The sequence below is a fragment of the Carcharodon carcharias genome, chromosome 5 (assembly GCF_017639515.1).
Source record: "Carcharodon carcharias isolate sCarCar2 chromosome 5, sCarCar2.pri, whole genome shotgun sequence".
In the NCBI taxonomy this organism is placed as follows: domain Eukaryota; kingdom Metazoa; phylum Chordata; class Chondrichthyes; order Lamniformes; family Lamnidae; genus Carcharodon; species Carcharodon carcharias.
Genome location: NC_054471.1, coordinates 6,475,893 through 6,598,270, shown reverse-complemented (window position 1 = coordinate 6,598,270; position 122,378 = coordinate 6,475,893). Strand labels below are relative to the sequence as shown.

The following is a 122,378-nucleotide window of genomic DNA, read 5'->3' as shown; positions in this document are numbered from 1 at the left end:
CCCCCTCACACACACCCCCCCCCACTCCCCCCACCCCCCCCCTCACACACCCCCTACCCCACCCCCTACCCCCACCCCCCCTCACACACACCCCCCCCCACTCCCCCCCTCACCCACCCCACCCCCCCTCACACACCCCCTACCCCCACCCCCCTCACACACACCCCCCCCCCCCCACTCCCCCCCACCCCCCCCCCCTCCCCCCACCCCCCCTGGCCTCGTTCCCGGACCCCTGTTGATTTTGAACACCTCTTATCAAATCTCCTGGGAGACGCTCTCTGGACCTTGCAGATGTCAAGCGTGCCAGCGCTGCCCACCTCGGTGTAACCCCACAGGTAGGGTCCCTGTGTCTGCGCCGTCCCTTCCTTCCTCTTCCTCCTCCATGCTGAGTGGGCCAAGAGCAGGAGCCATGGGTTTGGGGGTGGGGGGTTGGGGGGGTGACTGGAGTGCAGCCCCTCTAAATGCTGAAGGAGTGCGGGGGAGGGGAGGCTGCAGCACCCTCCTCCCGCCTGAGGGGGGGGCGCGCGCGCGCTGACTGTCCTTCTGGCCGCTTGTCCCCATGGTAACGCCGGCGCCCGCCCAACCGTCCTCCAGGCCCCGCCCCCCCCCCCCCCACCCCTCCCCGTGACTGCCGGTGACGTCACCGCATCGAATGTGCTGGAACAAACCGCTTCACCGCCCGCCTCCGCACCGTCCGCCTCCACCCCCCCGACAAATAGTTCCACCGGTCGGGTCGGCGGAGGATGGAGCTCAGACTGACCCCCGGGGACGGAAATGGGGGAGTAGGAGAGAGAGGGTCCGGAGGGATGTGGGGGTGGGGGTTCGGGATACCAGCTGGAGGTGGGGGTGCGGTGAGAGCCCGGGCACTCGTTTACCTCCGCGGATGAAACCCCCCCTTCCCCTCACCGGGGGTGACGCGGTCTGTGACATAGTGCCGGCCGGAGGGTGAAGCGGCCCTTTCGCTGGAGGAAGCGGAGCGGTGAGGAGTGTCCGAGAGAGAGAGAGCGGCGAGGTAACCGGGACAGCAGCAAGGTAAGCGGGGCCGGGGTGCGGGGGTGGGACCGGGAGACGGGTGACCGGGGCAGGGGAGCGAGGTAACTGGATAATGGGGGTGGGGGGGGAAGCGAGAGAGAGCGGCGAGGTAACCGGGGGGGGAGTGTGGGGCGGGGTGAGGGGAGCGGGGGGGGGAGAGAGCAGTGGGGTAACGGGGGGAGAGAGCAGTGGGGTAACGGGGGGGGGAGAGAGCAGTGGGGTAACGGGGGGGGAGAGAGCAGTGGGGTAACGGGGGGGGAGAGAGCAGTGGGGTAACGGGGGGAGAGAGAGCAGTGGGGTAACGGGGGGAGAGAGAGAGCAGTGGGGTAACGGGGGGAGAGAGAGCAGTGGGGTAACGGGGAGAGAGAGAGAGCAGTGGGGTAACGGGGGGGAGAGAGAGCAGTGGGGTAACGGGGGGAGAGAGAGAGCAGTGGGGTAACGGGGGGAGAGAGAGCAGTGGGGTAACGGGGGGAGAGAGAGAGAGCAGTGGGGTAACGGGGGGAGAGAGAGAGAGCAGTGGGGTAACGGGGGGAGAGAGAGCAGTGGGGTAACGGGGGGAGAGAGAGAGAGCAGTGGGGTAACGGGGGGGGAGAGAGCAGTGGGGTAACGGGGGGAGAGAGAGAGCAGTGGGGTAACGGGGAGAGAGAGAGAGCAGTGGGGTAACGGGGGGAGAGAGAGAGCAGTGGGGTAACGGGGGGAGAGAGAGCAGTGGGGTAACGGGGGGAGAGAGAGAGCAGTGGGGTAACGGGGGGAGAGAGAGCAGTGGGGTAACGGGGGAGAGAGAGAGAGAGCAGTGGGGTAACGGGGGAGAGAGAGAGAGAGCAGTGGGGTAACGGGGGGAGAGAGAGCAGTGGGGTAACGGGGGGAGAGAGAGAGAGCAGTGGGGTAACGGGGGGGGAGAGAGCAGTGGGGTAACGGGGGGGAGAGAGAGAGAGCAGTGGGGTAACGGGGGGGGAGAGAGCAGTGGGGTAACGGGGGGGAGAGAGAGAGAGCAGTGGGGTAACGGGGGGGAGAGAGAGAGAGCAGTGGGGTAACGGGGGGGGGAGAGAGCAGTGGGGTAACGGGGGGAGAGAGAGAGCAGTGGGGTAACGGGGAGAGAGAGAGAGCAGTGGGGTAACGGGGGGAGAGAGAGCAGTGGGGTAACGGGGGGGGAGAGAGAGCAGTGGGGTAACGGGGGGAGAGAGAGAGAGCAGTGGGGTAACGGGGGAGAGAGAGCAGTGGGGTAACGGGGGGGGGAGAGAGAGAGCAGTGGGGTAACGGGGGGAGAGAGAGAGAGCAGTGGGGTAACGGGGGGGAGAGAGAGAGAGCAGTGGGGTAACGGGGGGAGAGAGAGCAGTGGGGTAACGGGGGGAGAGAGCAGTGGGGTAACGGGGGGGGAGAGATAGCAGTGGGGTAACGGGGGGAGAGAGAGCAGTGGGGTAACGGGGGGAGAGACAGCAGTGGGGTAACGGGGGGAGAGATAGCAGTGGGGTAACGGGGGGAGAGATAGCAGTGGGGTAACGGGGGAGAGAGAGCAGTGGGGTAACGGGGGGGAGAGAGCAGTGGGGTAACGGGGGGAGAGAGAGAGAGCAGTGGGGTAACGGGGGGAGAGAGAGAGCAGTGGGGTAACGGGGGGAGAGAGAGAGCAGTGGGGTAACGGGGGGAGAGAGAGCAGTGGGGTAACGGGGGGAGAGAGAGAGAGCAGTGGGGTAACGGGGGGAGAGAGAGAGAGCAGTGGGGTAACGGGGGGGGAGAGAGAGCAGTGGGGTAACGGGGGGGAGAGAGAGAGAGCAGTGGGGTAACGGGGGGGGAGAGAGCAGTGGGGTAACGGGGGGAGAGAGAGAGCAGTGGGGTAACGGGGGGGAGAGAGAGAGCAGTGGGGTAACGGGGGGGGAGAGAGCAGTGGGGTAACGGGGGGAGAGAGAGAGCAGTGGGGTAACGGGGGGGGGGAGAGAGAGCAGTGGGGTAACGGGGGGAGAGAGAGAGAGCAGTGGGGTAACGGGGGGGAGAGAGAGAGAGCAGTGGGGTAACGGGGGGGAGAGAGCAGTGGGGTAACGGGGGGGAGAGAGAGAGAGCAGTGGGGTAACGGGGGGGAGAGAGCAGTGGGGTAACGGGGGGAGAGAGAGAGAGCAGTGGGGTAACGGGGGGGAGAGAGAGAGCAGTGGGGTAACGGGGGGAGAGAGAGAGAGAGCAGTGGGGTAACGGGGGGGGAGAGAGAGAGCAGTGGGGTAACGGGGGGGAGAGAGAGAGAGCAGTGGGGTAACGGGGGGAGAGAGAGAGAGAGCAGTGGGGTAACGGGGGGGGAGAGAGAGAGAGCAGTGGGGTAACGGGGGGGGAGAGAGAGAGCAGTGGGGTAACGGGGGGGGAGAGAGAGAGCAGTGGGGTAACGGGGGGGAGAGAGAGAGAGCAGTGGGGTAACGGGGGGAGAGAGAGAGAGCAGTGGGGTAACGGGGGGGAGAGAGAGAGAGCAGTGGGGTAACGGGGGGGAGAGAGAGAGCAGTGGGGTAACGGGGGGAGAGAGAGAGAGCAGTGGGGTAACGGGGGGGAGAGAGAGAGAGCAGTGGGGTAACGGGGGAGAGAGAGCAGTGGGGTAACGGGGGGAGAGAGAGAGAGCAGTGGGGTAACGGGGAGAGAGAGAGAGAGCAGTGGGGTAACGGGGGGAGAGAGAGAGAGAGCAGTGGGGTAACGGGGGGGAGAGAGAGAGAGCAGTGGGGTAACGGGGAGAGAGAGAGAGCAGTGGGGTAACGGGGGGGAGAGAGAGAGAGCAGTGGGGTAACGGGGAGAGAGAGAGAGAGCAGTGGGGTAACGGGGAGAGAGAGAGAGAGCAGTGGGGTAACGGGGAGAGAGAGAGAGAGCAGTGGGGTAACGGGGAGAGAGAGAGAGCAGTGGGGTAACGGGGAGAGAGAGAGAGCAGTGGGGTAACGGGGGGGAGAGAGAGAGAGCAGTGGGGTAACGGGGGGGAGAGAGAGAGAGCAGTGGGGTAACGGGGGGGAGAGAGAGAGCAGTGGGGTAACGGGGGGAGAGAGAGAGAGCAGTGGGGTAACGGGGGGGAGAGAGAGAGAGCAGTGGGGTAACGGGGGGAGAGAGAGAGAGAGCAGTGGGGTAACGGGGGGGAGAGATAGCAGTGGGGTAACGGGGGGAGAGAGAGCAGTGGGGTAACGGGGGGAGAGAGAGCAGTGGGGTAACGGGGGGAGAGAGAGCAGTGGGGTAACGGGGGGGGGGAGAGAGAGCAGTGGGGTAACGGGGGGAGAGAGAGCAGTGGGGTAACGGGGGGGGGGAGAGATAGCAGTGGGGTAACGGGGGGGAGGGGAATTCAATCCCCTGTGTATGAACCGGGGGGGGTGTTATCGGGGGCGGGTTTGGAGTGGAATTTGGATCATGCACCGTCTGCTTGGGGGGGGGAGGATCCGTGTCTCTGTATCGGGTGGGGGGTGAGGATCAGTGTCTGTGTGTCGGGGGGGGGGGTGGGTGGTGAGGAGGAGGATGGTGTCTCCGTGTGCCACGTGGGGGGGGAGGATCCGTGTCTGTGTATCGGGAGGGGGGGTGGAGGGTGAGGATCTGTGTGTGTCGGGGGGTGGTGAGGAGGAGGATCGGTGTCTCCGTGTGCCGCGTGGGGGGGTGAGGATCGGTGTCTCTCTCCGGGGTGGGGGGGGTGAGATTCCTGTTCGGGGGGGGGGGGGTGGTGAGGATCGGTGTCTCTGTCCGGGGTGGGGGGGGTGAGATTCCTGTTCGGGGGGGGCGGGGAGGTTGAGATTCCTGTCCGGGTCTAACTCTCCTGTTCCCTGTGGAGCTGCAGTGACGGATTCGGCTGTTCCCATCCGGGTCCCACTTACTGATCCGGGGCGGGGACTCCGTCACTGACACACACGGGCTGGGTTACTGGGAAATCTCATCCGTCCGACAGCGACAGCTACAACATCGCCATGTGAGGGGGGGGTTCCGTGCGTCTCATCACCCCCACCCCCGGGGAGAAGCGGGGTGTCTCCCCACCCCCCGGTGGTTCCTCTTTGTGGTGAACCCGGCGGCCATGTGCTGACCCCGTTACTGGGCGCCGCCATTTTGTAGTGGAAGTGTAGGCGTCACTTCCGGCTGCATGAGTCTGGATTTGAGGTGTTTGTCAAATGGCAGCTCCTGGAGCAGCTTGAAGCTGGAGCAATATGATTTCTGTATTCCATCCAGACATAAACACTGTGCTTTATGTTTGTTCAGTGTGGCAGGCATCTCATTTCTAGTGGAATTGACGACAAGCCACTAAATGCTTATTCCTTTCATTCCCAAATCTGCAGCCCTGGGTCATTCTCCATGTAAAGGTTCTTTTATTCTCATTTGTGCTTTGTTTCTCCAGTTTAAATCTCATGGGTTTGGAAATTTTGTAACTGATTTTAGTTCTGTTTCTGGCAAGGTGAATAAATACATATAAGGAATTGTAACTAACCATGGGACCATGCGGTGGGTACCCTTGAGAGATTCTGCTGTCAACCACTCAATATGAGAAATTAGCGTGTTGGGTTACCTTTCGGTGAAGTTTGACGATCTGGTGTAGAAAGAATTTATGTTCTAAGAGCTGAGCCAGAGCACTGGAAAACAAGTGTTGCATAGATTGTTTTGAGAACTGGTTTTCTGCTTTTCCTCCAGATGCCTGAAGAAATTCGCACCGTTGACGATGAGGTGGAGACCTTTGCCTTTCAAGCTGAGATTGCTCAGCTTATGTCCTTGATCATCAACACCTTCTATTCTAACAAAGAAATCTTCCTCCGAGAACTCATCTCTAATGCTTCTGATGTGAGTTCTGTACTGTTTTCCTTCTCTGAATTACTGCAGTGCTGGCAATGTAGCGCGCACAAATTGGGAACAGGAGTAGACTGTTCAGCTGCTCAAGGCTTTGCTACCCTGGGACTGTCTCTCAAAATTGTTGCAGCACAGAAGGGGGCCATTCAGCCTATTTTGTCCTTGCTGGCTCTCTGCCAGAACACTCAGCTAGTCACATTCACCAGCCTTTTCCCCCACAGCCCTGCAAATTTTCTCTTCAAATAATCATCCAGTTCTCTTTTGAAAGCCATGTCTGAATCTCTCTCATCCATACTCTCCCAGATCCTAACCACTTGCTCACAGTTTGTCCTAGTGTTGCTGCTGGCTCTTTTGTCATTCACTTTAAAATCAGTATCTTCTGGTTCTTGACCCTTCTACCTGAGTCTATCATAACTACTTCCTTCTGTACTCTCAACCTCTATAACATTAGAACTGTTAAGTCACGATGCCCTTGGTCATCAGCTTGTGATTAGCAATGGCCTGCATTTTCAATAAAAACGTACTCTAATTTGGACTCTTCACTGGCTGCTTTTGACCTCCTCTCCAAAAAAACTGACTTCTGACTGCTGCAGAAGCCTCAGGCTCTGAATGGGGGTTTGTTTACATTCTCCCCTCTGTCCTCCATTTCTGTCTAATCGTATATTAATAATAGTTGAGCGCTCCTGTGCTTATTTGTCTGCACATTAACTACTCTCCATCCTTGCATTCTGCTGTGTTCACAGTATCAAGGTTACCCTTGTGGCCATTCAAGATGTCTCCTTCACCAATGAACCTGCTGCTTCTGTTGGTTGTTTCTGCCAGACCTGTCATGCACTTTTCATTTCAACCCCTAATGCCCCACGCTCTACTCTGACGATCTTCAGTGTCCTTGCTCAGGATTGGCTTCACCAGTCTCCAGGGTGTTCATTTACCTAAGTAATGCTTCATCCATGACCTGGGTTATATTGATTTGGAGCTGGCAAGAAGCACTGTTCATTGGTGACTGTTCATCATTACAGAAGTCCCTGCCTCTCATTAAAGCCATTTCCTATCACAAGGGTATAGGAGTAAAGATATCTTGCTGCCTTGGCGAGACCTCACCTGTAGTATTGTGCGGCTTTGGTCTCCTTAACTTAGGAGGGATATACTTGCCATAGAGGAGTGCGGCAGAGGTTCGCCAGATTAATCCATAGAAAAATTACAGCACAGAAAGAGGCAGTTCAGCCCATCGTGTCTGTGCCGGTGGAAAAAATAAACTAGCAGCTCATTTTAATCCCACTTTCCAGCCCATGCAGTTTACAGCACTTCACATGTTGATCCAGGTACCTTTTAGCGCTTCATCCTCAAGCACCAACTTAAGCAGTGAATTGCAGGTGCTGCCACCCTGTGGGTGTAAAAGCTTTACCTCATGCCCCCTGGTAATCGACCCTTCAGCCAGGGGAAACAAATCTTTGCTGTCTACCATACCTAGGCCCTCCATAATTTTGTACACCTCAATTAGGTCACCCCTTAGCTGTCTCCTTTCTAAGGAAAGCAATCCTGGATGGCAGTGTCCTCTTATGAGGAGAGATTGAGTAGACTGAGCCTGTATTCCTTGGAGTTTTTGAAGAATGAAAGGTGATTGCATTGAAACTTAAAAATTCTTACAGGGCATGACGGGGTGGATGTGATGTTTCCCCAGGCTGAGTCTAAAACAAGGGCACATGAGCTCAGAATAAAGGATGGGCCTTTTAAAACTCATGAGGAATTTCTTCGCTCAGGGGAACCTCTATCCCAGAGCGTGTAGAAGTTTCAGTTGAGCATGTTCAAAACAGAAATGAATAGATTTCTGGAGATTAATGACATCAGGAGATAAGATAGTGTCGGAAAGTGGGATTGAGGAAGATGATCAGCCACGATTTAATTGAATGGCGGAGCAGGCTCGATGGGCTGAATGGCCTACTCCTGTTCCTATGTTCTTATCCTGTCATGCCACCTGTTTCCATTCCTCAAGCCAGTGGGTAGCAACACTTCAAGTCTAGTGCCAAATGCATAACGATCAATTCGTGAGCACCCAATCCCTCTTCCAGGACCCTGCGCCAGCTGACATTGTCGAAACATTTTACTCTGAATAGCTCCATGGCCAACCTAACGATCACATTCCCCCTACTGACACTTAATCCATTTGGCCCACCTCATTCCCAAGAACTAGATCTAGCTGTGCCTGCTTTCTTATTGGACTGGAAGTGTACTCATGTAAAAATACATTTCAAGTTCCCTATTATTATAACTACACTCTAACTCATGCATCACTCTCTCTAATTTCCTTGGACATTTACTCCTCTGCATCTTTCCCACTAGTTGGCTTATAGACCACACTGAACAATGTTAATTGTACCTTTTTTGTTCCTTAGCCCCTCTGGGATCTCCTCTCTTTCTGGTGCTGCAATATTTAATCAATCAATCCCCTTCTATCTTTCCTGAATACCTTCTCCCTGGGAATATTTAATACTCAGTCCTGCCTACATTTGAGCCAGGTCTCCATTATAGCTACATGATCATAATTTTATGTGGCTATTTGCACCTGTAACTCTACTACACACAAGTTCACATACATGCAGTCACTAATTTATTCTTGATTACTTTCCCCCCTGACACAACCCACATCATACCTTACTATATCCTACTCTGGTGCTATCTGTGTCTCCTGTATTCTGTGCACCTTGATATTCCAGTATTAGCACCTGGTTCCCATACCGCTGCCAAATTAGTTTAAACCTTCTGTAATAGCACTAGAAAGCTGCCCTGCAAGGCAGTTGGACCCAGCTCTGTTTAGGTACAGCCCATCCAGCTTGTATGGATCCCATTTTGACCAGGAGTGGTCCCAGTGACCTGAGAATCTAAAACCCTTCCTCCTGCCTTGTCTTTCCAGTCATGCATTCATCTGTCTTATCCTATTTCTATACCTGTGTGTGGTACTGGGAGATTACTACTTTTGCTAATGTCATTGGTACCAATGTGGACCATGACTGCTGGCAAATCACCCTCCACCCCTTTCTCGGGTGAAATAATTTGGCATTTTAATCTGCTTCCACCAACTTTCATAGTAATTTCCAGGAGTAAGTGCAGGAAATAAAAATTTTCACCACTGTGGAAAGGACTGGGATTAATTGGATTGCTCTTCTAAAGACCCAAGTATGATGAGGCCAAATAGCTGTCTTGTGTATGGTAGAATCGTGGCAGTTTCTCCCATCTTCTGCAGTCAAGAAGCTTGTTCTGGACCCGCCTAATCTCTGCTGGTCTCACCAAGCAGCACAATCTGCAGGCATGGCCAGTGATTACACTGGTGCTGCTGACACATGGTTCCATTTCTTCCATCCTGAACAGTGCTCTTGGCTGCCTGTCACGTAAGGCTGCTTCTCTGACATCTGCCCTTACATCAAGACGATAGGAGTATATCCTTCAAAGGCTTAGGGTAGTGTCTGAGGCCCAGCCATCTTCAGCTGCTTCATCAATGACTTCCATCATCAGGTCAAAAGTGGTGATGTTCACTGATGAGTGTTCAGCACCATTCACGACTCGTACTGAAGCAGTCCATTTCCGAATGAGGCAAGACCCAGACAATATCCAGTCTTGGGCTGACAAGTGATGTTTGCGCCACACAAGTGTCAGGAAGGTGCAAGTTAGGAGTGTGATGGAATGCTCTCCGTTTGCCTGGATGAATGCAGCTCCCACAACACTTGAAACTTGACACTGCCCAGGAGAAAGCAGCTTGATTGGCACCACGTCCACAAACTCCCTCCACCACCGATGCACAGTAGCAACAGTGTGTACCATCTACAAGATGCACTGTGGAAATTCACCAAAGCTCCTTGGACAGCATCTTCCAAACACACAACCACTACCATCTAGAAGGACAAGGGCAGCAGATAGATGGGAACACCACCACCTGGAAGTTCCCCTCCAAGCCATTCACTATCCTGACTTGGAAATATATCTCCATTCCTAACAGCACGGTGCGGTTCAAGAAGGCAGCTCAACATGTGAAGGGCATCTAGAGATGGATAATAATTGGTGGCCCAGCTAGTGATGCCCACATCCCATGAATGGGGAAAAACTTGGCACCTTCCCTATAAATTCCTCAGCCACCATCTCTCTATCACTTGCTATCCCCTCATTGGCAGCCCTCTTTCTCTCTCCCCCACCCTCTTTGTAAAGCATTTTTGTCAACCTCTGGAATTCCCTCCCAAAAATATTTCTGTCTCGACCTTTTCAAAAGCTTCCTTAGGGAGAGAAGGTCAATCTTAATTGATGTAAATGTTTTGATGGGTAATATTTTCTGAAATGAAACAAGTATCATGCCAGATGTTTGTAATTTACTTACCTGATGGCTGTTTAGTTTTGATATGATTCGGTTGCATTTTAATTTGTAGGCTCTGGACAAGATCCGATATGAAAGCCTGACTGATCCTTCAAAATTGGAGAGTGGCAAGGACCTGAAGATTGAAATCATCCCTGATATGCGTGAACGTACCCTCACCATCATTGATACTGGTATCGGGATGACCAAGGCTGACCTGATCAACAACTTGGGCACCATTGCCAAGTCTGGCACGAAGGCCTTCATGGAAGCTCTGCAGGCTGGTGCAGATATTTCAATGATTGGCCAGTTTGGTGTTGGCTTCTATTCTGCCTACCTGGTGGCCGAGAAGGTTACAGTGCTCACCAAGCACAACGATGATGAGGCATATGCCTGGGAATCATCAGCTGGTGGCTCCTTCACTGTCAAAACCTATACTGGTAAGTAATGAATGGGGAACCTAGTGACCATTGCTGGCAGGTTATTTTCTATTGGGAATTGAGTTGATTTTAGTCTCTCTGCCTGATGTGTAATTTAACTCTGAAATAGAGCAGCATGAGCTGATCCCAGTCAGGACAGCTGTAGGCCTGACCTCACTGGCCAGAAAATTCTTTAGTTACAGAGCATTGGGGGTGGACTGGCACATACCATTTACAAGCCTGAATACACTATCTAGCTTGAATAACAGCCATTTTGAGGTGAGCCTTTTATTCCAGTGCAGGAGTCAATTCCCAAGTGGTAAGTAAATTAGTTAAGTGGGTGGCATATGATCATTATTATTTAACTGTCTCTTCCTGTGTCAGCTTGGCTCATTGGCAAAACTGGGTTCAGAATATATGGCCTGTGTTCAGAAGGCACATAAGACCATTCATTAGAATCTTGGCTAATGTAACTGCACTCCATTTCCCTATACCCTCCCCAAGCAGTCCATGTCCATGCAGCAAGACCTGGACAATATCCAGGCTTGGGCTAACAAGTGGCAAGTGACATTTGTGCCACACAAGTGCCAGGCAATGACTATCTCCAGCAAGAGAATCTAACCATTGTCCCATGACATTCAATGGCATTACCATTGCTAAATCTATTAACATCCTGGGGGTCACTAGTGACCAGAAACTCAACTGGACTAGTCATATAAATACTGTGGCTACAAAAACAGGTCAGAGGCTGGGAACCCTATGGCAAGTAACTCCCCTCCTGACTCACCAAGGCTTGTCCACTGTCTACAAGGCACAAGTCAGGAGTGTGATGGAATTCTCCACACGTGCCTGGATGTGTGCAGCTCCCAGAACACTAAGCTTGACACCATCCAGGGAAAAGCAGCCGACTTGATTGGCATCCCTTCCACAAATATTCACTCCACCACTGCAGTGGCAGCAGTGTGTACCATCTACAAGATGCACTGCAGGAAGTCACCAAGGCTCCTTGAGCAGTATCTTCCAAACCCATGAGCACTGCCACCTAGAAGGTCAAAGGCAGCAGGCATGTGGGAACACCGTCACCTGCAAGTTCCCCTCCAAGCCACTCACCATCCTTGGAAATATATCACCGTTCCTTCATTGTTACTGGGTCAAAATCCTGGAACTCCAACAGTACTGAGTGTGCCTACACTACATGAACTGCAGTGGTTCAAGAAAGCAGCTCACCACCACCTTTAAGGGCAATTAGGGATGTGCAATGAATGCTGGCCCAGCTAGCGATGCCCACATCCTGCAAATCAATTTTTTTAAAAAACACTTCCCTGAGGGGTTAATAATCTGTCATGAATATATTCAGTGATGGAGCACTCTAGGCTAGACAATTCCAGAGATTCACAGCCCTATGAGTAAAGAGATTTGGTGCTGATGCTCTGTAGATGAGTGGTTACACCAAAGCCCATCTGCCTGCTTAGATGGCTTCTAAAGACCTTAGGCCACTGAAGAGTAGGGGGCTTCTCTTGGGCACCACCATGTCACTGTCTATGTAACTTCATTTTGAAATGCTCTGGAAATTACAGCTGTGGCATGGTTGCTAATTTTGGGAGAAGGTGACTTTGTCCTCTACTATTTTGTTGAATGAGCTGAAAGGTTGTAAAAGATGAAACGGCATTAATCAACTCTGCACTTGGCAAAGCTGGAATTTTGAGCTTTGTATGGAAATGTCTACTATGCAATGGATTGTTGGGTTCTGGGAACCTAGTTTCCGTGCTAACCTCAGTGTGTAATAATGCAGGTGGTAAAAGTCTGGGAGTTTCTAGACAGCCCCTGCATAGGGAGAATACCTAGAAATTTGGAGTTTGTGGCCAGCGATCCAGTCACCTTGGTACATATGAATTAGCAGGAGTAGGCCACTCAGCCCTTCAAGCCTGCTCCATCATTCAAGAAGATCATGGCTGATCTGATTAATTTCCTGCCTACCCCTGGTAACCTTTCAGCCCCCTTGTTAATCAAGAATCTATCACTCTGCCTTAAAAATATTCGAAGACTGTTTCCACTGCCTTTTGAGGAAGAGAGTTCCAAAGACCCATGACCCTCAAATTTCTCCTCGTCTGTCTCAAATGATTGACCCCTAGTTCTAGATTTTTCCCACAAGAGGAAACATCCTCTCCACATCCACTCTTGTCACGACCTTTCAGGATCTTATGTTTCAATCATGTCACCTCTTAGCCTTCTAAACTCTAGCGAGTGCAAGCCTAGCCTGTCCAACCTTTCCTCATAAGACAACCCAGCCATTCCTGATATTAGTCTAGTAAACCTCTGAACTGCTAATGCATTTACACCTTTCCTTAAATAAGGAGACCAACACTGTACATAGTACTCCAGATGTGGTCTCACCAATGCCCTGTGTGACTGAAGCATGACCTCCTTACTTTTGTAAACCATTCCCCTTGCAATAAATGATAGCATTCTGTTCGCTTTCCTAATTACTTCAGGGGAAGTTGGTGGTCTAGTGGTACTGTCACTTGCCTAGTATTCCAAGAGACCTGCTCTGGGGTCCTGGGTTCAGATCCCACCATGGCAGGTGGTGAAATTTAAATTAGGGATGGGCAATAAATGCTGGCCTAGCCACTGATGCCTACACCCCATGCATGAATAATTTTAAAATCACTTGCTGTACCTTTGGTGATTCATGCACTAGGACACCCAGATCTGTCTGCATCTCAGCTCTGCAATTTATCACCATTTAGATAATGCTTTAAATTATTTTTCTTGCCAAAATGGAGAATTTCACATTTTTCCACATTATACTCCATTTGCCAGGTCTTCGCCTGCTTAACTATATCTGTAGCCTCCTTACGTCCTCTTCACAACCTACTTTGCTGCCCATCTTTAGTTGTCAGCAAATTTAGCAACAATTCCTTCTGTCTCTTCATCCAAATCTAAATTAGAGTTGAGGGCCCAGCATTGATTAGTGTGTCAACCAGAAAAAGACCCATTTATGCCTAACATCCTTCCTGTGCTAGTCAATCTATCCACGCCAATATGTTGGCCCCTACACCATGAGCTTTTATTTTCTGCAATAACCTGTGGCACCTTTTCAAATGCCTCCTGGAAATCTAAGTGCATTGCATCCCCCTTTATCCATCATGCATGTGCCTCCTTCAAAGAACTCCAATAAAATTAGTTAAACATGATCTTTGGTTATGGATCATGTTGCATCCAGTATTTGAATACAATAGCTGCAGCTGAAATGATCTTCAAAATACCTTCAGGTTTGTGTATTCTGGTGCTATTCACCTAGTCCAATGAGAATGCTACTGCATTAAATCTGCTTCATTATTTATTGCTTTGAATTTGTTCAATACAGTTTTCCTGTGGTGCTTAATACAGTAAGTTCAGTTGAGAATTTAACAGTTAATAAAACAAATTCTTATTTCCTTGATCCTGTCGTGTTGTCTGTTCTGTGGAGCCATCTTCCACCTACAGTGCATGACAAAGGAAACATGCCTATAAGCAAGCGATGAGCTTACCTCTTCAGTTGAGCCATTCTGTCTTTACACTTCAGACACCAACACATCTGTATGTTCCCAGACAGTTAAGCCTTGCATTACAAGGGAATAAGTTGTACTTGGGAATCTGACATTCTCTTATCAGTGTTCAGGGAGAACCCATCCCCCCCACTCCGCCAAGGAGAGACTTGAGATCTCCCCAGGCCTGCTCACCTCTAACAGCTCACGTTTGGCAGCAGTGGGGCGAGAAACTAAACAGCTAGTGAGCTAACCACCAAACAGTCCAGTTCTCTTTGTACAGTACTAAGTTAAGAATCATTGAGGCATTAAGTTGGCTGATCCCAGTTGCTGCCTTGTCTTAGTTGAAAGGGCCGCATTGCAGCACAGCAGTTATTGAAGTATGATAAATATAGTATTTACCACAAGCTGGTTTCTAATAGTTATGTTTTAAACATATCATTCTTTACATCCTATCAGTATTTAAGGATCTATTAATAAAGCTGTAATAGATTGGACTCTTTAATGTGATGCATTCAGCATGTTTCCACAATTTAATTGTTCGAGATCACTTATCCATTGCTAGAAGTGGCTGACTGCTCTGTGATCTTGCCGTAGGCTGTTTTAGTACTCCAGTCTACATGTTAGCTGCAGAGAAACGGATCTGAGAGATTAGAGTAACATGGTGTGCATCTCGACTTCTGTGGGTCAGGACATTGGTTGAATGAGGTTGAGCAAGAACAAGCCATGCATTCAGGTTTTTGCTGCCAGTCAATGGGCTTAATGAGCTAAGTAACTTTGGGTTTTATTCTCTAGTTCTGTAGTGCTCAGACCCTAACAGTAAAGATAAATGGATACTTCAGTACTGACTTTCTAAAACACAGTTCAACATCAAATATGAGCAAATTCCAGCAGTGACGGTCAAAATTCGAGTGGTTTGGAACTTGCCTACCCACATTCTCATTTGCGTTGAGAAATACAAAGTTGCTGCACAACTGATGTCCCAGTGCAGACTGTTGTAGCTTGTAATTGTGCTCAAGTTTAACATCATTGTCTGGGTGCCTGGAAGTTGCTGTGCTTCAGTTCCATCAGTCTCTCATTGAAGTAGTCTTCCAGACTCTTATCACGGAATTGTCCAGTGTTTTTGTTGGAGCTCGGGAATGTGTAATCCCCGGCTAATCCTGCAATGCTTTGAAATTGGAGACTCCATTGGATGAGGGTGTGAATGGCAACTGTATTCTCGGTTTTTTGGGCTGTGGTCCCCTTCTTTCTAGGAATGTTGAGAGCAGGGCTGGAGTGAAGTTTTACTGGCAGACACCTTGTAGGCTAAAGTTAGGGATGGAGATTGGTCAGAGAAATGAGAATTGGTTAGTATTCCTTATCTTAAATTAAGCCATGTCTAAATTGGGAAAGATTTCTAAGGCTGTAACAAAGGACAGGTTATTTTTGTTTTCTTGCACAGTCACAGTATCCATTTGCTGGTTTATTCCTCAGCAATGTCTTGGCCAGTCAAGCTGCCTGGTTTAAAATTTCAAAGTGCTTGGCAATTAACTGTCAGTCACTTAACTGGTGTATTCTCTATGGCAACACCTCCACCAATGAGTTCACGTACCAACCAATCAGCGCACACTTCTCATACAGTATAAAACTGTTGCTTCCCCTGACATTGGTATTCTTGCAATTGTCCTGATGAGTGCAAGATAAATGTCTCCAACAATCAGACCAAGCCAGACAGTGACTATCTCCAGTGAGTGACACAAAGATTGACTGGGTGGTTAACAGTGAGGGCGAGTGTCTTGGGATGCAGGAAGATAGGATGATCAAATAGGCAGATATGTGGCAGATGGAATTTTACCCCGAAAAGTGTGAGGTGATACACTTTAGAAGGAGTAATTTGACAAGGAAGTATTCAATGAACAGCATGACACTAGGAAGTTATGAGGAACAAAGGGACCTTGGCGTGTGTCCATAGATCTCTGAAGGCAGAGGGGCATATTAGTGGGGTGGTGAAAAAGGTATATGGGACACTTGCCTTTATCAATTGAGGCATAGATTACAAAAGTAGGGAGGTCATGTTGGAGTTGTATAGAACCTTGGTGAGGCCACAGCTGGAGTACTGTGTGAAGCTCTAGTCCCCACATTATAGGAAGGATGTGATTGCGCTGGAGAGGGTGCAGAGGAGATTCACCAGGATGTTGCCTGGGATGAAACATTTAAGTTATGAACAGGTTGGATAGACTTGGGTTGTTTTCGTTGGAGCAGAGAAGACTGAGGGGTGACCTGATCGAGGTATACAAGATTATGAGGGGCATGGACAGGGTGGATAGGGAGCAGCTGTTCCCCTTAGTTGAAGGGTCAGTCACAAGGGGACATATGTTCAAGGTGAGGGGCAGGAGGTTTAGGAGGGATGCGAGGAAAGACTTTTACCCAGAGGGTGGTGACAGTCTGGAATGCGCTGCCTGGGAGGGTGGTGGAGGCGGGTTGCCTCACATCCTTTAAAAAGTACCTGGATGAGCACTTGGCACGTCATAACATTCAAAGCTATGGGCCAAGTGCTGGTAAATGGGATTAGGTAGGTAGGTCAGGTGTTTCTCACACGTTGGTGCAGACTCGATGGGCTGAAGGGCTTCTTCTGCACTGAGATTGAGTGCCCAACCACCTCCCAACATCCTGGGGTCACCATTGGTCAAAAATCATGTAAATGAATAGGTTTGGAATTCTACATCAAGTAACTCTCCAAAGCCAACCACCAACAAGACACAAGTCAGGAGAGTGATGGAATACTCTCCCCTTGCCTGAATGAGTGCAGCTCCCACAACACTCAGAAGCTTGACACCATCAGGACAAAGCAACTTGCTAGATTGGCATCCTGTCCATCACTGCATTCTGGCTACACTGTGTACTATCTGCAAGATGCAATGAAGCAACTTTGGGTTTTATTCTCTAGTTGTGAAGTGCTCAGATCCTAACATTAAAGATAAATGGATACTTCAGCACTGACTTTCTAAACATGGTGCAACATCAAATGTGATCAAATTCCAGCCGTTACTCTCACAGTATTTGAAGCAAATGCTTTTCACCACTTCCTTATCAGACACCTTGTTGACTTGGAAACTCCCCCTTTGATGGGTCAAAATCCTGGAACTCCCTAGCTAGCAGTGTTGCAGGTACATCTTCTCAACAGAGACAGCAATTTCATAGAGTGACTCACCACCACCACCTAAAAGATAGGGAAAGGCAGCATAATGCTGGCCTCGCTGGTGATCCCAGGGTGTCATGAGTGATTTTTTTTAAAAAAAAAAAATTCTGAGACCAGTTATGTACAGATGGACATGGTGTTGAAGCATAACGATCAACTAGCAGAATAAGTCTAGTCACACAGTTGTGCTTTCATTGTTTGATCTATTTTAAAAATATCATGAGTAGGACAGTGCACCAATGGAGACATCATTCCAAGTGAGAAGGCAGCAGGTTCATGGGAGCACCACCATTTGCAAGTTCCCCTACAAGCCATGCACCATCCTGACTTGGAAATATCGCTGTTCCTTCACTGTCTCTGGGTGAAAATCTTGGACTGACTCCCTAACAGCACAGTGGGTGTGCCTACACCACATGGACTGCAGCGGTTCAAGAAGGCGGCTCACCACCACTTCAAGGACAATTAAGGATGGGCAATAAAAATGTTGGCCCAGCCAGCAATGTCCATCTCCTGAGAGAGAATTAAAAGAAGCACTGTAGGCAGTGCAAAGTCACCAATCTGAAATTTTAATTATTTTCTCTCTGCAGTTACTGTCTGGCCTTTCCAGTGTTTAATTCACTATGAGTAATGGCTCAGTGTGAAAGCACTGGGTGGCAACCAACAGGCTCACTGACTTACAACCAATGCCATTTTCAGTGAAGTGAGCATCTTTGTATCCCAGGTGTGGTATGTGGTTCTTCTGAAACTAAAGAGGATTTGTGATTCTGTAGACTAAGCAGTGAGTGAAATAAGAAACTCATTAAACAGACCCACCTTGAGATCTTGGTAGCCTGGATACTCTGGAATGCTGGGCATGGGGTACATGCTGATGCTGTTAGATCGGCGTCTTGTTGAGCTTTTCAGAGAGAGTACAGAAACAGGTCCCTTCTCTGTGTCACTCATGGTGAAAGCTGCTCACTCCCTTGTAGCTAATGACTTGGTGGATGCTGCACTTGGTTGCTTTATATTGACGGCTTGTGACAGGCACATGGTGTTGCTAATCGCCAGCAGGTGCCTTGACACGATTAACCTGTTTGATCGTAGGATTATTTGCTGCTCTCCAAATTGGATAGTGGATTTGACTGGGATAAAAATACTTAATCCGTTGGACGCTTCCTGGCAAGCAGGAGGTTTCATTAAGTAAATGTCTAACTGATGACGCTGGTTTGATTTGGACCATCTGCAGTGGAATTAACTTACTGATGCACCTGCTGTTACCATTGTAAGCACAGGCAAGAAAACTTCAACTTTCTATCAAACTGATCAAGTCTCATGGGTGCACATCATTAAAATGTTCACTTGTTCAGGCACTATGACCCGGTGTCTTTTGTTTCTCCCCTGTCACCTGCTCCATACACCTGTATCAGCAGTTGGTTCTCACTGGGAGTAACAGCTTGTAACTCTCAAGTACAAACCCTTTCCATCTGTTTCAGATGAAGTTACATTGTTTCATAGTTTGCCATTGTGAGATTTGAACTCTTGATCTGGGGGTTACAAACCCAGTACCATAACCACTTGGCTATTTAGGCCAAGCAGTAACAGCTTGTAGGTGAATTATCTTTGATGTATTGCTGCTGGCAGTCCAGCTGATGTCTAATCCCATAGTGTTTAATGCTGTTATTTTGCGGATTTCTAACTTCTGGTTTAGTTCAGCAGCTCTGATAGTTTGAGAATGAGGTTGCTGCTGGTCAGCACGCTTTCTTTCACGTGGCAAATTGATACCTTGAGTTGACTAAGAGCTTGGCTACTTTTACACAGCTCCTATTTGCTCATTTTAAAGCCTGATAGAATGTTCTAGCTGCTTTTACACTGGTGTGTGTGTGTGTGTGTTCATTGGAAGTTGTGGGAATGCATTCCTGAGCATGCTGTGTAGTAGTGGGAATAAAATCCTGAATCTGAGGAGGGGAAGATATGTGAAAGAAAGCTCTGAATGTACAGTTGTGCTGAAAGCTCCTGGGTAAACAGCATGTTCTTGGTGAATGAAAAATACTTTGTTTCAGAAACTAGGAGAAAACCGAGTTTAAAGGGACGCTTTGTCCTTTATTATAAAGTGGTTGAGTCAGCAGAGTGGATGACTGCCTCCCCTTAGTCTGGTATATTCCGTTCCAAGTGTGATCACTTTTTTACAAGAACTGTTGATGCCTTGAATTCTGCTGCTGATTGCTGTATTTTCCTGCTGTGGTTTTAATGCTTCAGCCAGTCTGGAAATTACATGCTATCATGAAACTGCTTTTTAAACATCAGTGTTACTTGTTAGTGGCTGCTGTTTGACAAACATGGAGAAACTGGCAATCTCAGCACAGTATAAAGAGATGTGGTATAAGTCCAATCACTGCAGAAAGGAACTTAGTGTGATACTGAAGGTACCGATTTAACCTTTGGTCAGCACGGAGTTGGCTGATCTTAGCAGTAAGGACCTGTACCCATAGGTTAGGGATGAGCAGTCAGTCAGATTTCCATTGCTGATCATCTAGTGCCCAATACAAGGTAGCTAAGTGTCTCCTGCCAATACTAGGTGGGGATTGGAGTGATTAGCTGTGTGCTGGTGACTGGCCGTGCACCCAGTCACCCAGATCTCTTAACAACATCAAAAAAAGGATCAAGGTGTGTACTGTCATAGCTAGCAGTATTGGTAGAATGGCAACTCCTTTTCATGTTGCTTTGTTCATCTTGAGATGTTGGCTCCTAGAGCAGGATGTTTAGTAAGCTTTATCTCCAGTTATTAATAGTTTTAAATTTTGCTCTTCAGGAAAGGGTGATGGGGACAACTCTACCGATGCAATCAGTCGTGGTACAAAGGTGGTCCTGCACCTGAAGGAAGATCAGGCTGAGTATCTGGAGGAGAAGAGGATCAAAGAAGTTGTTAAGAAACACTCTCAGTTCATCGGTTATCCCATCACACTATTTGTAAGTGCTGAAATGTTGACTTGCTCTTTTTCTTCAGATAAATAATTGTTTAATTTTCCCCTCAATTTGTAGTCTCCGCCAATGTTCATCTTGTGGCACGGTTGTTAGTGTGTGTGTCAGTACCTTGGAAATCCCAAATTATTTTGCAGGCTGGATTTTACAACTGGTAGTTGTACTGAAACCTTGTGCTGCTTTGCAGATCCAAGATTGGAGTATACTGGAGCAGTGTCAAGGAGACACTACTGGGTGTGGTCCACTTTCACAACCCAAGCTTTTTAGCTTCAATGATTATTACACTCCAGATTGCATCCCAATTACTTTTTGCTTGCTCTGGTTCTCGTGCCGCTGCTCAGCACTTTGATCACTTTTCTCTTTTTCTCGTTTGACTTCCTGTTGCAAAAATAAAACAGGAATTGAGATGTGTAGAAATGCCATGGAATGGTGTGTTCAGCCTGTTGCATCATGGTGGAATCTCATAACCATCTCACTGAAAAGGGAGAATTCTGTGCTGCTTGGGAATAGATATAAATTGTGGTTGGGTGCATGTTGCTTGCGGACTTGGATTGGAAGTGGTGGGTTGGCCTGTTGACTGATGATGTGATTTGTTTTCTTCAGGTTGAGAAGGAACGGGAAAAGGAGATCAGTGATGATGAGGCTGAGGCAGAGGAAAAGACTGAGAAAGAGGAAGGTGCGGATATGGACGAAGGAGAGAAGCCCAAAATTGAAGATGTAGGGTCTGATGAGGAAGAAGATGGTGAAAAGAAAGACAAAAAGAAAACTAAGAAGATCAAAGAGAAGTATATTGACCAGGAGGAACTGAACAAAACCAAACCCATTTGGACCCGCAATCCAGATGATATCACGCAGGAGGAGTATGGCGAGTTCTACAAGAGTCTTACTAATGATTGGGAGGACCATCTTGCTGTGAAAGTGAGTGAGTTAACCTGATTTAAACAGTGTGCACTGTAACTTCTATAAGCTACCAGGTATATTGTGGAATGGAGCCAAACAACATTTCCCTACCTGGGGACTGCCCGCTGCTCTAACAAAGCTGTTTTAGTATCCTCCCATGTCATTTTTTTTTAAATATTCATTCATGGGCTGTGGGCTTCGCTGGCTATGCCAGCATTTATTGCCCTTGAGAAGTTGGTGGTGAGCTGCCTTCTTGAACCACTGCAGTCCTTGTGTAGGTACACCCACAGTGCTTTTCGGAAGGGGTTCCAGGATTCTGACCTTGTAACAGTGAAGGAACAGCGATATATTTCCATGTCAGCATGGTGAGTGACTTCGAGGGAAACTTTCAGATGATGGTGTCCCCATCTATCTGCTGCTGTTGTCTTATATTTCAACTCTTATATTTCAACTCTTTCTTGGACTCGAACTCAAGTTCTGTCGAAGGGTCATGAGGACTCGAAACGTCAACTCTTTTCTTCTCCGCCGATGCTGCCAGACCTGAGTTTTTCCAGGTAATTCTGTTTTTGTTTTGGATTTCCAGCATCCGCAGTTTTTTTTGTTTTTATCCCTGTGTTTAATTGACTGCCACTGCTCTTCAAGAAATGCCTACCTCCTTGAAGAAGTTCTGTTCCTCTCTGCAACAAGATTTCCGTATCTCTGTTGTCTTGCTCACCTTCCTTGCTTTCCATTTCCCTCCTAGTGTTTGACAAGGTGTTTACTAAAACCCGCTTTCACAGCCATATCTCCTTTCTCAGTGACTGTCTCCGTCTCCGACTTACCCGACGTGGATTTCAACTGAAATTCCACCCCTCATGTTTCGAACCCACCCAGGATTACAGGTATCTCCGGGACATAAAACGTTTCTCGGACTGCTGTTCTCGTCACATTCTGAGATCCACACTCAGTGCCATGCGCCGCCATATGAACACACTCGACCTCTCCCTCCAGCAGCACCGCCGTACCCTTTTTCAAAGCTGCGCGTGCCCCCAGTTTCATTTTATCCTTCGGCTCATCCGACGCCTCAACAAGAAACTTTTTCTCTTTCTCTCAAGTGCTAAGGAACGCAAGCTCCAGCAACTCATCGACACCAACACCCATCTAGGACCCTCCACCCCTGCCTGTCCCTCCGTCCCCACCCTTTCTTCCAATCCCAATCCCAGCCGTGTATTCACTATACCCCCTGACCTTCCCCTCTCCGATGCTGAACGTTCAGTGCTCAGCAAAGGACTTAGTTTCATACCCTTACGCCCTCACCTCAATGAATTTCGGGCTCGGCATGATACTGAAATCTTGCGCCGTCTTCGCCTCCGGGCTCACTTCTTTGGGCAGGAGTCCTCTCCCAGTTCAACGGATCCTTTTACCCATCTCCAATATTCTCCCTCCACCTGGACCCCTCCCTCTGGATTCTTACCTTCTCTCGATCTTTTCATTGAGAACTGTCGGCGCGACATTAGTCGTCTCAATTTCTCTGCTCCTCTCACCCATTCTAACCTGTCTCTCTCTGAACTTACTGCACTCCATTCTCTCAGGTCCAACCCTGACATTGTCATCAAACCCGCTGACAAGGGTGGTGCTGTTGTTGTCTGGCGCACTGACATCTACCTCGCGGAGGCTGAGCGTCAACTCGCAGACACTTCCTCCTACCTCTCCCTGGACCATGACCCCACTACTGAACATCAAGCCATTGTTTCCAGGACTGTCACTGACCTCATCTCCTCTGGTGATCTCCCTCCCATAGCTTCCAACCTGATAGTTGCCCAACCTCGGACGGCCCGCTTCTATCTCCTACCCAAAATCCACAAACAGAACTGCCCCGGTAGACCAATCGTCTCAGCTTGCTCCTGCCCCACAGAACTCATTTCTCGTTATCTTGACTCCCTTCTCTCTCCCCTTGTCCAGTCCCTTCCCACCTACATCCGTGATTCCTCTGACACCTTACGTCACATCAACAATTTCCAGTTCCCTGGCCCCAACCGTTTCCTCTTCACCATGGACGTCCAATCCCTCTACACTTCCATCCCTCACCAGGATGGTCTGAGGGCCCTTAGCTTCTTCCTCGAACAGAGGCCCGAACAATCCCCATCCACCACTACTCTCCTCCGTCTGGCTGAACTTGTTCTCACGCTGAACAATTTCTCCTTCAACTCCTCTCTCTTCCAAATAAAAGGAGTGGCTATGGGTACCCGCATGGGCCCCAGCTATGCCTGTCTCTTTATGGGGTATGTGGAACATTCCTTGTTGCAGTCCTACTCCGGCCCCCTTCCACAACTCTTTCTCCGGTACATCGATGATTACTTCGGTGCCGCTTCATGCTCTCGTCGGGACTTGGAAAAATTTATTAATTTTGCTTCCAATCTCCACCCCTCCATCATTTTCACGTGGTCCATCTCTGACACTTCCCTTCCCTTCCTTGACCTCTCTGTCTCAATCTCTGGTGATAGACTGTCCACCAATATCCATTACAAACCCACCGACTCCCACAGCTATCTCGACTACAGCTCCTCACACCCCGCTTCCTGTAAGGACTCCATCCCATTCTCTCAGTTCCTTCGCCTCCGTCGCATCTGTTCCGATGATGCTACATTCAAAAACAGTTCCTCTGACATGTCCTCCTCCTTCCTTAACCGAGGTTTTCCACCCACGGTCGTTGACAGGGCCCTCAACCGTGTCCGGCCCATCTCCCGCGCATCCGCCCTCACACCTTCTCCTCCCTCCCAGAAACATGATAGGGTCCCCCTTGTCCTCACTTATCACCCCACCAGCCTCCGCATTCAAAGGATCATCCTCCGCCATTTCCGCCAACTCCAGCATGATGCCACCACCAAACACATCTTCCCTTCACTCCCCTTATCGGCATTCCATAGGGAGCGCTCCCTCCGGGACACCCTGGTCCACTCCTCCATCACCCCCTACTCCTCAACCCCCTCCTATGGCACAACCCCATGCCCACGCAAAAGATGCAACACCTGCCCCTTCACTTCCTCTCTCCTCACCGTCCAAGGACCCAAACACTCCTTTCAAGTGAAGCAGCATTTCACTTGCATTTCCCCCAACTTAGTCTACTGCATTCGTTGCTCCCAATGTGGTCTCCTCTACATTGGAGAGACCAAACGTAAACTGGGCGACCGCTTTTCAGAACACCTGCGTTCTGTCCACAAGAATGACCCAAACCTCCCTGTCGCTTGCCATTTTAACACTCCACCCTGCTTTCTTGCCCACATGTCTGTCCTTGGCTTGCTGCATTGTTCCAGTGAAGCCCAACGCAAACTGGAGGAACAACACCTCATCTTCCGACTAGGGACTTTATAGCCTTCCGGACTGAATATTGAATTCAACAACTTTAGGTCGTGAGCTCCCTCCCCCATCCCCACCCCCTTTCTGTTTCCCCCTTCCTTTTTTTTTCCAATAAATTATAAAGATTTTCCTTTTCCCACCTATTTCCATTATTTAAAAAAAATTAAAAAAAACCCCACTAGAGCTATACCTTGAGTGCCCTACCATCCATTCTTAATTAGCACATTCGTTTAGATAATATCACCAACTTTAACTTTAACACCTATGTGTTCTATTGTACTATTGTCGTTGACATCTTTTGATGATCTGCTTCTATCACTGCTTGTTTGTCCCTACAACCACAGCCCCCCCCCACCACCTCTCTCTATCTCTCCGCCCCCCACACACACACACACCTTAAACCAGCTTGTATTTCAACTCTTTCTTGGACTGGAACTCAAGTTCTGTCGAAGGGTCATGAGAACTCGAAACGTCAACTCTTTTCTTCTCCGCCGATGCTGCCAGACCTGCTGAGTTTTTCCAGGTAATTCTGTTTTTGTTTTGGATTTCCAGCATCCGCAGTTTTTTTGTTTTTATGCTGCAGTTGTCTGTCTAGATGGTACTGGTCATGGGTTTGGAAGGAGCAAATGGAAGCTGAAGTGAGATGCATCAGATTATTGCCCCATTTGTTTATAGCAATAAGGATAGCACAGGAAAATAGTTTTTTTTGGGCCAGGCTTTCATAGGCAACAGTCAACCCCTGTAGAACCTTTCATACATGTCAAGTAACAGGAAATATCAAGCAGTGATGGTTAGATTTTTTTTTTGATGTTCATTGCCTGACTCTTGTGTGGCATGACTGCTACTTGCCACTTGTCAGCCCAAGCCAGGATATTGTCCAGGTCTTGCTGCATTTGGACATGGACTGCTTCAGTATCTGAGGAGTCGTGAATGGTGCTGAACATTGTGCATCAGCGAACATCCCCATTTCTGACCTTATGATGGAAAGAAGGTCATTGATGAAGCAGCTGGGGATGGTTGGGCCGAGGACACTACCCTGAGGAACTCCTGTAGTGATGTCCTGGAGCTGAGATGACTGACCTCCAGCCACAACCATCTTCCTTTGTGCTAGGTATAACCCCAACCAGTGGAGAGTTTTCCCTCTGATTCCCATTGACTCCAGTTTTGCTAGGGCTCCTTGATCGTTGATCTCTCGCTCAAATGCTGCCTTGATGCCTTATTTATGGCCTATTTTTTCCCCGCCCTCCTGTCTTACTCCCAACTTCATTTTACATTCGACTCCATGAGACTTGAAATCTTCACTTGGCATTATTTCAGTTCCCCTCATTGTGCAAATCCATCCCAAAGACTTTCATAAACATTCCCGGTGCCTGATTTTGTCTCTAGGTATTTGTTGTGAAAGAGGGGGTATTTTAGAGATTAGTTGACTCGGTGAGAATAACCTGTGTCTTTCCCCTCTTCAGCATTTCTCTGTTGAGGGCCAGCTGGAATTCCGTGCTCTCCTGTTCATTCCCAGACGGGCTCCCTTTGACCTCTTCGAGAACAAGAAGAAGAAGAACAACATTAAGCTGTATGTTCGCAGAGTCTTCATCATGGACAGCTGTGAAGAGCTGATCCCAGAGTACCTTAGTGAGTATTTTAATAAACATGGGCCGTGGGTCTTTCTGATTTGGGGCTTAGTATGGACAGAGGAATGTTTCTCTCCTCTGGCTGCAGTGTTGTCTTGGGTAGACTACTGGAGATAGACTTCAGTTTCAGGGATTTCTGTTCAGAATTTATTCCTCAAAGCCGACAGCTGCCCTTGTTTTATTACCTATTACCTGCTACATTTGGAAGTTGTGACTTCCTTTAGTTAGCTTAAGCTTGTGCAGAGCGCATGTTCAGAGTTAGTGCAGCAGGTGTGGTCAGTAGCACCCTACAATCTGCTCAGCCAGGTAACAGTTGCTTTTGGGAGTCCTTTGGCTGTAGTTGCAACAAATTTACTTACCTGTGGTTATTGTATCCTACTATGACATTGAGGATTTGTACACTGGCATCAGGATAAACAGGCTGTGAAAGCTTCTCAATCAGCCCAGCACATGTGAAACGACAGTGAGAGCGATTGGATATCACTCCCTTTCTGTCTCTGACTAGTTGTTCATTTTATTTGCAGTCTTGCTCCAGTGTTTTATATTCCAGTCATTTTAAAGCTCTTGGATCCGGTTTCAAAATTTTTATTTTGAACATGTAGAATTCAAGTCTGACTTTCCCTAAACATGGAAAGTTTAAGGTTCAGTGTGTGTATATCATTTCAGCAGTGTTAGTAGCTTAGGTATCCAGCTTTCTTGGACTAGCACAGTCTCCTTTTCTGATAAGATGCTTTTGATTCATATCTGGTGTATGACTGTGTGAATTGGATTGTATTCACTCAGACTTTGTTCGTGGTGTGGTGGATTCTGAGGACCTGCCCTTGAATATTTCCCGAGAGATGCTGCAGCAGAGCAAAATCCTCAAGGTCATCCGCAAGAACATTGTCAAGAAGTGCATGGAGCTGTTCTCTGAGCTGGCAGAGGACAAGGAGAACTACAAGAAATTCTATGAGCAGTTCTCAAAGAACCTTAAGGTAAGGGTAAAAGGAAGAAGGAAGCTCCAACTTGCTATGCTGCTTGTATGACAGGTGGGGGGGGGGGGGGGGCTAGAGTACAGAAGGTGCACAGATCACCCAGTGTAACTGCTGATTCTGCCCGCTGATTCTGCCCATTAATGTGAGACTCTTGTTCTAACACTGCACATGTATGGGAAGGAAAGCCTGTGGAGTGATTTAGATGTGTGGTTGGGCGGGTGGAAAGGGGACACACTTCTTGAATGCTGTAGCAATCAAAGGTACCTTTTTTCTAAAATGTCCCAACTGTTGCATGGGTCTGCCTAACCCAGTCAATTTGTCTGTGGAATGTGATTGAGTAATTTTGGTTATATAATCTCACTTTTGATTACCTTCTCTTCTGAGAGCCTTGCCTTGTGCTTGGCTGCTGACTTGAGAAAGATTGAAGTTCCTCAGAGCTTGAAAGTTTCACTATATCTGAGAAAACCAAGTATAGATTTGGGTTGGTCCTTTGAGTACATTTTTGGGAAGGGTTTGCCTGTGAGTTTGTAACTTTGCTGTAACGTTGTGTAATAACTGATGCCCTTTCTCTAACTCTTACAGCTTGGTATCCATGAGGATTCCCAGAATCGCAAGAAGCTGTCTGAACTGCTGCGTTACCACACCTCACAGTGTGGAGATGAGCTCACCCCATTGGCAGACTATGTCTCCCGAATGAAAGAGAACCAGAAGTGCATCTACTATATAACTGGTGAGTTGTGGTTCACCTGAGAACTAGCTGGGTATTCACTGCTGGGTTCGGTGGTGGGTGTGGGTCTGATGAGCAGCACCACCCTACCTCTGCTAGCGTTGTGATGTCACCATCCTGAACAATGATATAAAAAGTAGAAGGCCATTCAGCCAATGATAAAAATACTGTGGATGCTGGAAATCTGAAACAAAAACAAAACATGCTGGAAAAATTCAACATGTTTGACAGCATCTGTGGAGAGAAAGACGGACAGTTAATGTTTCAGCCCCTTGAGGCTGTTTTCCCCATGCAATGAGGTCATGGTTGATCCATATCTTGGCTCTATATTTCTGAACACTCCTGTCTTGGAAAAATGTTTTGTTCTTGGATTTAAAATTGGTTACTTTTGTGGGTAAAGAGTTCCCCACACACAATCAGAGGCAGACCATTCAGGAGATAAGGTAAGGCAAGTCCCTTGTTTTAGACTTCCCCAGCAGTGGAAAGTTTCCCTTTCACCTACCAATTCCTTTCAGCTCCTAAAAGCCCTCAATTAAATTGTCCCTTAACCGTGTACATTTTAGAGAATACAAGCTCTGCTTTTGTAATGCCTTTTTGTAATCTAACCCTTTGTAGGGCTCAAGTCTGAGTTAGTGTGAAAGAATTGAAGTTTATTGAATTTCCAAGACATCAGAATTGTGCAATATAATGCTTCATTACACGCTACTTAATACTTAGCATAACGTGTCCAAAATATGGTGTGAAAAATAACACAATTGCCTGTGAGTGGTCAGTTTCATGTTGATTTTGACCGAATTGCTCTTTCCTCTGACTTTAGTATAAGGTGCTGAAGACAATCAGTATTGAAGCTTTCTCATACAGGATGTGTCACTGCTGTAAATAAAAAATAAAAATTTAAACCAGTTTCCAATGGTTTGTTTAAAGCATGGAGCTAGAACCTCCCCTGCCATTGTCTGTCACTTAAGTTTCCATCAGGATAGCAAGTCTCAACTGTTCAGCTGGCACATTTCTAAATAGATGTTTCAGTCTAATTTTTGCAGAACCTTCAAAGTCTGCTTTGTTTCAGAAACAGATGTCGTCTCTTGAATGTTAGTGTTTCACTAACCTTCACAGCTAAGACAGTAAACAAGTATTTTGCCATCAGCACTGCTCCCAACATGCTGGTGATATTGGTTGATTATGATGCCCATGGGTTTAATCCCCATACCAGCTGTGGTATTCATGGAGGACTGCCTTCTTGCCTTGCTACATGCTTGTGGATGGATAGCCAATTGCCATTCTAACGAGGAGAGATATCTATGGTGCTTTGTGGACTAGTGCTAATTACTTATTATCAAACCTGTGCTCTTACATCTTGGACCCCTGAAATTCTGCTTAATCTACATTGAAATTCCAGTATTAATTTCTAATTACAGTATATCCTTTCTAACAAAACTTGTATTTATATAGTACCTTTAATATAAAATAGCTCCGAGATGTGTTGTAAAGCAAAATTAAACACCGAGCAATTGTGATATTTGGCCAGGTGACCAAGAGCTTGGTTAGAGGTAGGTTTCAAGGAGCATCTTGAAGGAAGAGCCAAGTTAGAGAGGTTAGGGAGGGCATTTGAGAGCTTGGGCAGGTGGCTGAAGGTAAAGCTGCCTTTGGTGGAGCCAATTAGAGGAGCATATTTGAGTGTTGTGGGGTTGAAGAAGATTAGAGAGCAGTGAGGCAATGGAGGGATTTGAAAACAAGCTTGGGAATTTTAAAATTGAGGTGTTGCAGGAGCTGTGTAGGTTAGTGAGTTCGGGGGTGATGGTGCTAGTAAGGACACAAGCAGCATAGTTTTGGGTGACCTTGAGTTTTTGAAGGATGCAATGTGAGGTGCCAGCCAGGAATGCATTGGAACAGTCAAATCTGGAGATATTATGGCTGCAGATGAGCTGAGGCGGGGTAGAGTCAGGTGATAGAGTTGGAAATAGTGATATAGTTCCACGTCAGGATGGTGAGTGGCTTGGAGGGGAACTTCCAGATGGTGATGTTCCCATCTATCTGCTGCCCTTGTCCTAGATGGTAACAGTCATGGGTTTGGAAGGTGCTGTCTAAGGAGCCTTGCTGAGTTTCTGCAGTGCATCTTGTAGTTGGTACACACTACTGCTACAGTGCATCGGTGGTGGAGGGAGTGAATGTTGTATATGTGGTGCCAATCAAGTGGGCTGCTTTGTCATGTATTGTCAAGCTTCTTGAGTGCTGTGGGAGCTGCACTCCTACAGACAAGTGGGGAGTATTCCATCACACTCCTGACTTGTGCCTTTTAGATGGTGCACAGGCTTTAGGGAGTCAGGAGATGAGTTACTCGCTGCAAGATTCCTAACCACTGACCTCATGTAGCCACAGTATTTATATGGTTATGGTTAGTCCAGTTCAGTTTCTTTTCAATGGTAACCCCCCAGGATGTTGGTAGTAGGGGATTCCGTGATGGTAATGCCATTGAACATCAAGGAGAGATGGTTAGATTCTCTCTTGTTGGAGATGGTCATTGCCTGACCCTTGTGTAACACAAATGTTGCTTGCCACTTGTCAGTCCAAGCCTGGATATTGTCCAGGTCTTGCTGCGTTTGCACATGGACTGCTTCAGTATCTGAGGAGTCGCGAATGGTGCTGAACATTGTCACATCATCAGCCCCACTTCTGACCTTATGATGGAGGGAAGGTCATTGATGAAGCAGCTGAAGATGGTTGGGACGAGGACACTACCCTGAGGGACTCCTGCAGTGATGTCCTGGAGCTGAGATGATTGATCTGTCATCAGTGTACAGGTGAAAAAATAAGTGTTTTTGGATGATGTCACTTAGGGCCAGCAGAAAAAAGAAATAGGAGGGGGCCAAGTACTGACCCTTGAGGGACACTTAATAATGGAACCAGGTGAGATTAGGCCCACCCAGCTGGACAAGAGTGGAGACATGTTGAAGGGGAAAGATGAGAAGAACCATGTTGAAGGCTGCAGGCAGGTCAAGAAGGATGGGGAGGGATAATTTCTAAAGTGTGTGCCCAGAATTATACACGGTGCTGCAGATGCTTTTTGATTTCTTTTGTACCTCACTACTACATTTTACTGATATCTCTGTGAGCCACTGGTTCTAGTTTTTCATTATTTTATTATTCTGGTCTGCCTATTTTGTTTAATCTATACTTTTATGTAAACTTAAAGCTCAGTTGCCTCTGCTGTACTGGAAAAGCATTTTGTTTCTGCCCATCAATTTATTGTTGGAAGAGTAGATAATGTGTCGTGTGGCCAGGCAGTCTCAAGGAGCCAAACCACATCAAGCTAGGGTCAGAAATTTGGCTGCCTCAGATTGCGCATATGCTTAATCTATTCTTCCAGTCCCAGGACCAATTTATCCTGTGGTTACAACACTGGCAGCTCAGCACAGTAAGTGTGATGCCTGTGGGAGCCAGATCTGGAGGTTCAGACTATGGGAGTTGTTGTCCTGGTTCCTGAATAACCCAATGGTGTAAAAATTCCATCCCCATAGAAATGAACAGACTTTTTTTATGCTGTTCCCTTTTTCAGGTGAAAGCAAAGATCAAGTAGCTAACTCTGCCTTTGTGGAGCGTGTCAGGAAGCGGGGCTTTGAGGTGGTGTACATGACTGAGCCCATCGATGAGTACTGTGTGCAGCAGCTGAAGGAGTTTGATGGTAAGCAGCTTGTCTCTGTCACAAAGGAGGGCCTTGAGCTGCCTGAGGACGATGAGGAGAAGAAAAAGCGTGAAGAAGACCGAGCTAAGTATGAAAACCTGTGCAAGCTCATGAAAGAGATCCTGGACAAGAAGGTGGAGAAGGTAAAAGCATTTCGGCGCTATCAGCATTTGGGGATAACTTTGACTCTTAACCAGCATTACATGGCACAGAATATCTATCCAGGGTTACAAAATATTAAATGTTCAGTCATCTCCCTCAATATCTGTTTGTACCAGGAATCAAATCCAGGTTCCTCCAGCAGTGTTAGCTGACCTAAATATGCTGTCCTTGGAGAGGGGAAATCAGCCTTGTTCCCTGAGTAATCCCTGTGTAGTGTCGCAGTGGGTCATTTAACATTATTGTGTGGACTTACAAGTGATCATTTAGGTGAGATGCCTGGGCTGGATGTTGTCAGTCGATTGTACCTCAGCGAAGAGGAACATCTCCGGAATATTTTGCTGGGTGGGATGAGGAGGACCTGCTGTTCATTTACAACCTAATAGACCAGCACATGTCAGGAATATTGTGGTAGTGGTGTTGGAGTGGGGTGGAAGGACCTTGAACAACCTAATAGATCACATCTGCAGCAGCTACTAACATTGGAGAAGCTTGGTAGAATTGAAGGAGCATACTTAACATCTTTGAATCTCTCTTCCTGTCTCAGGTGACTGTTTCCAATCGGCTTGTCTCCTCCCCATGCTGCATTGTGACCAGCACCTATGGCTGGACTGCAAACATGGAGAGGATCATGAAGGCTCAGGCCCTGAGGGACAATTCAACCATGGGCTACATGATGGCCAAGAAGCATCTGGAGATCAATCCTGACCACCCAATTGTGGACACGCTGAGGCAGAAAGCTGAGCTAGACAAGAATGACAAAGCTGTTAAGGACCTTGTGATCCTGCTCTTCGAGACAGCACTCTTATCCTCAGGGTTTTCATTGGATGATCCACAGACGCACTCTAACCGTATCTACAGAATGATCAAGCTGGGTTTGGGTAAGTGACTAGTGAGCAAATGGTTTAGTCGGTTATAACCATTCACAGCTTTGGTTCAATGGGCAAAGAAGCAACCTCTATTGCTGCTCTTTCACAATATAATGGATAAATGATGCTGGGAGATCCAGTGTGGTGCTTGGCTATGCAGACAATGACCATCCATGCTTTGTGCTATAAGCTGATCTCAGCTGGGGCAGTCCCAATTGCTGGACACTCCTCCTGTTTGCTGAAGTGTGGTAGCCTGTTAGTGTGCTCTATTGGCCTTGGCAAGTGGAACTGCACTGTAATCTAGGGGGGAAATTGTACTTGTGTTTCCAGAAGGCATTTGACAAGGTGCCACATCAAAGGTTACTATACAAAATAAGAGCTCATAGTCTAAGGGGTAAGAGAATGGATAGAGGATTGCTTAGCTAACAGGAAACAGAGCAGGAATAGATGAGGTGTGGATTAGACCATACCTAGAATACTGTGAACAATGTTGGTCCCCTTATCTAAGGAAAGGTTTGGAGGCAATCCAGAGAAGGTTCACTAGGTTGATCCTGGGTATGGAGGGATTTTCTTATGAGGAGAGGTTGAATAGGTTGGGTCTGTACTCATTGGAGTTTAGAAGAATGAGAGGTGACCTTATTGAAACATATAAGATCTTGGGGGGCTTAACAGGGTAGATGCTGAGAGGTTGTTTCCCCTTGTGGGAAAGTCTAGGACCAAAGGGCATATCTTGTGTAAGGGGGTCGCCCATTAGGTGGAATTTCTTCTGAGGGTAGTGAATCTGCAATTCTTTACTGCAGAGGGCTGTATAAACTAGGTCATTAAGTATATTGAAGGCTGAGATATTTTTAATCAGTAATGGAATCAAGGGTTATGGGGAAAAGGCAGGAAAGTGGAGTTGAGCATTATCATGATCTCATTGAATGGCGGTGCAGACTCAATGGGCCGAAGGGCCTACGTCTTATGGCCTTGGAGACTTCAGGTTGGCAAGCTGTAACTAGTGGAGTGCCACGGATCAGTGCTGGGGCCACAACTATTTGCAATCTGCATAATCATTTGGGTGAAGGGACCAAATGTAGAGTTGCTAAATGTGCTGGTGACAGCAAGAATAATTACGACAATAAGTTGTCAAGAGGAAGTAGAGAGTACAAAAGGTTATAGATATGTTGTGAGTGGGAAAAGGTTTGTCAGGTGGATTATAATGTGAGAAAATGTGAATTTGTGCACTTCGGCAAGAAGAATAGAAAAGCAGCATATTAAATAGTGAGATTGCAATAGTGTAAGGTACAGAAGGAGTTGGCTATCCTGGTACTTGAATCTCAAAGGTAGTCCATAGATATAGCGAGTGACTAGGAAGGCATCTGGAATGTTGGTGTTTATTGCAAGGGAATGGGATATAAAAGTGGGGAAGTTTTACTGCAGCCATACAGAGCCTTGGCAACTATAGTTTTGGTCTCTATTTGAAAAGCGATACAATTGCATTGGAAGCAGCTGAGAATGTTCACTTGACTCATTCCTGGGATGAGCGAATTAATGATGAAAGGTTTGAACAGGTTGGACTTTCACCCAGTGGAGTTTAAAAGAATGAGAGGTGATCTTATTGAATAAGATCCTGAGGGGATTTGATAAAGTGGATGTTGGGAGGATGTTTCAGTTTGTAGGGGAGTATACAGTTTAAGAATCAGAGGTTTACCATTTAAAATGGAGATGAGGAGAAATTGGGTTGTTAGAGAAAAGGGCTGTTAGTCTGTGGAATTCTCTTCCCCAGTAAGTGGAGGCTGGGCCATTGAATTTATTCAAGGCTAATTTAGCTTTTTGATAAAGGGAGTCAAGGGTTATGGGGGGTGCACAGAAAGGTGGAGTTGAGACCACAGCCAGATCAGCCATGATCTTGAATAGCAGAGCAGGCTGGAAGAGTTAATGTTATAGGAGGCTACTAGTCCCATCAATTCCAATAACAGTAAGTTATTCTGGATTAGATAGCGCTCCATCTCCTTAGCAGAGAGTGCATTGGTAATTTACAATGGTGTAGTTTGAGATTTTGCAGTAGTGTTAAAATTGTGTTTTTTCTGTTTGTTTGCAAGGCATTGATGACGATGAGGTGACTGTGGAAGAAACAACCCCACAAGCTGTTGAAGAGATCCCACCCCTGGAGGGAGATGAGGATGCATCCCGTATGGAGGAAGTGGACTGAAGCTGCTCTCTTCCTTTCCTGCATTCTTTCTTGGTGTATTCAAATTGGACTGCTGTATTTAATTTGGACTTTCTAAAGGACCTGTTGTGTAGTGTGTGTAAAGTAATGATTATCTGACCAGTCTGATCAGATCAACATGAATTGGGCCTACTCCCTCTGAGGGAGAGAGTCTTGCACTACAGTCATTATCAGATGTTACTGTCCTTTTTTTATTTTCAAATGCATGTCATTTATACTTTTGCAGCGCTGTGGCTGTGAAAATAAATTCAGAAACCACTGGTGGAAATGAGGATCTGGTTTTATTGTGTTGGAAAGTTAGTGATTATGAACAACTAGAGTGGAATTCCTAATTAGTCATACTCCAAATAAACTGGAATTCAACAAGCCAGCACCCACCACCCCCAGTGTTTCTCCCACCAATGGCATTACCATCACTGAATTCTCCCATTATCAACATCCTGGGGGTTACCATTGACCAGAAAGTGAACTGGACTAGCCATATAAATACTGTGGTTATAAGAGCAGGTCAGAAGAAAGGGATCGTGCGACAAGTAACCCACCTCCTGACTCCCAAAATCCTGCCCACTATCTACAAGTCAGGACTATAATGGAATATTCCCCACTTTACTGGGTGAGTGCAGCTCCCACAACACTCAAGAAGCTTGACATCATCCAGGACAAAGCAGCCCGCTTGATCAGCACCACAAACATTTACTCGGTCCACCACCGATGCACAGTGGCAGCAGTGTGTACCATTTTTACAAGATGCACTGCAGGACTTCACCAAGAGACCTTAGACAGCACCTTCCAAACCATTACCACTACCATCTAGAAGGAAAAGGGCAGCAGATAGATGAGAAGTTCGCCTCCAAGTCACTCACTATCCTGACTTGGAAATATATCGCCGTTCCTTCACTGTCACTGGGTCAAAATCCTGGAACTCCCTATAAGCACCGTGGGTGTACCTACACCATATGGACTGTAGCAGTTCAAGAAGGCAGCTCACTGCCACAATTAAGAATGGGCAATAAATGCTGGCCCAGCCAGCGAAGCCCACATCCTGTGAATGAACCTTTTTTAAAATTCTGCATGCCAAGTAGCTGCTTTATGCTTATTGAGGCTCCTGTATTATTGCAATATTTAGCTGCAGTCTTGCCTGGTACCCAAGAATCTCAGAATTAAGGTACAGGAGGAAGCCATTTGGCCCATGTCTGTACCAGCTCTTCAAATGAGCAACTCATCTAATTCCTTTTTGAACCTGCCACCAGCACTCAGGCCCCAACCACTCACTGTGTGAAAAAAGGTTTTCCTCATTGCTTTTACTAGTTACTTAAAATCTGTGCCCTCTTGTTCTTGATCCTTCCACCAGTGGGAACATTTTCTCCCTGTCTGCTCTGCCCAGATTCTCATGATTTTGAATACCTCTTAAGTGGATGCAACATTGAATCCACTTGGTTGTAAACAGCTGACCCCTTTTCCTAGTTCTACATCAGCTGGGGGAAACAGCCTCTCAGCACCTCGTAGAACAGCTCTCCATGCAGGAATTGAATTAGTACCCCCTTCGGGTGAGGCGAGCTACACAGTGCCCCAGCTGTGGGCCTAGCAAAGCTCTATAATTGCAGCAAGACTCGCTTACTCTTACCATCTTTAGCATGATCAACCTAAACTGAGTTGGTGTATTTGGAGGTGGCATGTTTAGCCAGTTCCCCTGGCAGTGCTCTGGATCTCCCTGCCTGAGATGGTGTGGCGCTTAGCGTGGCGAACGAGGTGCGAAGCCTCTGTTGTGATGTACTCAAAAATGTCAACAACGAAGGAATTCATAACGCTCACGCCCTTGGGTGAGATCCTGGTGCAAGGGTGGAGCTGCGTCAGCACCCTGTACACAAGTGGAATAGCTCTGAGATTTTCTCTTGTTTCTTGGGCGGCTTCTTAGTGACTTTAGTCAGCGATGTTTCGATGCCTTGTGGGATGTGCTACCATCTTAGGCATTCCACTCGACTTGGATCACGGTTACCTTCTTAATTGTTTCTTGTTAAAATTGAGGCCCTGGCAGCACCTGTTAAATTTCTACTGGGTGCTCTTGGGTTTATCAATGAGGCAATGCTTAAAAACAGCAGCTGCTCTATCTGCGAATGAGGTGTGAGCCCACTGCACAGTCAGCATGAAGATGCTTCCCATGAGGCTGCTGCTTCCTGTGAGCACATCCAGCTTTTTGATTCCCCCAGTTGCTTTCCAGAAATGCTCCTGAAAAAGTGGGGAACTGAATGACAAAGGGAGTTCAAACTGACTTCCCACTGTTAACCAGTGAGCCTTTTTTTGAGTTAGGGGTTAGCTTTTGCTCCTGAGTCAGGTACAAGACTATTGGCGAGCGATCACTTTCACAAAGTAGGCTGTTCCCATCTGGGGCCATTCCCTTTCTTGGGAACCCTTGAACCCTACAGCACTATTGGTTGTGAGAAAGGTGCTGGGACTTGTCAGCTAGTTCCACAGCAGCGGGAGTCTCTGCCTTGGTGGTATTAATCAGTCTGTGAAGCTTCCCACGGTTCACCAAGGGAAGGCCGAATAAAAGAAACATTGTCACCCTGTTGGATGGCTAAGCAGTAATGAGATGGGTTCTTAGATTATCCAGAGAGAAGAGCTTAACACAACTAGCATATGTGTCCTATCCCTTGGCACACCCAATGTGTTCCTGAAAAATGGCACTAAATCAAAACAAATATAAAAATGTTGCATTGCTGCCCAATGCCTTTCTACGCTCAGCACAACTGCACCTGAAAAAACCTACAGCTGCAGATTATTTGTAGGTGCATCTTTGAAACTGAAAACCAGCAAAACAAATGGTTGATTTGGACATGGTGGGTCACACAAAGTAAAAGATCAGAGCCTGAGACTGTCAAGAGATAAACAAAAATAGGCTGTGTATTCAGAGCCCTCCTACCCGAGTGCAGTGTGTCTGCAGCCTTTCCCTACAGGCTGAGTGAGGCAGTACCAGGGTCACCTTAGCACTGACTCCCAAAGGAATCAAAGCGGCTGTTACCGGAGGAATTCTTGCAAGAGCAAAAACAGAACAGCATCATTTTCAGCTGAACTCTGCCAATGCACTGTTGTGAAAGCTGACTGACAAAAGCGAATCTGATCATGCATCCTCTGAACTAGAACTGACTCTTCCTCCAACGGTGCAGTGCCCACTTCATACAGCCTCTCCGACAGTGCAGCACTCCCTCAGTACTGACCCTCTGACAGTGCAGCACTCCTTCAGTACTGACCATCTGACAGTGCAGCACTCCCTCAGCACTGACCCTCTGACATGGCAGCACTCCCTCAGCACTGATCCTCTGATAGTGCAGCACTCCCTCAGTACTGACCCTCTGACAGTGTAGCACTCCCTCAGTGCTGACCCTCTGACAGTGTAGCACTCCCTCAGTACTGACCCTCTGACAGTGCAGCACTCTCAGTAAAGACCCTTTGACAGTGCAGCACTCCCTCAGTACTGACCCTCTGACAGTGCAGCACTCCCTCAGTACTGACCCTCTGACAGTGCAGCACTCCCTCAGTACTGACCCTCTGACAGTGCAGCACTCCCTCAGTACTGACCCTCTGACAGTGCAGCACTCCCTCAGTACTGACCCTCTGACAATGCAGCACTTCCTCAGTACTGACCCTCTGACATTGCAGCTCTCCCTCAGCACTGACCCTCTGACAGTGCGGCACTCCCTCAGTACTGACCCTCTGACAGTGCAGCGCTCCCTCAGGACTGACCCTCTGACAGTGCAGCACTCCCTCTACTGACCCTCTGACAGTGCAGTACTCCCTCAGCACTGACCCTCTGACAGTGGAGCACTCCCTCAGTACTGACCCTCCGACAGTACAGTAGTCCTTCAGTACTGACCCTCTGACAGTGGAGCACTCCCTCAGTACTGACCCTCTGACATGGCAGCAATCCCTCATCACTGATCCTCTGACAGTGCAGCACTCCCTCAGTACTGACCCTCTGACAGTGCAGCACTCCCTCAGTACTGACCCTCTGACAGTGCAGCACTCCCTCAGTACTGACCCTCTGACAGTGCAGCACTCCCTCAGTACTGACCCTCTGACAGCGCAGCACTCCCTCAGTACTGACCCTCTGACATTGCAGCACTCCCTCAGCACTGACCCTCTGACAGTGCAGCACTCCCTCAGTACTGACCCTTTGACAGTGCAGCACTACCTCAGTACTGACCCTCTGACAGTGCAGCACTCCCTCAGTACTGACCCTCTGACATTGCAGCACTCCCTCAGTACTGACCCTCTGACAGTGCAGCACTACCTCAGTACTGACCCTCTGACAGTGCAGCACTCCCTCAGTACTGACCCTCTGACATTGCAGCACTCCCTCAGTACTGACCCTCTGACAGTGCAGCACTCCCTCAGTACTGACCCTCTGACAGTGCAGCACTCCCTCAGTACTGACCCTCTGACAGTGCAGCACTCCCTCAGTACTGACCCTCTGACAATGCAGCGCTCCCTCAGTACTGACGCTCTGACAGTGCAGCACTCCCTCAGTACTGATCCTCTGACAATGCAGTAGTCCTTCAGTAAAGACCCTCTGACAGTGCAGCACTCCCTCAGTACTGACCCTCTGACAATGCAGTAGTCCTTCAGTAAAGACCCTCTGACAGTGAGGCACTCCCTCAGTACTGAAGCTTGGATAGTGCGGTACTCCCTCAGTACTGGCCCTCAGACAGTGCAGCACACCCTCAGTACTGACCCTCTGACAGTGCAGCACTCCCTCAGTACTGACCCTCTGACAATGCAGCGCTCCCTCAGTACTGACGCTCTGACAGTGCAGCACTCCCTCAGTACTGATCCTCTGACAATGCAGTAGTCCTTCAGTAAAGACCCTCTGACAGTGCAGCACTCCCTCAGTACTGACCCTCTGACAATGCAGTAGTCCTTCAGTACTGTACTTGGACTCTTGGCTGGATTTTTGTACTCAAGTCTCTGGAGTGGTGCCTGAACGCACGCCTTTCTGACTCAGGCAAGAACAAAACCTGGGAGGCGGTGGCATATGAGACGCGGGTTAATGCTCTGGGGACCTGGCTTCGAATCCACCATGTCAGATGGTGAAATTTGAATTCAGTAAAAAAAAAATGAAAAATCTGATGGTGGACCATGAAACCATCATCGGTTATCATAAAAACCCATCTGGTGCACTGATGCCCTTTAAGGGAGGAAATCTGCCGTCCTTCCCTGGTCTAGCCTCCATGTGACTCCAGACCCACAGCAATGACATTGACTCCTAAATGCCCTCTGAAATAGCCTAGCAAGCCACTCAGTTCTCAAGGACAATTAGGGATGTAGGTCTAGCCAGTGATGCCCACATCCCATGAACGAATGAAAAGAAATGAACAATCTCGATGAGATCATTTAATTCTTAAATCTAAGGTTATTAGGGTGACAGGATAGAACACGTATGTTGGTTAGTCCAGCTTCGGAATGATTGCTGAGACGTTGATATGTCCAAACAATAACTGGGTTATTTTATACAGGCAGTCCTTGACCTTATGACATTCAAGTTAAGATAAACGACACTCACGACGTTTATAAATTGTCACCCTGTTTGGACTTTCCCATGTCCGTTACCACTTTAGCACGACATGCCAGTCAACACGTTGAAGTATTCATACATGCACATCAGTGTTCTGTGCCGCCCATCTCACTGACGCAGGATGCTCAGTTGCTGTTCCAACATATTTAACAAGGCACTGTACTATATTTCTGTATGTATTTTCAACTGCTTGTATGACTTTTTAAATGTCAATATGATTGCTATTTGCAACATAAATACATTAATGTTGCTATATTGCTCATTTGTAATTGATTGAGTACAAAATTCTGGGCTATTCTGGTGAAAATAGGGTATCGGGCCTTGGTTCAGGAACCAATCCCCCATTTATAACATTGTTTTTATGGGAAAAGCGCTTCTGAGTTACGTCATTTCAACTTAAGACGTGGTTTTCAGGAACCAATTGTGTTGAAAGTCTGAGGATTGCCAACTAAACTATGTACAGCTACCCATGACTAGGTATTACACTGATAAAGTCAGGAACATTCTCCCTCTCGACTCCTGGTCATGTCTTCTCGTACAGTATCATTATGGGAGGTGCTATTTACACAGTCCCACACATTAACCCTTACAAACCCTAAAATACCACATCTTCCCCAAGTCTGTGTCCATATTTTTTATATTCACATTTACATACTACCCCATCTCCCCCTGAGTACATACCAACAAGGAGCAGGAGGAGGCCATTCAGACCCTCATGTCTACTCCGCCATTGAATAAGCTCCTGGTTGGTCTGAGTCTCTGACATTACAGATTCAATCTGTCAGGAGTCTTCACAACTCTCTGGTCATATTCTTGATAGGTTTGAAAGATCAGTTGTCTCTCTCTCTCTCTCTCAACTCCATTTCCCAGACTTAGCTTGCTTTCACTGAGACTTGTCATATACCTGATTCTTTATTCATTTCTGACTCAATAAAGAAAAATGCAAAGGGGGAGGACCCACCATCTGTGGTTAACTAGAGATGTTAAGGAAAGCATCAAACTTAAGGAAAAAGCATACAAACTCTGCAAAGATGAGTGGCAGGACAGATGATTGGACAGAATGTAAAGAACAGCAGAGAATGATTAAAAGGTTAATCAGGAGAAAGAAATTAGAGTATGAGAGGAAGCTAGCTAGAAATGTAAAAGTGGATAGCAAGTATTTCTACAGGTATTTAAAATGGAAAAGAGTAGGAAAGTGAGTGTTGGTCCTCTAGACAGTGACAATGGGGAGTTAATAGTAGATAATAAGGAAATGGCTGGTGAGATAGTTGAAGTGTTGGTTTTAATTTTCTAAAACGCCCTAGATTTGAGGAAGGTTCCATTAGATTGGAAAATAGTGAATGCAACCCCTTTATTCAAAAAGGGAAGGAGACAGAAAGCAGGAAACTACAGGCCAGTTAGTTTAACACCTGTCAAAGGGAAAATGTGGGAAGCTATTATTAAAGACATTATAACAGGGCACTTAGAAACATTCAAAGCAATCAGGAAGAACCAACATGGTTTTGTGAAAGGGAAATCATGTTTAACCAATTTATTGGAGTTCTTTGAAGGAATCACATGTGCTGTGGATAAAGGAGAACTGGTGGATGTACTGTACTTAGATTTCCAGAAGGCACTTGATAAATTGCCACATCAAAGGCTTTTGGAGAAAATAAAAGCTCATGGTGTAGGGGGTAACATATTGGCGTGGATAGAAGATTGGCTGGCTAACAGGAAGCAGAGTCGGCATAAATGAGTCTTTTTCTGGTTGGTGGGATGTAACGGGGGTGTGCCACAGGGATCAGTGCTGGGGCATCAACATTTTACAATCTATATAAATAATTTGGATGAAGGGACAGATGGGATGGTGGCTAACTTTGCTGACAACACAAAGATTGGTAGGAAAGTAAATTGTGAAGAGAATGTAAGGAGGCTACAAAGTGAGATAGGTAGGTTAAGTGAGTGGGCAAAGATCTGGCAGATGGAGGATAATGTGGCCAAATGTGAAATTGTCCATTTTGGCAGAAAGTATAAAAAAGAAGCCTATTATCTAAATGGTGAGAGATTGCAAAGCTCTGAGATGCAGAGGGATCTGGGTGTCCTAGTGCATGAATCACAAAAGGTTAATATGCAGGTACAGCAGGTCATTAGAGTGTTATTTATTGTGAGGGGAATTGATTACAAATGTAGGGAGGTTATGCGTCAGTTATACAGGGCATTGGTGAGACCACATCTGGAGTATTGTGTACCGAGTATTGGTCTCCTTATTTAGGGAAAGATGTAAATACTTTAGAAGCAGTTCAAAGATTTACTAGACTAATATCAGGAATGAGTGGGTTGTCTTATGAGAAAAGGTTGTGCTTGTATCCACTGGAGTTTAGAAGAGTAAGAGGCGACTTGATTGAAACCATTAAGATGCTGAGGGGTCTTGACAGGGTGAGTGTGGAGAGGATGTTTCCTCTTGTGGAGAATCTAGAACAAGGGGTCACAGTTTAACAATAAGGGGTCGCTCACTTAAGACGAAGATAAGGAGAAATTGTTTCACTCAGGGGGTTGTGAGTCTTTGGAACTCTCTTCCTCAATAGGTGGTGGAAGCAGAGTCTTTGAATGTTTTTAAGGCAGAGCTGGATAGATTCTTGATTAACAAGGGGATGGAATGCTGTTGGGAGAAGAATATGAGGTTAAAATCAGACCAGCCGTGATCTTATTGAATGACGGAGCAGCTTGGGGGCTGATTGGCCTATTCCTGCTATGTTCGTATGTTCATATATATCAGTTTATATATAGAATAATAGATACCTGGAGTGAATTAAAGACTGGAATCTAATCGAGGGGCTCAAGGGGTTAACATATTACCATGATCAGAAGACAGGAAGGAAAATATAAATATCTATATCATTCTGGCTACTTTACAAATGTATTCCTTTTTTAAAATGGGCAAATGGCTGGAATGATAACATGGCCCAAACTGACCACGTGATGGTTGTTCTGGAAGTTTCTGAGCAGTTTAAAAATGGACAAAGACTCACTCATCAAACTCCTGAAATGTAACACTTCTTACATTGTAGAGACATTCCAGCCTAGCTAACACTAGTAGACAAAGTGCCTGCACCAGCCAGTACTGGACAAACGCAGAGCTGCTGGAACTCCTCATCTCTAACGTTGTGCTAATGGTTCTACAGTTACCTACTGAAAACACAATGGGTTTTAACAAGGGGGCCTCACCAGCTGAATAGCTTGACCCGAAACTACCCTTTCACATGAATGAGACTTGAGCTGTTTGAATTGCTTTGATTATACAGCTTTTGGGTTCTATCTTCAGTCACTGATTAGCCTCAGAAAAGAGTCAGGAGTCCAGTCCAGCAGCCTGCCTCTGTCTACCATATACCACCTAACAGGGGGCAACAGAAAGAGCTCTGCTCCAGGTTATTGCCTGGCCCTCATCTACACTGTGTTCTACTGGAACATTTGAGCTTTTATATCTGTGCCCATGAGACTAATTCATCTCCAAATGCCCTCTTCCATCATGGAAGCTTCTGGCAAAGCAGATCATCCTGCAACAGTTTCAGCCTGCTAATTCTGAAGGAATGCACCATTGGATTTTTTGATTCTGGACTCAGGTGAAACCGTATTTCTTAATTTTTTTTGTCTGTCGTCTATGCCCTGAACCTCTTTCTTTCCCTTATCCATCTTTTATTGTATGAACGCAAAAAAGCAGTAGACCCGCCTCCCACGTTTTGAGTGTGTGCGAAATAAACTAACTCTCTGATTTTACCCTATCACGAGTTTGCTTAGAGGATTGGATCACTCCAACACTGAAGGGCTGGGTTAAGTTTGCCACCACTTATAAAGGGGGAAATCGAAAGCACCTTTCGGTTTATGGATGGGTGGTGCGAGGCAGTACAGAGGATCAGAGGGGCCTTGGTGTGCATGTCCATAGATCCCTGAAGGCAGCAGCACAGGTAGATAAGGTGGTTAAGAAGGCATATAGGATACTTGCCTTTATTAGCCGAGGCATAGAATATAAGAGCAGGGAGGTTATGTTGGAGCTGTATAAAACACTGGTTAGGCCACAGCTGGAGTATCATGTGCAGTTCTGGTCGCCACACTATAGGAAGGATGTGATTGCACTGGAGGGAGTGCGGAGGAGATTCACCAGGATGTTCCCTGTGCTGGAGTGTTTCAGCTACGAAGAGAGACTGGATAGGCTGGGGTTGTTTTCCTTAGAGCAGAGAAGGCTGAGGGGGCATGGATAGGGTATATAGGAAGAAACTTTTGGGCAGGAGGTTTAAAGGGGATTTGAGGAAAAATGTTTTCACCCAGAGGGTGGAATCTGGAACTGGGCCTGAGTGGGTGGTAGAGACAGGAACTCTCACAACAATTAAGAAGTATTTAGATGAGCACTTGAAATGCCACAGCATACAGGGCTACAGGCTAAGTGCTGGAAAATGGGATTAGACCACCTATCACTGGCCCTCCAACCAGCTCTCCTTGTCCCTTCTCCCCCTTAAACCAGCTTATATTTCACCTCTCTTCTATTTTTCCTTAGATCTGATGAAGAGTCATACGGACTCGAAAGGTTAACTGTGTCCCTCTCCGCAGATGCTGTCAGACCTGCTGAGTTTTTCCAGGTATTTTTGTTATTGGTTTTGGTTTAGGATAGGTACTTGATGGCCGACACAGACACGATTGGGCCAAAGGCTGTACAGCTCTATGGCTATGAATAGCACACATGGACCTCGAGTGAGGGCTGTTCAAAGGTAGCAAGGCCGAAACCAGGCCAGTAAAATTAAAAGAGGTCCAGAGAAGGTCGCTAGAATCTGAAACAGATTCTCCAAATATCCCAGAATTAAATAGGGACCAGAGACATCTTTGAGCAGGGAGAGAGATAGTGAAGGAGATGCCCCATGTAGTGAAAGAGCCTAGAGGAAGGCTGGTTACTGAGCCTAGAAAGGATAAGGATCAGGGCTTGCCTGAAATTGGCCCAGGATGCTCGAAGGTGATGCCTCACCCTCTGGGAGATGCAGTGAGACAGGACCGTCCACCAGAGGGAAGGAGTGTCCCAAAAGAAACAAGTGCTACCCCCTGACCGACCAGCAGAGGGACCCCAGCCAGACTGGTCACCCACCATATGTCGAATCACATGGTGACCAGACAGAGTTAACCCCCCACTATTTAAAATGATCCATAAATCCCAACCAGGCCACAGCACTGTAGTCCTCTCCAGTATGAATGTGGGAGAAGGCCACCTCCCTATCATCCTGGCCCAGAAAGGCTGGCCCAAGTTCAAGAACCAACTGCCCACTTGTTGCAATGCCAACCCAAAGCACCTTGCACCAGAAGCTGGAATTCTCCGGGTGTGCTAGCACCTGAACCAGCGTCCCCTAAAGAGGCAAAAGTCCCTTTAAAACACCCCACTCTCCTGACCTTCAGCCTAACCCCGGTCCCTGGATCTGAACAGCTGAACCCTCCCCAGGTTACAAAAGCTGGGTGGGAGCAGCTGAGCCCTATAATCCCTGGGCCTGGCAGCCGCAGACTGAGATGCCCAGCATTCCCCTGCCCAGAGCAGCTTGAACATCACGTGCCCTCTGAGTGCTAACCACTCTGCAAAAACCCCAGGCCCTTCCCAAGATACTTAATCAGGAGGTTGGAATGCCTGACCCCCAACCGAGGGATGTCAAACTCCAGCAGCGCATAGACTTCCCTAGACAGATGGATCTCAAATCCTCCAAACAGTCACCTACACCTTCCCAGATATATATATATATATATATATATTTTATTAACCACATGATGGTTGTTCTGGAAGTTTCTGAGCAGTTAAAAAATGGACAAAGACTCACTCATCAAACTCCTGAAATGTAACACTTCTTACATTGTAGAGACATTCCAGCCTAGCTAACACTAGTAGACAAAGTGCCTGCACCAACCAGTACTGGACAAAGGCAGAGCTGCTGGAACTCCTCATCTCTAACGTTGTGCTAATGGTTCTACAGTTACCTGCTCAAAACACGAAAGGTTTTAACAAGGGGGCCTCATTAGTTGAATGGCTCAACCTGAAACAACCCTGTCACATGACCAAGACCCGAGCTGTTTGAATTGTTTTAATTATGCAGCTTTTGTTTTCTATCTTAACTCACTGTTTAGCCTCAGAAAAGAGTCAGGATTCCAGTCCAGCAGCCTGCCTTTGTCTACCATATAGCACCTAACAGATGGCAACAGGAAGAGTTCCGCCCAGGGTTAATTGTCCGGCCTTCATCTACATTGTGTTCTACTGGAGCATCGAACTTCTGTATCTGTGCCTAAAGGACTAATTCATCTCTATGTGCCTTCTTCCATCGTGGAAGTCATCATTTCAGGAAAAGGAGATCACCTTGCAACAGTTTCAGCCAGCTCACGTGAAACCATAATTCTCATTTGTATCATGGTCTTTGCCCTGTACCTCTTTCCCTTATCCCTCTTCTATTACATGAATGAAAAAATGGGCAGATGTTGCAAAATCCCTTCCCATGCTTTGAGTGTGTGTGAAATAAACTAACCCTCGGATTTCACCCTATCCCGGGTTTCCTGCGGGGACCACTCCAAACCAAAGGGTTGGGGAAAATACACCACCAGTTATAAAGGGGGAAATCAAAAATCAAAAACACCTTTCTGCTTATGGATGGGGAAATGAGAGGAGAAATCAGAGCTGTTTAAATTAAATCCCCATTTGTCCATAACAATATAAAATAACATTCCTGGGAGCAAATTAGGGACTGGAATGTAATTGAGGGGTTCAGGGGTATTTCACCATGGAATAACAGATACGTGAGAGTGAGTTACAGGCTGGAATCTAATCGAGCGGTTTGGGTGGTTTATATATAGAATAACAGATACCCGGGAGTGAGTTACAGACTGGGATCCAATCGAGGGGTTTGAGTGGTTTATATATAGAATAACAGATACCCGGGAGTGAGTTACAGACTGGAATCTAACCGAGGGGTTTAGGTGGTTTATATATAGAATAACAGATACCTGGGAGTGAGTTACAGACTGGGATCCAATCGAGGTGTTCGGGGTGGATTATATATAGAATAACAGATACCCAGGAGTGAGTTACAGACTGGAATCTAACCGAAGGGTTCGGGGTGGATTATATGTAGAATAACAGATACCCGGGAGTTACAGACTGGAATCTAATCGAGGTGTTTGGGGTGGTTTATATATAGAATAACAGATAATTGGCAGCGAGTTACAGACTGGAATCTAATTGAAGTGTTCGGGGTGGTTTATATATAGGATAACAGATACCCGGGAGTGAGTTACAGACTGGAATCTAATCGAGGGGATCGGGGTGGTTTATATATAGGATAACAGATACCCGGGAATGAGTTACAGACGGGAATCGAATTGTGGTGCTCGGGTTGGTTTATGTATAGAATAACCGATACCCGAGTGTCATAAAGCTATTAATGTATATAATATTTTGGAAAATATTTTTCTTTTAAAAGAGATTTAGTCTGTGGGTATATCTTAATTGGATTAAAGTCAGCTAGTCTGGGTGCTTTGATGTACAAGTTTGAGATGTAAACAGAGAGATAGCGGCGCATTGGCATTTTTTGAATAGAGCATTCAAGAGGTGGGGTGAAAACTGACACCTTTCTAGCCGCTACCAAGCAATATGTTCATATTACTAATAAAATTAGTACTATGAAAGGGGTTTTATTGTTAAAAAGTAAGGTTCAAAGACGTTGGTGAGACAATGAGAATTAACATTCAATGGGGCTGGTAGATATAATTTCAGTAGTGTTCGGGTGTGCAGACAGAGGCAATGTAAGATCAAGAGGCAGCTGCAAACCTCCAACTGACTCCACAGTGAAAGGAACCTCATTTTGAATTTGTGAGGTGAAAATGCTTTGCCTGGTCTCTGGTTAAGTCTACGGGCTTAATGCCTTAGTGGAGATCAGTTTGGGAATTTGTTAAAAGTTATGATAGTAATAATTTGTAGCCATGTGTATATATATTTTAACCTGTGTAATTAATAAAATGGTTCATTTAGTTAATGTAAAACCTCGAGAACTAGTGGTCTGATTCCTGAGTTTAGAGTCACATCTCAAATATAACATTTATAATGATGGGTTATGACAGTTGTTTAAAGTTTCCCTCTGGGATTTTTAAAATAACTCTGTCTTACCTACTGCATCGGACATAACACCAGATGAGTTCCAAACTGGAATCTAATCGAGAGGGTCTGGGTGGTATATATATCAAATAACAGATACCTGGGAGTGGGGTACAGACTGGAATCTAATCGAGGGGGTCTGGATGGTATATATATCAAATAACAGATACCTGGGATTGGGTTACAGGCTGGAATCTAATCGGGGGGGTCTGGATGGTATATATATCAAATAACAGATACCTGGGATTGGGTTACAGGCTGGAATCTAATCGAGGGGGTCTGGATGGTATATATATCAAATAACAGATACCTGGGAGTGGGGTACAGACTGGAATCTAATCAAGAGGGTCCGGGTAGTATATATATCAAATAACAGATACCTGGGAGTGGGGTACAGACTGGAATCTAATTGAGGGGGTCTGGATGGTATATATATCAAATAACAGATACCTGGGATTGGGTTACAGGCTGGAATCTAATCGAGGGGGTCTGGATGGTATATATATCAAATAACAGATACCTGGGAGTGAGTTACAGGCTGGAATCTAATCGAGGGGGTCCGGGTGGTATATATAACAGCTGCTCGGGAGAGTTACGGGCTGGATTCTATTGAGGGATACAGGGTGGTTTACACATAGAATGGCAGATACCTGGGGTGAATTACACGTTGGAAATGTTGGAGTTGTATTCATTGATGTAAATGAGGAGTATTCCAGAACATCATCCATGTTTCTTAAACATGGTGAGAAGACAGTTCAGGAGTTATATGTTTGTATTTTGTGCTAATTGCTGCAAGTTGCGTTTGGAGTTGCAGTACCTAATCAGAACCAGAGGAGAGAGTAACTTTCAATGCTTGGCTTACATTGTACCATACCGAATCATAGAACAGTCACTTCCATCAGACATAAACAATAATCCTGGCCTGGGTGTGTTTGATGGGGACAGTGTAGAGGGAGCTTTATTCTGTATCTGACCCCATGCTGTACCTGCTCTGGGAGTGTTTGATGGGGACAGTGTAGAGGGAGTTTTACTCTGTATCTAACCCTGTGCTGTACCTGTCTTGGGAGTGTTTGATGGGGACAGTGTAGAGGGAGCTTTATTCTGTATCTGACCCCATGCTGTACCTGCTCTGGGAGTGTTTGATGGGGACAGTGTAGAGGGAGTTTTACTCTGTATCTAACCCTGTGCTGTACCTGTCTTGGGAGTGTTTGATGGGGACAGTGTAGAGGGAGCTTTATTCTGTATCTGACCCCATGCTGTACCTGCTCTGGGAGTGTTTGATGGGGACAGTGTAGAGGGAGTTTTACTCTGTATCTAACCCTGTGCTGTACCTGTCTTGGGAGTGTTTGATGGGGACAGTGTAGAGGGAGCTTTATTCTGTATCTGACCCCATGCTGTACCTGCTCTGGGAGTGTTTGATGGGGACAGTGTAGAGGGAGTTTTACTCTGTATCTAACCCCGTGCTGTACCTGTCCTGGGAGTGTTTGATGGGGACAGTGTAGAGGGTGATTTACTCTGTATCTAACCCCGGGCTGTACCTGGCCTGGGAGTGTTTGTTGGGGACGGTGTAGAGGGAGCTTTACTCTGTATCTAACCCCGTGCTGTACCTGTCCTGGGAGTGTTTGATGGGGACAGTGTAGAGGGTGATTTACTCTGTATCTAACCCCGTGCTGTACCTGTCCTGGGAGTGTTTGATGGGGACAGTGTAGAGGGAGCTTTACTCTGTATCTAACCCCGTGCTGTACCTGTTCTGGGAGTGTTTGATGGGGACAGTGTAGAGGGTGATTTACTCTGTATCTAACCCCGGGCTGTACCTGGCCTGGGAGTGTTTGTTGGGGACGGTGTAGAGGGAGCTTTACCCTATATCTAACCCTGAGCTGTACCTACCCTGGGAGTGTTTGATGGGGACGGTGTAGAGAGAGCTTTACACTGTACCTAACCCCATGCTGTACCTGTCCTGAGAGTGTTTGATGGGGATAGTGTAGAGGGAGATTTACTCAGTATCTAACTCTGCGCTATGTTACCTGTTGATCCTGAGACTGCCAAATTTCCCATTGCCAACAACTATTTGCTCAGGAAATAGAAAGTGGAAGGTTAAATCATTTCTGAATTACTTTGGTTCCTGGTGACTTAAGTCAGTTTATACAATTTTATTTTATTCATTCACGGGATTTGGGCTTCACCGGCTGGACCAGCATTTATTGCCCATCCCTAGTTGCCCTTGAGAAGGTGGTGGTGAGCTGTCTTCTTGAACCGCTGCAGTCCATGTGGTGTAGGTACACCCACAGTGCTGTTAGGGAGTTCCAGGATTTTGACCCAGCGACAGTGAAGGAACGGCGATATATTTTCAAGTCAGGATGATGAGTGACTTGGAGGGGAACTTCCAGGTGGTGGTGCTTCCCATCGATCTGCTGCCCTTGTCCTTCTAGATGGTTGTGGTCAGGGGTTTGGAAGTTGCTGTCTAAGGAGCCTTGGTGAATTCTGGCAGTGCATCTTGTAGATGGTACACACTGCTGCTACTGTGCATCGGTGGTGGAGGGAGTGAATGTTTGTGGATGTGGTGCCAATCAAGTGGGCTGCTTTGTCCTGGATGGTGTCCAGCTTCTTGAGTGTTGGGGGAGCTGCACTCATCCAGGCAAGTGGGGCGTATTCCATCACACTCCTGACTTGTGCCTTGTAGATGGTGCACAGGCTTTTGGGAGTCAGGAGGTGAGTTACTCCTCCCATGGTTCCTAGCCTCTGACCTGCTCATGTAGCCACAGTATTTATATGGCTAATCCAGTTCAGCTTCTGGTCAATGGTAACCCCCAGGATGTTGATAGTGGGGGATTCAATGATGGTAATACCATGGAATGTCAAGGGCTGATGGTTAGATTCTCTCTTGTTGGAGATGGTCGCTGCCTGACACTTGTGTGGTGTGAATGTTACTTGCCACTTGTCAGCCCAAGCCTGGATATTGTCCAGGTCTTGCTGCATTTGGACATGGACTGCTTCAGTATCTGAGGAGTTGGGAATGGTGCTGAACATTGTGCAATCATCAGCGAACATCCCCACTTCTGACCTTACACAGGAAGGAAGGTCATTGATGAAGTGGCTGAAGATGTTTGGGCCGAGGACACTAACCTGATGAACTCCTGCAGTGATGTCCTGGAGCTGAGATGACTGATCTCCAACAACCACAACCATCTTCCTTTGTGCTAGGTATCACTCCAACCAGCGGAGAGTTTTCCCTGATTCCCATTGATTCCAGTTTTGCTGGGGTTCCTTGATGCCACACTCTGTCAAATGCAGCCTTGCTGTCAAGGGCAGTCACTCTCACCTTGGGAGTTCAGTTCCTTTTTCCCTATTTGAACCAAGGTTGTAATGAGGTCAGGAGCTGAGTGGCTCTGGTGGAACCCAAACTGGGCATCAGTGAGCAGGTTATTGCTAAGCAAGTGCTGCTTGATAGCACTGTTGATGACCCCTTCCATTACTTTACTGATGATGGAGAGTAGACTGATGGGCTGGTATTTGGCCGGGTTGGATTTGTCCTGCTTTTTGTGTACAGGACATACCTGGGCAATCTTCCACATAGCCGGGTAGATGCCAGTGTTGTGGCTCTCAGTGCACCCTCGGTGCTCTCATTCCCAGGTGCAGAGTGTTGGGGAAGCTGCAGCGGGGAGGCAGCAGGACTCACCACCGGCCCTGATCCCCTGAACCTTCCACCCAGGGTGAAGCTTGGTGATTGGATAAGATCAGGTAGCAGAGACTAAAAGTGTTTCACTCATAGGAGAGCATCAGAGTGTGACAAAGACAGCAGCATTATCTGCTTCTGCCTTCATTTCTTCAGGGGCTGGTACAGCCAACATCAGTTGCTCATTGCTGTTGACCTGAATGGCATGGCTTGCTAGGCTACTGCTGTGGGTCTTGAGTCACCTGTAGGCCAGGCTGGATAAGGGTGGCCCTAAAGAGCATGGGTTTTTAACAATTGATGGCAGTTGCCATGGTCACCATTACTGAGATAAGCTTGATGTTCCAGATTTATTCATTGAGTTTAAATTCCACCAGCTGCCTTGGTAGGATTTGAACCCACATCCCCCAGAACTTTAGCCCGGGCCTCTGGATTACTGGTCCAGTGACATTACCTCTAAACCACCATCTCCCACTTGCTGCTAACTTGGCCATACTGGAGGAATTTACAGTCCCTGAGCTTGAAGGCAGTGAAAGAATTTGTAACTCCAGCCAAAGTTCAGGAACACTCAGCTCTTAGTTCCTGCATCATCCCCTGGGCCCAGCTGCTACTCCTTCACACTGGGAAAGAATCCTACCCTTACTGAAAGGATCCCTTGTCTGTCCGTGCAGTCTCAGGCAGACTCTGAACATACTGTCAAGCCTCAGTGTCTGCATCTTTGTGCTCGTACAGATTGATCCAGGAAGATGATGGTGCCACAACTGACTGAGAGAGCCCAGGTCCTATCAATGTGCTTGTCTGTCAGTGACTGTGGAGAGAGCCAAAGGGGAGGGCCTGAGCAAAGAACAGGAAATAGCAGAACAGGAGAGGGGGAGAAAGCAAGATGCACTGCAGCAACTCACCAAGGCTCCTTCGACAGCATCTTCCAAACCCACAGCCACTACCATCTAGAAGGACAAGGACAGCAGATAGATGGGAACACCACCACCTGGAAGTTCCCCTCCAAGTCACTCACCATCCTGACTTGGAAATATATCGGTCGTTCCTTCACTGTCACTGGATCAACATCTTGGAACAGGAATGAGCAGGAGAGCAAATAAGAAAAGTAATTGGTAGATAGGGATGAACAAGGGGGCCATGGAGAGAAAACAAGGAAACAGAAACAAAAAGGGGGAGAGAGAGAAAAAAAACAGAATAAGATTAAAGTAGGAGCAAGAGAGAGAGAAGCAGGAGGGGTAATTGGGTTCAAGAGGAGGCAGGGGCAAGTTAAAGGGTGGGGTATGATACCATCATGAGGTATATATGTGTGTGTGTAGAATTAGGACTTGGTTAATCATCTGTGACTGATTTTTTATGAACTGCCAGACAGCTTGTGGTTAGGAATAATGAGTGTTCCAGTAGATTGGTGTTTACATGTCTGGGTGTAACCTAACTGACTTCAGTTCTTTAGCTTCATTTGAGGTGCAGCATTTGGTTTTTTATGACTGTTGAGATGAAATGAGTGAGGAGTGATGAGTGCTGTACTGCAGGTGCTGGGACCCCTGCGGTTTATAAGTACATTAAAAATTTAGATGTGAATATAAGAGGCATGATCTGTAACTTCGCAGATGACACGAAAATTGGTGGTGTTGTAAATAGTGAGGAGGAAAGCCTTAGATTACAGGAGGATATAGTTGCGCTGGTAAGATGGGCAGAGCAGTGGCAAATGGAATTTAATCCTGAGAAGTGTGAGGTGATGCATTTTGGGAGGACTAACTGAGCAAGGGAATACACAATGAATGGTAGGACCCTAGGAAGTACAGAGGGTCAGAGGGACCTTGGTGTACATGTCCATAGATCCCTGAAGGCAGCAGCACAGATAGATAAGGTGGTTAAGAAGGCGTATGGGATACTTGCTTTTACTAGACGAGGCATAGAATATAAGAGCAGGGAGGTTATGTTGGAGCTGTATAAAACGCTGGTTAGGCCACAGCTGGAGTACTGTGTGCAGTTCTGGTCACCACACTATATGAAGGATGTGATTGCGCTGGAGAGATTGCAGAGGAGATTTACCAGGATGTTGCCTGGGCTGGAGTGTTTCAGATATGAAGAGAGACTGGATAGGTGGGGCTGTTTTCCCTGGAGCAGAGAAGGCTGAGGGGGGACCTGATAGAGGTATAAAAAATTATGAGGGGCATTGATAGGGTAAACAGGAAGAAACTTTTCCCCTTAGTGGAGGTATCAGTAACCAGGGGGGCATAGATTTAAGATCAGGGCAGGAGGTTTAGAAGGGATTTGAGGAAAAATGTTTTCACCCAGAGGGTGGTTGGAATCTGGAGACACTGCCTGAGGAGGTGGGAGAGGCAGAAACTCTCAACATTTAAGGAATATTTAGATGAGCATTTGAAACACCACAGCGTACAGGCCAAGGGCCAAGTGCTGGAAAATGGGATTAGAATAGGGGCTTGGTGGCCGGCACAGACACGATGGGCAGAAGGGCCTGTGTCTGTACTGTATAACTCGATGAGAAGTGGGATGTAGGACAGACGGGGAAACAAATTGGCACCTGGAAGTTTGCAGCAACTCTCACTTTGGGGGAGCCTTGTTTATAACACTTGTCGTGCCAGGATACCAGCATGACCAGAAACCTATAAACTTCGGAGCTTCCCTTAATTTGTGGTCAGGATGGATGAAACTTGTCTGCGCAGAAATAAAAGGGGCAATTTGTTTATTTGTGCTTACAATGCTTAAAAACTGTGTGTGTGTGTGTCCGGACTTGATCAGATATAATAAAAGGATTACCTGGCAGTCATTTCTGCTTCAATTATTCTCATTAAATACCTTACAAAGACCCAGGTTAAAGTGGGGTGTTTGTTAAACTCTTGACATGGACACAATGGGCTGAATGGCCTCCTCCCTGCGCTGTAACCACTCTAGGATTCTCAGCTCATTATAAACAGAGAACCTTTTGAACACTGCTTCAAAGAATAGCAAAAGATGAAAAATAACAAGGCATTTTATAATATTTTATTGAACAGTGATTCCAATTCACCCTTCACCATACACGACATTAACACTCAGTATACACTCCCTCTCCATTTATACAACATTAACACTCAGTATACACTCCCTCTCCATTTATACAACATTAACACTCAGTATACACTCCCTCTCCATTTATACAACATTAACACTCAGTATACACTCCCTCTCCATTTATACAACATTAACACTCAGTATACACTTCCTCTCCATTTATACAACATTAACACTCAGTATACACTCCCTCTCCATTTATACAACATTAACACTCAGAATACACTCCCTCTCCATTTATACAACATTAACACTCAGTATACACTCCCTCTCCATTTATACAACATTAACACTCAGTATACACTCCCTCTCCATTTATACAACATTAACACTCAGTATACACTCCCTCTCCATTTATACAACATTAACACTCAGTATACACTCCCTCTCCATTTATACAACATTAACACTCAGTATACACTCCCTCTCCATTTATACAACATTAACACTCAGAATACACTCCCTCTCCATTTATACAACATTAACACTCAGTATACACTCCCTCTCCATTTATACAACATTAACACTCAGTATACACTCCCTCTCCATTTATACAACATTAACACTCAGTATACACTCCCTCTCCATTTATACAACATTAACACTCAGTATACACTCCCTCTCCATTTATACAACATTAACACTCAGTATACACTCCCTCTCCATTTATACAACATTAACACTCAGTATACACTCCCTCTCCATTTATACAACATTAACACTCAGAATACACTCCCTCTCCATTTATACAACATTAACACTCAGTATACACTCCCTCTCCATTTATACAACATTAACACTCAGTATACACTCCCTCTCCATTTATACAACATTAACACTCAGTATACACTCCCTCTCCATTTATACAACATTAACACTCAGTATACACTCCCTCTCCATTTATACAACATTAACACTCAGTATACACTCCCTCTCCATTTATACGACATTAACACTCAGTATACACTCCCTCTCCATTTATACAACATTAACACTCAGTATACACTCCCTCTCCATTTATACGACATTAACACTCAGTATACACTCCCTCTCCATTTATACAACATTAACACTCAGAATACACTCCCTCTCCATTTATACAACATTAACACTCAGTATACACTCCCTCTCCATTTATACAACATTAACACTCAGTATACACTTCCTCTCCATTTATATGACATTAACACTCAGAATACACTCCCTCTCCATTTATACAACATTAACACTCAGTATACACTTCCTCTCCATTTATATGACATTAACACTCAGAATACACTCCCTCTCCATTTATATGACATTAACACTCAGTATACACTTCCTCTCCATTTATACAACATTAACACTCAGTATACACTCCCTCTCCATTTATATGACATTAACACTCAGTATACACTTCCTCTCCATTTATACAACATTAACACTCAGTATACACTCCCTCTCCATTTATACAACATTAACACTCAGTATACACTCCCTCTCCATTTATACAACATTAACACTCAGTATACACTCCCTCTCCATTTATACAACATTAACACTCAGAATACACTCCCTCTCCATTTATATAACATTAACACTCAGTATACACTTCCTCTCCATTTATACAACATTAACACTCAGTATACACTCCCTCTCCATTTATATGACATTAACACTCAGTATACACTTCCTCTCCATTTATACAACATTAACACTCAGTATACACTCCCTCTCCATTTATACAACATTAACACTCAGTATACACTCACTTTCCATTTATACAACATTAACACTCAGTATACACTTCCTCTCCATTTATACAACATTAACACTCAGTATACACTCCCTCTCCATTTATATGACATTAACACTCAGTATACACTCCCTCTCCATTTATACGACATTAACATTCAGTATACACTCCCTCTCCATATACACAAGATTAATTCAGTAACTCTCCCACTCCATATACACCCACATCCTAACACTCAGTAACTCTGCCACTCCATATACACCCACATCCTAACACTCAGTAACTCTACCACTCCATATACACCCACATCCTAACACTCAGTAACACTGCCACTCCTTTTACACCCACATCCTAACACTCAGTAACTCTGCCACTCCTTTTACACCCACATCCTAACACTCAATAACACACGCACTCCATACACATTCACATCCTAAAACTCAATAACTCTCCCACTCCAGATACACCCACATCCTAACACTTAGTATACTCTCTGCTTCATATACACGATTCTAACATTTGGATAATTAAGAGTATGTTTAAATGGTGACCTGCTGGAAGCAGTGAAGGTCTGAAAACAGATTGACTGAAAACATCCATCTATACAGATGACTGAAATGGAGTTGTCAGGTATATTAAAAAGATCAAAACAGATGAGAGAATGTTAGCCTTTGTACTAGGGATTTGCGATATAAAGACAGGGATAGGGGGTGGGGGGGAAAGTTTCGGAGAGCTAGACAAGGCTCTAGTTAAGACCTGACCTGGAGCACTGTGTACAATTCTGGGCTCCACACCTTAGAATGCAAATCTTGACTTTGGACAGAGTGTAGTGCTGACTCACCACAACGTTACCAGGGGACCAAGAGTTAGATTGTGATAAACAAGGCTAATATTGTGACAAACAGAGGAGGTTAAGGAATGATTTAGTTGAGGTGCTCAGAAATGTGAAGGAAATTGATAGGGCAGTTAGATTTTTTGCTGCTGGTGTGAGGCATTAGGCAAGGGGATGAAATGTTTGATCAGAAGCAGGCCAATTCTGGAGAGATTTCTGTAAAACAGTTCTTCACACAGTGTGGAACACTGTACCCCAAAAAGGAGTTCAGTATAGCAGAACTGCATGAATATTAGAGCAGCATTGTCTAGCAGTGAAGGGAGCGGTGGTGCACTGTGCTGGGTGGGGATAGGGAGTGTGGGTTCTGTACCTGTGTGTCCTGTCTGGGTGGGGATAGGGAGTGAGGGCTCTGTACCTGTGTGTTCTATCTGGGTGGGGATAGGGAGTGTGGGCTCTGTACCTGTGTGTTCTGTCTGGGTGGGGATAGGGAGTGTGGGCTGTGTACCTGTGTGTTCTGTCTGGGTGGGGATAGGGAGTGTGGGCTCTGTACCTGTGTGTTTTGTCTGGGGGGGGATAGGGAGTGAGGGCTCTGTACCTGTGTGTTCTGTCTGGGTGGGGATAGGGAGTGAGGGCTCTGTACCTGTGTGTTCTGTCTGGGTGGGGATAGGGAGTGTGGGCTGTGTACCCGTGTGTTCTGTCTGGGTGGGGATAGGGAGTGTGGGCTCTGTACCTGTGTGTTCTGTCTGGGTGGGGATAGGGAGTGAGGGCTGTGTACCTGTGTGCTCTGTCTGGGTGGGGATAGGGAGTGTGGGCTCTGTACCTGTGTGTTCTGTCTGGACGGGGATAGGAAGTGAGGGCTCTGTACCTGTGTGTTCTGTCTGGGTGGGGATAGGGAGTGAGGGCTCTGTACCTGTGTGTTCTGTCTGGGTGGGGATAGGGAGTGTGGGCTCTGTACCCGTGTGTTCTATCTGGGTGGGGATAGGGAGTGAGGGCTCTGTACCTGTGTGTTCTGTCTGGGTGGGGATAGGGAGTGTGGGCTGTGTACCCGTGTGTTCTGTCTGGGTGGGGATAGGGAGTGTGGGCTCTGTACCCGTGTGTTCTGTCTGGGTGGGGATAGGGAGTGTGGGCTCTGTACCTGTGTGTTCTGTCTGGGTGGGGATAGGGAGTGAGGGCTCTGTACCTGTGTGTTCTGTCTGGGTGGGGATAGGGAGTGTGGGCTGTGTACCTGTGTGTTCTGTCTGGGTGGGGATAGGGAGTGTGGGCTCTGTACCTGTGTGTTCTGTCTGGGTGGGGATAGGGAGTGAGGGCTCTGTACCTGTGTGTTCTGTCTGGGTGGGGATAGGGAGTGAGGGCTCTGTACCCGTGTGTTCTGTCTGGGTGGGGATAGGGAGTGTGGGCTCTGTACCTGTGTGTTCTGTCTGGGTGGGGATAGGGAGTGTGGGCTGTTTACCTGTGTGTTCTGACTAGGTGGGGATAGGGACTGAGGGCTCTGTACCTGTGTGTTCTGTCTGGGTGGGGATAGGGAGTGTGGGCTCTGTACCTGTGTGTCCTGTCTGGGTGGGGATAGGGAGTGAGGGCTCTGTACCTGTGTGTTCTGTCTGGGTGGGGATAGGGAGTGTGGGCTCTGTACCTGTGTGTTCTGTCTGGGTGGGGATAGGGAGTGTGGGCTGTGTACCCGTGTGTTCTGTCTGGGTGGGGATAGGGAGTGTGGGCTCTGTACCCATGTGTTCTGTCTGGGTGGGGATAGGGAGTGTGGGCTGTGTACCCGTGTGTTCTGTCTGGGTGGGGATAGGGAGTGTGGGCTCTGTACCTGTGTGTTCTGTCTGGGTGGGGATAGGGAGTGTGGGCTGTTTACCTGTGTGTTCTGTCTGGGTGGGGATAGGGACTGAGGGCTCTGTACCTGTGTGTTCTGTCTGGGTGGGGATAGGGAGTGTGGGCTGTGTACCCGTGTGTTCTGTCTGGGTGGGGATAGGGAGTGTGGGCTGTTTACCTGTGTGTTCTGTCTGGGTGGGGATAGGGAGTGAGGGCTCTGTACCTGTGTGTTCTGTCTGGGTGGGGATAGGGAGTGTGGGCTGTGTACCCGTGTGTTCTGTCTGGGTGGGGATAGGGAGTGTGGGCTGTTTACCTGTGTGTTCTGTCTGGGTGGGGATAGGGAGTGAGGGCTCTGTACCTGTGTGTTCTGTCTGGGTGGGGATAAAGTGTGGGCTCTGTACCTGTGTGTTCTGTCTGGGTGGGGATAGGGAGTGTGGGCTGTGTACCCGTGTGTTCTGTCTGGGTGGGGATAGGGAGTGTGGGCTCTGTACCTGCGTGTTCTGTCTGGGTGGGGATAGGGAGTGAGGGCTCTGTACCTGTGTGTTCTGTCTGGGTGGGGATAGGGAGTGTGGGCTGTGTCTTGGGGATGAACGGGAGCTGAGTGAAGGTGGGAAGCTGTTCTGGACATGCTGTCTCATCTCCATTCTAATCCATTTTCCAATGGTGAATGTCCACTGCAGTCCCCTCACTAACGGATGTAGAAACAAGACTGTCCAACATACTAAGTGTCTATCGAAAACCAGCCTGACGATGAGCCTTGCTTTCAGTTACACCTTCTGCACAGGGGTCTGGCACTGGGCTGTCCTCTTCTTACTCTTCATCCGGCTTCTCGCGTATACCCGCAGGAAAAGGGAGAGGAAGACAGTGGCCAGCCCCAGGCCACCCACCATGGTGACTGAATGGCCGTAGATAAGGCAGGACAGGAGGATGGCAAAGGCCTGACGGAGTGTCATGATGATGGTGAAGACGGCAGCTCCGAACTGGCTGATGGTGTAGAAGATAAAGAGCTGTCCACAGGCAGAGCAGATTGACAGCAGTCCAGCATGAAAGGCAAACTCTGGGTGCTGCAGCATGAAGGCTAGAGACTGGAAGAAAGCTCCCTGCTCCAGGAGAGAGCCAACTGTGAAGAGACAGGAGAAGAGGTTCACTCCAAACATCATCTGGATAGAGGACATCTTGTACTTGAAAAGGGCGTCCTGCCAGTTGGAGGTGAAGCTATCAAAGAGGATGTAACCAGCCAGGATCACAATGCCGGAGAAAGTGGTGACAGTGGACGGGTGTTTGTTCTGAGTGTTGGACAGGAGGAACATGCTGACTCCAGCTGAGATGAGCATGGCTGTCAGATACTCCCAGTACTCGTAGCTCTTGCGGGACACGATCTTGCCCATCAACATGACGGGAATGACTTTGGAAGCCTTGGCCAGTACCTGAGTGGGAAAGCTGATGAACTTCAAGGCTTCGTACTGGCACCAGCTGCTCAAGATGTTGGAGATAGAGGCGAAGGAATATTTATACATGGGTGCCCCGTGGCGAGGTTGCTTTGTGAGAGCACAGCACAGGCCGGCGACTGTGACAGCCAGGATACGATTCATAAAAACCAGGAACTGGGAGTCGCGGAACTTCACCCCAGGATCAGTCTCTGTTCTCCCGTATGCTTTGGTCATCACTCGTTCCTGTAGAACCCCCCAGGTCAGGTAGGAAACCTGGAGAGAAAAACCAACAACTGCTGACTGGGGAACTCCAAACAATAGGGTGAAATGTGGTCGCCCTCTCACCTCTGGGGACCTCCTTATCAAATCTTGGAGCAGCAGACATTTTTGGTGTTCAGTATTACTGGCCTCTCTCTTTCTGTAAGTGGGCCACATGGGAATCACTGGCAAGGCCAGCATCCGCTGCTCTTCCCTAATTGCTTCTGAACTGAGTGGCTTGCTGGGCCATTTCAGAGAGAAGTCAACCAGATTGCTGTGGGTCTGGAGTCCCAGACCAGACCAGATAAGGACAGCAGGTTACCATCCCTAAAGGACATTAGCCCACTAGGTGGGTTTTTATGACAACTGATGATAATTTCACTGTCATCGTTACTGAGGCTAGCTTTATATATTCCACATTTCTTTTATTAATTAGTTGAATTTAAACTCCACCAGCTACCTTGGTGGGATTTGAATCCTTGACCCAGAGCATTAGCTGGGGCCTCTGGGATGCTACTCCATTATCACATCACCATCTCTCCATCCACTGGTGTTAAGAGCCAGGGGTTACGAGAATCAGATCTCCTCGTTGTGTGGTTACTGTTTGCACCACCCCCAATCTCTTCTCAACCCTGTGTATCTCAAAAAGACAGGGTGAGGGAGAGGACAATGAAACAATGCCAATTCCAGTCCTGCTAGGCTCTTAAACTATCAATAAAAAGTGAACCAACAAGTTATTTGATTAAGGTTGTGCCAGAGTAAATAAGGACAAACTGTACCCAGCACCAGGAGGCCAGCTAGCTACAGGATACATTCTCAGACGATTGGCGAAAAACCTGAGGTGACACAAGTAACTTTCTTTTTTTTTTTACACAAGTCGCTGTGATCTGGAACTTGCTATCTGAAAGGGTGTGGGAAGTCACTGTGATCTGGAACGTGCTTCCTGTAAGGGTGGGGGAAGTCACTGTGATCTGGAACTTGCTGTCTGTAAGGGTGTTGGAAGTCACTGAGATCTGGAACTTGCTGTCTGAAAGGGTGGGAGAAGTCACTGAGATCTGGAACTTGCTGTCTGAAAGGCTGGGGGAAGTCACTGTGATCTGGAACGTGCTTCCTGAAAGGGTGGGGGAAGTCACTGTGATCTGGAACTTGCTGTCTGTAAGGGTGTTGGAAGTCACTGAGATCTGGAACTTGCTGTCTGAAAGGGTGGGAGAAGTCACTGAGATCTGGAACTTGCTGTCTGAAAGGCTGGGGGAAGTCACTGTGATCTGGAACTTGCTGTCTGAAAGGCTGGGGGAAGTCACTGTGATCTGGAACTTGCTGTTTGTAAGGGTGGGGGAAGTCACTGTGATCTGGAACATGCTGTCTGTAAGGGTGGGGGAAGTCGCTGTGATCTGGAACTTGCTGTCTGTAAGGGTGGGGGAAGTCACTAAGATCTGGAACTTGCCGTCTGTAAGGGTGGGGGAAGTCACTGAGATCTGGAACTTGCTGTCTGAAAGGCTGGGGGAAGTCACTGTGATCTGGAACTTGCTGTCTGAAAGGGTGGGGGAAGTCACTGTGATCTGGAACTTGCTGTCTGAAAGGCTGGGGGAATTCACTGTGATCTGGAACTTGCTGTCTGTAAGGGTGGGGGAAATCGCTGTGATCTGGAACCTGCTGTCTGTAAGGCTGGGGGAAGTCACTGTGATCTGGAACTTGCTGTTTGTAAGGGTGGGGGAAGTCACTGTGATCTGGAACTTGCTGTCTGTAAGGGTGGAGGAAGTCGTTGTGATCTGGAACTTGCTGTCTGTAAGGGTGGGGAAGTCACTAAGATCTGGAACATGCTGTCTGTAAGGGTGGGGAAGTCACTAAGATCTGGAACATGCTGTCTGTAAGGGTGGGGGAAGTCACTGAGATCTGGAACATGCTGTCTGTAAGGGTGGTGGAAGTTGCTGTGATCTAGAATGTACTGTCTGATAGGGTGGTGGAAGTCACTGTGATCTAGAATGTACTGTCTGAAAGGGCAGTGGGAAGTCACTGTGATCTGGAACGTGCTACCTGAAAAGGCGGTGGAAGTTGCTGTGACGTGGAACATGTTGTCTGAAAGGGTGGTGGAAGTCGCTGTGATCTGGAACGTGCTGTCTGAAAGGGCATTGGAAGTCGCTGTGATCTGGAACGCGCTGTCTGAAAGGGCGGTGGAGGTTGCTGTGATCTGGAACATGTTGTCTGAATGGGCGGTGGATGTCACTGTGATCTGGAACATGCTGTCTGAAAGCGCGGTGGAAGTCGCTGTGATCTGGAACGTGCTGTCTGAAAGAGCGGTGGAAGTCGCTGTGATCTGGAACATGCTGTCTGAATGGGCGGTGGATGTCACTGTGATCTGGAACGTGCTGTCTGAAAGCGCGGTGGAAGTCGCTGTGATCTGGAACGTGCTGTCTGAAAGCGCGGTGGAAGTCGCTGTGATCTGGAACGTGCTGTCTGAAAGTACGGTGGAAGTCACTGATCTGGAACACGCTGTCTGAAAGGGCGGTGGAAGTCGCTGTGATCTGGAACGTGCTGTCTGAATGGGCGGTGGAGGTCACTGTGATCTGGAACGTGCTGTTTGAAAGCGCGGTGGAAGTCGCTGTGATCTGGAACGTGCTGTCTGAAAGGGCGGTGGAAGTCGCTGTGATCTGGAACGTGCTGTCTGAATGGGCGGTGGATGTCACTGTGATCTGGAACGTGCTGTCTGAAAGCGCGGTGGAAGTCGCTGTGATCTGGAACGTGCTGTCTGAAAGCGCGGTGGAAGTCACTGTGATCTGGAACACGCTGTCTGAAAGGGCGGTGGAAGTCGCTGTGATCTGGAACGTGCTGTCTGAATGGGCGGTGGAAGTCGCTGTGATCTGGAACATGCTGTTTGAAAGGGTGGGGGAAGTCACTGTGATCTGGAACATGCTACCTGAAAGGGCAGTGGAAGTTGCTGTGATCTGGAACATGTTGTCTGAAAGGGTGGTGGAAGTCGCTGCGATCTGGAACTTGCTGTCTGAAAGGGTGGTGGAAGTTGCTGTGATCGGAACATGCTACCTGAAAGGGCGGTGGAAGTTGCTGTGATCTGGAATGTGCTGTCTGAATGGGCGGTGGAAGTCGCTGCGATCTGGAACGTGCTGTCTGTGAGGCTGGTGGAAGTCTCTGTGATCTGGAACTTGCTGCCTGTAAGGCCGGTGGAAGTCACTGTGATCTGGAACATGCTATCTGTAAGGCTGGCGGAAGTCACTGTGATCTGGAACGCGCTGTCTGAAGTCTGTGATCTGGAACTTGCTGTCTGTAAGGGCAGTGGAAGTCGCTGTGATCTGGATCATGCTGTCTGTAAGGGTGGTGGAAGTCGCTGTGATCTGGAACGTGCTGTCTGTAAGGGTGGTGGAAGTCACTGTGATCTAGAACGTGCTGTCTGTAAGGGCAGTGGAAGTTGCTGTGATCTGGAATGCGCTGTCTGAAAGGGCGGTGGAAGTTGTTGTGATCTAGAACGTGCTGTAAGGGCGGTGCAAGTTATTGTGATCTAGAATGTGCTGTCTGTAAGGGCGGTGGAAGTAAATTGAATATGAAATCTCAAAAATGAATTAAAATGGAGAAGTTTGCAAGTCTGTGGGGAACAAGCAGGGGATTAATGGGACTAAATGTTTCCAAGAGTCAGCACAGGCACACTGGCCTCCACCTGCGCCTTAACTTCCTATGTGCATAGCGAACTCAAACATACAGCACAAGAATTCACACAACAGCGTAAATAACATTGTATAGCAGTGTGGGCTTACAGGGACCAAGTGGGGAAATGGCACAGGCCAATGGGAGTGAAGTGCAGAGGAGGGTGGTGGGGGTGAGGGGTCTGGTTAGTGGGGGTGGAGCACAGGGTTGGTGGGAGGGCTAGCTGGGCGAGGAGTGATCCAGGCCGGCAGATGAGGCAGGGGTGGGGGATACGGCGGCGGGCTGGGCGAGGGAGGGTTGCAGGCCGGGCAGACGGGGGTCAGCGGTGGAGTGGTCAATCACCTGCAGTCCAATGACACAGGCCAGCAGCTTTAACGTCTGTTTGGTGAAGGATGATTCTGTCCCCTCAGTTCGTGAAGTTGGAGCAGGTTCTTCCTGCCCTCCAGACTTTAGCTCATTCCCAAACACGCAGGTTTTAATAAGAGGGAAACAGAGACCTCGGCCTACAAGCAGAGGGGAGAAAGAAGATAACATTCAGTCACTCGCTTTTCCAGAGCTGCTTCATCCCACTCAGGGTCCTAAGTGACTTCCTCCTTATTTTGAAATTGTCCCCCCCCCCCCCGGTTCTCCACTCCCCTGCCAGAAGGAACATCTTACCTGCAGTTACCCTGTCTATCCCTTGAAGTGTTTTGTAGGTTTCAATGAGATCACCTCTCATTCTTCGAAACCCTAGACAAAACAGGCCCCAGTTTCCCCAACCTCTCTTCATAAGACAGTCCCGCCATCCCAGGAACAAGTCTGATGTACCTTCGTTGCACTCCCTCTATGGCAATAATATCCTCGCCAAGGTAAGGGGACCAACACTGCACACAGTAATCCCGGTGTGGTCTAACCAAGGTTCTGTACAATTGAGGCAAGATGTTGGTACTCTTGTACTCAAATCCTCTTGCAATAATGGTTAACATACCATTAGCCTTCCTAATTGCCTGCTGCACCTGCGTGTTAGCTTTCAGTGACTTATTGACCAGGACATCCAGGTCCCTTTGTACATTTTCTAATCTCTTACCATTTATTCTGCACATCTGTTCCTCCGACCAAAGTGGTCCACATTATATTCTATCTGCCATGTTCTTGACCACTCACTAAGTCTGTCCAAATCGTCTTGAAGCCGCTTTGCATTTTCCACACGACACACATTCCCACCTATGTGAGTGTCATCGGCGGACTTGGAAATATTACATTTGGTCCCCACACCCAAATCATTGATATATATTGTGAACAGCTGGGGCCCAAGTACTGATCCTTGCAGTACCCCACTAGTCACCGCTTTCCAATGTGAGAATGACCTGTTTATTCCTACCCTGTTTTCTGCCTGTTTTTTAAATTCATTTAAGAGATGTGGGCTTCACTGGCTGGACCAGCATTTATTGCCCATCCCTAGTTGCCCCTTGAGAAGGTGGTGGTGAGCTGCCTTCTTGAGCCGCTGCAGTCCATGTGGTGTAGGTACACCCACAGTGCTGTTAGGGAGGGAGTTCCAGGATTTTGACTCAGCGACAGTGAAGGAACGGTGATATATTTCCAAGTCAGGATGGTGAGTGGCCTGGAGGGGAACTTCCAGATGGTGGTGTTCCCATCTATCTGCTGCCCTTGTTTTCCAATCTGTAATCCATGCCAGTATACTACCTCCTGTCCCATGTGCTTTAATGTTGCTAACCAACCTCCTGCGGGGGGCTTTACTAAAAGCCTTCTGAAAATCCAAATATACTAGGTCCACCGACTTCCCTTTATCAAATATGTCAATAAGATGCTCAAAACACTCCAACGGGTTCATCACAGATAATTTCCCATTCCTAAATCCATGTTGACTATGTCCAATCAGATCATTATTATTCAAGTGTCCATTTATCACATCCTTTACAATTGATCCTAGCATTTTCCCTATTACTGATAGAAGGCTAATGGGGCTGAAATTCCCCGTTTTCTCTTTCCCTCCCTCAAAGAGTGGGGTGACATTTACTACCTTCCAATCTGCAGCAATTGTTCAAGAATCTATGAAATTTGGGAAGATGATCACCCACGCATCTCCATAGCTACCTTCTTCAACACCTGATGTAGAATATCAGGTCCCGGGACTTATCAACATTCAGTCCCATTAATTTCTCCAATGCAACCTTCTTACTCATACTGATTCCCTTCAACTCCTCAATCTCCCTAGTCCTTTGGATTTATAATTGTGGGAGATTTTGTGAAAGGGAAGTGATGTTTGACCAACTTATTGGAGTTCCTTCAGGAAGTGACATGTGCTGTGGATAAAGGGGTGGATGTGCTGTTGTCTTAAAGAGATGTTGATGTCTATAATGTTATTGGAAATTATTTCTTAAAAATAGAGTTTAGTGGTGTCTGTGTCTATGTTTATGTTGTGTAGATGTGTCTTAATTGGATTATAGCCAGATAGTCTGGGTGCTTTGATGTACAATAGTTTGAGATGTTAATTAAATAAACGTACGGAAGATAAAAGGTAAAGTGTAAATTTGCATTTGTTGAATAAAGCATTTAAGAGTGGGAGTAAAATCTTGCACCTAGCTAGAAGACACCAAGCAATGTGGGTTTTTTTAAGCTTACTAATAAAATTGGTGAAATGAAAGGATATTGTTAGATGTAAATTAAAAACCTAGGAATACAATGGAAAATGTACATTCAAAGGAAAAGCTGGGTATAAACAGAAAGGAGCTTGTATGTGTAAGTCAGAGGCATTTAAGAACTAACCAGCCTGTAAGGCTACAACCGTGTCTGCAAAGGAACTAAATTGCAAAGGACCTCATTTTGAATTCATATGGTAAAATGTGCTTTGTCTGTTTATGGATTATTGTTGCCTTGGTGACGATTTACCTGGGAGTGGTTAATTTAGGGATTATGGTAGTAATTTGTAGATATGTGTATATGTTTAATTTGTTAAATTAAGAAATGTTTAATTTAGTTTTACATAAAAAAAACCTTTTGAGGCTCGGTGATCTTACTCCTGAATCCAGAGATGCATCTCAAACATACCAATTGAAAATATAGGTTATGGCAGTTGTTCAAGTTTCCCTCAGGGATTTAAACAACTCAGTCTTTACCAACTGCTGCGTCATAACCACTGTACTTCGATTTCCAGAAGGCATTTGATAAGGTATCACATTAAATGTTATTGTGGAAAATATAAGCTCATGGTGTTGGGGTAACTTATTGGGATGGATGGAAAATTGGCCAGCTAACAGGAAGCTGGGAAGAGTATCCTGCAGTCAGCATCGCGGTGAAGCAGTCTGGGAAGTGTCCTGCAGTCAGCATCGCTGTGAAGCAGTCTGGGAAGAGTATCCTGCAGTCAACATCGCAGTGAAGCAGGCTGGGAAGAGTATCCTGCAGTCAGCATCACAGTGAAGCAGTCTGGGATGAGTGTCCTGCAGTCAGTATCACAGTGAAGCAATCTGGGAAGAGTGTCCTGCAGTCAGCATCACAGTGAAGCAGTCTGGGAAGAGTGTCCTGCAGTCAGCATCACAGTGAAGCAGTCTGGGATGAGTGTCCTGCAGTCAGTATCACAGTGAAGCAGTCTGGGAAGAGTGTCCTGCAGTCAGCATCACAGTGAAGCAGTCTGGGAAGAGTGTCCTGCAGTCAGCATCACAGTGAAGCAGTCTGGGATGAGTGTCCTGCAGTCAGCATCACAGTGAAGCAGTCTGGGAAGAGTGTCCTGCAGTCAGCATCACAGTGAAGCAGTCTGGGATGAGTGTCCTGCAGTCAGTTCTTGTTGAAAATAACAAGAGTGACATCACAAGACAGCTCAAGGGAGTGGATCAGAACCAGTGCGAATGCAGGGAAGCTTCAAAAAGTGATGTCAGCGCAAAGGTGAGAGCTGATTGGTGAGTAGTGGGTAAATGTTTTTCTCCAGTTTAAAATAGATTAATCTAAGGAGGGGTTCTACTTTTTATTTAAAGTACATAAATAATTTAACCTTTTTTTACTGTATTTAACTTAAAGTAAGGGTTTTTTTTTCAACTAGAGGCATGGCAGGGCAGCTCAGTCCTGTGTTATGTACTGCCTGCAACATGTGGGAAGTCCTAGACGCTCCTTGCACTCTGACTGACCACGTGTGCAGGAAGTGCCACCAGCTGCAGCTACTTCAGCTCCGAGTTTCAGAGCTTGAGCGGCAGCTGGAGGCGCTGAGGTGCATCCGCGAGGCTGAGAGTTTTGTGGATAGCACCTTTTTAGACATGGTCACCCCACAGCTTATGGAAGTGCAGGAAGAGAGGGAGTGGATGACCATCAGTCAGGAGAAAGGTGTCAGGCAGGTAGTCAGGAAATCCCCAGGGTGCATCATGCTTGAGAACCGTTTTTCTGTGTTGGAAAACGGTGAGAGTGACGGTTCCTCTGGGGAGTGCAGCCATGCTTATGGCACTGAGACTGGCTCAGCTGCACAGGGTGGGGTGGGGTGGGGGGTGGGGGGGAGGAAAAAGAGGGGAAGAGCAACAGTGGTAGGAGACGCAATAGTAAGGGGAACAGACAGTCATTTCTAGACCATAGAGGTGACTCCAGGATGGTATGTTGCCTCCCTGGTGCCAGGGTCAAGGATGTCACTGAACGGCTGCAGGACATTCTAAAGGGGGAGGGCAAACAGACAGAGATCGTGGTACATATTGGTACCAACCACATTGGTAGAAAGAGGGATGAGGTCCTGTAAGGAGCATTTAGGGAGCTAGGATACAGATTAAAAAACAGGACCTCATAGGTAGTAATCTCTGGATAACTGCCGGTGCCATGCGCTAGTGAGTATAGAGGTTAATCCAGGTGAATGTGTGGCTGGATAGATGGTGCAGGAGGGAGGCCTTTAGATCTCTGGAACATTGGGACCGTTCCTGGGGGCGGAGGGACCTGTACAAGACAGACAGGTTGCTCCTGAACCGGAATGGGACCAACATCCTTGTGGGGAAGTTTGCTAGTGCTGTTGGGGAGGGTTTAAACTGGGATCCTGAGAGGAGGTTCAGCAGGGGGAGGTGCACAGCCAAAATTAGGAGAGAGAGCAAGTGAGTCTGGAAGGCATAGAAATTATAGGCCAGTTAAGGCACAAGGGAGCTTGGCAAGGTTGGATGGTGTTTATTTTAATGCAAAGAGTCTGACTAATAAGGCAGATGAGTTGAGGGCACAAATTAACACATGAAAGTATGAAGTCATTGCTGTCACAGAGACATGGTTGAGAGAGGGGCAGGATTGGCAGTTCAATATTCCAGGATATAGGGTCTTCAGGCGAGACAGGGAAGGAGGTAAAAAAGGAGGGGGTATCGCAATATTGATCAAAGAATCAATTACAGCAGTAAGGAGGGATGACATCTTAGAAGGCTTCTCAAATGAAGCCACATGGGTAGAATTGTAAAACAAAATAGGAGCAATCACGTTGCTGGGAGTGTACTATAAGCCCCCAAACAGTCAGAGAGAAATAGAAGGGCTGATATGTCGGCACATTTCAGAGAAGTGTAAAAATAATAGGGTAGTAATAGTGGGAGATTTCAACTTCCCCAACATTAACTGGGTCAGTCATAGTGTGACAGGTTCAGAGGGAGCGGAATTCTTAAAATGCATCCAGGAGAGCTTTTTAAGCCAGTACGTAGAAGGTCCTACAAGAGAGGGGACAGTCCTGGACTTAATTTTAGGGAATGAAGCCGGGCAAGTGGTAGAGGTGTCAATGGGGGAGCAGATAGTGATCATCATTCTGTTAGATTCTAGGTTGTTATGGAAAAGGGCAAGGATGGACCAGAAATCAGAGTTCCAAACTGGGGGAAGGCCGATTTTAATAAGATCAGATATGATTTGGCCAGAATGGACTGGGAGCAGCTACTTTTAGGTAAATCTGCATCAGAGCAGTGGGACTCATTCAAGAAGGAAATAGGGAGAGTACAGGGCCGACATATTCCAGTGAAGACAAAGCATGGGACCAACAAATCCAGGGAACCCTAGATGTCGCGGGATATACAGGATTGGATAAAGAGAAAAAGGGAGGCTTGTGGCAGATACCGAGGGCTCAAAACAGCGGAAGCCCTACAGGAGTGTAGAATGTGTACGGGGGAACTTAAAAAGGAAATTAGGATAGCAAAAAGTGGGCATGAGAAAACATTGGCAGGTGAAATAAAGGAAAATCTAAAGTTATTTTACAAGAACATGAAGAGTAAGAGGATAACTAGGGAAAGAGTAGGGCCCATTAAGGACCATTGTGGTAATTTGTGTGTGGAGCCGGAAGATGTAGGCAGGGTTCTAAATGAATACTTTTGTGTCGGTGTTCACAAATGAGAGGGACGACATGGGTATGGAAATCAGGCAGAAGGACTATGATATAATTAAAGAAATTAGCATAGACAGGGAGGAGATTCTAAGTGCTTTGGCTGGCTTACAAGTTGATAAATCTCCAGGCCCGGATGATATGTATCCCAGGCTGTTGAGTGAGGCAAGGGGGGAGATAGCAGGGGCGCTGGCAATAATTTTCAATACCTCTCTGGCCACAGGAGAGGTGCCAGAGGACTGGAGGACAGCCAATGTGGTACCGTTATTCAAGAAGGGAGGAAGGGATAAACCAGGGAACTACAGGCCAGTCAGTCTAACCTCAGTGGTGGGGAAACTATTGGAAGCAATTCTGAGGGACAGAATTAATCTACACTTGGAGAGGCAGGGATTAATCAAGGACAGTCAGCATGGTTTTGTTAAGGGGAGGCCATGGCTGACCAATTTGATTGAATTTTTCAAAGAGGTGACCAGGTGTGTAGATGAGGGCAATTCATTTGACGCAGTCTACGTGGACTTCAGCAAGGCTTTTGAAAAGGTCCCACATGGGAGACTGATAATGAAGGTAAGAGCCCATAGGATCCAAGGCAATTTGGCAAATTGGATCCAGAATTGGCTGAGTGGCAGGAAGCAGAGGGTAATGGTCGAGGGGTGTTTTTGTGACTGGATGCCTGTGTCTAGAGGGGTTCCGCAGGGATCGGTGTTGGGTCCCTTGCTGTTTGAGGTATATATAAACGATTTAGACTTGAATGTAGGAGGGTTGATCAGTAAGTTCGTGGATGACAAGAAAATTGGTGGGCTGGTATATAGTGAGGATAGCCTTAGGTTACAGGAGGATATAGACTGGCTGGTCAGATGGGCTGATCAGTGGCAAATGGAATTTAATCCAGATAAGTGTGAGGTGATGCACTTGGGCAGGACAAACAATACACGACGAACGGTAGGACCCTTAGAAGCACCGAAGATGAGAGGGACCTTGGTGTGCATGCCCACCGGTCCCTTAAGGTAGCAGGACAGGTAGATAAGGTGGTTAAGAAGGCATATGGGATACCTACCTTTATTAGCCGAGGCACAGAATATAAGAGCAGGGAGGTTATGCTGGAACTGTATAAAACACTGCTTAGGCCACAGCTAGTGTGTTGCGTGCAGTTCTGGAATCTGCATTATAGGATTATGTGATTGCACTAAAGAGAGTGCAGAAGAGATTTATCAGGATGTTGTCTGGGCTGGAGAGTTTTAGTAATGAGGAGAGATTGGATTGACTGGGGTTATTTTCCCTGGAGCAGAGGAGATTGAGGGGGGATATGAGGTGGACTGAGGTGTATAAAATGAGGAGCATAGACAGGGTAGACAGGAAGGAACTTTTCCCCTTGGTGGAGGGATCAATAACCAGGGGGCATATATTTAAGGTAAGGGGCAGGAGGTTTAGAAGGGATGTGAGGAAGAATTTATTCACCCAGAGGGTGGTAAGACTCACTGCCTGAAAGGGTGGTAGAGGCAGAAACCCTCATAACAATACAAGAAGTATTTGGATGTGCACTTGCGATGCCATAGCATACAAGGCTATGGGCCTAGTGCTGGAAAATGAGATTAGAATAGTTAGGTACTTGTTTGACTGGGCTGAAGGGCCTTTTACTGTGCTGTAGACCTTGATGACTCTATGAAACCGTAGGCATTAGTGGATGATTTTCTGGTTGGCAAGATATGACGAGCGGTGTGCCACAGGGATCAGTGCTGGGACCTCTGCTTTTCACAATTTATATAAATGACTTGGATGAAGAGAGATGGCATGGTGGCTAAATTTGTTGGTGATGCAAAGATAGGTAGGAAAGTAAATTGTGAAGAGGACATAAGGATATAAAGGGATAAAGATAGGTTAAGTGAGTGGGCAAGGATCTGGCAAATGGAACATAATGTGAAATTGTCCCTTTTTGCAGGAAGAATAGCAAAGCAACATATTATCTAAATGGTGAGATATTGCACAGGAATCTGGGTGTCCTAGTGCATGAATCGCAAAAGGTTCATGTGCAGGTACAGCAGATAATTAGGAAAGCTAATGGAATGTTATTAGCTGGGGAATTTAACACAAGAATAGGGAGGTTATGCTCCTTATTTAAGGAAGGGTGTAAATGCATTGGAAGCAGTGCAGGGAAAGTTTACTAGACTATTACATAGAATAGGCAGGTTGTCTTATGAGGAAAGGTTGGACAGGTTAGGCTTGTATCTACAGGTGTTTAGAATAGTAAGAGGCAACTTGATTGAAACCTACAAGATTCTGAGGGGGTCTTGACAGGGTGGATGTGAAAGGATGCTTCCCCTTATGGGAGAATCTAAAATTAGGGATCACTGTTTTAAAAATAAGGGGTTACCCATTTAAGACTGAAACGAGGAGAAATTTTTTCTCAGAGGGTTGAGAGTCTTTGGAACTTTCTTCCTCAAAGGGCAATATTTTTAAGGTATAGCTAGATAGATTCTGGATAAGCAAAGGGGTGAAAAGCTATCAGAGATAGGAGGGAATGTGGAGTTGAGGTTACAATCAGATCAGCCATGCTGTTATTGATTGGCGGAGCAGGCTCGAGGGGCTGAGTGGCCTATTCCTGCTCCTAGTTTGTAGGTTCGTATTTCTTGTATCTTCCTCAGTGAGACTGCCACACAGGAATCATTTAGCCACTCTGCCATTTCTCTGTTTCCCATTATAAATTCTCCTGACTCTGCCTACAATGGAGCCACATTTGTCTTACACCCTTGTTCCAAAAAGGTCTTAAGGATAAGCCCAGCATTTACAGACCTGTCAGTTTAACTTCAGTGGTGGACAAGATTCTAGAAACAATCATTTGGGATGTGTTGACAAGGAAGAGCCAGTATGGAGTTCTGAAGGGGAAATCGTGTTTAACTAACTTGCTGGAGTTTTTTGAAGAGGTAACAGAAAAGGTCAATGAGGGTAATGCTGCTGATGTGGTGTAAATGGTGTATCAAAAGGCATTTGATAAAATGTCACACAACAGACTTGAGAGAAAAGTTATTGCTCATGGAATAAAAGGGACAGTAGCAACATGGATACAAAATTGGCTGAAAAATAGGAAGCAGGGAGTAATGGTCAATGGATATATTTTGGGCTGGAGGAAGGTTTGTAGTGGAGTTCGGTATTGGGACCCTTGCTGTTCCTGATGTATATTAATGATCTCGGTCTTGGCGTGCGGGGACAATTTCAAAGTTTGCGGATGATACGAAGCTTGGGAACATTGTGAACTGCAAGGAGGATGGTGTGGAACTTGAAGAGGACGTAGACAAGTTGGTGGAGTGGGCAGATAGGTGGCAGATGAAGTTCAATATGGAGAAGTGTGAGGTGATGCATTTTGGTAGGAAGATCATGGACAGACAATACAAAATAAGGGATGAAATTTTGATATAGTATCCAGGGCTTTATTAATAGGGGTATAGAGTTCAGGAGCAAGGAGGTTATGCTGAATTTATATAAGACACTCATTCAGCTGCAGTATTGTATATAGTTCTGGGTTCCACACCATAAGGAAGGATGTGAACACATCGGAAAGAGTTCAGAAGATGTTTACAAGAATGGTTCCTGAGATGAGAAACTTCAGTCATGAAGGTAGATTGGAGAGGTTGGGTCTGTTCTCCTTGGAGATGAGAAAGCTAAGAAGAGATTTGATAGAGTTGTTCAAAATCATGAGGGGGCTGGACAGAATAGATAGGGAGAAGCTGTTCCCACTTGTAAAAGGGTCAAGAACGAGAGGGCACAGATTTAAAGTGATTTGTAAGAGAAGCACACGTGACGTGAGAAAAAATTTTTCACACAACGAGTGGTTCGGGTGTGGAATGCACTGAATGGAAGTGTGGTGGAGGCAGGTTCAATCGAGGCATTCAGGAGGACACTGGATGATTATTTGAATAGAAACAATGTGCAGGAGTACAGGGAAAAGGCAGGGACATGGCACTATGTCATAATGCTCATTTGGAGAGCCGGTGCAGACATGATGGGCCAAATGGCCTCCTCCTGTGCCATTAAAATTCTGAGATTCCTTTTTACACACCTATTGAAACTTTTACAGTCCGTTTTTGTTCTTTGCCACTTTACATTCATATTCTATTCTCCCTCTATCAGCTTCTTGGCCCTCCTTTGTGCCATTCTAAAATCCACCCAATTCTCAGCTTTACTATTATTTCTGGCAACGATATATGCCTTCTCTTTAATCTTATACAATCCTCAACATCCTTTGTTAGCCACAGTTGACTGACTTTTCCTTTTGGGTTTTTGTGCCTTGAAGGTACGTATAATTGCTGTAAACTAAGATAATTCTTTAAAGACTATCCATTGCACTGTCATACCTTTTAATGTATTTTCCCAATCCACCTCAGCCAATTTGCCCTTCATATGTTCATAACTTTCTTGTTCAAATCGAACACCCTGGCTTCAGATTGAACTACCTCACTTTCAAACAGAATGCAAAATTCTAACATATTATGATCACTCATCCCTTTTACAACATATTATTTAGTCCTTTCTTGTAATATAATCCTAGATCAAAAAATAGCCTGTTCTCTAGTCAGTTCCTCAGTGTAGTGCTCTAGAAAACCATCCCCAATACACTCTAGAAATTCGTCCTCTACAGCATCAGTGCTTGTTAGGTTTACCCAAATTGAAGTCACAGAGTGTGGTTGTTTTTTTCTAATATTCTGGGGAATATTGTGTTATTCTGTGAAGAAGGCTGGGTATGTGTATGTGAGAGAAAGAGAGACATTTAATTAAGCTGGGCAGGAGTCAGGCTGTCTGGGTGTTTGGAAACATGAAAAGATTAAAGCTGTTAATTCTGAGGGAAATAGGTTAGGTTATTTGCATTTTTAGGTAAATTGAGAGGTTGTTTGAATTTCAAAGAGAAATCAGAGGAAAATGTTTGCGTCTTGCAGGAGTACAGAGATAAACAGTGGGGATATTATATTTTTATTGACCCAAAAGTAAAGACAAGGTGGAAAATGAAAGATCTTATATTTGGAAGGGTTTGAATTTCAAAGGGGTGTGAGAACAATGGGATTGAGACGAAAGGGAAAAAATGTGTATTACAGTTACTACAGATGGCTGTTGAGGTAGAGAGAGCCAGAGAGAGCTATTGAGCTGTAAAGCTGTCAAGCTGGAGATGGCTGGAGCTGTTGAGAAGTCTTGGGCTGCAGCAAGAAGTTTTATTCTGAAGTGGATTCCATAGCATAAAATGGAAGAGGGTAAAGGTTATGTGGTATACCTTTACTGAAGCTACATCCTTGTGAGATATTACTGGATTTCATATTTAAATATCTTTCCGGCAGTGTTGCCTGGAAAGTGACTACTTGTGGATTTGACCAAGTAGAGAATTTTGGGGGAATGTTTTGTAAGACTAATCTTAATTGTGTAGCTGTAATCTTGGGTGCTTAAGTTTTCTTTTATTTTTCCCTTTGTTAATAAAACTTTGACTTTTAATTTTTAAAAACCCAGAAGTGTTACGGGGCCTCTCACTGCTGAGATTGGTGTGTCGTCTTGTTAGAATACCAAAAAAATGGCCCGTAAGCCAAGTTTCCCTCTTGGATTTAGCTTGTGCAGCAATTAACACCGGCTGTAGTCATAACAGTCACCTATGCTACATGCCTCTCTAATTTCCTGATTAATACCATGCTCCACACTACCACTACTGTTTGATGGCCTATAAACAACTCCTACCAATGTTTGCTGCCCCTTGCTGCTTCTTAGCTCCACCCAAAACAGATGCCACATTGTTTTTCTGATCTGAGATCCTCCTTTAATAATGTACTGATCCTATCCCTTATTATCAGCGCAGCACCATCTCCTTTTCCGTTTTGCCTGTCCTTCCCAGATGTCGGATATCCTTGAATAGTCAGTTTCCAGTCTTGGGTCACCCTGCAGCCTTGTTTTCGTAATGGCAATGAGATCATACCCATTTATCTCTTTGTGCCTTTAAATCATCTTCCTTGTTGCGAATGCCGTGTGCTTTCAGGTAGAGTGCCCTTTATCTCTTTGGTGTTATTCCACATTCTAAGCCCAGTTGTTGCTTGCCTCCCTTCTACTTTCACTCACTACTTTTCTACTTCCTGTCACAAACTTTACTTCCTTCCAACTTGAGCTACCCCTCAGATTCCCAGCCCTTTGATGATCTAGCTTCAACCGTCCACAGTAGCACAAGCAGATCTCCCAGCGAGGGTATAGCCCCAGTGCTGTTTAAGGTCCCACCTGCCCCAGAACCAGTCTCGATGCCTCAGAAATCTGATGCCCTCCCTTTTACATCAATTATCCAGCCACGTGTTTGATGAATCCCCCTATTCCTATGTTGACAAGCACATAGCACTGGGAGTAATCCTGAGATTACTACTCTTGAGTCCTGCATTTTAATTTTCTTCCTAACTCCCTGACATCTGCTTTCGGGAACTCATCTCCTTCCTATCGGTACCAATGTGGACCACAATCCCTAGCTGTTCACCCTACCCCAGAAGGAAGTCCTGCTGCTGTTCTATGATATCATTAACCCTGGCACCAGGGAGGCAATACACCATCCTGGAGTCACGTTTACTGCAGTACAAAGGCCTGTCTGATCCCCTAATTAACAAATCCCCTATCGCTACTGCTCTTCCACTCTTCCTCCTCCCCCTGCTGTGTAGCTGAGCTACCCGTGGTACCGTGGACTTGGCTCTGGCTCCACTTCCCTAAGGAACCATCGTCCTTACCAATATTCAAAATGGAAAGCTGATTCGCAAGCAAGATAGACTCAGGGGACTCCTACACTACCTGCCTGGTTCTCTTACACTGCCTGGCGATCACCCATTCCTTTTCTGCCTGCACGCTCCTAACCTGCTGTGTGACCACCTTCTTAAACATGCTATTCATGTAGTTCTCTGCCTCTGGATGTACCATAGTGACTCTAGCCACCAGTCAAGTTCCGAAACCTGGAGCTCAAGCTTCTGCAACCAGTGACACTTCCTACGGATGTGTTTGTCGAGGACACATGATGTGGCCATGACTTCCCACATACCACAGGATGTACATTCCATTGGGCCGAGCTGACTTGCCACACCGTAACTTTAAAAAAATTTATTACGATCAGAATAAGTAGAATAACTTACCAGTTATTCACTAATTAGCTTCTTCCCTTGTATCAAAGAACCAACTACTAGAAGTTGAAAAAGGGAAAAAAAAGAAAGGTGCACCTCCTGCACCCAACTCCCTCACTCACCAAACTCTCAGCTCTCACACTGTGTACTCAAAGCAGCCCTCAGTGCTGGCCAAGCAGCACTGGGGATTCCCTGTTTTTATACTTTCTGAAAAACAATAGAAACAATAAAATCTCCTCAAACCTTTTCCACTATTTAATTAGATCATGCCTGATCTGCATCTTAACTCCATTTAGCCAGTTTGGTTCTGTAACAATCTAAAGTAGAACTTCTAAATTGGAAGAAGGCTAACTTCAATGGGGTGAGAGGGAATCTAGCCAGAGTAAAATGGAACAAAAGAATGACAGGAAAAACTCTAACAACGGGTGATCTTTAACAAAGAGATGCTTCAGGTACCAGCTAGGTACATTCCAACAAGGGTGAAAGGTTAGGGAACCAAAACCAGGGATTCTTGCATGATGTGGGAGATAGAGAACGTGATTAAACAAAAAAAAGTGTGTGATACATGTCAGGCAAGAACTAGACCACATACAGTAAGCTGAGGGGAAGTGAAAAGGAAAATTAGACCGTCAAAGACAGAATATGAGAACAGAATAGCAGCTAACATAAAAGAGAGCCCAAGTAGCTTCTACTAGCGTGTAAATAGTTAGTTGGTAGTAAGAGGTGGAGTGAGTTCTATTAGGGACAAGAGGGTAATATATTTGTAGAGACACAGGGCAAGGCTAGAATATTTTATGAGTATTTTGTATCAGTGTTTACTGCGAAGGAGGATGCTGACAAAATCTTAGCAGAAAGTAATGGACGGGGTGAAGACTGATAGGCAGCAGGTACTGCAAAGGCTGGCCATGCTGAAAGTGGATGAGTCACCTGGTCTGGATGGTTTGATAGAGGAAGTGGGAGCTGGGTTAGTGGCAGGCTTTGTCTTAATTTTCTAATCTTCCCCTGATATGGGGAAAGTACCAGAGGATTGGGAGAGTGGCCACCGTAACAAACACTTGAAGCAACTGCAGGCTGGTCAATTTAACACCAGTGGTGGGTAAGGTTTCAGAAACAGTAATCATGGGAAAGATGAACAGCACTGGTGAGGTTTGATTTAACTAAAGAGAGTCAGCATGGATCTGTAAGACAGATTGTGCTCGACTAATCTACTGGAATTTTTTGATGAAGTAATAGTGAAGTTGAAGGGAACCTAGTGGATGTTATTGATAGGAATTTTAAGAAGGTGTTTGACAAAGTATCACAGAAAAGGATGTTTAACAAAATAGAGACTCACGGAATAGGAGGGTCAGTGTCAGCGTAGAAAAAGATTGGCTTAAGGACAAAAAGCAGCAAGTTATGATCAATGGTTATTTTTCAGGAAGATGGTAGACAGTGGTGTCCCACAAGGGCTCTTCAGCAAGTTGCTGCTAGGAGCACTGCTTTTATAATGATATACAAACAATGTGGATATTGGAATCCTCCTCCTTCAGATACAATGTCCACGGTGACCATGAACTTCAATTGCATTGGTCCGTGATTATGCTTGGTAAAGTACGGTGGTTTGCCATTGCTTTCTACAGTCTGGCTGACTGACCAGGAAACTTTCCTACTCCTGGCATCAGGCATGTTAGAAGGATATACACACTGATAATAAACCTGTCTGGCCACATTATAAATGCACCTTCCGGCCTGAAGTGGGACTTGAACCCAGAGCTTCTGGCTCACCAAACCACATGACCAGATAGTGGAATACAGAGTAAAGTTTCAACATTTACTGATGATACCAAACATGGAGGAATGGTGAACAGTGAGGATGATACTAATCGCCTGCAACAAGATGTAGATAGGCTAGCAGAATGGGCAGATAAATGGAGATGGAATTAATACAAAGAAGTGAGAGGTGGGGAGAGAAGTGTGAGGGAGAGGCCACATAGACTTCATGGCCCAGCTCTAAAGAGTTTGTAGCGACAGAGGGACCTGGGGATTCATATGCATCAATCTTTGACAGCACATACTGAGGGAAGTTAGCAAAGCATATGAGATCTTAGGCTTCATAGAGGTGTTGAGTACAAAAGCAGGGCAGTTATGCTGAAGCTTTATAGAGCTCTGGTTAGGTACCAACTAGGACATTGTGTCCAGTTCTGGTCACCACACTTTAGGAAAGATTTGACGGTCCTTGAGGGGGTGTGGATGAGATTTACCTGAATTGTTCCAGGGATGGGGAGAAGCTGGGGCTGTTCTCGTTGGAGAGGAGGGGATTATGGGGAGATTTGATAGATGTGTACAAGATGATGACAGGTTTAGATAAGAGAGACAGAGAAAGCTGTTCCCATTAGCTGATGGACACATGGATCCGGAGGACAGATTGAAGGTTTTGGGCAAGAGATGCAGGGGAAATGAGAAGAAGAATCTCCTTACACAGCGAGTGGTAATGAACAGGAACTCTCAGTCCTCGACGGTGCTGGAAGCAGAAACAGTCAATGATTCCAAAAGGAATTTAGATGGATACTTGTGGGAAAGAAATTAGCCACAGTGATAGAAAGGGGAATGAGGTACTCTACAGAGTTGGAATAGATTTGGGGGGCTGAATGGCCTCTTTCTGTGCCATATTGGCTGTCAATGCCCTTCTATAAAAAGGGAAAGGGTAGAGAGGTGTTTGACACATTGGGAATGTGTACAGTGGGAGTGAATGGGAACGGGTTTGATCACTGGGAATGTGTACAGTGGGATGAATGGAGAGGGATTTGATCACTGGGAATGAGTACGGTGGGAATGAATGGGAAGGGGTTTGATCATTGGGATTGTGCATAATGAGAGTGAGTGGGAAAGGGTTTGATCATTGGGATTGTGCACAGTGGGAGTGAATGGGAAGGGATTCGATCACTAGGAATGAGAATGGCGGGAGTGAATAGGGAGGGGTTTGATCATTGGGATTTTGCACAGTGGGAGTGAATGGGAAGGGGTTTGATCATTGGGATTGTGCACAGTGGGAGTGAATGGGAAGGGGTTTGATCATTGGGAATGAGAATGATGGGAGTGTATGGGAAGGGATTGATCACTGGGAATGAGAATGATGGGAGTGAATGGGAAGGGGTATGACACATTGGGAATGAGAATGGTGGGAGTGAATGGGAAGGTGTTTGACACATTGGGAATGAGAATGGTGGGAGTGAATGGGAAGGGGTTTGATCATTGGGAATGAGAACGGTGGGAGTGAATGGGAAGGTGTTTGACACATTGGGAATGAGAATGGTGGGAGTGAATGGGAAGGTGTTTGACACATTGGGAATGAGAACGGTGGGAGTGAGTGGGAAGGTGTTTGACACATTGGGAATGAGAATGGTGGGAGTGAATGGGAAGGTGTTTGACACATTGGGAATGAGAATGGTGGGAGTGAATGGGAAGGTGTTTGACACATTGGGAATGAGAATGGTGGGAGTGAATGGGAAGGGGTTTGATCATTGGGAATGAGTACGGTGGGAGTGAATGGGAAGGGGTTTGATCATTGGGAATGAGAACGGTGGGAGTGAATGGGAAGGTGTTTGACACATTGGGAATGAGAATGGTGGGAGTGAATGGGAAGGTGTTTGACACATTGGGAATGAGAATGGTGGGAGTGAATGGGAAGGTGTTTGACACATTGGGAATGAGAATGGTGGGAGTGAATGGGAAGGTGTTTGACACATTGGGAATGAGAACGGTGGGAGTGAATGGGAAGGTGTTTGACACATTGGGAATGAGAATGGTGGGAGTGAATAGGAAGGTGTTTGACACATTGGGAATGAGAATGGTGGGAGTGAATGGGAAGGTGTTTGACACATTGGGAATGAGAATGGTGGGAGTGAATGGGAAGGTGTTTGACACATTGGGAATGAGAATGGTGGGAGTGAATGGGAAGGTGTTTGACACATTGGGAATGAGAATGGTGGGAGTGAATGGGAAGGTGTTTGACACATTGGGAATGAGAACGGTGGGAGTGAATGGGAAGGGGTTTGACACATTGGGAATGAGAACAGTGGGAGTGAATGGGAAGGTGTTTGACACATTGGGAATGAGAATGGTGGGAGTGAATGGGAAGGTGTTTGACACATTGGGAATGAGAATGGTGGGAGTGAATGGGAAGGTGTTTGACACATTGGGAATGAGAACGGTGGGAGTGAATGGGAAGGTGTTTGACACATTGGGAATGAGAATGGTGGGAGTGAATGGGAAGGTGTTTGACACATTGGGAATGAGAATGGTGGGAGTGAATGGGAAGGTGTTTGACACATTGGGAATGAGAATGGTGGGAGTGAATGGGAAGGTGTTTGACACATTGGGAATGAGAATGGTGGGAGTGAATGGGAAGGTGTTTGACACATTGGGAATGAGAATGGTGGGAGTGAATGGGAAGGTGTTTGACACATTGGGAATGAGAATGGTGGGAGGGAATGGGAAGGTGTTTGACACATTGGGAATGAGAATGGTGGGAGTGAATGGGAAGGTGTTTGACACATTGGGAATGAGAATGGTGGGAGTGAATGGGAAGGTGTTTGACACATTGGGAATGAAAATGGTGGGAGTGAATAGGAAGGTGTTTGACACATTGGGAATGAGAATGGTGGGAGTGAATGGGAAGGTGTTTGACACATTGGGATTGTGCACAGTGGGAGTGAGTGGGAAGGGGTTTGATCACTGGGAATGAGAATGATGGGAGTGAATGGGAAGGGGTTTGACACATTGGGATTGTGCACAGTGGGAGTGAGTGGGAAGGGGTTTGATCACTGGGAATGAGAATGATGGGAGTGAATGGGAAGGGGTTTGACACATTGGGATTGTGCACAGTGGGAGTGAGTGGGAAGGGGTTTGATCACTGGGAATGAGAATGATGGGAGTGAATGGGAAGGGGTTTGATACATTGGGAATGAGAATGGTGGGAGTGAATGGGGAGGGGTTTGATCATTGGGATTGTGCACGTGGGAGTGAGTGGGAAGGGGTTTGATCACTGGGAATGAGAATGATGGGAGTGAATGGGAAGGGGTTTGATACATTGGGAATGAGAATGGTGGGAGTGAATGGGGAGGGGTTTGATCATTGGGATTGTGCACGTGGGAGTGAATAGGAAGGGATTCTATCACTGGGATTGTACACAGTGGGAGTGAATGGGGTGGGGGTTGATCATTGAGAATGAGTGTGGTGGGAGTGAATAGGAAGGTGTTTGACACATTGGGAATGAGAATGGTGGGAGTGAATGGGAAGGGGTTTGATCTTTGGGATTGTGCACAGTGGGAGTGAGTGGGAAGGGGTTTGATCATTGGGATTGTGCACAGTGTGAGTGAATGGGAAGGGGTTTGATCATTGGGATTGTGCACAGTGGGAGTGAGTGGGAAGGGGTTTGATCATTGGAATTATGCACAGTGGGTGTGAGTGGGAAGGGGTTTGATCACTGGGAATGAGAATGATGGGAGTGAGTGGGAAGGGGTTTGACACATTGGGAATGAGAATGGTGGGAGTGAATGGGGAGGGGTTTGATCACTGGGAATGAGTACGGTGGGAGTGAATAGGAAGGTGTTTGACACATTGGGAATGAGAATGGTGGGAGTGAATGGGAAGGTGTTTGACACATTGGGAATGAGAATGGTGGGAGTGAATGGGAAGGGGTTTGACACATTGGGAATGAGAATGGTGGGAGTGAATGGGAAGGGGTTTGATCTTTGGGATTGTGCACAGTGGGAGTGAGTGGGGAGGGGTTTGATCATTGGGAATGAGTATGATGGGAGTGAATGGGAAGGCGTTTGACATATTGGGAATGAGAATGGTTGGAGTGAATGGGAAGGGGTTTGACACATTGGGAAAGAGAATGGTGGGAGTGAATGGGAAGGTGTTTGACACATTGGGAATGAGAATGGTGGGAGTGAATGGGAAGGTGTTTGACACATTGGGAATGAGAATGGTGGGAGTGAATGGGAAGGGGTTTGACAACATTGGGAATGAGAATGGTGGGAGTGAATGGGAAGGTGTTTGACACATTGGGAATGAGAATGGTGGGAGGGAATGGGAAGGTGTTTGACACATTGGGAATGAGAATGGTGGGAGTGAATGGGAAGGTGTTTGACACATTGGGAATGAGAATGGTGGGAGTGAATGGGAAAAGTTTTGACACATTGGGAATGAGATTGGTGGGAGTGAATGGGGAGAGGTTTGATCATTGGGATTGTGCACGTGGGAGTGAATGGGAAGGGATTCGATCACTGGGAATGTGCACAGTGGGAGTGAATGGGGACGGGTTTGATCATTGAGAATGAGTGGGGTGGGAGTGAATAGGAAGCTGTTTGACGCATTGGGAATGAGAATGGTGAGAATGAATAGGAAGCTGTTTGACACATTGGGAATGAGAATGGTGGGAGTGAATAGGAAGCTGTTTGACACGTTGGGAATGAGAATGGTGGGAGTGAATGGGAAGGGGTTTGACACATTGGGAATGAGAATGGTGGGAGTGAATGGGGAGGGGTTTGATCTTTGGGATTGTGCACAGTGGGAGTGAGTGGGAAGGGGTTTGATCATTGGGATTGTGCACAGTGTGAGTGAATGGGAAGGGGTTTGATCATTGGGATTGTGCACAGTGGGGGTGAGTGGGAAGGGGTTTGATCACTGGGCATGAGAATGATGGGAGTGAATGGGAAGGGGTTTGACACATTGGGATTGTGCACAGTGGGAGTGAGTGGGAAGGGGTTTGATCACTGGGAATGAGAATGATGGGAGTGAATGGGAAGGGGTTTGACACATTGGGATTGTGCACAGTGGGAGTGAGTGGGAAGGGGTTTGATCACTGGGAATGAGAATGATGGGAGTGAATGGGAAGGGGTTTGATACATTGGGAATGAGAATGGTGGGAGTGAATGGGGAGGGGTTTGATCATTGGGATTGTGCACGTGGGAGTGAATAGGAAGGGATTCTATCACTGGGATTGTACACAGTGGGAGTGAATGGGGAGGGGGTTGATCATTGAGAATGAGTGTGGTGGGAGTGAATAGGAAGGTGTTTGACACATTGGGAATGAGAATGGTGGGAGTGAATGGGAAGGGGTTTGATCTTTGGGATTGTGCACAGTGGGAGTGAGTGGGAAGGGGTTTGATCATTGGGATTGTGCACAGTGTGAGTGAATGGGAAGGGGTTTGATCATTGGGATTGTGCACAGTGGGAGTGAGTGGGAAGGGGTTTGATCATTGGAATTATGCACAGTGGGTGTGAGTGGGAAGGGGTTTGATCACTGGGAATGAGAATGATGGGAGTGAGTGGGAAGGGGTTTGACACATTGGGAATGAGAATGGTGGGAGTGAATGGGGAGGGGTTTGATCACTGGGAATGAGTACGGTGGGAGTGAATAGGAAGGTGTTTGACACATTGGGAATGAGAATGGTGGGAGTGAATGGGAAGGTGTTTGACACATCGGGAATGAGAATGGTGGGAGTGAATGGGAAGGGGTTTGACACATTGGGAATGAGAATGGTGGGAGTGAATGGGAAGGGGTTTGATCTTTGGGATTGTGCACAGTGGGAGTGAGTGGGGAGGGGTTTGATCATTGGGAATGAGTATGATGGGAGTGAATGGGAAGGCGTTTGACATATTGGGAATGAGAATGGTTGGAGTGAATGGGAAGGGGTTTGACACATTGGGAATGAGAATGGTGGGAGTGAATGGGAAGGTGTTTGACACATTGGGAATGAGAATGGTGGGAGTGAATGGGAAGGTGTTTGACACATTGGGAATGAGAATGGTTGGAGTGAATGGGAAGGGGTTTGACAACATTGGGAATGAGAATGGTGGGAGTGAATGGGAAGGTGTTTGACACATTGGGAATGAGAATGGTGGGAGGGAATGGGAAGGTGTTTGACACATTGGGAATGAGAATGGTGGGAGTGAATGGGAAGGTGTTTGACACATTGGGAATGAGAATGGTGGGAGTGAATGGGAAAAGTTTTGACACATTGGGAATGAGATTGGTGGGAGTGAATGGGGAGAGGTTTGATCATTGGGATTGTGCACGTGGGAGTGAATGGGAAGGGATTCGATCACTGGGAATGTGCACAGTGGGAGTGAATGGGGACGGGTTTGATCATTGAGAATGAGTGGGGTGGGAGTGAATAGGAAGCTGTTTGACGCATTGGGAATGAGAATGGTGAGAATGAATAGGAAGCTGTTTGACACGTTGGGAATGAGAATGGTGGGAGTGAATGGGAAGGGGTTTGACACATTGGGAATGAGAATGGTGGGAGTGAATGGGGAGGGGTTTGATCTTTGGGATTGTGCACAGTGGGAGTGAGTGGGAAGGGGTTTGATCATTGGGATTGTGCACAGTGTGAGTGAATGGGAAGGGGTTTGATCATTGGGATTGTGCACAGTGGGAGTGAGTGGGAAGGGGTTTGATCACTGGGAATGAGAATGATGGGAGTGAATGGGAAGGGGTTTGACACATTGGGATTGTGCACAGTGGGAGTGAGTGGGAAGGGGTTTGATCACTGGGAATGAGAATGATGGGAGTGAATGGGAAGGGGTTTGACACATTGGGATTGTGCACAGTGGGAGTGAGTGGGAAGGGGTTTGATCACTGGGAATGAGAATGATGGGAGTGAATGGGAAGGGGTTTGACACATTGGGAGTGAGAATGGTGGGAGTGAATGGGAAGGGGTTTGATCATTGGGATTGTGCACAGTGGGAGTGAGTGGGAAGGGGTTTGATCATTGGGATTAAGTACAATGGGAGTGAAAAAGAAGGGATTTGATCCATTGTGTTTTTAATACAATGGAAGTGATCTATTTCACCTCTTTTCTATTTTTCCTCAGTTCTATTGAAGAGTCATACGGACTCGAGACATTAACTATGTTCCTCTCCACAGATGCTGTCAGACCTGTTGAGCTTTTCCAGCTATTTTTGTTTTGGATTTCCAGCATCTGCAGTTTTTTGCTTTTATTTTTGCTTTGATCTATTCTCACTCCTGCCTAGCAAATACAAGGGCATCAACACCTGACATCTCGCCCAGCTGGACACAGAGCTCAACCACACAACCCCACCCAGCTGGACACAGAGCTCAACCACACAACCCCATCCCCGTCCAGCTGGACAGAGAGGTCTACCTCACAGCCCCACCCCCACCCAGCTGGACACAGAGCTCTACCTCACAGCCCCACCCCCATCCAGCTGGACAGAGAGCTCTACCTCACAGCCCCACCCCCACCCAGCTGGACACTGAGCTCAACCACACAACCCCACCCAGCTGGACACAGAAATCAACCACACAACCCCACCCAGCTGGACACAGAGCTCAACCACACAGCCCCACCCCCGCCCAGCTGGACAGAGAGCTCAACCAAACAACCCCACCCAGCTGGACAGAGAGTTCTACCTCACAGCCCCACCCCCACCCAGCTGGACACAGAGCTCAACCACACAGCCCCACCCCCGCCCAGCTGGACAGAGAGCTCAACCAAACAACCCCACCCAGCTGGACAGAGAGCTCTACCTCACAGCCCCACCCCCACCCAGCTGGACACAGAGCTCTACCACACAGCCCCACCCCCGCCCAGCTGGACAGAGAGCTCAACCACACAACCCCACCCCCACCCAGCTGGACAGAGAGCTCAACCACACAACCCCACCCAGCTGGACAGAGAGCTCTACCTCACAACCCCACCCCCACCCAGCTGGACAGAGAGCTCTACCTCACAGCCCCAACCCCACCCCCGCCCAGCTGGACACAGAGCTCAACCTCACAGCCCCACCCCCACCCAGCTGGACAGAGAGCTCAACCTCACAGCCCCACCCCCACCCAGCTGGACAGAGAGCTCTACCACACAGCCCCACCCAAACCCAGCTGGACAGAGAGCTCTACCTCACAGCCCCACCCCCGCCCAGCTGGACACAGAGCTCTACCACACAACCCCACCCCCAACCAGCTGGACAGAGAGCTCTACCTCACAGCCCCACCCCCACCCAGCTGGACAGAGAGCTCAACCACACAACCCCACCCAGCTGGACAGAGAGCTCTACCTCACAACCCCACCCCCACCCAGCTGGACACAGAGCTCTACCTCACAGCCCCAACCCCACCCCCGCCCAGCTGGACACAGAGCTCAACCTCACAGCCCCACCCCCACCCAGCTGGACAGAGAGCTCAACCTCACAGCCCCACCCCCACCCAGCTGGACAGAGAGCTCTACCACACAGCCCCACCCAAACCCAGCTGGACAGAGAGCTCTACCTCACAGCCCCACCCCCCCCCAGCTGGACACAGAGCTCTACCACACAACCCCACCCCCAACCAGCTGGACAGAGAGCTCTACCTCACAGCCCCACCCCCACCCAGCTGGACAGAGAGCTCTACCTCACAGCCCCACCCACACACCCGCCCAGCTGGACAGAGAGCTCTACCTCACAGCCCCACCCCTGCCCAGCTGGAAACAGAGCTCTACCACACAGCCCCACCCCCACCCAGCTGGACAGAGAGCTCTACCTCACAGCCCCACCCCCGCCCAGCTGGACACAGAGCTCTACCACACAGCCCCACCCCCGCCCAGCTGGACAGAGAGCTCAACCACACAACCCCACCCCCACCCAGCTGGACAGAGAGCTCAACCACACAACCCCACCCAGCTGGACAGAGAGCTCAACCACACAACCCCACCCCCACCCCCACCCAGCTGGACAGAGAGCTCAACCACACAACCCCACCCAGCTGGACACAGAGCTCAACCACACAACCCCACCCAGCTGGACAGAGAACTCTACCACACAACCCCGGCCCAGCTGGACACAGAGCTCAACCACACAACCCCACCCAGCTGGACACAGAGCTCAACCACACAACCCCACCCAGCTGGACAGAGAGCTCTAGCACACTGCCCCACCACGCCCAGCTGGACACAGAGCTCTACCTCACAGCCCCACCCCCGCCCAACTGGACACAGAGCTCTACCTCACAGCCCCACCCCCGCCCAGCTGGACACAGAGCTCTACCACACAGCCCCACCCCCGCCCAGCTGGACAGAGAGCTCAACCACACAACCCCACCCAGCTGGACACAGAGCTCAACCACACAACCCCATCCCCGTCCAGCTGGACAGAGAGGTCTACCTCACAGCCCCACCCCCACCCAGCTGGACACAGAGCTCTACCTCACAGCCCCACCCCCATCCAGCTGGACAGAGAGCTCTACCTCACAGCCCCACCCCCACCCAGCTGGACACTGAGCTCAACCACACAACCCCACCCAGCTGGACACAGAAATCAACCACACAACCCCACCCAGCTGGACACAGAGCTCAACCACACAGCCCCACCCCCGCCCAGCTGGACAGAGAGCTCAACCAAACAACCCCACCCAGCTGGACAGAGAGCTCTACCTCACAGCCCCACCCCCACCCAGCTGGACAGAGAGCTCTACCACACAGCCCCACCCAAACCCAGCTGGACAGAGAGCTCTACCTCACAGCCCCACCCCCGCCCAGCTGGACACAGAGCTCTACCACACAACCCCACCCCCAACCAGCTGGACAGAGAGCTCTACCTCACAGCCCCACCCCCACCCAGCTGGACAGAGAGCTCTACCTCACAGCCCCACCCACACACCCGCCCAGCTGGACAGAGAGCTCTACCTCACAGCCCCACCCCTGCCCAGCTGGAAACAGAGCTCTACCACACAGCCCCACCCACACCCAGCTGGACAGAGAGCTCTACCTCACAGCCCCACCCCCGCCCAGCTGGACACAGAGCTCTACCACACAGCCCCACCCCCGCCCAGCTGGACAGAGAGCTCAACCACACAACCCCACCCCCACCCAGCTGGACAGAGAGCTCAACCACACAACCCCACCCAGCTGGACAGAGAGCTCAACCACACAACCCCACCCCCACCCCCACCCAGCTGGACAGAGAGCTCAACCACACAACCCCACCCAGCTGGACACAGAGCTCAACCACACAACCCCACCCAGCTGGACAGAGAACTCTACCACACAACCCCGGCCCAGCTGGACACAGAGCTCAACCACACAACCCCACCCAGCTGGACACAGAGCTCAACCACACAACCCCACCCAGCTGGACAGAGAGCTCTAGCACACTGCCCCACCACGCCCAGCTGGACACAGAGCTCTACCTCACAGCCCCACCCCCGCCCAACTGGACACAGAGCTCTACCTCACAGCCCCACCCCCGCCCAGCTGGACACAGAGCTCTACCACACAGCCCCACCCCCGCCCAGCTGGACAGAGAGCTCAACCACACAACCCCACCCAGCTGGACACAGAGCTCAACCACACAACCCCATCCCCGTCCAGCTGGACAGAGAGGTCTACCTCACAGCCCCACCCCCACCCAGCTGGACACAGAGCTCTACCTCACAGCCCCACCCCCATCCAGCTGGACAGAGAGCTCTACCTCACAGCCCCACCCCCACCCAGCTGGACACTGAGCTCAACCACACAACCCCACCCAGCTGGACACAGAAATCAACCACACAACCCCACCCAGCTGGACACAGAGCTCAACCACACAGCCCCACCCCCGCCCAGCTGGACAGAGAGCTCAACCAAACAACCCCACCCAGCTGGACAGAGAGCTCTACCTCACAGCCCCACCCCCACCCAGCTGGACACAGAGCTCAACCACACAGCCCCACCCCCGCCCAGCTGGACAGAGAGCTCAACCAAACAACCCCACCCAGCTGGACAGAGAGCTCTACCTCACAGCCCCACCCCCACCCAGCTGGACACAGAGCTCTACCACACAGCCCCACCCCCGCCCAGCTGGACAGAGAGCTCAACCACACAACCCCACCCCCACCCAGCTGGACAGAGAGCTCAACCACACAACCCCACCCAGCTGGACAGAGAGCTCTACCTCACAACCCCACCCCCACCCAGCTGGACAGAGAGCTCTACCTCACAGCCCCAACCCCACCCCCGCCCAGCTGGACACAGAGCTCTACCTCACAGCCCCACCCCCGCCCAGCTGGACAGAGAGCTCAACCTCACAGCCCCACCCCCACCCAGCTGGACAGAGAGCTCTACCACACAGCCCCACCCAAACCCAGCTGGACAGAGAGCTCTACCTCACAGCCCCACCCCCGCCCAGCTGGACACAGAGCTCTACCACACAACCCCACCCCCACCCAGCTGGACACAGAGCTCTACCTCACAGCCCCACCCCCACCCAGCTGGACAGAGAGCTCTACCTCACAGCCCCACCCACACACCCGCCCAGCTGGACAGAGAGCTCTACCTCACAGCCCCACCCCTGCCCAGCTGGAAACAGAGCTCTACCACACAGCCCCACCCCCACCCAGCTGGACAGAGAGCTCTACCTCACAGCCCCACCCCCGCCCAGCTGGACACAGAGCTCTACCACACAGCCCCACCCCCGCCCAGCTGGACAGAGAGCTCAACCACACAACCCCACCCCCACCCAGCTGGACAGAGAGCTCAACCACACAACCCCACCCAGCTGGACAGAGAGCTCAACCACACAACCCCACCCCCACCCCCACCCAGCTGGACAGAGAGCTCAACCACACAACCCCACCCAGCTGGACACAGAGCTCAACCACACAACCCCACCCAGCTGGACAGAGAACTCTACCACACAACCCCGGCCCAGCTGGACACAGAGCTCAACCACACAACCCCACCCAGCTGGACACAGAGCTCAACCACACAACCCCACCCAGCTGGACAGAGAGCTCTAGCACACTGCCCCACCACGCCCAGCTGGACACAGAGCTCTACCTCACAGCCCCACCCCCCCGCCCAACTGGACACAGAGCTCTACCTCACAGCCCCACCCCCGCCCAGCTGGACACAGAGCTCTACCACACAGCCCCACCCCCGCCCAGCTGGACAGAGAGCTCAACCACACAACCCCACCCCCACCCAGCTGGATAGAGAGCTCTACCTCACAGCCCCACCCCCGCCCAGCTGGACAGAGAGCTCTACCTCACAGCCCCACCCCCACCCCCGCCCAGCTGGACAGAGAGCTCTACCTCACAGCCCCACCCCCGCCCAGCTGGACAGAGAGCTCAACCACACAACCCCACCCAGCTGGACAGAGAGCTCTACCTCACAGCCCCACCCCCATCCAGCTGGACAGAGAGCTCTACCTCACAGCCCCACCCCCGCCCAGCTGGACACAGAGCTCTACCACACAGCCCCACCCCCATCCAGCTGGACAGAGAGCTCTACCACACAGCCCCACCCCCACCCAGCTGGAGAGAGAGCTCTACCTCACAGCCCCACCCCCACCCAGCTGGACACAGAGCTCTACCACACAACCCCACCCCCACCCCCGCCCAGCTGGACAGAGAGCTCTACCTCACAGCCCCACCCCCGCCCAGCTGGACAGAGAGCTCTACCACACAGCCCCACCCCCGCCCAGCTGGACACAGAGCTCTACCTCACAGCCCCACCCCCGCCCAGCTGGACAGAGAGCTCTACCTCACAGCCCCACCCCCGCCCAGCTGGACAGAGAGCTCAACCTCACAGCCCCACCCCCGCCCAGCTGGACAGAGAGCTCAACCACACAACCCCACCCAGCTGGACAGAGAGCTCTACCACAAAGCCCCACCCCCACCCAGCTGGACAGAGAGCTCAACCACACAACCCCACCCCCACCCAGCTGGACAGAGAGCTCTACCTCACAGCCCCACCCCCGCCCAGCTGGACACAGAGCTCAACCACACAACCCCACCCCCACCCAGCTGGATAGAGAGCTCTACCTCACAGCCCCACCCCCGCCCAGCTGGACACAGAGCTCTACCTTACAGCCCCACCCCCACCCAGCTGGACAGAGAGCTCTACCTCACAGCCCCACCCCCACCCCCGCCCAGCTGGACAGAGAGCTCTACCTCACAGCCCCACCCCCACACCCGCCCAGCTGGACACAGAGCTCAACCTCACAGCCCCACCCACACCCAGCTGGACAGAGAGCTCTACCTCACAGCCCCAACCCCACCCCCGCCCAGCTGGACACAGAGCTCTACCTCACAGCCCCACCCCCGCCCAGCTGGACAGAGAGCTCAACCACACAACCCCACCCCCACCCAGCTGGACAGAGAGCTCAACCAAACAACCCCACCCAGCTGGACAGAGAGCTCTACCTCACAACCCCACCCCCACCCAGCTGGACACAGAGCTCTACCTCACAGCCCCACCCCCACCCAGCTGGACAGAGAGCTCAACCACACAACCCCACCCCCACCCCCACCCAGCTGGACAGAGAGCTCAACCACACAACCCCACCCAGCTGGACACAGAGCTCTACCTCACAGCCCCACCCCCGCCCAGCTGGACACAGAGCTCTACCTCACAGCCCCACTCCCGCCCAGCTGGACAGAGAGCTCTACCACACAGCCCCACCCCCACCCAGCTGGACAGAGAGCTCTACCACACAGACCCACCCCCACCCAGCTGGACAGAGAGCTCTACCTCACAGCCCCACCCCGCCCAGCTGGACACAGAGCTCTACCTCACAGCCCCACCCCCGCCCAGCTGGACACAGAGCTCTACCTCACAGCCCCACCCCCGCCCAGCTGGACAGAGAGCTCAACCACACACCCCCACCCCCACCCAGCTGGACACAGAGCTCTACCACAGCCCCACACCCATCCAGCTGGACAGAGAGCTCTACCTCACAGCCCCACCCCCGCCCAGCTGGACACAGAGCTCTACCTCACAGCCCCACCCCCACCCAGCTGGACAGAGAGCTCTACCTCACAGCCCCACCCCCGCCCAGCTGGACACAGAGCTCAACCACACAACCCCACCCCCACCCAGCTGGATAGAGAGCTCTACCTCACAGCCCCACCCCCGCCCAGCTGGACAGAGAGCTCTACCTCACAGCCCCACCCCCGCCCAGCTGGACAGAGAGCTCAACCTCACAGCCACAGCCCCACCCAGCTGGACACAGAGCTCTACCTCACAGCCCCACCCCCACCCAGCTGGACAGAGAGCTCTACCTCACAGCCCCACCCCCACCCCCGCCCAGCTGGACAGAGAGCTCTACCTCACAGCCCCACCCCCACCCAGCTGGACAGAGAGCTCTACCTCACAGCCCCACCCCCGCCCAGCTGGACACAGAGCTCTACCTCACAGCCCCACCCCCACCCAGCTGGACAGAGAGCTCAACCACACAGCCCCACCCACACCCAGCTGGACACAGAGCTCTACCTCACAGCCCCACCCCCACCCAGCTGGACAGAGAGCTCAACCACACAGCCCCACCCCCACCCAGCTGGACAGAGAGCTCAACCACACAGCCCCACCCCCACCCAGCTGGACAGAGAGCTCTACCTCACAGCCCCACCCCCACCCAGCTGGACAGAGAGCTCAACCACACAGCCCCACCCCCACCCAGCTGGACAGAGAGCTCTACCTCACAGCCCCACCCCCACCCAGCTGGACACAGAGCTCTACCTCACAGCCCCACCCCCACCCAGCTGGACAGAGAGCTCTACCTCACAGCCCCACCCCCGCCCAGCTGGACAGAGAGCTCTACCTCACAGCCCCACCCCCACCCAGCTGGACAGAGAGCTCTACCTCACAGCCCCACCCCCGCCCAGCTGGACACAGAGCTCTACCTCACAGCCCCACCCCCACCCCCGCCCAGCTGGACAGAGAGCTCTACCTCACAGCCCCACCCCCACCCAGCTGGACAGAGAGCTCTACCTCACAGCCCCACCCCCGCCCAGCTGGACACAGAGCTCTACCACACAACCCCACCCCCACCCAGCTGGACAGAGAGCTCAACCACACAACCCCACCTCCGCCCAGCTGGACAGAGAGCTATACCTCACAGCCCCACCCCCACCCAGCTGGACAGAGAGCTCTACCACACAGCCCCACCCCGCCCAGCTGGACAGAGAGCTCTACCTCACAGCCCCACCCCCACCCAGCTGGACAGAGAGCTCTACCACACAGCCCCACACCCGCCCAGCTGGACAGAGAGCTCAACCTCACAGCCCCACCCCCACCCCCACCCAGCTGGACAGAGAGCTCTACCACAGCCCCACCCCCACCCCCGCCCAGCTGGACAGAGAGCTCTACCACACAGCCCCACCCCCACCCCCGCCCAGCTGGACAGAGAGCTCTACCACAGCCCCACCCCCACCCCCGCCCAGCTGGACAGAGAGCTCTACCACACAGCCCCACCCCCACCCAGCTGGAGAGAGAGCTCTACCTCACAGCCCCACCCCCACCCCAAAGGACTGTGACTTTCTGCCACATAGCATCTACCTGTCTCCAGATAGTTTTTCCTCTTGAAGTACTGAACAAGCAGATAACCTGGGAGGATGATGGTTGTATAACCAGCAAGATTAATAAAAAAACGCAGAATCCAAAAATCAGACCAAGCTCCATCAAGATCCGAATCCTGAGCACTGGCTGGAGAGATCACTAACATCAGAGCAAACAGGGAGCTGAAATACAAGGTAAGAACATTAACCCCATGCTGTATTTCTGCAATCATGCACACACTCGGCATAGCTTCCCTCACCATCCCTCCATCCCACTGTTCCCCATATTCCCACACCCATCCCTCAGCCCCATTTCTGTCCCTTATGTCATTCCACAATATTTCCACTCTCTCCTTCCCTGCTTCACCCCTATTGCTCTCCTTCCCTCTCTCTCTTTCCAACTCCCTCCTCCTCTTTCTCCCCCTCACTCCTATTTCCTCCCTCCAACTCTCCCCCTCCCCAACTCCCCCCTCTCTCCCCAAATCCCCCCTTCCCCCCTCCACAACTCCCCCTCTCTCCACAACTCTCCCCTCTCTCCCCCACAACTCCCCCCCTTCCCTCCTCTCTCCCAAATCCCCCTTTCCCTCTCCCACCTCACACCCTCCAACAGCCCCCTTCTCCCTTCAACAGCCCCCTTCTCTCTCTCTCTCCCCAATTCCCTCCTTCCCCTCTCTCTCCCACTCCACTCTCTCTCCCCCTCACAGAATCACAGTGCAGAAGAGGCCCTTTGGCCCATCAAGTCTGCACTGACAAGTGAGAAACGCCTGACCCACCTACCTAATCCCATTTACCAGCACTTGGCCCATAGCCTTGAATGTTATGATGTGACAAGTGCTCATCCAGGTACTTTTTAAAGGATGTGAGGCAACCCGCCTCCACCACCCTCCCAGGCAGTGCATTCCAGACCATCACCACTCCCTGGGTAAAAAAGTTTTTCCTCACATCTTCCCTCAACCTCCTGCCCCTCACCTTGAACTTATGTCCCCTCGTGACTGACCCTTCAACTAAGGGGAACAGCTGCTCCCTATCCACCCTGTCCATGCCCCTCATAATCTTGTATACCTCGATCAGGTTGCCCCTCAGTCTTCTCTGCTCCAATGAAAACAACCCAAGTCTATTCAATCTCTCTTCATAACTTAAATGTTTCATCCCAAGCAACATCCTGGAGAATCTCCTCTGCATCCCCTCCAGTGAAATCATATCCTTCCTATAATGTGGCGACCAGAACTGCACACAGTACTCCAGCTGTGGTCTCACCAAGGTTCTATACAACTCCAACATGATCTCCCTACTTTTGTAATCTATGCCTCGATTGATAAAGGCAAGTGTCCCATATGCCTTTTTCACCACCCCAATAACATGCCCCTCCGCCTTCAGAGATCTATGGACACACGCCAAGGTCCCTTTGTTCTTCAGAACTTCCTGGTGTCTTGCTGTTCATTAAATACTTCCTTGTCAAATTACTTCTCCCAAAGTGTATCACTCACACTTTTCAGGGTTAAATTCCATCTGCCACTTATCTGCCCATTTGACCATCCCGTCTATATCTTCCTGTAGCCCAAGACACAACCTCACTGTTAACCACCCGGCCAATCTTTGTGTCATCCGCAAACTTACTAACCCTCCCTCCTCTCTCCCTCCAACCCCTCCCCTCCTCCCCACCGCCCTCACACCCCCTCCCCCCATCGTACCCCCCACGCTCGCTCCCTCGCCCTCCTTCCTCCCCTCTCCCCCTCCTCCCCGTTCTCCTTCCCCTCTTCCTCCCTCCTCCGTCCCTTCCTCTATCTCCCTTCCTCTCCATGCCTCAGCCCACTTCCTCTCCCTCCCTCACCCCCTACCCCCCAACCCCTCTCTCCACCCCCCTCCTGCTCTCTCCACCCCCCTCCCCCTCTCTCCACCCCCCTCCAACCCACTCCACCTTCCCCCTCTCCACTCCCCTACCCCTCTCTCCACCCCCCTCCACCTTCCCCACCCCCCTCCACCTTCCCCCTCTCCACCCCCCTCCACCTTCCCCACCCCCCTCCACCTTCCCCCTCTCCACCCCCCCTCCCCCACTCTCCTCCCCCTCCCGCCATTCCCCCTCCCCCCTCCCGCCATTCCCCCTCCCCCACTCTCCTCCCCCTCCCGCCATTCCCCCTCCCCTCTCCCGCCATTCCCCCTCCCCATCCCACCTCCCCCACTCTCCTCCCCCTCCCCCATTTCTCTCTCTCTCTCCTTCCCCCTCTCTCCACCCCCTTTCCCCCCTCACCATCCCCCCTCCATCCCCCTTCCCTCCCTCTCCCCCTCCCTCCCCCTTCCCTCCCCCCTCCATCCCCCTTCCCTCCCTCCCCCCTCCATTCCCCTTCCCTCCCTCTCCCCCTCCCACTCCCCCTCCCTCCCCCTTCCCTCCCCCCTCCATCCCCCTTCCCTCCCTCCCCCCTCCCTCTCCCCCTTCCCTCCCCCCTCCATCCCCCTTCCCTCCCTCCCCCCTCCATTCCCCTTCCCTCCCTCTCCCCTCCATCCCCCTTCCCTCCCTCCCCCCCTCCATCCCCCTTCCCTCCCTCCCCCCCTCCATCCCCCCTCCATCCCCCTTCCCTCCCTCTCCCCCTCCCTCCCCCTTCCCTCCCCCCTCCATCCCCCTTCCCTCCCTCCCCCCTCCATTCCCCTTCCCTCCCTCTCCCCTCCATCCCCTTCCCTCCCTCCCCCCCTCCATCCCCTTCCCTCCTCCCCCCTCCATCCCCCCTCCATCCCCCTTCCCTCCCTCTCCCCCTCCCTCCCCTTCCCTCCCCTCCATCCCCCTTCCCTCCTCCCCTCCATCCCCTTCCCTCCCTCCCCCTCCATTCCCCTTCCCTCCCTCTCCCCCTCCCTCCCCCTTCCCTCCCCCCTCCATCCCCTTCCCTCCCTCCCCCCTCCTCTCCCCCTTCCCTCCCCCCTCCATCCCCCTTCCCTCCCTCCCCCCTCCATTCCCCTTCCCTCCCTCTCCCCTCCATCCCCCTTCCCTCCTCCCCCCCTCCATCCCCCTTCCCTCCCTCCCCCCTCCATTCCCCTTCCCTCCCTCCCCCCTCCATTCCCCTTCCCTCCCTCTCCCCCTCCCTCCCCCCTCCATCCCCCTTCCCTCCCTCTCCCCTTCCCTCCCTCTCCCCCTCCCTCTCCCTTCCCTCCCCCCTCCATCCCCCTTCCCTCCCTCTCCCCCTCCATCCCCCTTCCCTCCATCCCCCTTCCCTCCCTCTCCCCCTCCATCCCCCCTCCATCCCCCTTCCATCCCTCCCCCCTCCATCCCCCCTTCCCTCCCTCCCCCCCTCCATTCCCCTTCCCTCCCTCTCCCCCTCCCACTCCCCCTCCCTCCCCCTTCCCTCCCCCCTCCATCCCCCTTCCCTCCCCCTTCCCTCCCCCCTCCATCCCCCTTCCCTCCTCCCCCCTCCATTCCCTTCCCTTCCTCTCCCCTCCATTCCCCTTCCCTCCCTCTCCCCCTCCCTCTCCCCCTCCCTCCCCCTTCCCTCCCCCCTCCATCCCCTTCCCTCCCTCCCCCTCCATTCCCCTTCCTCCCTCCCCCTTCCCTCCCCCCTCCATCCCCCTTCCCTCCCTCCCCCCTCCATTCCCCTTCCCTCCCTCTCCCCCTACCTCCCCCTTCCCTCCCCCCCCCTCCATCCCCCTTCCCTCCCTCCCCCTCCATCCCCCTTCCCTCCCTCCCCCCTCCATTCCCCTTCCCTCCCTCTCCCCCTCCCTTCCCCTTCCCTCCCTCTCCCCCTCCCTCCCCCCTCCATTCCCCTTCCCTCCCTCTCCCCCTCCCTCCCCCTTCCCTCCCCCCTCCATCCCCCTTCCCTCCCTCCCCCCCTCCCTTCCCCTTCCCTCCCTCTCCCCCTCCCTCCCCCCTTCCCTCCATCCCCCTTCCCTCCCTCTCCCCCTCCATCCCCCCTCCATCCCCCTTCCCTCCCTCCCCCCCCCTCCCTCCCCCCCCTCCCTCCCCTTCCCCCTCCATCCCCCTTCCCTCCCTCCCCCCCCCTCCCTCCCCCCCTCCCTCCCCTTCCCCCTCCCTCCCCCTTCCCTCCCTCCTCCTTCCCCCTCACCATCCCCCCCTCCCTCTCCCCCCTCCATCCTCCTTCCCCCTCACCATCCCCCCCTCCCTCTCCCCCCTCCATCCTCCTTCCCCCTTCCCTCACTCTCCCTCCTCTCCACACCCCTCCCCCCTTATCCCCTCTCTCTCTCCACACCCCCCTCTCACCCCCTTATTCCCCCCCACCAACATTCTCTCTCCCTCTTTCCCCCACTCCCTCTCTCCATTCCCCCTCTCTCCCCCCTTATCCCCCCCCCACTCCCCCGCCCCCGCTCCCGCTCCCGCTCCCACCTCCACTCGGGCTCCATCGCTGCCGCTCTGTTCGCTCCGCCCCGCTCTGGGGTTCAGGTTGATCCTGTCCCCGGAGCCCGGGTTTCCGGCCGCCGACCCCGATCCAGCATCACCCGGAGCCGCGGATCCAGCCTCGGCCTTTCCGGCTGCCCGACCGCAGGCGGCAACGTCCCGGCGACGGCGGGAGGAGAGGCCGGGAAACCCCAAAACCCGTTACCCGCCCGCGACAGCGCCCCGGCGGGCGGGAAGACAAACTGCAGCGTCCCCCGGCGGGCGGGAGGACCAACTGCAGCGTCCCCCGGCGGGCGGGAGGACCAACTGCAGCGTCCCCCGGCGGGCGGGAGGACCAACTGCAGCGTCCCCGGCAGGCGGGAGGACCAACTGCAGCGCCCCGGTGGGCGGGAGGATCAATTGCAGCGTCCCCAGCGGGCGGGAGGACCGACTGCAGCGTACCCGGCGGGAGGGAGGACCGGCTGCAGCGCCCCGGTGGGCGGGAGGACCGACTGCAGCGCCTCAGCGGGCGGAAGGAGCAACTGCAGCGGCCCCGGCGGACGGGAGGTGCAAATGCTGCGGCCCCGGTGGGCGGGAGGACCTACTGCAGCTCCCCCGCGGCGGGCGAGAGGACCGGCTGCAGCGCCCCGGTGGGCGGGAGGATCAACTGCAGCGTCCCCGGCGGGTGGGAGGACCGACTGCAGCTCCCCTCGGCGGGCGGGAGGACCGACTGCAGCGCCTCAGCGGGCGGGAGGACCAACTGCAGCGTCCTCGGCGGGCGGGAGGACCGGCTGTAGCGCCTCAGCGGGCGGGAGGACAGACCGCAGCTCCCCCCGGCGGGCGAGAGGACCAACTGCAGCGGCCCCAGCGGACGGGAGGATCGACTGCAGCTCCCCCCGGCGGGCGGGAGGACCAACTGCAGCGTCCCCACACTAAACAATAGGGAATGATTGGGTCATTCAGATAAAAGCTCAATACTTGCAGATGCTGGAAATCTGAAACAAAAACAAGAGATCATGGCCAATCTTCGACTTCAATGCCATTTTCCTGCACTATCTCCTTATCCCTTGATAAATTTTTAATATGTAGAAATCAATTGATCTTAGCCTTGGACATAAACAGCTGAGCCTCTGGAGCAGAGATTCCAAAGATGCATTAACCTCCGAGTGAAGAAATTCCTCCGCATCTCAGTCCTAAATTACTGGCCCCTTATTCCTGAGACTGTGTCCCCGGTTCTCGACCCACCCAGCAAAGGGGAGCATTCTGCATCTACCCCGTCCAGCCCTGTAAGAGTTTTGTATGTCTGAATGAGATCACCTCTCATTCTCCTAAACGCCAGAGAATAAAAACCCAGTCTATTTATTCTTTCCTCAGTGTTAGCAAATAGAATTATATGCGCATTGAGGTATGTTAGGAATAAGCTGTATAAGTTTAATTTGTATTTCTGTGTTTGTGGGTTAAAAGTGTGAAAGCTGGGTTTTAGTTTGACTTCAAACGAGGCTTGCATTTTAATGAAGGTTTTACGACTCTTGAAGGGAAAGCAAAGCAAACACAAGGTAGGAAAAAAAAAACTGTGCTGTTGCCAAGCAACAGGATGCTCCTTTAGAAACAGTTGGAAGGAACTGCTAACAGAAGCAGCATAGGAGAGGGACGGATACCAGGTCCCAAGCTAAGGTTGAAACCAGCTGCCAGGAACTGCGGGAGCAGGTGCCAGAAACTAAAGAAGAAAGTCCCCAAAACCAGGGAGTGAAACATGAGAAAGTCCCAGAAAGACCTTCGAATCAAAGGAGGGACAGGAATCTGGAAAAGGTCCTGGTAAGTGAAGTTAAAAGTAAGGGGCGGAGAAAAAGGCTCCAACCTTTAAAGGGAGAAGCTGCAGGAAGCAGGTTTAAAACAATATTGTCTTGAGGGGAGGCGGTGGCATTATGGTATTGTCACTGACTAGTATTCCAGAGACTCAGAGTAATGATCTGGGGGCCCAGGTTCGAATGGTGAAATTTGAATTCAATAAAAATCTGGAATTAAAAGTCTGATGATGAGCGTAAAACCATTGCCGATTGTCATAAAAACCCATCTGGTTCACTAATGTCATTTCAGGAAGGAAATCTGCTGTCCTTCCCTGGTCTGGCCTACATGTGACTCCAGACCCACAGCAATTGTCCTCTGAACGAGGTTAATTAGGGATGGGTAATAAATGCTGGCCTATCCAGAGATGCCCAAATTCCACCAACAAATAAAACAAAAGATCCAAGGGGACAGCCGAAGGTGTGTAACTCTTTACCACACGTATGTGAAGTAGTGGTGTCCTGTTGGCATGGTTGAGTGAATGCATAGAAGGAAGCTTGAATCCACATGGTGATCTGAGGAGAGGGACATCAGAAAGAGAGTTTGAAACACTGAACCCTTGTGGAAGGCGTCTGGGAGAAAGTGTCATTTGGGGGAAGATTCTAAAGCAGGTTCTTCTGGAGTGGACAAAAACAAAAATAAAAATACCTGGAAAAACTCAGCAGGTCTGACAGCATCTGCGGAGAGGAACACAGTTAACGTTTCGAGTCCGTATGACTCTACAACAGAACTAAGGAAAAATAGAAGAGAGTTGAAATATAAGCTGGTTTAAGGACAAACGTCCTTTTGTCTATGACATCTTTTGGTTATCTCCACCTATCACTGACCCTCTATCCAGCTCTACCTGTCCCCCCCCACCACCCCCCCCCCGCCCCCTTAAACCAGCTCATATTTCACCTCTCTTCTATTTTTACTTAGTTCTGTTGAAGAGTCATACGGACTCAAAACATTAACTGTGTTCCTCTCTGCAGATGCTGTCAGACCTGCTGAGTTTTTCCAGGTATTTTTATTTTTGTTTTGGATTTCCAGCATCCGCAGTTTTTTTGCTGTTATCTTCTAGGGTGGAGATTGGAAACCCTCATGTGAAAGATGGAGTTCAGTGAGAATGGTAGGCTCAAGGTGGGACAGGCGTCTGGGTAGGTGTGGGTGTGGGTGTGGGTGTGGGTGGGGTGGGGTTGGTGGAGCTGATGAGGGTTCCAAAGCATCTGTTTGGGGTGGCATCTGTCACTTGGTTTCAGAGTGTAGTGTGCCTGACCACAGGTCGCTTATTGGTTTGCATGGACTGTGTACTTACTGTGTACATTAGAGTACAAAATAACTTTCATAACTTGTGTTATCCTTACGAATCTGTACATACCTGTAAAGGTATAATTGTGGGTGAAGGAGTATTGTAGTATGGTTCATCTTTTCTTGTTTAATAAATATTTTATTCTTTTGTTAAAAGTCGATCAACTGACTCCTGTGATACTGTTCAGTAGCCACTCTCCACGTTTCTAAACAAAAAAAAAGCTAGGATCTGATAAGCCAGGTTCCATCCGGGGTTCTGGCTCGTCCAGTAGCAACATCAGCTGGGATCATAACAACAGGACAATCCCTCCATCTCAGGAATTAATTTAGTGAACCTTTGTTGCACTCCCTCTATCTTTCCTTAGGTAAGGAGACCAAAGCTGCACACAATACTCCAGGTGCGGTCTCACCAAGGCTGTAGATAATTGCAGTAAGACATCTTCAATCCTGTACTTAAATCCTCTTGTAATAAAGCCAACATACCATTTGCTTTAATTGCTTGCTGTTACCTACGTGTTCACTTTCAGTAACTCATGAACAAGGACACCCAAGTCCTTTTGAAATTCAACACTTCCCAGCCTCTCACCATTTAAGAATTACTCTGTAGTTCGGATTTTCCTACCAAAGTTATTAGAACCATATCTTCCAGGACAGTATTTTCATTTAAAATATGGAAGGACGTTGCATTATCTGGGCACTTGGAAGCGCGACCTGGATTTTTTTAAAAAATGGGTCATAAGTTCACCTTGGAATGTGAACAAACATAACTTTTCCAAGAAATCACCTGACCAGAATGGTACTTGAGAGGAGAGAGCTGTTTGCTTTTTGAATTGCAATCACTGTAATTGATAGAAAAGAAACTGGTTTAAAGGTAAAGGCCTGGTGATTTACTGGAAATCACCTGACAGATGAGCTTTAAGTTTTAAACTTTTTAAAAAAATTCAGTTCAACTGAGAAATTGCCAGCTCGCACTCTTCTTGCCTTTCCTGAAATCTTCTTTTTAGGCTGTCCCTCGGGGTCGAGGCTGACTTGCTTCCGCATTAAAAATTAGTTCTCAGGTGACTGAAGAGTCCAATGCGTGACCTACTGTCTCTGTCACAGGTGGGCAGGCAGTGGTAGGGGGAAAATGGGTGGGTGAGGTCCCCGGGTTGCCAAGTGCTCCTTTCGATGCTTGGCTTTAGCTAGTTCTTGCCAATGAGACTCGAGGAGTTCAGCTCCTTCTCAAAGCGCTTTCCTGAAATCTTCTTCTTAGGCTGTCCCTCGGGGGCAATCTTGGGCCAGGGATTCCCAGATGTCAGCAGGAACGTTGTAATTCTTCAAGGAGGCTTTGAGGGTGTCCTTGAAGCGTTTCCTTTGCCCTCCTGGGACTCGCTTGCCGTGTTGAAGCTCTGAGTAGAGCGCTTGTTTCAGGAGTCTTGTCTTAGGTATGCAGATGATGTGGCCCGTCCAGCGGAGCTGATTGAGCACGGTAAATACTTCAATGTTGGGGATGTTGACCTGAACGACAACACTGACATTGGTGCATCTATCCTGACAATGGATTTGCAGGATCTTGCGGAGGCAGCGCTGGTGGTACTTCTCCAGAGTTTTTAGGTGCCTGCAGTAGATAGTCAATGTCTCTGAGCCATATAGGAGGGTGGGTATCACAGCTTCTCTATAGGCCATGAACTTGGTTTTCGGTAGAGTGGTTATCAGTATCCAGCTGGGAATCCTCATCTCAGTGGAATGTGTCTGTCTTTGGAAATCTGAGATGCTGTGATGAGAAGGACTGATCCACTTTTACTTTCCTCCAAGTTGAAGCTCCATTGGTGAGAACCTCCAGACATCTACTGTGACAAGCGATCTGTCTTCACAGGAGGGAGCGCCAGAACAACAGCTTTGAAATCCTGCAAACTTTATCCTTTTTTTCATATAAAGTCTTCTTCAATGGCCTACTGCTGCAGAGATCCTGCTTGTTTGTCCTTTGTGTGCTGGGGGATTTTAAGACGGATAGATGGTTACAATTACAGATTAAAAATTGTGTGGTAACCAGCTTTTGCAACTTGTTTCATTTTATGACAAATCAATCATTGAGTTTATTGAAAGAACCCTGGTTAAAGTCTAGTTTATTCTGGGTCTAACAGTAGCAAAGGCAAATAATTGGTTATTTTGCTGAGTGAATTGAACTTTTGAACAGATGGTGTAGGAGGGAGGGTTTCCGATATCTGGATCAGTGGGATCTCTTCCGGGGCAGGTGGGACCTGTACAAGAAGGACAGGTTGCATCTAAACTGGAGGGGCACCAATATCCTGGCTGCGAGGTTTGCTAGTGTCACTCGGGAGGGTTTAAACTAGTACGGCGGGGGCTGGGAACCAGAGCAATAGGTCAGCAGGTGAAATAAAGGACTGGGAACCAGTGAATATGGCCTGTGGGACTAAGAGCAAGGGCAGGCAGGGAGAAATTACTGAACACAGTGGGACGGGAGGTCTGAAATGCATTTGTTTCAATGCGAGAAGTATAACAGGCAAGGCAGATGAGCTTAGAGCTTGGATTAGTACTTGGGACCATGATGTTATTGCTATTACAGAGACTTGGTTGAAGGATGAACAGGATTGGCAGATAAACGTTCCAGGATTTAGATGTTTCAGGCAGGATAGTGAGGGATGTAGAAGAGGTGGGGGAGTTGCACTGCTGGTTAAGGGGAATATCACAGCTGTACGACAGGAGGACATCTCGGTGGGCTCATGCAGCGAGGCAATATGGGTAGAACTCCAGAATAGGAAGGGTGCAGTCACAATGTTGGGGGTTTACTATGGGCCTCCCAATTGCCGGCAGGAGATAGAGGAACAGTTATGTACGCAGATTTTGGAAAGATGTAAAAGCAATAGGGTTGTTGTGGTGGGTGATTTTAACTTTCCCTATATTGACTGGGAATCACTTAGTGCTAGAGGTTTGGATGGTGCAGAATTTGTAAGGTGCATCCAGGAGGGCTTCCTGAGACAATATGTAGATAGTCCAACTAGGGAAGGGGCAATACTGGACCTGGTATTAGGGAATGAACCCGGCCAGGTGGTCGAAGCTTCAGTAGGGGAGCATTTCAGGAAAAGTGACCATAATTCAGTAAGTTTCAAGGTAGTGGTGGATAAGGATAACAGGAGTCCTCGGGTTAAGGTGCTTAATTGGGGGAAGGCTAATTATAACAATATTAGGCAGGAACTGAGAAATCTAGACTGGAGGCGGATGTTTGAGGGCAAATCAACAACTGACATGTGGAGGGCTTTCAAACGTAAGTTGATAAGAATTCAGGATCGGCATGTTCCTGCTAGGATGAAGGATAAGCATGGCAAGTTTCAGGAACCTTGGATAACGAAGGATATTGTGAGATTAGTCAAAAAGGAAAGGGAAGCATTTGTAAGGGCTAGAAGGCTGGGAACAGGTGAAACCCATGGAGAATATAAAGAAAGTAGGAAGAAACTTAAGCAAGGAGTCAGGAGGGCTAAAAGGGGTCATGAAAGGTCACTGGCAACCAGGATTAAGGAAAATCCCAAGGCCTTTTATACATACGTAAAAAGCAAGAGGGTAGCCAGGGAAAGGATAGGCCCACTCAGGGACAGAGGTGGGAATCTGTGTGTGGAGCCAGAAGAAATGGGAGAGATACTAAATGAATACTTCTCATCAGTATTCACCAAAGAGAAGGACTTAGCAGTCGATTTAGCACACGAAGAGTGTGTAGATAGCCTGCATCATGTTGAGATCAAAAAAGAGGTGTTAGGCGTCTTGAAGAATATTAAGGTGGATAAGTCCCCAGGACCAGATGGGATCTACCCCAGAGTACTGAGGGAGGCAAGGGAGGAGATTGCTGGACAGAAATCTTTGTATCCTCACTGGCTATGGGTGAAGTCCCAGAGGACTGGAGAATGGCCAATGTTGTTCCATTGTTTAAGAAGGGTAGCAGGGATAATCCAGGAAATTACAGGCCAGTGAGCCTTACGTCAGTGGTAGGGAAATTATTGGAGAAGATTCTTCATGACAGGAATTACTACTATTTGGAAGCAAATGGGTGTATTAGTGAGAGGCAGCATGGTTTTGTGAAGGGGAGGTCGTGTCTCACTAACTTGATTGAGTTTTTCGATGAAGTGACAAATATGATCGACAATGGAAGGGCAGTGGATGTTATATACATGGATTTCAGTAAGGCCTTTGACAAGGTCCCTCATGGCAGACTGGTACAGAAGGTAAAGTCACCCAGGATCAGAGGTGAGCTGGCAAGATGGATACAGAATTGGCTTGGTCATAGAAGACAGAGGGTAGCAGTGGAAGGGTGCTTTTCTGAATGGAGAGCTGTGACTAGTGGAGTTCCGCAGGGATCAGTGCTGGGACCTTTGCTGTTTGTAGTATACATAAATGATTTGGAGGAAAATGTAACTGGGCTAATTAGTAAGTTTGCAGACAACACTAAGGTTGGAGGAGTTGCAGATAGTGAAGAGGATTGTCAAAGGACAAAACAGGATATAGATCGGTTGGAGACTTGGGCAGAGAAATGGCAGATGGAGTTTAATATGGACAAATGCGAGGTAATGCATTTTGGAAGGTCTAATACAGGCAGGAATTATACAGTAAATGGCAGAACCCTTAAGTGCATCGATGGGCAGAGGGATCTGGGTGTACAGGTCCACAGGTCACTGAAAGTGGCAACGCAGGTGGATAAGGTAGTCAGGAAGCATATGGCATGCTTGCCTTCATTGGCAGGGGTATTGAGTATAAAAGCTGGGAAGTCATGCTGCAGCTGTATAGAACCTTGCTTAGGCCACACTTGGAATATTGCATGCAATTCTGGTCACCACATTACCAGAAGGATATGGAGGTGTTGGAGAGGATGCAGAGGAGGTTTACCAGGATGCTGCCTGGTCTGGAGGTTATTAGCTATGAGGAGAGGTTGGAAAAACTCGGATTGTTCTCACTAGAGAGACGGAGATTGAGGGGCGACTTGATAGAAGTTTACAAAATTATGAGTGGCATGGACAGAATAGATAGTCAGAAGCTATTTCCCAGGGTGGAAGAGTCAATTACTAGGAGACATAGATTTAAGGTGAGAGGAGAAAACTATAGAGGAGATGTGTGGGGCAAGTTTTTTACACAGAGGGTAGTGAGTGTCTGGAATTCGCTGCCAGAGGAGTTGGTGGAAGCAGGTACGATAGTGGTGTTTAAGAGGCAGCTTGACAAATACATGAATAGGATGGGAATAGAGGGATACGGACCCCGGAAGTGCAAAATGTTTTAGTTGACGGGCAATATGATCGGCGCAGGCTTGGAGGGCCGAAGGGCCTGTTCCTGTGCTGTACTTTTCTGTTCTTTGTTATTTAAACTAATGGTGCAACCTGTGGAGTAGTGGCGCTATAAAAACTGCTCACTCCTCCCATCCTAGTTGTAACAAGTGGATAATCTCTCATGTCTCCACATTTTATTCCAGCTGCTGTGCTCCTGCCTGCTCATTTAGCCTCTCCAAATCCCCTTGAAGGCTCTGTGCATCCTCTTCACAACTCTCACTTCCAACTAGTTTTGTGTCATCTGCAAACTTGGAAATATCAATTACACCCCACATCCAAATTATTGAAAGGTTGTGAATAGTTGGGGCCCAAGCACTGATCCTTGCAGTAACCTACCAGTCATAGCCTGGCAACCTGAAAATGACCCATTTATTCCTACTCTGTTTTCTGTCCATTAACCAGTTCTCAATCCATGCCAGCATATTCCCACTAATCCCATGTGCTCTAAATTTCATTTACTAACCTCTTTTGAGAGACTCTATCAAAAGCTTCCCGAAAATTTAAATATATCACATCCACCAGTTTCCCCTTATCTATTCTGCAAGTGACATTCTCAAAGAACTTCAACAAGTTTGTGAAACATGATTTCCCTTTCATATCCCCACAATGACTCTGCCCAATCCTACCATTATTTCGTAGGTATCCTATTATCACATCCTTTATTATAGATTCCAGCATTTTCCCTATTAAAGTCAGACTAACAGGTCTGTAGTTCCCCTTTCTCTCTCACTTCTTTCTGAAATAGTCGGGTTACATTTGCCACCTTCCAACCTGCAGGAACAGTTTCAGAGTCAATAGAATTTTGAAAGATGACTGCCAATGCATCCACTATCTCTACAGTCACCTCTTTCAACACTGGAATGTAGATAGAAACATAGAAACTAGGACCAGGAGGCCATTCGGCCCTTCCAGCCTGCTCCGCCATTCAATATGATCATGGCTGATCATCCAACTCAATATCCTGCTCCCGCTTTCTCCCCATACTCTTCGATCCCTTTTGCCCCAAGAGCTATATCTAACTCCTTCTTGAAAACATATGTTTTGGCCTCAACTACTTTCTGTGGTAGCGAATTCCACAGGCTCACAGCTCTCTGGGTGAAGAAATTTCTCCTCATCTCAGTCCTAAATGGTCTACCCTGTGTCCTCCGACTGTGACCCCTGGTTCTGGACTCCCCCACCATCAGGAACATCCTTCCTGCATCTACCCTGCTAGTCCTGTTAGAATTTTATAGGTTTCTATGAGAGCCTCCCTCATTCTCCTGAACTCCAGTGAATATAATCCTAATCGACTCAATCTCTCTTCATATGTCAGTCCCGCCATCCCAGGAATCAGTTTGGTAAACCTTCGCTGCACTCCCTCTATAGCAAGTACATCCTTCCTCAGAAAAGGAGACCAAAACTGCACACAATATTCCAGGTGTGGTCTCACCAAGGCCCTGTACAATTGTAGCAAGACATCCCTGTTCCTGTACTCTAATCCTCTCGCTATGAAGGCCAACATACCATTTGCCTTCTTTACCGCCTGCTGCACCTGCATGTTCACCTTCAGCGACTGGTGTACAAGGACACCCAGGTCTCATTGCACATTCCCCTCTCTCAATTTATAGCCATTCAGATAATAATCTGCCTTACTGTTTTTGCTACCAAAATGAATAGCCTCACATTTATCCACATTATACTGCATCTGCCATGCATTTGCCCACTCACTCAGCTTGTCCAAATCACACTGAAGCATTTCTGCAGGTCCAGGGGATTTAACTACTTTAAGTCCCATTCATTTCTCTGGTACTATTTTCTAACTAATATTAATATCTTACAGTTCCTCATTTATACTAGTCCCTTGATTCTTCATTGTTTCTGGGAGGTTTTTAGTATTTTCCTCTGGGAAGACAGACACGAAGCATTTGTTTAGTTTCTCCGCCATTTCCTTATTCCCCATTACAAATTCTCCTGACTCTGCTTGGAATAGACCCACAGTTGCTTTTGCTATTCTTTTCTGTTTTACATGCCTGGAGAAGCTTTTATAAACCATTTTTGTTTGTCACTAATTTACTCTCATATTCTGTTTTCCCTCTCTTAATCTTTATCTTGGTCCTCATTTGCAGGTTTCTAAAATGGTCCAATCCTCAGGCTTACCCTTTTTTCACAACTTTATCCACCTCTTCCTTTGACCCTAACAATCCGTGATTTCTTTCAGGAGCCTCGGTTAGAACGCGTTCCTTGCTGAGTTTTTGTGCATTAAAGGGATGTGCTTTTGTTGTAAACTATGTATTAGTTCTTTAAATGTTAGCTATAACCAGTCTACCACCATACCTTTTAACGTCGTTTCCCAATCCATCTTTGTTTAGATTTAAGACCTCAATTGAACCACTTTCAAACTTAATGTAAAATTCTATCATATTATGGTCACCCTTTCCTAACGTCTCCTTTACAACAGGGTTATTAATTAGCCCTTTCTCACTGCACAATACTAGATCAAAAATAACCCGTTCACTAGTTTGTCCCTCAACATACTGCTCTTGAAAACCAAAATATTGATCCTCCACAACATTAGTACCAATTAGGTTTACCCAGGCTGTAAGTAGAATGAAATCCCCATGATTACTGTTACCCTTGTTACACGCACCTCTACTTTCTTGATTTATACTGTGAGTTATATTAACTGCTGTTCAGTGGCCTATAAACAACTCCCACCTATGATTTCTGCCTCTTGCTGTTTCTTAGTTCCACCCAAACTGATCCTACGTCTTGATCTTTACAACTGAGCTCAACTCTCACTACAGTACTAATGTCTTTAAGTAACAGCTACCCCGCCACCTTTTCCCAGCTTCCTGAATGTCACATAAACTTGGGATTGTTTTTATTTATTCAATGGATGTGAGCTTCGCTGGCTGGGCCAGCATTTATTGCCCATCCCTAATTGCCCTTGAGGTGGTGGTGAGCTGCCTTCTTGAACTGCTGCAGTCCATGTGGTGTAGGCACACCTACAGTGCTGGTAGAGAGGGAGTTCAGGGATTTTGACCCAGTGACAGTGAAGGAATGGCGATACATTTCCAAGTCAGGATGGTGAGTGGCTTGGAGGGGAATTTCTAGGTGAGTGTGTTCCCATGTGTCTGCTGCCAGTTTTGATTTCCTAGTAATCATGTCTCTGTAATGTCTGTCAGATCATACATATGAATTTCTATTTGAGCTGATAATTCATCTATTTTATTGCGAATGCTACGGGCATCCAGATACAGAGCCTTTAATTCAGTTTTTTTTAACTGTTTCTGTAAACTCTGGTCCTATTTGTTGGGACACTCTTAAGTTTGTAATCACTGTCCCTTCCTGCCACACTCTGATTAACCTTATTTATTTATTGCCTTGTCATTTCCCTGTAATTTACTCAAACTTCCCTGCCCGATCCCTTCCCCTCACGGCCCCAGTTAGTTTAAAGCCCTGAGGTTTTTGACCATGTTGAATAGAAGGAACTGAGTGAGATCAAGCAGATTAATTCAAAGGCCCTATATGTTAACCCATGTCTGCCATTGGTGTCCCTAAATCAGTGAGCGTTCAGGAATCCCCCTGGCTATATTTACCAAGAGGAAAATCCCCCTGATTAAATATAGCTGCATGAAAATGAGAACTAACTGCTATGAGGAAGCAGCCTCACAGTTTGCACTGACACACTCAGTGCAGTGAGAGAATCTTACAGAATTGGAAGAGGCCATTCAGCTCATCTTGCCTGTGTTGCCTCTTTGAAAGAGCTCTCCGATTTGTCCCAGTCTCCTGCTCCTTCCCCGTGGTCCTGTAAATCTTCCCCTGTCAAGTATTTATCCATTTACCTTTTGAAAATTACTACTGAATCGACTTCCATGGCCTTTTCAGGCAGGGGGTTCCAGATCACCACAACTCGCTGTGTCAAAAAAAAAAATCTCCTCATGTCGTTCATGACCCTCCCATCACTGGAAACTGTTTGTCCCAATTTCAAGATCAGTCATTATTGTAAACACGTGTCTCCCCTTCGCCCTCTCTACTCTAAGGAGGAGTGCTCCAGCTTAGGAACATAGGCAATAGGAGAAGTAGGCTATTCAGTTCCTCAAGCCTGTCTCGTCATTCAACTAGATGATGGCTGGTCATCTACCTCAGCCCCATCTTTCTGAGCTATCCCCATGTCCTTTCGTATCTTTAGTAACTAGAAATCTTTCGATTTCTGTCTTGCATATACTCACTGACTGAGTCTCCACAGGCCTCTAGAGTAGAGAATTCCAAAGATTCACCAACCTCTGACTGAAGAAATTCCTCCTCATCTTAGTTCTAAATGATCGATCCCTTATTTTGAGACTGTGTCCCCTGGTTCCAGATCCCCTCCTCCAACCCAGGGCAAACATCCTTCCTGCATCTACCCTGTTGAGACCTTTAAGAATTTTGTATGTTTCAATGCGATCACCTCTCATTCTTCTAAACTCTAGAGAATACAGGCCCAGTCTCCTCAATCCCTCCTCATACATCAATCCCACCATCCCAGGAATCAGTCTGATGAACCTTTGCTGCACTCCCTCTATGGCAAGTATATCCTTCCTTCTGTGAGACAAAAGCTGTACACAATAGTCCAGGTGTGGTCTCACCAAGGCTCGATACAACCACAGCAACACCTCTTTACTCCTGTACTCAAATCCTTTTGCGATAAAGGCTCACATAGCATTTCTCTTCCTAACTGCTTGCTGGACCTGCATGTTAGCTTTCAGTGACTTGTCAACAAGAACACACAGGTTTCTTTAGACATCATTACTCCCCAAAATCTCACCATTTTAAGAAATACTCTGCATTTCTGTTTTTCCAACCAAAGTGGTTAACTTTACATTTTTCTACATTACATTCCATCTGCCAGCCTTTTCAGTCTTTCCACATTACTCAATCCTAGAACCATTCTCGTAAACTTCCCCTGCACCCTCTGAGGCTCAACGTCCTTCCGAAGATGTGGTGCCCAGAAATGGGTCATAAGATACCAGCTAATCAGTGGGGGAATGTGATGGTGAGAGAGAGAGAGAGAGAGAGAGAGAGAGGCAGAGGGAGGAAGGAACAGCGTAAATCAGACTCACCACATTGATTTCATGGTAACCCTGGTTGTGCAAGTGACAGATACTGCCTGCCTCACACTCCAGCCAGTAGTTCATCCTTCACTAAACCACTCCCTTTGGGAGGCAAAACTCCCGTGGGCCTGGATGAACGTGTGTTGAAAAGAGACAAATTCCCAGCTTGCCAGCACGAGGTACTCGGTTGAGTGCTGACCTGCAGCCTGAGTGATCCCAGGTCCCAGCGTCGTGTCAGGTCTCCCCTTCACCATCTCCTCTACCTCAGGCTCTTTAAGACCCACACAGAGATTACTGCACCTAATTAAAAGGCTGGGGTTTTGTCCAGCATTTCCACTCATCCAAGCAGCTAGGAAGGCAGGGTCTCAAATTCTAGAATATTTAAAGGGGGAATTCCATACCCATCCACCATCTCCAGAATAGTTAGGCCCTAGGCCTGGGGGGTGGTGGATAGAAGACTCTCTGATTCATTAGGCCCCGAGCCTTGGAGGGTGGATAGAAGACTCTCTGATTCACTAGGACCCAGGCCTGGGAGGGTGGATAGAAGACTCTCTGATTCACTAGGCCCCAGGCCTGGAGGGTGGATATAAGACTCTGATTCACTGGGCCCCAAGCCTGGAGGATGGATAGAAGACTCTCTGATTCACTAGGCCCCAGGCCTGGGAGGGTGGATAGAAGACTCTGATTCACTGGGCCCCAAGCCTGGAGGATGGATAGAAGACTCTCTGATTCACTAGGCCCCAGGCCTGGGAGGGTGGATAGAAGACTCTGATTCACTAGGCCCCAGGCTTTGGAGGGTGGATAGAAGACTCTCTGAATCACTGGACCCCAGGCCTGGGAGGGTGGATAGAAGACTCTGATTCACCAGGCCCCAGGCCTTGGAGGGTGGAGAGAAGACTCTGAATCACTGGACCCCAGGCCTGGGAGGGTGGATAGAAGACTCTGATTCACCAGGCCCCGGGTCTTGGAGGGTGGATAGAAGACTCTTTGAATCACTGGACCCCGCAGGCCTGGGAGGGTGGATAGAAGACTCTGATTCACTAGGCCCCGGGCCTTGGAGGGTGGATAGAAGACTTTCTGAATCACTGGACCCCCCCAGGCCTGGGAGGGTGGATAGAAGACTCTCTGATTCACTAGGCCCCAGGCCTGGGAGGGTGGATAGAAGACTCTGATTCACTAGGCCCCGGGCCTTGGAGGGTGGATAGAAGACTTTCTGAATCACTGGACCCCCCAGGCCTGGGAGGGTGGATAGAAGACTCTCCGATTCACTAGGCCCCAGGCCTGGAGGGTGGATAGAAGACTCTCTGATTCACTAGGCCCCAGGCCTGGGAGGGTGGATAGAAGACTCTCTGATTCACTAGGCCCCAGGCCTGGAGGGTGGATATAAGACTCTGATTCACTGGGCCCCAAGCCTGGAGGATGGATAGAAGACTCTCTGATTCACTAGGCCCCAGGCCTGGGAGGGTGGATAGAAGACTCTGATTCACCAGGCCCCGGGTCTTGGAGGGTGGATAGAAGACTCAGATTCACTAGGCCCCAGCCTGGAGGGTGGATAGAAGACTCTCTGATTCACTAGGCCCCAGGCCTGGAGGGTGGATATAAGACTCTGATTCACTGGGCCCCAAGCCTGGAGGGTGGATAGAAGACTCTCTGAATCACTGGACCCCAGGCCTGGGAGGGTGGATAGAAGACTCTGATTCACCAGGCCCCGGGTCTTGGAGGGTGGATAGAAGACTCTGAATCACTGGACCCCCCAGGCCTGGGAGGGTGGATAGAAGACTCTGATTCACTGGGCCCCAAGCCTGGAGGATGGATATAAGACTCTGATTCACTGGGCCCCAAGCCTGGAGGATGGATAGAAGACTCTCTGATTCACTAGGCCCCAAGCCTGGAGGATGGATAGAAGACTCTCTGATTCACTAGGCCCCGGGCCTTGGAGGGTGGATAGAAGACTCTCTGAATCACTGGACCCCCCAGGCCTGGGAGGGTGGATAGAAGACTCTCTGATTCACTAGGCCCCAGGCCTGGAGGGTGGATAGAAGACTCTCTGATTCACTAGGCCCCAGGCCTGGGAGGGTGGATAGAAGACTCTGATTCACTAGGCCCCAGGCCTGGGAGGGTGGATAGAAGACTCTCTGATTCACTAGGCCCCAGGCCTGGGAGGGTGGATAGAAGACTCTGATTCACTAGGCCCCGGGCCTTGGAGGGTGGATAGAAGACTCTCTGAATCACTGGACCCCAGGCCTGGGAGGGTGGATAGAAGACTCTGATTCACCAGGCCCCGGGTCTTGGAGGGTGGATAGAAGACTCTCTGAATCACTGGACCCCAGGCCTGGGAGGGTGGATAGAAGACTCTCTGATTCACTAGGCCCCAGGCCTGGGAGGGTGGATAGAAGACTCTCTGATTCACTAGGCCCCAGGCCTGGGAGGGTGGATAGAAGACTCTCTGATTCACTAGGCCCCAGGCCTGGGAGGGTGGATAGAAGACTCTCTGATTCACTAGGCCCTGGGCCTTGGAGGGTGGATAGAAGACTCTCTGAATCACTGGACCCCAGGCCTGGGAGGGTGGATAGAAGACTCTGATTCACTAGGCCCCAGGCCTGGGAGGGTGGATAGAAGACTCTGATTCACTAGGCCCCAGGCCTGGGAGGGTGGATAGAAGACTCTGATTCACTAGGCCCCAGGCCTGGGAGGGTGGATAGAAGACTCTGATTCACTAGGCCCCAGGCCTGGGAGGGTGGATAGAAGACTCTGATTCATTAGGCCCCAGGCCTGGGAGGGTGGATGGAAGACTCTCTGATTCACTAGGCCCCAGGCCTTGGAGGGTGGATAGAAGACTCTCTGAATCACTGGACCCCAGGCCTGGGAGGGTGGATAGAAGACTCTGATTCACCAGGCCCCGGGTCTTGGAGGGTGGATAGAAGACTCTGAATCACTGGACCCCCCAGGCCTGGGAGGGTGGATAGAAGACTCTGATTCACTAGGCCCCAGGCCTGGGAGGGTGGATAGAAGACTCTGATTCATTAGGCCCCAGGCCTGGGAGGGTGGATAGAAGACTTTCTGATTCACTAGGCCCCGGGCCTGTGGCTGAAGGTGAGAGACTCTACATATGAACATACAAAACAGAATCAGGAGTGGGCCATTTGGCCCCTCAAGCCTGCTCCGCAATTCAATAAGATCATGCCTGCTCTGTTTGTGTTTCGATTTCCACATTCCCGTCTACCCTTGATAACCTTCGACTCCCTTGCCTAACAAGAATCTATCTACCTCTGCCTTAGAAATATTCAATGACCCCGCCTCCACCACCTTCTGAGGCAGAGAATTCCAAAGTCACACGGCCCTCAGAGAAAAAAATTCTCATCTCTGTCCTAAAAGGGTGATCCTGAATTTTAAAACAGTGTCCCCTAGTTCTGGACTCACCCACAAGAGGAAACATCCTTTTCACATCCACCTTGTCAAGGGCATTCAGGATCTTATATACCTCAATCAAATCACCCCTCACTCTTCTAAACTCCAGTGGAACAAGCCCAGTCTGTTCACCCTCTCCTCATAAGACAACCCACTCATTCCAGGTATCAATCTAGTAAACCTCCTCTGAACTGCCTCCAAAGCATTTACATGCTTCCTTAAATAAGGAGACCAAACACACTGATTCGAGGTCTCACCAATGTCCTGTGTAACTGAAGCATAACATCCTCACTTTTATGTTCAATCCCTCTTGTAATAAGGGATAACATTCCATTAACCTTCTTAATTATTTGCTGTACCTGCATACTAACCTTTTGTGACTCATGTACTAGAACACCTAGATCCCTCTGCACCTCAGAATTATGCAGCCGTTCTCCATTTAAGTAATACTCTGCTTTTCTGTTCTTCCTGTCAAAGTGAACAACTTCACATTTTCCCAAATTAAACTCCATTTGCCAGATCTTTGCCTACTCACTCAACCGATCTATATCCATCTGCAACCTCATGTGCTCTTCACAACATACTTTCCGACCTTTGTGTCATCTGCAAATTTAGCTACTATGTCTTCATTCCCTTCAACTAAGTCATTGATGTAAATCGTAAAAAGCTGAGGTCCCAGTACAGACCCCTGTGGGACTCACAGAATTGTTACGGTGTAAGTTCTAGGCAATGACCATCTCCAACAAGAGAGAATCTAACCATCGCCACTTGACATTACCATCACTGAATTCCCCACTATCAACATCCTGGGGGTTACCATTGATCAGAAACTGAACTGGACCAGCCATATTAACACTGTGGTTACAAGAGCAGGTCAGAGGCTGGGAATCCTGCAGTGAGTAACTCACTTCCTGATTCACCAAAGCCTGTCCACCATTTACAAGGTACAAGCTGGAATGTGATGGAATATTCCCCGCTTGCCTGGGTGAGTGTAGCTCCAACAACACTCAAGAAGCTGGACACCGTCCAGGACAAAGCAGCCCACTTGATTGGCACATCCACAAACACTCCCTCCCTCTACCACCGGCGCACAGTAGCAGCTGTGTGTACCATCTACAAGATGCACTGCAGGAATTCACCAAGGCTCCTTTGACAGTACCTTCCAGACCCATGACCACTAACATCTAGAAGGACAAGGGCAGCAGATAGATGGGAACACCACCACCTGGAAGTTCCTCTCTAAATCACTCACCATCCTGAAACTCCCTCCCTAACAGCACTGTGGGTGTACCTACACCACATGGACTGCAGAGGTTGAAGAAGGCAGCTCACCACTGCCTTCTCAAGGGCAATTGGGGATGGGCAATAAACGCTGATCCAGCCAGTGAAGCCCACATCCTGTAAATGAAGTTAACAAAAACCTTGTCAATACTGTTTCCAGATCTTTTATACATCAATCAAATCACCCATCACTCTTCTAAACTCCAATGGAAACAAGCCCAGTCTGTCCAACCTTTCCTCATAAGACAACCCACCCATTCCAGCTATCAATCCAGCAAACCTCCTATGCTGAACCACCTCTTTCTTGTATTGCCCTGTGGCAGGACCTTTAGGAGATGGTGTTGAAGCGAGCACATCCCAAAGCTCCCAGTTTGAGGTTTCAGTGTGGGTGAAGAGGTCACGACCTCTAAACCCCAGTGGCTCATCAATTCACTCATAATGCATTCACAGCCTTCCTTACTTTTATGTTCAATCCCTCTCATAATAAAGGATAGCATTCCATTAGCCTTCTTAATTACTTGCTGTACCTGCATACTAACTTTTTGTGACTTATGTACTAGAACACCTAGATCCCTCTGCACTTCGGAGTTCTGCAGTCATTCTCTGTTTATTCTTCCTGCCAAAGTGCCTAATCCACTTGGCCCTGGGCCTCTCCAAAGCTCTAGGCTCCAGGCCTGGGACTGAAGGTGGGAGATTCCTGGGCCTTAGAATCAGGAGTTGGGGTGTGAGACTCACTTATTCTTCAGTCCTAACGTAACTGACATTGGCAACAGCAGACAGTTACCGTGGGTGTGGGGAGCGCGGGATTCTGAATCAGAAAGCCCGATTCCTAGCAACGGACTGGAATCCATTCTCACAAGCAGGTGTTAGTTCAAGTTTATTACTGAGTCCACCAGTGTACAGAAGAAAATGAACACCAGGAATGAACAAGTCCAGGATGAGATATTAAACCAAGGCCCCATTTATGCTCTCGGATATAAAAGATCCCATGGCATTATTCTTAATTGAACAGGGGAATTGTCCTGGTGTCCAGTTCAATATCTATCCCTTATCCTACATCAATAACAGTGGCTATCTGGTCTACATCACAATGCTGTTCGTGGAATCTTGCCATGCTCAAATTGGCTACCATATTCCGGAAATAATCACTCTCAAAAAAATCACAAAAATATTTCACTGGCTGCAAAGCATTTTGAGACGTCCTGAGATTGTGAAAGATGCCATAGAAACGTAACAACTCCTTCCTCTTTCTTGTATTGCCCTGTGGCAGGACGGTTAGGAGATGGTGTTAAAGCGAACACATCCCAAAGTTCCTAGTTTGAGGTTTCAGTGTGGGTGAAGAGGTCACGACCTCTAAACCCCAGTGGCTCATCAATTCACTCATGATGAATGTTCAGCCAGTACTTGAACCAAGTCTGCAGTCCTGGTGAAGCACCGTATCTACGCCCACCTCCATCTCTCGTGAGGCTTTTAGCATCCAACAAGTCATCAAAATTCAGCGCATGTTACTGGCCTCCCCATCAACTTAATATCATCAAATGGGAACAAGGCAAGGATCTGCAGAGAGAGAGAGAGAGAGCAAAATATTAGACACAGCTTTTGGAGAGGGAAGGTACCAGGGATCTGTCAAAGAGTCATAATGGCAGAGGTGGCTGCCATTCAGCCCATCAGCAAGTTGCTATGATCTGGAATGTGCTGCTTGAAAGGGCAGTGGAAGCAGGTTCAATAGTAACGTTCAAAAAAGAATTGGGTAAACACTTAAAGGGCAAAAATATTGCAGGACTATGGGGAAAGGGCAGGGAGCTAAGTAAATAGCTGGCACAGTCACAATGGGCTGAAAGGCCTCTGTACTGTCTCATTCCCATGATTTATTGTCAGAGATAAGGATTACAAAATAAACTCTCATTGCAACAGGGGCCACAGAATGAAGGTCAGGAAATGATTCAACTGTTTTACTGAAGTGTCAGGAAGATATAATAATTGTCATAATATTATTGGAATTTCTTATTAAGTAGAGTAATAATGGGGACTATGTCTATGTGTGTGTGTGATTTAAATAAATTAAAGGCAGAAGGCTTTGATGTATTAGAAGATAAGCTAGGTTTGAAATGTTAAGTAGAAAGGCACAGGTGTAACGGGAGCATTTATATTTTTAAATAAAGCAGACTAGATTGTTTTCAAAGGAGGGGTGAAATGTGTCACCTAGCCAGGTGAAGAACAGAAACAGTGTGTTTATTTTTCCCATACTCGTAAAATTAGTGCTATGAGAGATTTTTATTACCAGAGAGGTAAAGTCCAAAGACATAGTGAAACAATGGGAATTTGCATTCAAAGGGGAAAATATGTATAGAGGAAGGCATTCTAGGATCTAAAACAAGTGTAAAAACCCTTCAGCATCTACTCCTCAAGCTGCTGTCTAATATGAACTGGAATTCAGAAAACTAACTTTGAATTGGATTGTTCAGGGTATTGTGTTTCTTTGCCTGGGTCTTTTAAAATCTATGAGTCTCACTGTTGCCTTAACAAAAATGTAACTGGGAGTTAGATTAATTAAAGGATTTAGAAATTATCATAGTAGTAATTTGTAGCTTTATGTATGTATTTAAAATATTTTCTTCTATTAATAAAGGTTTAATTTAGTTTTGTAAGAATCCTACAAGACTTGTTGGTCTTATTACTACTGAATTCAAAGCATGCATTTCAAAGTTATACAAATTGCAAAACAAGTAACAAAGCTTCTTTCAGGGAGATGCAGCTCTCTCCATCCCATACACCTTGGTGACAGAGTGGATTTGGGTTATAAGATATGGAAACTCCTGGTGGGGATGGGTTCAAATCCTAGATGACATGTTTAAAAATGCAGAACTGAAAAAGGGAATCGGCTACAGTATTGTCACCCGCACTCAAGTTCCCAGCAGACACCGGGCGTATTTGAAACCATCATATCTGTGTCAGCCCTTTACTGAAGTACTTAATCTAATCCATTAGCTCACACTCTACAGCTTGCCACCACCCCATATACACTTCCTCCAGTCGGCACATTTTAGTTCAGGATTCTTAGCCTCAGCTTTAAAGTATCCTTTCATTTACAGATTAGTTTTAATCTCCATTTAACTGTAGACTTCCTTTCCATCTTGTAGGAATATATTTTGTGTGGCTGAAAAATACAAGACATTTATTTGTCGAAGCTTTTCATTTTGCACTCATCAGGACAATTCGCAAGAATACAAAATATAAAAGGAACAACAATTTATACTGTATGAGAAGAGAGTGCTGATTGGTTGGCAAGTGGACTTTGGTAGAGATGTTGCCATGGAGAATGCACCAGTTGATGTTAACTGGCAGTTATCTACCAAGCACCGTTTGAAATTTAAACCAGACAGCTTGGTCTTTGATTGGTCAAGGCTCTGAAAGCTTTGACAAAAAAAGCCTATTTTTTCAGCAACACAAGTTCTGTACCACCAAAGGACCATTAATATATTTTGTATTTGAGCTGACCATTTTCCCACTCATTTCTCATTTCGTTCTCATCCTTGTTGTCAAATCCCTCCATGACCTCGTGTCCTCCCTATCTCTGTCATCTCCTCCACCCCTACAACCCTCTGAGGTATCTGCACGCCTTTAATTCTGGCCCCTTGAACATCCCTGATTTAAATTGCTACATCATTGGTGCCTTCAGTTACCGGGGTCCCAAGCTCTGGAATTCCCTCCCTAAATTTCCTGGCCTCTCTACCTCACTTCCCTTGTTTAAGACGCTCCTTAAAACCTACCCCTTTGACTGATTTGCCCTGATATCTTTTATGTGGCTCAACACTGTCTGCTTTGCTCCTGAGAAGCGTCTTGGGATGTTTTACCACGTCAGAGATGTTAAATGACTGTTAGCTGTTGAAGTTTGGTAACTTCTCTGTCCCACTAGCTTGCTCTGAAAAGTGTCTCATCTCTCGGAACTCTGATCTTTTGCAGGGCAGGACCCCTTAGCTTTGAACTCTCTTTACTCTCAACTTGAACATGACGAGATCTGTTTTCTTTTATTCGCTCGTGGGATGTGGGCATTTATTGCCCATCTCTTATTGCCCCTGTTCAGAGGGTATTTGCCAGTGCTTCTCTGATTTCCTGCAGGTTGTTTCCTGTTCATATCTGCTTCACTCCACGTTTGCTTCACTTACATCAACATTGCCAGTGGCCAGGTCCTGGGCGGTGTCCCCCTCCACATTGGGGAGCAGGGGATCTGCCCCAGCCTGGCACAGGATGTCTGCAGTCTGGGTGTCCCATCTGC

The 122,378-nt window shown here is 48.5% G+C and overlaps 4 protein-coding genes across 4 annotated transcripts in view; 1 reads left to right on the top strand and 3 right to left on the bottom strand.

Annotated features, from left to right (window-relative positions):
- Positions 1 to 884: 884 nt before the first annotated feature.
- hsp90ab1 (heat shock protein 90, alpha (cytosolic), class B member 1) lies at positions 885 to 34,972 on the top strand. Its single transcript, XM_041187784.1, has 11 exons — positions 885 to 1,032; positions 5,647 to 5,793; positions 10,212 to 10,578; positions 20,051 to 20,208; positions 20,824 to 21,138; positions 25,920 to 26,085; positions 26,868 to 27,058; positions 27,641 to 27,788; positions 31,339 to 31,607; positions 32,171 to 32,504; positions 34,577 to 34,972. The coding sequence occupies exons 2-11, from the start codon at positions 5,647 to 5,649 to the stop codon at positions 34,684 to 34,686; spliced, it is 2,205 nt and encodes a 734-aa protein (XP_041043718.1). The 5' UTR covers positions 885 to 1,032; the 3' UTR covers positions 34,687 to 34,972.
- Positions 34,973 to 57,334: 22,362 nt separating this feature from the next.
- On the bottom strand, positions 57,335 to 60,181 carry LOC121277926 (flocculation protein FLO11-like). The gene is made up of 2 exons (XM_041187786.1): positions 59,266 to 60,181; positions 57,335 to 58,095 (listed from the first exon to the last, which is right to left on the bottom strand). Exons 1-2 carry the CDS (start codon positions 60,179 to 60,181, stop codon positions 57,860 to 57,862), a joined length of 1,152 nt encoding a protein of 383 aa, XP_041043720.1. The 3' UTR covers positions 57,335 to 57,859.
- Positions 59,283 to 100,130, bottom strand: slc35b2 (solute carrier family 35 member B2). Its single transcript, XM_041187785.1, has 4 exons — positions 99,913 to 100,130; positions 95,590 to 95,771; positions 65,222 to 65,382; positions 59,283 to 61,240 (listed from the first exon to the last, which is right to left on the bottom strand). Exons 1-4 carry the CDS (start codon positions 99,927 to 99,929, stop codon positions 60,305 to 60,307), a joined length of 1,296 nt encoding a protein of 431 aa, XP_041043719.1. The 5' UTR covers positions 99,930 to 100,130; the 3' UTR covers positions 59,283 to 60,304.
- An 18,832-nt stretch (positions 100,131 to 118,962) lies between these two features.
- The window catches only part of nfkbie (nuclear factor of kappa light polypeptide gene enhancer in B-cells inhibitor, epsilon), a 34,784-nt gene continuing 31,368 nt past the window's right edge, over positions 118,963 to 122,378 (bottom strand). The window contains exons 5-6 of the mRNA XM_041187199.1: positions 122,269 to 122,378; positions 118,963 to 119,659 (exon numbers count right to left, since the gene is read on the bottom strand). The exon at positions 122,269 to 122,378 is cut by the window's right edge and continues 139 nt beyond it. Of these exons, the coding sequence (XP_041043133.1) occupies positions 119,591 to 119,659; positions 122,269 to 122,378 (179 nt within the window). The 3' untranslated portion in view covers positions 118,963 to 119,590. The remainder of the gene's footprint in view (positions 119,660 to 122,268) is intronic.

Coding starts and splice junctions, on each gene's coding strand:
- slc35b2 (XM_041187785.1), bottom strand. Junction 65,383..95,589: donor GAAAAACTATCTGGAGACAG/GTAGATGCTATG, acceptor CTCTGCTTGTAG/GCCGAGGTCTCTGTTTCCCT. Junction 61,241..65,221: donor CCTGTGTCATTGGACTGCAG/GTGATTGACCAC, acceptor TTTTCTCTCCAG/GTTTCCTACCTGACCTGGGG.
- hsp90ab1 (XM_041187784.1), top strand. CDS start 5,647: ATGCCTGAAGAAATTCGCACCGTTGACGATGAGGTGGAGACCTTTGCC. Junction 20,209..20,823: donor GTTATCCCATCACACTATTT/GTAAGTGCTGAA, acceptor TGTTTTCTTCAG/GTTGAGAAGGAACGGGAAAA. Junction 32,505..34,576: donor AATGATCAAGCTGGGTTTGG/GTAAGTGACTAG, acceptor TTTGTTTGCAAG/GCATTGATGACGATGAGGTG.
- LOC121277926 (XM_041187786.1), bottom strand. CDS start 60,181: ATGGAGATGAGACAGCATGTCCAGAACAGCTTCCCACCTTCACTCAGC. Junction 58,096..59,265: donor CACCCAGACAGGACACACAG/GTACAGAGCCCA, acceptor CAGGACACACAG/GTACAGAACCCACACTCCCT.